Below are 109,303 nucleotides of genomic sequence, written 5' to 3' on the forward strand. Positions count from 1 at the left end.
GCCCCTCTCACACTAAATTTGCTTAAACTCAAATTCCTCTTTTTCAAGGTTCTTCCCCTCAAAATAAAGCTGTCCTCTTGCACTTTCAATTCCTGTCTCTTCAAAGAGAGTCAGCATGGAAATTCCTTTTCCTTTCATTTTGATTTCAGAATCATGCTAGCGAACACTTTCATTTGGGGACGAGACACTGGTGTGGGGCTTCTGTTAGACTTTGTCCTTGCTGGTGATTTCTCACGCAGCACGCCATTTCCTGGGCCCTTGGGAAAGTGCAGACATGTGGTAACAAGAAGACCTTTTCTTTCTGTACATCTGTCATTTCCTCCCGCCCCGCTTGGGCTCTCAAACATTCAAAGGGTCTCTGAACACTGACTTACTGTTCTATATCTCGTTTCCGATCCAACCCCACAAGCAGTGACTACTTTCTTCTCTAACCAGTAGCTCATGATCCTTTGCTTCTTGAACCAGTAACTCATGCCTCTTTGATACATTTTGGGTATAAGTTTGTAATGCTGTAAGTACTGGATTCCATCATTCTTGCTTTTTTTTTTTCTTTTCTTTTTTTCGGAGCTGGGGACCGAACCCAGGGCCTTGTGCTTACTAGGTAAGCACTCTACCACTGAGCCAAATCCCCAACCCCCTTGCTTTTTTTTTTTTAACAGGTGAGAGGTAAGGTTTGAACAGGATGGTAGTTCTGTGGTCGATACACACACACACACACACACACACACACACACACACACGTATAGACATAAAGATGTGTTAGTATGTATATTCGCTGGTTTTGTGTCAGCTTAACACAGCTAAAATCATCAGACAGAAAGGAGCCTCAGTTGAAAAAATGCCTCCATGAGATTCAGCTTAAGGTCTTCTCAATTAGTGATTAATGGGAGAGGGTTCAACCCATTGTGGGTGGTGCCATCCTTGGGTTGGTGGTCCCTCCCTGGACTCTGCACCAGCTCCTGCCTCCAGGTTCCAGTCCTGCTTGAGTTCCTATCCTGACTTCCTCCAACCAGATTGGACTACAATCTGGAAGTGTAAACTGAATAAACAAACTCTTTCCTCCTCAACTTGGTTCTTGGTCATGGTGTTTCACTGCAGCAATAGAAACTCTAACTAAGACAAGCTGGTACCAGGAGTGGGGTATTGCTGTGACCAACCTGACCATGTTTATGAGAGGATTGTGGAAGGGCTTTTGAACTTGGGACTAGAAAAGGTAGAGAATGTGGAGACTTCCATGGGATTTTCTATAGGAGCTTGGGAGATAAGAATGTTGACAACAGTGTGGAAGATGGAGGCCTGGCTTGTGAAGATTCAGATGGAAGTTTATAAACTATTATCAGGACCCTTTGCTATTTTGATTTGAGATTCTGTATTTCTGGTTAGCTGGGGTTAAACAATCAGCTGTGAGTAACAAGATACCAGAAGTATTGAAGTGAAAACCTTTGTGTTACTGGGACAATTGATGCTGGTCAGCTGGAGCTAAGAAATCAGTGGTGATAAAGAAGAGACCAGCATCACCGAGGTGAAATCTTCCATGAAGTGCTTCCTGAGAGCCTAGAGAACTGTGTTGCAGAGGTGGCCAAGGTTGTATCTCATGCCAACAGCCAGACTTTGTAATGTGTAAGAGTCACTCAAGTGGTAGTGGTTTTAAAGGCAGTAAGGGCTAATGGAGATCAACTTAGGCTTGGCACTGTGAGAGGTCATTGGTAAAGGTACATTTTTGAGGCCTGGCTCTATGAAAAGAGCCTATAAGAAACTATTAATGAAAGAGCAACCCAGTTGCAGCAGAAGAACCCAAGAGTTTGAAGATGCCAGTACCATGGGATAACCACCAAGAACAGCAGCAGCAGTAGAGGAGCCAGCTAGACTCTAGAATACAAACTGTGTGTGCTACAGAGGGCAGAGTTGGAGAAGTGACCAAGTCCTTTGAAAGAGCCCAGAAGGGGTTGGGATTTAGCTCAGTGGTAGAGCGCTTGCCTAGGAAGCGCAAGGCCCTGGGTTCGGTCCCCAGCTCCGAAAAAAAAAAAGAACCAAAAAAAAAAAAAAAAAAAAAAAAAAAGAGCCCAGAAGATTGTGAGTGAATCCCAGACATTGGATCCACTGTGTTTGGCTGGTGTTTGGTTTTGCTTTGATTTGATTATGACTGTGCCTTGATTTTTTTCCCTCTTGAAGTAAGACAGTATTTGATTGTGTGTGTGCATGTGTGTGCGCGCGCGCGTGCGTGCGTGTGTGTGTGTCTGTGCGTGCACGCATGCACACACTCATGCAGGCACTCTACCAGTTGAATTATACTCTAAGTCTGTGATGGTTTATATATGCTTGGCCCAGGGAGTGGCACTATTAGGAGGTGTGGCCCTTGTTGGAGTAGGTGGGTCACTGTGGGTGTGGGCTATAAGACCCTCACCCTAGCTGCCTGCTAGCAGCCTTCAGGTGAAGATGTAGAACTTTCAGCTCCTCCTGCACCATGCCTGTCTGAAAGCTGCCATGCTCCCATCTTGACGAGAATGGACTGAATCTCTGAACCTGTAAGCCAGCCCCATGTTGATCTTATGAGGGTTGTCTTAGTTATGGTGTCTGTTCACAGCAGTAAAACCCTAAGACATAGTCCTGGTAGAACTTAAATGTGTAAAAGTTAATTTTAAATTATCACTTAATCGTTTAGTAGGTCATGTTCCCACTGAATACGATAATGGAACACAAAGTTAGCATGAATCATAAATGATCATAGCTTGGGCAACATCTCCATCAAGAATTTGCTAGAAAGTATCATTCGCTCATTACAAGTTTTTGCAGTTAGGCTTGGTGGCATGTGACTGTAATCACAGCACTTGGGAGAAGGTTGATGCAGGAGGATTGAGAACTTAAAGCCAGCCTAAGTTATATAGTGAAGAGCGTTTCACAAAAACAAAGTTTGTTGTACTAATTGAAGTAATATGTTTGATCTGAAATTCTGAAGTTGTAAGGAAGTCAGTTTTCATTCGTTCAAATACCGTTGAGTTTAGTTTAGTTGTTGTGTCGTTTTCTGGTTGTGCTGGACAGAACCTTACAGAACCTTATGTGAGGAAGGGAAGTGCTCACCACTGAACACCCCTGTCAGCCTCTTAGTCTGTCACTAACGAGAGCCTTCCATATGCCCTTAGTTGACAAGAACAGAGATGCACCGGGACAGTATCAGACTTGAAGGACGTCACTCATATAACAGGAAATGAAAGTTGTATGAAAATGGTTATTTCACAAGAAAAATGCACCAAATATTCCAGGAAAGGTTTATGCACAGGTTTAAGAGAAATACAATTCAAGATGGTCAAAGAGTAGAGGGCAAGAGACACCAGGAGGGGTGTTGTGTCATAATGAAGGTGGACGCCACCTTTTATATTTTTCTAATATATATTTTTTAAGATTTATTTTATTTATATGCGTATACTCACACACAAGAAGAGGGCATCAGACCTCATTACAGATGGGTGTGAGCCACCATGTGGTTGCTGGGAATTGAACCCAACTCTTCTGGAAGAGCAGTCAATGCTCTTAACCTCCAAGGCCCCGATCTCTCCAACCCCCGGATTCCCTCTTTTTCTTTCTTCTTCCTTCTTTCTTTTGATCCTCCCTCCAAGTCAGTGTCATAGTCTTTAGGCCAGGATGGTCTGGAACTCACCACGTAGCTCAGGTTGGACTTAAGCTTATGATGGTTTGCCACCCTAAGCCTCCCAAATCCAGGGGTTACAGATACAAGCCTCCATGACTAACTTTTAAGGTATCTAGTTCTGTCTTTAACACTATCTGACCCCCTTTCAAAAAAGATTTATTTTTATTTTTAATTATATGTGTGTATGTGTGTATTGGGGGGCAGGGATTAGTGCATATAAGTGCAGGTTCTCAGAGCCGGTTATAGCCGGTTAACAGCCCTGGCATGGGGCTTTTGCAAGAGCAGCAAGTATTCTCAAGCGCTGAGTCAGCTTGGCAGCTCTAGTTTTGTTTCGTGAGACAAGGTATCACCCAGTAGCCCAGGCTGGCCTAGAACTTACTGTGTAGACTAGGTTGGCCTTCCTCAGGGTTAGGATTGTGGTACAAATCACAATTTCTTGCTACCCTTTATTTTATTCTATGTGCTCAGAATTCTGTATGTACTAGGCACTTGCTCCACTCTTTTATTTATGTTTTTTTTTTTTTTTTTGAGACAGGTTCTCACCTCCTGAGTGCTGGAATTAAAGGTATACTCCATCAAATCTTGCCTGATTTTTTTTTTTATTTTAACCTCAAGCTACATGGCAGCAGGAATAATGTCTCCTTCCTATCTTCCTCTACCCATCTCCAGAGTGCCTGGCAGAGATCATCAGGGAGTGATGGGGGCGAGGAGGGGCAATTAATTGGTTTCACAGTTTGAGTGTAATCTGTGCCAGGCCACTTCCTGGTTGGTTCTCACAACAAAGAACGAAGGAGGATTCCTTCAGAGCTTCCACCCACCCCTTTCCCTCTTTCCTCCTCTTCTTTCAACAAAGGCAGATACCCCAGTTCAAGAAGCAAGCAGACTGAGAGCAGACTAGACTAACAGCTTTGGAATTAGCCTGGTATTCTTTGCATGGCCCCCTACAGCTCAAGGTCACGTAACATGGGGCAACTTAAATATCCTTTGAGTCCCCTATAGTCCTAGGGCTTGCTCAGAGCGTTGCCGTGAGAGGCATGTCTGAGGAGGTATATGAAGGTTAATGTGCTGCTGTCTGAGACCTCAGTTGGTCAAATGACAGCTGCTGTTATCAATGTCATTGTTGCTCTTATGGTCAAAGTAGAAATGGCCTTTCCTACTTCAATGATTGATTTTTAAGGCATGTGCTAGGATTCTAAGCTGTAACCTTGTAAAAAGTTGGTGACTTGTAGTGCTTGCAGTTGAGTCCATGATTATTTTGGGGAAAAAAGACAGCCACTTAGCTAAGATCAAGGGTATCCAGGGGCTGGAGAGATGGCTCAGTAGTTAAGAGCACTGGATGCTCTTCTGGGGGCCCCAAGTTCAATTCCCATGTCCTCTTGTGGTGTGTCTGACAGCAGGGACTGTGTACTCATATAAATAAATAAATCTTTAAAAAAAAAGGGGGGGTGGGGGTGTTCGGGGGAAAGGTACTACTGAGGGTAGGTTAGAAGATCAAACAAGGCCACCTAGACAGGGTTTACTAAACTGGGAAAACTGGATTGGCAGGACTAAGAAGTCAAGGGTGGGGCTGGAAGATAGGAAAGAGTTAAAGGCCTAGGAAATGCAGTTGGTGGGGGAAATGTAGCTCAAGTGATTGATAAGCTCAAGGCAGAGACAGACTTTTCATAGGGGAAAGAATGTGTGTTGTGCTGGTTAGTGTGGTCAACTGGGCAGGAACTGTAGTCACTTGGGAAACCTCAATTGAGCAACTGCTCCATCAGATTGGCCTGTGGGCATTTCTGTGGAGCCTTTTTCCCCCTCTTTTACCTTCCTTCCTTCCTTTTGTTTCTTTCTATTTATCCTGTATATCTATCCTCTTCCCTCCTTTGGTTTTGAAACACAGTCTCACCCATGTAGCCCCGGCTGGCCTGGAACTCACTGTGTAGACTAGGAAGGCCTGAAACTCACGGAGAGCTGCCTGCTTCTGCCTGTCGAGTGATGGAATCACAGGTGTGCACCACTGTGACCAGCTGTTTTCTTGATTAGTTGATAAAAGAGGACCCAGCCCACTGTGACTGGTACCGCCCTGGGTTGTGTGAGGAAGCAGGCGGAGCAAACCATAAAGAGTGTGACAGTAAGTGACACTGCTCCAGTTCCTGCCTCCAGCATCTAGTTTTGGGCTCCTATCTAGGCTTCACTTGATGATGGACCTGTAAGTCGAATAAGCCCCTTTCTCCCCAAATTGTTTTCGGTCAATGTTTTGTTGTAACAACAGAAAACAAAATAATAAAACAGAAGGCCTAGTCCATGTCCAAGGAGAAGCAATTCTGTAAGAAAGCAGAGAGATGTGTAGGGGGTGGGTCATTTATGACTCAGTTTCCCTGGTTATAAGGGGAAATTATAGATATACGCCAAAAGGCTAAGGAGGTTGAAGTGTCCTTGAAGGTCAAAGTGCTTCAGGTAAGGAGTCCTGCTTTGCATAGATAACTAGATCTGAGAGAAGGCAGAGCAGGCTGGGCTGACTGGAGGCTGGAGAGCCTTGTCTACGAGCCACATATAGAATGCAGTGCAGCTGTGGGAGTGGGTGAGCCGTGGCCGGAAACCAGCAGAATGGAATGTGAGTTCTCAGGAATGAGCAGAGAGGCACGGCTTGCTTTATGAGTTTTTTCTGCTTTGGCAGGCATTTAATTCTTGGCATCAAAATAATGTCACTCAGTGCCCAGCACCACACACACACACACACACACACACACACACACACAGAGAGAGAGAGAGAGAGAGAGAGAGAGAGAGAGAGAGAGAGAGAGAGAGAGAGAGAGTGCTCCAGTGTCAGATGAGGAAAAAAAAAAAAAAACCGAAAACCTCTGTTCTGCACAGTTGGGGAAGTTAAGGGGAGATCTAAAATAAAGTTTTCAGTTCTTGTTTTAGAAACAGATGATAGCTATCTGGGCAGCGATGCATCCATATAATCATTTAATGAGGGCCTTTCAGTACCATATTAGGCCAGATGGGGCCAGGACATAATGGGCATGTAAGGGACCTTGTGCTTAGATTCCCTTGGGTTACTATTTTAAGAAGCAGCCCTATCATGTAATTGTTACTGTTTCGAGGCAGATTTTCATGAGTGTTGGGATTATAAAAGTGGGCAGACTATATCTAGTTTGTATTAGTGCTGGGTTCGAGCCTGCAGCTTTATGTATGCCAGGCAAGCATGTTACTAACTGAGCTCCATCCCGAGTCTTCCTTTTCTGGCTCTTTAGACATGACTTCATGTAGCTTAGGATGGCCTTGAACTCACTATGTAGCTGATAGTGAATAACCTTCTCCTTTAATCATATCCCTAATGCTGGGATTGAGGCATGGCTCCCTGTGTAACTTATAAAAGTTCTCAAGTAATAGGGTCATGAACTAGTAATATTATTATCTTTTAAAAAAGCTTCCCTGTGTAGAACAATTTGTGATCCGTACAACGATTACCTGACTTTTGGACGATACAACACAATAATATTAATTGCAAACAACTTAAACCAGTTCCTGGGCTAATGAAATAGAAGGACAGTTCTCGACAGATTAAAGTACGGTGGCTAATAAATGTATGGAAAAAAAAAGTTTAATCTCACCAGTCGTCAGAGAATGCAAATGAAAATTCCCTTGAGATTTCACCTCAGCTCAGTCAGAATGTCAAGTCGTTAAAAAAACAAACCATAAGACATCCATGCCTGTAATCTCAGGGTTCAGGAGACAGGGAGGGTCAGAGGTCCAGTGTCATCTTTAGCTACAGAGAGGGGAGCAAAACAGCTGGGATGATTGAGAACCCGGCTCAGAAACAAAACAAAACAATTGGCAGGAAAAAAGGGGAACCTCTCCCAGCCTGGTGGTGCATGATTTACTCTTAGCACTCAGGAGGGAGGCAGAGGCAGGCAGATCACTGAATTTCAGGCATGCCTGGTGTATATAGTATGTTCCAGGACAGCTAGGGCAATGCCGTGAGACCCTGTTATAAGAGAAAGTAAGAAAACAAAACAAGGGGGTTGGGGATTTAGCTCAGTGGTAGAGTGCTTGCCTAGCAAGCGCAAGGCCCTGGGTTCAGTCCCCAGCTCCGGAAAAAAAAAAAAAAAAAAAAACAAAACAAGAAAAAGAATGGGGGGGGCTGGGGTTTAGCTCAGTGGTGGAGCGCTTACCTAGGAAGCACAAGGCCCCTGGGTTCGTCCCCAGCTCCAAAAAAGAACCAAAAAAAAAAAAAAAAAAAAAAGAATGGGGAAAACCCACATTGTTGGAAGGGATGAAGTAATGTTGCTGCTATGGAAATCAGCATGGGGGTTCTAAAACAGTTTTAAAACAGATCTGTACCATAGGACTGTGCTGTACTACGTAGGGTATTTACCCACAAGACTCCAAGCCGACATGTCCCAAAGACACTTGTCCTCCAGTGCTTATTGTAGTTGCTAGCTAAGTGACAGTGAGAGAACAATAGTGAGTGTTAGGAGTCCAACAGTAGAGAATGTATAAGAAAATGATATATGCACACACACATACACACACAAATATTATAAATAAAAAATAAAAAATAAAATATAAAAAATATAAAAATAGCTAAGTGATGGAACCAACCTAGGAGTCCAACGCAGGGAAATGGATAAAATATGTGTTACATATGTGTTATATATAAACACACACATATATAAACAAATACATAAATACATATACACATCCATATATCCATCCATACATATGGAATGAAGTTTTTAGTCATAAATAAAAAATGAAGTTTATGTTGTTTTCAGGGAAGTAGATTTAACTGCATACAATACTCGGGAAAGCCAGTCAGTCTAAGAAAACCAGACATTTTGTCTTCTCTCATTTGTGACTCCTAGGTTTTATATAGACATGTGGAATCATGTAGGTAAAAGTGAAACTGTGGACAGGAACAAAGGAATTAAGAGGAGAGGGAATGGGAGGAAGGGGAGAGGGAGGAAGGGTACAGGAAAAATAAGACAAAGAGTACTCGATGCTAGTATGAAAACACCCTATGTAATGTCATACCATACATAATAAACATACACACATGAAATTGCAAGCTACAGCAACCAGTACTCAGAAGACCAAAGCAGGCAGATTTCTGTACATTAAAGGCTAGTCTGGTCTATACATGAGTTCTATCTAGGCCAGCCAGGCTACACAGTGAGAGAGACCCTGTCTCAACCTACCAAACCAAACCAAACCAAATCAAACCAACCAAACAAGCAAAATAAACAAACAAACAAACAAACAAAAAAGAAAAGAAACAACCCCCCCCAACCCCCAAAAACCAAATCAAAACAACCAACCAAAGATGGAGAGGAGAGTTCACATTTTATTGGTCTGTCCTATGCTGGTTCTAAATAAAGCTTTTTTTCTTCTTGCAATAGGGAATTTCATGTAAAGAACAGTGAATTAATTACACACGCAGGTAGAATACTCATACACACAAAAATAAACTTAAAAAAAAAACAAAAACAACAAAACCAAGTATTTTACAAGCAATAGGGGCCAGATTTAAGCAGAATGTGGAAAGCTAGACATGGTGGCTACAGCCTTAGTCTCAGCACTGGAGAAGCTCTGAGACAGGAGGATCCTTGAGCTCCAGGTGAGGCCCTGTTTCAAGAACAGTAACAACAAACAAAATAATATGGAATGGTAGGGCAAACTTGAAGCCCCAGGGTTTGGGAGGAGATTACAAGCTGGAGAACCTGTAACCAACAAACAGCTTTAACATTCTGACATTCTGGGGGACTAATAGTTCTTGAAAGGGACCCCTTGTAGAGAGCCTTTTTTTTTTTTTTGGAGCTGAGGACCGAACCCAGGGCCTTGCGCCCCAACCCTGTAGAGGGCCTTTGAGGTGCCTTTGATTTGCCTATGACATTGGCATCCAATCTAGGGCAAATATTGTCATTAAACAGGTCCTCATAGTAAGCAGGCTGGTGATTCCTTTGAATGGGGCTATGGTTTTTAATCTTTCTTTTCCTTTATTATTATTATTATTATTATTATTATTATTATTATTACTAATGAATTAAAAACAAATTTTCAGATCTGGGGAGGAGCCCAGAGCTCGTAAACACCAGGTAAATGCCCTACCACTGAGCCTCCCCACCAGGCCTAGATTTAAAACTTTTAAAAGAAATAGTAGTGGGAATTCTTAGAGTGGTCACGTGTCTGAGCGCATCCCCCCTCAAACTGCTTAGTGGAATAACAGGATCCTGTCACAGGCTGATGGGTGGGACACCAGTTCCAGCAGAGGGTGGGGGAGGGGCAGATAGGGGGGGAGGCTGGCTGCTCTTTTTTTTTTTGTATTCGCTTTGTGATTAAGATTCTAATTTCCTACGATTGTTTTCTAAAGAGCAGTTTAGAAAAAAATATTGAGGTGGTAAAACCTTAACTGGAGCAGAAATTAGCCAAGCCAAACAAGATAACAATTAAAATACTGTTCAGGAAACCTAGTATTTTGAAACTAAGTACAAAGAAACAAAGAAGAATTAGTTGCTGGCAACTTTTGAGCTCAACAAGTCCCTTAAAAAACAACCGGACTGAGTTAACATTGAATTTGCTTTCTGTTGTGTTTTGTAAAATGGTGGCATAAGGAGGTGAGAGGGAGCATCTCAGCTAGCCTGGCAGGTATTCCCCTGAGAAATCACCACCCTGCCATAGGCCTAGTACAAAAGGAAGTTTATTTGGGGGAAGGTAAGGGGACTTGGAAAAGGGGTAGGAAAAGGAGGGGTACAGAGAGTGACAGAAAGAGAGAGGAGAGAGGAAGAGAGAAAGGTGGAGTCAGGAACATGTGGGAGGGGGAGGAGAGAGAGAGAGAGAGAGAGAGAGAGAGAGAGAGAGAGAGAGAGAGAGAGAGAGAGAGACACCTGGGTAGCCGAATAATTCTTTTATGTCAGGTTGACTCCTACCTGGCAAGGAAAACGATTGCTAGTTGCTAGGTAACTGTTGGACGGAGCCTAGAGGAACTGCCAACACTTCTGTACTATATTGGTCCTTGTAAAATAGCCCCCCCCCTCCCCCGAGCTGGGGACCGAACCAGGGCCTTGCACTGCTAGGCAAGCGCTCTACCACTGAGCTAAATCCCCAACCGGTAAAATAGTTCTTACCAACAGGAAAACATTTCAACGCAGTTATTTATTTTTTGATTAGGTCCTAAGAAAACTTCAGGAAAACATGATGGTAGATAGGCATCATTTGCATTGGTTGGAAATCGTGTCAGTCATGTATGTAACAGGCCAGATTAACATGTTTACTGTGAAGAAGAGTAAAAGTGTGTGTGTGTGTGTGTGTGTGTGTGTGTGTGTGTGTGTGTGTGTGTGTAAATAGTCAGTGTGAAAAGAACCCATTGGCCTGGAATGTGAAGAGTTGATAATTGATGAATTAACATTTGCACGGTTTGGTAAGTACTTTAATTAGGAATACTCGAATCGTAAGGATTCCTTTACCCACAATCTTGCTGGCTCTAGGAAGTACTGTCCACATGCAGTTTCTGAAGTTTAAAAACTAACTTCTGGGGGCTGGGGATTTAGCTCAGCGGTGGGCGCTTACCTAGGAAGCGCAAGGCCCTGGGTTCGGTCCCAGCTCGAAAAAAAAAAAAAAAAAAAAAAACTAACTTCTGGGGGCTGAAGAGCTGGCTCAGGTAAAGGCACTTGCTGCTCTTGTAGAGGACCTGGGTTTGGTTCCGGCACTCAAATCTGGTGGCTCAAACTTGCCTGGAATTCCAGCTCTAGGGGATTTATTGACCTTTTCTGGTTTCCATAGGAACAGGCAAGCATGTGGTGCAGGACCTTCAGGAACTCACACATACATGTAAAAAGAAATACATTTCTGCATTTCCTAGTTTTCTCTTTGGAAGACATGACTAGCTTTAGAATTGTGATAGTTTTTCGGGTTTATCTCTCCTCTGTCCAGTCACTCTCCCTGAGACTTTGCTGGTCATAACTTAATTTCCTTTAAGTTCTCACAACCCAACTTGGTCTGCTTTAGGCTGTTTACTAAGTTTATGTGTTTATGTGTTGCCTTTGGGCCGGAATGCAAAGTCACTGAGGATAAAGGCTATGAATTTTTTATGTGTTCTTTGCCTGGTAGGAGACAGTGAAAATATCGCTTAATAAATATTCCTTGACTAATACAAGCCAGTGTCCTGAGCTTTCAACAATCCTCAGTTGACATCTTGTTTACTTGTGCAAATGCAATGTTTTCCTTGTTTCTTCTTGGACAGAACTAATTGCAACTCTTTTATCCACTGTAAACCTTACAAGTTTTGTTTCAAAATCACCAGGGCAACCTGTTTTTGACATAGTGAAAGGTTCCGAAAGCGGGGGCTATAGGAGATAGTAGGAATGGATATTTACAAAGTTCCTACTCTTGAGGCATATTCTACACTAGGAAGATTTCTTTTTAACACATTTAACTGCTAAAGCTCCAGTCAGGATCATTCACCCAAGGACTTACAAAAAAAAAAAAAAAAAAAAAAAAATAAACGGCAAGGTTGAATTTCAGAGACCCAAGTCGGCCAGGTTCCAATGGGCAAGGCAGTTCAAGTGTGAGAATTCAATGACATAATTTCTTGAAAAAGCACTAGGCACAATAGTTGGCAGTCAACACATGTTGCTTCCCCATATTTGCTCAGGCCTTGAAGTTGATTTTCTTTTTTCAAATAGGACGGGAGGAAAAGTAAGGTTGAATTAATTAAATTTGTCAATAATTCGAAGAAAGCTCCTGTTTGATTACAATAATCCTACACCGGCTTTCATATTGACTCTAGGGAAAAAAAACGGCTGGCAATGTTTCAAACCACGATGCCTAATTTAGAACGATTTCTATTTCAACAGAGGGAGTAGGAAGTCATCTTTGGCCAACAAGAGACTCAAGGAATACAGTAATGTATTCCTATGAAACAGTTCACTTCGTGCCACCTCCGCCCCAAAGAAGAGCACTGCTTTTGGCCCCATAGGGAACTCTGTAGGTGAACTGTGGGGTCCCCACACTTGCGGTTCCCGCCATTAACATCGAAGCTAAGAGTGCTCGCTCCCCTAGTTGTCCCTCTCTTAGATCTCTCACAAGCGACATCTTTGCAGAAAAGAAAGTAGGCAACCGGGGCTCATTTTGCAGAACCCTCTTTGGTATCTGTCTGGGACCCGCAGCCAGCTGTCGCGCATCTCCGGGAAACCAAGTCCCCGCACCTGGACGAGGGTGTCGTGCGCCCCCGCTGTGACGTCACCGCACCTGGCACCAGCTGCCGGAGTCTGGGTGGCGCGCGGGGGCCGCAGGGGGCGTGGCCGGGACGCCCAGACCATTCTCGCGAGATTTCGCCCCCGCCGGGTCCCAATTCTCTTCACTCTGGCCCGTGGGTTCCACCTTGGTCACGAGCTTGGCGCGCTCAGTCTCAGAGGGAGTGGGTAGGGACTGTCCGTGCGAGACCCCGCCGGTGCCTCAGCCAGCGGCGAGCGGAAGCGGCCCGGGAGCGTGGCTGAGTGCGCACTGTGCGCAGGCGCGGACCCCGCTCGTCCCCGCCTGCCGGGGCCGCGGCCGAGGCCGGGCGTGAGGAGCGGCCGAGCGCGCCGCGGGCAGATGGAGGCATCTCCCCGCCGCGCCTGAGACGGTGCACAGAAGGGGCCGCAGGGCCACGCTTTCCCCGCCAGAACCGCAGCATGGGTAAGCATCGCCGCGCCCGCCGCTGGGCTCCTCGCATGCGGGTCGGGTCCAGTCGGGCGATCTCCCCTCGCCGGTCCTTCGCGGACAGCGTGGCTCGAACCCGTGATCGGCTGTCCCGCGCCTTCTGGGAACCCCAGCTTCGATGGGGGAGGGCGATCGCGAATTTGACAAAGTGGCGCTTGCCGCTCTGCTAGTTGGTACAGATTGGGATTTAAAAAAAAAATGCACTCACACCCCCACATCCACTATGCGCACAGACACAGACATTTTGTCATAGATAATTCGAAGCACAGAAAATAACTTAATTCTTCAGTTCGCGATCGGCTGGGCTTTTTGGCAGTGATTTGTGTCTACTCTCACCTTCCCCTTTTCTTGGGTCAGTTTTTGAAATCGTTTTCCTGGTACTCGTCGTCTCCCTTGTCAGGTGTGTTGGCACCTAGCAGCACAGCCAATTTCCTCCTGAGGATTGATTGATTGATTGGGGTTCGGTATTCTAGGATTCCTAGTTGGAACCTCTGGAGGAGCTGTTTCCTGTTTGGAGTGAGACTTCCTTCTTGGAGGGGAGGAAAAAGTACAGGGCCACAAGGTTGTTTTTCTGTGCGTTCTTTAGGTTTTCGTTTGGAGTTAGAGAAAGCGAGCAAGCGACGCAGCGTACTTTGAAAAGGAGTTTTGATAAGTGGTGTAGCAGTTCTTTTGATAACAGAAGTTGCGTCTGGGCTAGACACGAACTCCCTCGAATGTTTATAAATTAAAAGTAAAGTAAAGGTATTTTTTTTTTTTTTAAACCAGCTTGGTGTCACCACAAGGCAAAAGTGTTTCAGCAAGTTGTAAAACCCATATTTGGTTTTGTGGTATAAATCAGAAAGACATTATCACGTTCTCGGTTGAGAGTCGATGTTGCTTCAACCATTACTGAAATTAATAATTCATGAAACTAACGGATGATTTAGAAGCCCGACAAAAACAGGAGCTCTGCTGATGTGGCACCCTGTGCCCACACTTTGTTCTGTGGGAGACGAATTTAGCTAGTGTTTACAGACACTGGCTATTCTGTTTTCTTAGAGCTTCTAATTTTATGCTCCCTCTGCTTCCCTCCTGCTTTGTGTACCTTTTATACACCAAGTGCTTTTTGACTCAGGAGACAAACATTTGCTGTTAGGGACTTTCAAATGAATTCCTTTCCACTTGATTAGTTGAGTTTACGGGGTAATTGCAGGCTTATTCTAAAGCATCAAAAGCTAGCTTAACTGATTGGGATGAAAAGCTAAAATTAAGTATACAATTCTTATCTGTCTTAAGTCAGGATGCAGAATGTAATTAAATGTCTTTTGATGGTTTAGAGTCATCATTTTGTGACACGTTGAGTTGCTGTGAGCCCTTTTAACCACCTTGGATCTTGTGTAGACGGTTGGGCCAGGTGCTAGAAGAAGAAACAGTTCTTTGCAGTTTGCAATTATTTTAAGTACCTTTCCTTGTTATTCGATGGGCTTGAAACTCTCATTACTGTCTACTTTCACCTTCCCAGTTCTCAGTTTTTTTTTTTTTTTTTTTTTACACTGTGGAGATCATTGAAATTTGTGATTCTGCATAGGGGAGAATCAGTAGGTCCATACTTGACAGTAAGGTCTTCTCTCTGTCTCTCTGTACCTCTCTGTGTCCCTGTCTTTAGACAGGTTCTTACAGTGTAGTTCTGGCTGTCCTGGCACACACGCTGTAGATGAAGCTAGCCTTGAACTCAGAGACCCACCTGCCTCTGCCTCCCAAATGCTAAGATTAAAGCCACTATACCCAGCTAAGGTCTTACTTAAGAAAAGTAAATAGAAGGTATTTTTACCTAATAATACCTGTATTTATTGGCCACAGGCCTTTTGTGCTTTGAAGGTCTGTTACTTTGGGGGTTTGTGAAACATTTGCAGATGAATGTGCCTCTATTAAAAATCTATTGGTTGTGTATTTATTAAAACCCTCAAGTTCGTGTTAAAGAGTTTCCTCTAATAAATAATTTGTTGAGTTTGCTACTTGTCCTCTTTCTTGCACTTTAAAGATAAGATCTCCTTAGCCTGTGATCCAGGCTGGCTTTGAACTCAAGGTGATGATTTTCCTGCCTCAGCCTCTTTGCTGCTGGGATTATAGGCCTTACTGTCACTTCCACCCAGTTGTCTTTAGTTCTTAAAATTTAAGATGCATCTTGATATAGCTGAGCTCTTAAGAGCACTCTCTGCTCTCTCAAAGGACCCTAATTTGGTTCCCAGCATTCATATTGGGTGGCTTACCAAGGAATCTGATACCCTCATCCGGTTTATAAGGGCACCCCTTGACATGGCCTACACACACACACACACACACACACACACACACACACACACACACAATTTTCTTTAAAAGATGCGGTTTAAAATACTCATGTTTTATCTAATTCATTACTAAATAAAGCTAAGTTTTATTTTTGTTTTTGTTTTGAGATGATCATGGATTCTTATGAGGTGAAGAGACACAGCTGGCTAGTTAAGAGAGTTTCTGAAGCCTAGACCTGTATTACTTTGGAAGTAGAAGCAGGAATTGGAGAATTCAAGGCCAGCTTTGGTCACACAGTCCACTCAAGGCCTTCCTAGGCTATATGAAACTGTCTAAGAAAGGAAAAGGGCTCTGGACAGGGACTTCCTGAGATCTTGCCTACAAGCTTTGCAACTTGGAAAGTTAATTTAGCTTCTCTGTGCTTTGGTTTATTGGTCCATAAATTGGTGAGAAGTGCCAATCTCAGGTTATTAGGTGAGTGAATGACATAACAATGCTTAGAATATTGCTGGTGGAACTTGGATTTTCAAAAGATTTCTGCAGTTCTAATTTGTGTGTGAAGTTTGATCTTTGCTGAAAGCAGAATATTATCTTCAAGGACCAGTAAGATGATTTTGTGTTAAGATATAAGTTGAATTCTGTATGCTACAACTTGACAAAAATTGTATACATTGTTTTCAGTACTAGATACATTGTGAGAAACTGTTACTCATTTGAAATGTTTAAATGCTTTGGAAAAACTTTAGGATTTATACTACTAGAGACATTGGGGATGAAGAAAGGCATTGCTTTTTTTTTTTTAAATTTATTTATTTATGTATTTGTTGCATTTGGGTGTCTTGTCTGCATGTATGCCTACGTAATAGGAAAGAGCATCCGATCCCAGGTCACTACAGTTATAGACAGTTAGAGCGGCCAGTGCTCCACTCTTAACTATGGCGCCATTTTTCCAGTCCCGAATGCTTCTTTCTCAAAAAAACAGATAAACATTTTTGGAGTGAAGTAAGATAAAATGAACGGATACACACACACACACACACACACACACACACACACATATATACACACATATATACACATATGTATATATGTGTATATATGTATGTGTGTATATATATGTATACATACATATGTATAATTTTTGAAAAGGTAAACTGATATTTAGAACTAAGTTTCTCTTAGTTTTAGATAAGAATTTTCTATTTGAAAGTTTGTTTTACTGTTTTATCTGTCTGCAACAACCAAATTTATACCCATGAAAATAGTTGAGCCTTTTATTGTACCTTTGTACATGTGTGGAGGCCAAAAGAGGGAGAGTGTTCAGTGCTTCTTCAACCATTTTACCAATTCCCCTGTGGCAAGGTCTTTCTCTGAACCCTGGGGCTCCTGTTTTCCTGGCTAGGAAAGACAGTAAGCCTCAGGAATCTCTTATCTCTGTTTCCTTGGAAGTTATGGTTTTATGGTGGCTCCAGTTTGCTGTGTGTGTGCTAGGATTTGAACTTCAGGCCCTATGATTGAGAAGCAAGGGCTCTTAACTGCTGAGTTCTCCAGCCCCTTGCAGGGTTAAGGATTCTCACCTACTTGGGAGTGGATGTAGGAGGTGATCATAAATTCCAGGGGAGATTGAACCAAATAGTGAGACAGTTTCAGGGAATCATGATTGGGAGAAGTACAGTAAGATACGTTGTTTTTGTTTTTTTTAAACTCAGTGTTTTATGGTAGCAGCAAACATGTATGTACTTTACTGAATTCAAGGTAGCTGGATGGATCCTCTGTGGGACAATTGATGTTGTTTCATGGCATCAAAATTAAATATAAATGTCTGAGAAGAATAAAATTTGTTTTGAATGTGTTTTTATGTGTGCGTGTATAAACACCCACTTCCATCCTATCTATCTATCTATCTATCTATCTATCTATCTATCTATCTATCTATCTATCTATCTATTTATCTATCTATCTTATCTATCACCAAGTTTACACTCTGTTGCACATGGTGGCTTAGAACGCAGTGTTTAGACCAGGCTTACGGAAATCACTGTGATCATCCTGCCTCAGCATCCTGAGTGTTAGGATTACAGGTTCGATGAAGTTAGTTTAATAAAAATTTGCTGTTGTCTTAGATGGTACATGTACTTTTTTTTTTTTTTTTCCTTTTCTTTTTTTTTTTTCGGAGCTGGGGACCGAACCCAGGGCCTTGGGCTTCCTAGGCAAGCGCTCTACCACTGAGCTAAATCCCCAACCCCGGTACATGTACTTCTATAGTGAGTGATTTCCTTATTTTACTTTGTAAATTACACTCATATGTCCTGATAATATTTGCAAGTAGATATCTTGGGATTTACCAGCAGTTTCAGAAAGAAATTGAAAAAGAGTTTTCTTTCAAAAATACAACAGTCTAATTCTCCTCAATCAGAATATATTGTATTAATGATCAGATTAAAAAACTTTTTAAAGTTTGAACACCTTTAATTCTGGAAAATTGCTATCATCTGCTATAAAGATTCAACTCAGTTAAATAGCAGCCAGGCAGGCAGGAAGTCTTTTTAGGTGAGGTGGGGGGCAGAACATAAATTTGAGAAGTCTAGATGGAGGTTCATATGTGCCTACAGTGAGCCATTTATGTGTAGCAAAATGTAATGTGTAGTGGGCAGGTCAGATGGGTGTGGGGTGAGGTGGTGCCTGGTGGCTGGTACTAGGTAGAAGCTGAGATTGGCATTCAGTGGGGAAATGAGAGGAAATGGGGTTTGGCAGAAGGCCTCAAAGACCTAGCCACGGGGAAGCAGAGTAGACAAGGTTCAGCATTCTGAGAGAAATACAAGGTAGCTGCGTCTCTTTTCTTTTCTGCCTGTCTTTTCCTTCCTTCCTTCCTTCCTTCCTTCCTTCCTTCCTTCCTTCCTTCCTTCCTCCTCCCCTCCCTCCTCCCTCCCTCCCTCCCTCCCTCTCTCCCTCCTTCCCTCCCTTCCTAACAGGATCCTGATTACTTAATGAGATTGTTAGGTGAGCCCAGAAGTATCTCTGACAAGATTCTTTAGCCCCACAGCCATGGATCTTAGACTGCATGTGTCTTGTTTAGTATAGTGATCATGATAGCTTTGGGTTTTAAAGTGATTCTTTACTTATCAACATTGAGGGTATTCCTTGGTCACAGTCTGGTATCCTCTTACTTAGTTATGTGACAGACCTTTCCACTCCTGCCCCGATTTGGAGACTGGGTCCTATTATGTTCCCTTGGATGACCTCAGACTTCTGGACTCTGCCTGTCTAAATGTGCCAGAGACCATATCAGGTGCATTTTAGGCTATTCAAGATGATTCAGTGTCTAGGTAAATTGTGTTCCAAGGGAGTGACTGGAGTAATTTAATCACTAGGGATTTTAAATAGAAAAATATTCTGAGTTTCTTCCTCCCCGCCTCCCCCCCAAGTTTCATTGAAGTAACACACAGTTACCACTAACTTACAAAAAAAGGTGTGGGGGATGTGAATGTACTCAGTGCTAAGGTACTGACCTTAGCTTTGAATTTGTTATGTCCACCCCAAAAAGAAAGGTATTAATACAAGGTCATTTCAAGGAAAAGAGCTGCTGTTGAGAGATTTAGGAAGTATTGTTTTCTTTTTAAAAAAAAAAAATCTTGTAACTCCTGGATTCTGATATGAATGTTCCTTTGTCTTCCTGTTGTTCTGTAAACCTGTATAGCTTATTAGTGTTGTACTAGAACTAGAAAGTAACAGTAGGAATGAAACAACATGGGACTTTGTTTGAAACTCAAATCATTTAAGGGAATAGAGATGCATTCTAGTGTCGGAAGTGTTAAAATACAATACGAAACATAAAGACTATATAGAATAAAAGTTCCATTTTGGAAGGAAGTAGGATTTATTCATCTCATTAGTTTGATCAGTGATTAAGTACTTGGCAGAAGTGATTGTTTTCTATTGCTGTGCAAAAATACCTGAGATAATCAACTTAAAAGGAGGAAAAGTTTATTTTATCTTACAATACAGAATTTCAGTTTATGGTTTATAGTCTCTTAATTTCTGTTTTTGGACTGGTGACATAATTGTGAGAGCATGTAGTTCAGGAAGTTTGTTATCAGTGGCTGCTGCTGCTGATTAATAATAAGCAATATTAATTATTATTATTATTATTATTATTATTATTATTGCCAAGTTGGCACAAGCTTGGTTCATCTGAGAAGAAGAACCTGAAGTTTTCATCATCTATAGGGTCATAGTGGGGTGACTAGGCCTTCAAAACAGGAGCCTTTGGGACGTTCATGGTCCAGACTGTTAGCAGCAGTAACCAGGAGTAACCAGGATGCTTGTTAATCTTCTCTGGCATCAAGTCAGAACAGTTCTTTGGGCCAGATATGGTGGCACATGTTTGTAATCCTGGCTTTTGGGATGCAGAGGCAGGTGGAACTCTGATTGGGAAGCCAGCCTTGTCTATGAGAGAGTTTTCGGGACTATGTGAGACCTGTCTCAGAACAAATAGCCGCCCCACAAAACATGACAAACAGTTCTTTGTACATACAACTTTACCCTTTACTAAAGGGAAAAGCAAATTTACCTGCTAATGAGATAAAAAAAAATATTTATGTGTATGAGTGTCTATGTACCTTGTGTGTGCTTAGTGCCCAAGGAGGCCACAAGACAATGTGACATTCCCTGGAACTGGAGTTGAGAACAGTTAAGCTACCATGTGGGTGCTTAAGAATTGAACCTAGGCCCTCTGGAAGAGCAGACAGTGCTCCTAATTGTTGAACCATTTCTGTAGCTTCCATGTACATGAATTAAGTCTTGGCAGGATTTTTAGTACTAGATGATACAGAGTGTTGGGTTTTAGACCTTGGACAAGCTGCTGAGGCGCCTGTTTAATTAACATCAAATGGGACCTGGCCTCCAGGTTCTCCCAGCATCCCCTTGTCCCTGCTGACAAGGTATGGCTGGCATACCCTGCACTCTACCCTCAACTTTCTAGCCCAGAGTTTGGGCTTCTCCTCTCCTCCAGAGCCTCTTCTCTATATAATTCAGTCATTTTGGTCTAGGTCTCCTCTAACCTGCTTTCCTTGGGACCCCCACAGCTGCCTCCAATAAACTTACCTGTTTTTACTTTTAATTTGACTTGCATTAGCTTATTTCATTAGAGGAGAAAACCTGTTTACAGCATCTTCAGAATTTTACAGTTGATTGAAAGTTTTTTTTTGATTTAAACATAAATTAGTTCTTGCATATTGCTATAACTCTGGTTTTCCTGGAACTTGTGTTGTAGATTGGGTGGACTTTGGATTTGCCTCTTGAGTGTTAGAATTACTGGTATGCATCACTGTGCTTGGCTGATGCTTGATCAGTATCAATTGTCAGTGCTGAGAAGATCAGTTCATGTGAATATGTAATATAAAGTGCCAGCAGTGAGAGTCGTGACAGAAATTGTTGGAAATTCTATCCTAATCCAAAGCCAAAACACATTTAATGATTTTTTTTTAAATTTTTTTTTTTCTGCCCCCAAGATTGGGTTTCCCTATGGAACAGTCCTGGATGTTCTGGAACTCACTATGTAGACCAGGCTGGTCTGGAACTCAGAAATCTGCCTGCTTCTGACTCCTGCATGCTGGGTCTACATATGTGTGTGTCACCATGCCCAGCTTTATGACTTTTTTTTAAAGTGAGCTATAAGCTAATAGTTTAAAGAGTACTTTTTCAAGCCAAACATTCCAATCCAATTCAATCCAGTAGTATACTAATTTGATACTTATGCATTGAGTGATAGTAGGAAAATAGTCATTTGTTATGTGTTCAGAATGAAGGCTCATTGAAGACAAGCCTTATAGCAGGGTGAGTGCCACTAGAAATACCCTATTTCATCTACATCCATTTTTGTGGCTGATTTTTGAATTAATCTTTGGTCACTATGTGTTCAGAGACCTCTTGATATTGCCAGATGTTTTTTGGTGAGCACATTCAGTTACGAGTCTGTGAGTATGTGATTCACAGTTTAAGAAGCTTGATATTAGAATATTTAAAGCTTTTAAAACAACATTTAGATTGCTATTTATAATTGTGGTTTGTCTTCAGTAATACTGCATTTAGTAATAATTTAGAGTATATTTTTTTTTCTTCTACTCTCCCCAGTCTTGTCCTAGAACTGGCTGTGTAACATAGCCCAGGCTAGCCTTAACACATGATGCTCCTGCCTTTGCCTCTTAAATGTTGGGATTACTACTTGCACCACCACCACTTGGGCAGGAAGCTTTATCTGTCTGTCTTTCTGTCTATCTATCTACCATAAATCATCATCTATCTGCTTTTGGCTGGCCTGGAACTTGCTATGTAGATCAGGCTTGTTTCAAAGACAGAGATCACCTCTGTGGATATCAGCCCCTAGTGCTGAGATTTCAAGCTGTGTGTTTGGCAAGAAACTATATTTAAAAAGCACCAGAGAGTGGACATGGTAGTGCACTCTTACGATCCCAGCGTTCAGGAGCTCAAGGCGGGAAGACTGTGAGTTTGAGTTTAGCTCAGTCACTCACAAATCCCAGGCCAACCTCTCTCAAAAGGAATAAACAAGACCAAAGAGCAATGAAGTCAGTAACAGTCGAATGATTCTTGTTCCTTCCTTATGTTCCTCATAAGGAAGTAACTTAGTTACAGGAGCATGAGAACGTTTAACATTTTTTGTTTTGTTTGCTTATTGTGTGTATGAGCGTGAGTATATATGTGTCATCAGTTCACAAGATACTATGATTACCAGGTTACTTAGGCAAGTGCTTTTTTTTTTTTTAAAGTCCAGTGAGCCATTTGGCTGGCCCAGGTCCATTAGCTTTAAGTATGCAGAATATTTTGTGGAACTTTGTGATGGAATTGTTTTGAGAAAAGAACCCGTGTCTTTATGGTAGAATGGGTTTTTTGAGTCAGGTTTTTACATTATTGCTTAGACTGGCCTAGAACTAACTTTAGTTCAGACTGGCCTCCATCCAGCCTTCCCTAATTCTGCCTCAGCCTTCCAAGTGCCAAGATTACAGGTGTGACCCACCCTGTACTACATTTGTCATGGAATTTTTTAGTGAGGCCTGTAATCTGATAAGGGTTCATTTTATTTATTTATTTATTTTACAACGTGCTAGTTCTTTTTAGCCAGCCAAATTATACTATTTCTTTTGCTCAGAGAAATAATAACTAATCCCATGAGCAAATGCCTTGGTTGAATTCATCAGATGTGATTTGAAAACTTTGTATACATCATTACAAACTGAAGGGCTGGAGGATGTAGCTCAGTAGCTAGATGGTCTCAACCTTTTGCCCTTCATAAGCAAGACTGCTATGGAGTGCCTGTGCGTAATCCCAGGATTCCTCAGGACGGGAAGACAGTAGGATCAGGAATTCAAGGTCATTCTGGCTTGTATAGACAGGGACAGTGGAGCCTCATGAGACTGGGAAAAAAGTGGACATGGTGCTTGTACTTGAGACACTCAGTGGGAAGAATATGGTGCATTGTGTGATTGGTGTTAACATCTAGTGATTACTGATTAGGTATTTCTGTTTCAGGTACATTTAAAGCTCTTTTCTAAGTACTGTTTAATTCTCACAATCTTCATTTTTGAGTAGTTATTAATCTTTGAAAAACTCTTTTTACGTTTATTTTATACGCGTGCATTTGTGCATGTGTACGTTTGTGTGCTCATGCCATAGTAGGACAACTTCTTGAGTTGGTTCATTCTTCTACTTGACACCTTATGGATCCTAGGGATTGAATTCAGGTCATCAGACTTGGTGACAGGCAGACACCGGTACCCATTGAACTGTTCTGCTGGCCTCTATTGTCACTCTTATATTTAGGGGAACAACACCATGGCAACTAATTCAAAGCCAAGGCTTAGATCTAGGCTGGCCGGTTCACTGCTTGAACTCTCCGTGCTATAGAGTAGAACAACTCATTCTTTCATCGAGAGCTATTTGGGTTACAGGTTGTAGACATTCTTGATCTTATCCTGTCCTGTCTTTTCTTACATCTATTGTGCCATTCCGATTGTAACTAGTTTGAATCTCTTTTATTATTTCCTTCTCTCTCTTGGTGCTGAGGATTAACCTCCAGGCCCTGAATTATATCCCCAGCCTACTTAATCTTTATTTTCGACTCACCTAAGCAGTATTATAAAGTCTAAGCTTAAGGAGTGCACAGAGCTTTGTTTTTTCCTAGATGTATCCCAAACACTTAGACCAAGTGTTTTAAAGGAATAACTAGGTAAATATTTGCTGAATGAAGATTGAACATGATTATACCTGCTTTATTATATATGAAAGCTAAATGGACTGGAAATCAAAGTTAGCACATTTGAGATACGACGTTAAAATTCTGTGCAGTGCTCATTGATAAGTGGCTATTAGCCCAAATGCTTAAATTGCCCTAGATGCACAGAACACATGAAACTCAAGAGGGATGACCAAAATGTGAATGCTTCACTCCTTCTTTTAAAAGGGGAACATGAATACCCTTGGGAGGGAATAGGGAGACAAAGTTTAAAACAGACACAGAAGGAACACCCATTCAGAGCCTGCCCCACATGTGGCCCATACATATACAGCCACCCAATTAGACAAGATGGATGAAGCAAAGAAGTGCAGGCTGACAGGAACTAGATGTAGATCTCTCCTGAGAGACATAGCCAGAATACAGCAAATACATAGGCAAATGCCAGCAGCAAACCACTGAACTGAGAATGGGACCCCCGTTGAAGGATTCAGAGAAAGGACTGAAAGAGCTTGAAGGGGCTCAAGACCCCATATGAACAACAATGCCAACCAACCAGAGCTTCCAGGGACTAAGCCACTACCCAAAGACTGTACATGGACTGACCCTGGGCTCCAACCTCATAGGTAGCAATGAATAGCCTAGTAAGAGTACCAGTGGAAGGGGAAGCCCTTGGTCCTGCCAAGACTTCAATCCCCAGTGAATGTGATTGTTGTGGGGAGGGCGGTAATGGGGGAAGGATGGGGAGGGGAACACCAATATAGAAGGGGAGAGGTAGGGGTTAGGGGGATGTTGGCCCGGAAACCAGGAAAGGGAATAACAATCGAAATGTAAATATAAATACTCAAGTTAATAAAGATAAAAAAAAATGTTAGTTGGAAACTAAAGTAAATTATGTTTGAATAGGGGAAAAAAACAACAATAAAAAAAAACTGTGATTAAATTTAAAAAAATAAAATAAAATTCTGTGCAGCGTATTTCAGTTCAGTGCTCTGTGAGTGTGCTGTACTCCCTGTAGCTATTGCTTGTGTGTCATATGTCAGGCATTATAAGACCTGCTTCCCTTGCTGTTTGACTCCAAGAATTTAGTTTCCTTTTAAATAAGTGTATTTAGGGGATGCCTAGAAATATGAGGAGATTCAAATGATTATTTCAGAAATTTTCATGATCCATATATCTGCTGTTACAGGTGTTTACATTTGGCTGTATGAGTGAATTTTTATCACAAGTTTCGATGTTTTGCTATGTTTAAATTTTTCTTTTTAGGTGATATTTTGCCAGTTATTAACATTTACAGTATACTTACCATGTTAGGTATTGCAGTGAGCTTTTAATCTCCATAGGAGTAATATGGCAAAAATCTTAATGATCCTTAATCTTCAGAAGTGTAGAGAATGCTGCTTATCCTAGGTTAGAGACAGGATGTGGGGGAGTCAGACTCAGACTCCACTGTCTTCTTAGAACATTGTAGGAAAGGAAGAAAATGTTGAGTTAAGCAAGAAAATAAGATTAAAACTACTACCTTATTATATGAAAATAAAGAAACTTAGGTAGGTATAATGGTGTTCTGAAATCTGAATTCCTGCTGCTCTGGAAGTCTGTGAGACCAGCCTGAGCAACTGATGAGTCCCCTTCTCAAAACAGAAACGATCCAGGGAAACTGAACTCTCCTACAAGTGTGGATAGAGATCATCCATGCGTCGTCTAAGTATTTGAGAAACTCCTTTATTAAACTGTAAATAAATATACTGTATTCCACATTGCTCCTGTCCTAACCAGTGTTCTGTTGCTGTGAAGAGATGCCATAAAACATTATAAAAGAAACATTTAGTTGGGGCTCACTTAAGAGTTTCAGAGGCCACAGTGGTGAGCGTGGCAGCTTAAAGGCAGACATGGTACTGGTGAAGTTGGCAGTTCTACATCTTGGACCCATAGGCAGCAGGAAGACAGAGACACTGGACTTGGGTTAGGCTTTTGAAATTTTAGCTCACCTCTAGTGACACTCCCTCTAACCAGGCCACGCCTACCCCCAACCAGGCCACACTTCCTAACCCTTCTAAGTAGTGGTACTCCCTGATGATTTAACCATTCAAATCTATAAGCTTATGTGGACCATTCTTACTCAAACCAATATAGGTTCTTTATATATTCATTAGGTTTTTAATTTTTTTCTGAGTTCTGTACAACTTTGATGAACATTTAAATGGTATGTTTTGGTATGACTTGAAAGAAGATTAACATTCTTATTCCTAGTGTTTTCTTTAAGACTGGAATTTAAATTGATGAATTAAAAGCTAGATGTGGGGGTTAGGGATTTAGCTCAGTGGTAGAGCACTTGCCTAGCAAGCGCAAGGCCCTGGGTTCGGTCCCCAGCTCCGAAAAAAAAGAAAAAAAAAAAAAAAAAAAAAAAGCTAGATGTGGTGTCCATATCCTAAATCCCAGTACTGGAAAGGTTGAGGCAAGACTTCTGTGAATTTGAGGCCCAGCATAGGTTAAAAAGCAAGATCCCGTGTATATGGAGATGCGGTGGGGGCAGAGGTAGGGTGGTGTTAGTGGGAGGAATGAGCAAAAGGAGACAAACAGACAGGGAATGCAGAAAGTACTGAATATTCCAGGCTACTTCTTGTATAGGTTTCATGTTATTTTGGGAGAAGGAATTGATTATATGGATATGACTATTTCTTTGCTTAGAGTTTTAACAAGAAATATTAAGTTTTTGGGCTCTTTAGTGGATATATCATCAATTGATCTGTAGCAGTAAAGGAATAGAATAGTATGAAAAGATTACTGTCATATTTTTCTTCTGAGAAACTTGTCTGAGTATACATGCAGTGCACACCTTTGCACACTACTTGGAACAGGAAGAGGAAGGTGTTACAGTTTGAGTATGAGCTGCCCCCATAGGCTTATGTTTTGTTTGGTCTGAGCTGGCGGAGCTTGTTGAAACTCTAGGAGGTGGGGCCTGGTTGGAGGAAGTAGGTCACTGGGGTAGGTTCTTGAGCATCTTGTTCCCATGTTCCTGTGTATTCTTTCTGTGTCTCATGTCCCATGTGGTCTACCTTGTCATCTCCACTGTTGTTCTCTGAATCTTCTGAAACTATGAAAAAAAGTTTTAATTTCTAGGTTGCTTTCCGAAGGTGTTTAATAGTAAAAGTAGGTAGTACACAGAGGTAGGTGTCCCCTCCCCTCCACTGTCCGGGGTTTATCTGTGTAACAGTCCTGGCTGTTCTAGAACACTCTTGTAGACCAGGCTGGCCTTGAACTCTCAGAGAGATTCACCTGCCTCCTGAGTGCTGGGATTAAAGGCATATGCTACCACACCTTGCCCCGGGGATAGGTTTTACGGTTAGTTGTTTTGCTATTTTAAGAATGATTAGAGCTGTCGGATATGGAGTTCACACCTGCAATCCCAACACTTGTCTCCTGCTTGGAAGAAAATATCGGGAATGTATAGGTTCACCTGGGGGATCCCACCTTTATATAAAGAAATAAATTCATAACTAGAAGGAAAGCAAAGTAGATAAATGTTTTTTAATCCCAGCACTAAGGAAGTTTGAGGACAGTCAGGGTTACTTAGTGTCAGGACAGTCTGAGCAGTATGTGATCCTGTTTCAAATACACACCTGATACACATACATCCTGACACACACACACACACACACACACACACACACACACACACACAGAGAGAGAGAGAGAGAGAGAGAGAGAGAGAGAGACAGAGAGAGAGAGAGAGACAGAGAGAGACAGACACTAGATTTCCTTATCTATGTTGAAAACATGTTAAGAAATGCTTTCATTACTTCTGAATTTAGCAGTTGATAACTTATAAAGGGTCTTTAGGGATGATACTGTGACAATATTTTCATATGGATCTAATATCTAACTTTATAGAATTTAATAAAATACAGTAACATTATGCTATGTTAATTGTTTTTGTGTTTTATAATATTGTTAAAGAAGAAATATTTAGGACTAGAAATAGCACATAGCCTTTAGTTCGAGCTTGTGTTTTTCCTATTTGAACTTGTAAACTGTTTAATGATTGCTCAAAGCTGTAATTCCAAAGGGCTCAAGTTCCTCTAGTGCTTTATCTCCCTGCTTGTCTTTGAGTTCTCTAAGTACCCAAATAGAATATGCATCTTTTGATTCTTTTGCAGTCCACTGTTACTGGAGTATCAGTGTGGTGATAAAAGGTAATGGAGGCTACGACCATAACATTACATTTCAGTCTTTCAGTGGAGCTGCGCCTTAAGATGGGATGTCCACTGTGCTGGTCTTTAACTGTAGCTCACTGTAGTTGTGTCTTTCGTGAGGGGGGATGAGATAGGAGGTGGGCTATCCTATCATCTGTCTTTTCTGCATTGCATTCATTTAGAGCAAAACAGTGTGTGTGTGTGTGTGTGTGTGTGTGTGTGTGTGTCTGTCTGTCTGTCTGTCTGTCTGTCTCTGTGTATCTGTGTCTGTCTCTGTGTATCTGTGTGTAAATTTGTGGACTGTGGGTCCCAGGGATTAAACTCAGGTCATCAAATTTGGTGGCAAGTGCATCTTTCTGAGTGCTCTCCTAATAATGGTGTCAGATGATCTTTTTTTTTTTTTTCTTCCTTTTTTTCCGGAGCTGGGGACTGAACCCACGGCCTTGCGCTTGCTAGGCAAGCGCTCTACCACTGAGCTAAATCCCCAACCCCAAGTGTCAGATGATCTTAATCTTAACCACAGCCCTCTTTCTAGCCATAAGTTCATTCTTTCTTCCTGCCGTGTTGGCATTATTTTCTTAGATTTTTTTCTGTTATTACTACCACCTCCTCCTTTTCTTCCTCCTCCTCCTCCTAATTCTTCTAGTCTCCCACCTTCCCTTGTTTTTTGAGACAGAGCTTTTCAGGCCTGGCTGTCCTGGAAACTCACTTTGTAGACCAGGCTGGCCTCAAATTCAGAGATCTGTTTGCCTCTCCCTGCCAAGTGTGCACCACCACCAACTGACTACTATATCCATGATTATAAAAGCCTAAATGTTAATTAAATTTTACTCTCCTTAACCCCTTGGTTTTTTTTTTTTTTTTTTTTTCCGGGGCTGGGGACCGAACCCCGGGGCCTTTGCTTTCCTAGGCAAGAGCTCCACCCCCTGCCAAAATCCCCAACCCTTTTTTTTTTTTTTTTTTTTTTTTTTTTTTTTTTTCGGAGCTGGGGACCGAACCCAGGACCTTGCGCTTCCTAGGCAAGCGCTCTACCACTGAGCCAAATCCCCAACCCTAACCCCTTGGTTTTGTTACTGGTGTTGTATCTGTCTTTTCTGCTTCCCTCTCTCCCTCTTTCTACAGACAGACACACGTTATTTTTCTGACTTCCCCTATAATCCATGTCTAGTATAGTATAGTATTTTTATTCTTAGGAGAATTTGTTATAATGCACTTTGATCCTTTCGTCCTACTCTGAAAATTCTTCCTAGATCCTCTCCTGTAGGGTGGCTTTTAAAGAGTAACCCACCAACTCCAAGTTGTGCTTTCTTATTTATTTGAGGGTTAGGGCCATCTACAAACCACATCTTTAGAAACTAACCCATCCTCCAGAAGTCATCAGCTGTCAGTAGCTCCTCATTAAGGAAGGGTAGGTGCTTTTTCTGTATTCTAAATGATCTTGTTGCTGTGTTTTTAGTTTTTTGGTGTGTGTGTGTGTGTATGTGTGTGTGTGTATGTGTGTGTGTATGTGTGTGTGTGTGTGTGTGTGTGTGTGTGTAAAATCACTTGCTTTCCTTACACATCCCTGACACTTTCCATAATTAGCTTTTTTCTTGTGCTCTTAGAGAAAGTCAGGTTTTGTTTAGGATGTCAAACTTCCATGCTGTGTTCTATGTCTGCAGGAGCTCTGCTCAGCTTGTGCCACAGCGCCTAAGTGCCCAGGTCTGCTGTACCAGAGCTTTCTCTCTTCTTTTACATTTATAGGAAATTTTTTGATTTATGATTTATGGTTATTTTCTGAACATTTAAAACATTGATATGCTGCCTTTCTTTTTTTTTTTTTCTTTCCTTTGGTGCCCCTGAGAAGTCACCATTAGTCTAAGTATAGCCAGCTCCTTTAGTAATGGTTTCTTTTCAGAACTGATTTTTCCTGTTAACTCCTTGCAATTTTACTCTATTGGGCTTGCAGATATTTTTGTTTATTGCACTTGAACTTGCTTGAACTTCCTGAGTGTTTTTTTCTTTCAAGTCAGATTATTGGATTCAGATATTTGGGTGATGGGAATTGAACTGAGGTCCTCTGCCAAAGCAGCCAGTACTTTTAACTGTGGAGCCCATCTCTTCAGCTCTGTATTTTCATATTCTCTTCATTTTGTTTTTTATTTTTATTTTTTAGTATTTTAACTACAGCTGTTTCTAATGTACTTTTTTAAAAAAAGATTTGTTTCATTCATTTATATGAGTACACTGTCACTGTCTTCAGACACACCAGAAGAGAGCATCAGATCCCATTACAGATGGTTGTGAGCCACCATGTGGTTGCTGGGAATTGAACTCAGGACCTCTAGAAGAGCAGTCACTGCTCTTAACCGCTGAGCCATCTCTCCAGCCCCTCTAATGTATTTTTAATATTTATCAAATTCCTATTTTTGATGTTGTTCTTCTTAGTTCTGGATTATCATAAGGATTTTTCAAGTTTGCTGTCTCTATAAATTTTAGGTCTGTGTAAACTTTTAAAGGTGAACTTATGTGTCTGTGAAAGTATTAATGATAAATGCTGCTGTTTTAAAGTCTGTCTGTCTCTAGGATCTGGAGATTATTGAAAGGTTTGTTTCTTTGTCTTTTTACAATTTTTTTTTTTTTGCGGGGGGAGCTGAGGACCGAACCCAGGGCCTTGCGCTTGCTAGGCAAGCGCGCTACCACTGAGCTAAATCCCCAACCCTTAATATATTTTTAGTTAGCTGTTTTCTTTTTCTTTTTCTTTTTATTTTTTTAAGACACATATTGTGTGTTATATTAGGCATTTTTGGAAGTTACTCTGTTGCTTCTGTGCTGTTTTTTTCCTAAGGGGGGTGGGTGGTTGGGGGCACAGAGGGTTTCTTTCACTATGTAGCAACTGGGTGGCCAGAACTTACTCTGCAGATCAGGGTGACTTGGAACTTCTGAGATCACCTGCATCTGGGTCCAGAATGCTGGAATCAGGCTGCCATTACCACTGTATTTTATTTTAAGTGATTTTTACAACTTACTAAGTTGCCTTTTCAGGGGAAATTATTCCAAATTATTGTTAATTCAACTTTGGTCAAGGTCTTTGATACATTATTTTTAAATGTTCTTATATATAGATTGCACAAATGTTAGAACCTAATATAGGCTGACTATTTCTTATCTGAAATGCTTGGAACCAGAAGTGTTTCAGAGTTTGGTGGTTTTTATAGCTTGCAATTTGCCCAGGCTTTACTGATTGAATATTCCTATTCCATCCAAATTTGAAGTGTTGAATAATCTGAAAAAGTTTATGCTAATTCTTTTCTCAAAATGTTTAACTTTGGAGAGCATTTTTGACATTGTGTGTGTGGATGTGTGTGTGTGTGGGGGTGCACTTTTAGCGCTTTAAAAGTTGGGTGCCTTTCCCAGTTCTTTACCTTATTTGTTTTGTGATAGTGTTCCTCATTGAACCTGAAATATACTCAGATTTAGTAGAGATTCCTGTTTCTGCCTCCCCAGCAGTGAGAATAACAGGCCTGGGATGCCTCATCTTTTTATTTTATTTTATTTACTTTTTTTTTTTTTTTACTGTGAGTGCTGGGGATCCAAATGCAAGTCCTTGTGCTTGTGCAGTTAGGGTCTTACTGACTATTGGTTACCTTACAAAGAAAGGAGTTTCTTTGTGACGTTTCCTTTGTGCGTAAGACGGTTGTCTTCATTTATTTACCTGTCTCCTTTTTAGACTCTAGTCAGTTGGATTCACTATTACCTATATCTTTGCTTTCACAGTTTGCTGGCTTATTTTTCTTTGTTTGTTTATTTTGTGACAGGGTTTCTCTGTGTAGCCCTAGCTGTCCTGAAATACTATGTAGATCAGACTTGGAACTCAGTTTCACCTGACTCAGAGCTCCCAAGTGCTGGGATTAAAGATGTGTACCACCACACCTGCGGCCCCCCCCCCCCACATATATTTGACAAATATTCAAGTGTTTTTAAAACTTACAATTTAAAGCAATGCCACTTTTATGAACCTGTATATTAGTTGAAGACAAAACTTCATTGCATATATTTTATTTAGTTTATTTCTGATAATTTTTTAATGGGTGTATGATGTACATGGTGTGTGTGTGTGTGTGTGTGTGTGTGTGTGTGTGTGTGTGTCCCCGTCCGTCCATGCGTCCGTCCGTCTGTCTGTCTGTAGGGCAAGAGGAGGGTGTTCGGCCTTCTGTCATTCTCTACCTTATTCTTGAGACAAGAGCTTTCACTGCACCTTGTTTCAATGCTGCCTTTTTTCTCTTTTCTTTTTTAGTGTGGTTTCTGGAGATCCTCAGGTCCTCCTAAGCAAGCATTCTCACTGATGGAACATCTCGGCTGGCCTAAAGATTATTTTATTTTTTTTATTTTAGTTTTGAAGTAATCAGTTAAAGAAGTGATTTAATTCTATACAACTTTCACTTCAATACATCAGTGAAAATTTCCCATAAACCAGGCTTTTTCTCTATTTAGTCACAGAGCAACAATAATATTTAAGAAATATAGATTTGTAATCTGTATGACTCCTGCTTTACTTTGAGGGGCTGGAGACGTGGCTCGAGGTTAATACAGAAGTGACTCAGAGTATTGTACTTGAGTTCAGTGCCCAGCACCAATGTTGGGGAGCTCACAAGCACCTGCAACTCTAGCTTCAGGGGTGTGGAGGAACTCATGTGCGCATACCTACACAGATAGTTAAAAGGAATCTTAGCAAAAAGAACACCAAATGGGTAAGCTGGCTGTGGTGGCTCCGGCCTGTAATACTAGGGCTTGGGAGGTGGAGGTGGGCTGATCAGAAGTTCAGGGCAGCATCAACTTTCACTATTCAGACTGGGCTTCATGAGACTCCATGTCAGGAAACCTTCCAGAGTTACTGAGGAGTAGTTATGTGAGTAGAATTTAGAGATTTATTATGGAATTAGCATGTTGAACTGCTCGCTACTATGAATAATCTGTAAACTTTGAAGCCATCATTGTTTGAGAAACCAGGGGTCATCAAGAGTACTTTGGCTATACTTTGTTTCCTTACATTGTTTCTGATTTTGTACATTAGCACTGAATTTTTTGGCTCAGGGAGAAAAAATGCCTAACTAGTTAACATTTTGTGTTATGGAGAAACCTTGTCTATTTCTGAGTCAGTTCTTATTATATAGTCCTGGCTGTTCTAGAACTGTGTAAACAAGACTGGCCTTGAACTCTCTCTCTCTGTCTCGGATGCTGGTATCCAAGGAATGTGCCACTACCACTATTGGCTTTCATTTTGTCTTCTGGAAATATTGTAACTGATAGCGAGCTTCTTATTCTCTTTCATTTTATGTAGCCCACCTCTTTTTTTTTTTTTTTTTTTTTTTAAATCTTTCTGGGGTTATATAGAAGGAACTACTATCTCAACTTCAACCCTTAAATTCTTTAAGCTTCTCTCTGGCTTTACCAGTTCTGTTGGATCTCTTACCAAAGTGGAATGTCTTCACTTCTAATACAGATCCTGTCTGAGACTCATTTACAACTTAAATAAAAAGGGACACCATGTAACAAATGTGGGATATGGCAGTTGGGCTTGTTAGGGAAGCCGCTTGATAAATCTGCCCAGATTCTTGCCTCTCTTTTCTGCCTCAGTCATATCTAGGGTTTTCCCTATCTCAGACTGGAGCAGTGCTGGGTGTCACTTCTTGTTGTATTTATTTTAGGTAAGATTTCTCTGTGTGGTCCAAGTTGGCCTCAAGGTTATGTTCCTCTTACCTCAGTGTCTTCAGAGGTAGATTTATAGGTGTTTATCACCGTGCCTGGCCCTCGTGTTTTGAGTACATGTGTGTTTGGGGTTGAGCTAGGACCTCCTATATAATAACCAGACACTAGGGAGGAGCAACATTCCTAGCCCTGTGTTTTTGCTTTAAAGGTCAAGTGAGATCAAAAATCAGTATCCTGAGTGAGTGATGGAGTTAGAGTGATTCTGAATGAATGATTTCTACACTTTTGCCTCTTTCCGTGAACTTCAGGTATCTCAGCTTTAATCACTCTGCCTTTAAATAAGATTTCCCAGATGACTTGGCTATACTTAGTACTTGAGAGGTACTGATTTAGACGAGTCAAGATCTAACCTGGGCTGAGAAAAGTTTTAGTTAAAGTTAAAGTACAGGGTTTCAGACTATCAGAACAAAATTAAGAATCAGTGAGGAATGGAAGTGGTGTGGTGGCTATTGATTTGAAGTGCACTTTTTTTCTTTCTTGTCATTGTAGATAGAAGACAAGATAATGGGGTATAGCTAGTTAGTCTGCCATCTGGTACAGGGAATCTATTCTGTTTTTTTTTTTTTTCTTTTTTCTTTTTTTTTCGGTGCTGGGGATCGAACCCCGGGCCTTGTGCTTGCTAGGCAAGCGCTCTACCGCTGAGCTAAATCCCCAACCCCCTCTATTCTGTTTTTTATTTTTATTTTTTTATTTTTTTTTTAAGATTTTTATTTATTTTACATATGTCAGTACACTGTAGCGTGAGTACACTGTCGCTGTCTTCAGACACACCAGAAGAAGGTTTTGGATCCCATTACAGATGGTTGTGAGCCACCATGTGTTTGCTGGGAATTGAACTCAGGACCTCTGGAAGAGCAGTCGGAGCTCTTAACCACTGAGCCACCTCTCCAGCCCTATTCTGTTTTTTAAAGTTGAATTTATAAAATGTACCTGTACACTGCCTGTGATCAGAGATCCTGTAGTTAGAGAATGAAATTTTCATTTCAGTGTGCTTCTTTGTCTGTCATTTGTTCTCTAATATTATTAATATAGCTTAGTAGCTTTAAACATTGTTTAGGGAGTGGATAGAGAGGTGGCCCAGTGGCTAAGAGCATGTACTGCTTGCAGAGCGATGAGTTTTGTTTCCACTACCCACACCCAGTGGCTCACAATCACATATCCTTCCTGCCCCAGAGGGTCTGCTAACCTCTTTTAGATTGCACAGGCCTCTGCACTTAGATGTGTGTTTTCTTCTTACCATATAATTAAAAAGAAATCTTTAAAACATTATCTGTTTCTGTGGTTTTAGAGTCTGGTGTTAGGAGACTGTGTTGGTTGGTTCCTCCGTAAGGCAGCATTGAAGACGTTCACCAGGATTGGGTTCTCAGCAGGGCTTCCTCTGGATGGATTCTTTCTAAACTCATGTGATGGTTGCCATCATTTGGGTCCTTTGCTTTATTATAGTAAAGGCCCTCGCTGAGGTTTTGCCTCATTTCTTGTGACCCTCCCCAAGCCAGCAAGCATGTTAGCATGATGGTTTGTCTTCACAGCCAGTAAGTAAGAAGCAACATGGCCATCACGATATTCATTCATTCTGCATAGTCTTTGTCATACTCTTTTTGTTACAAGTCTGTTATAGGTCACACTCAAGAAGGAATTTTATAAAGATGGGCATACAAGGATAGCCTTAAGTGGGAAATCTTATGCCACAAAACTGTATTATAACAATACAGTATGAATTGATGTGCATTATATTTCTTTCGAGACTCACTTAAACCATGCACCATGGTCTGTACTTAGATGATCATGGGCTTTACTGATGTGGTCAGGTATTTAAAACCAGAAGGAGAAGCCTGACATCTTTGAAGTATTAGTTGCTGCTACATAAATTCTGTAGCTGAAAGCTTGTTAATGTGGTTTATAGTAATTTTATCAATCAGATTTTTTTTTTTAAAGGCTTAATGTTTTTTTTTTTTTTTCCCCCCGGAGCTGGGGACCGAACCCAGGGCCTTGCGCTTCCTAGGCAAGCGCTCTACCACTGAGCTAAATCCCCAACCCCTATCAATCAGATTTTAGACATTTATTTTCTCCTCTTTTTAGTTGACTATATTGTGGAGTATGACTACGATGCTGTACATGATGATGAGTTAACTATCCGAGTTGGGGAAATCATCCGAAATGTGAAAAAACTACAGGAGGAAGGATGGCTAGAAGGAGAACTGAATGGGAGACGAGGGATGTTCCCTGACAATTTTGTTAAGGTAAGTATTGTCAGTTTAATTTCTTGCTTTTGCTTCACAGAACTAAGTATATATGTCAAGAAATAAATGCATATGTTTAAAGTGAAAATACTTTAAAACTTTTACATTTAGAAAAACGCAGGTACAAGTCCATCTGTGAGTGGTAACCTGCTGTACAATAATGCTGTGTGGATGTATGTGCATCTTTGTGCCTGTCTTTTCTTTTTAAACCATAGACAACAGTTTTCATTGGGTCACACTTTAAATCTTCCATTCTATTTTATTGCTTTTCTCTCATTCCTCCTTCCCCCTCCCTACTCACTTCCTTCCCTACCTTCCTCCCTTTCTTTTTTTTTTTTTTAAAGACAGAGACTCTATGTTGTCCTGGCTGTCCTGAAACTTGATGTGTAGCTAGCTGAGGCTGGGCTTGTACTCACATTACCCTCTTGCCTCTGTGTGCTGGGATTGAAGGGTAGCACCGCCAGGCCAGCTTTTGCTGCTTTCCTAACCCTGTTGAGAATATACTAGACCATACTTTAGAGTTAAAGACACTTAACTTGCTAAACATTCTTTTAGTTTAGGAAACAGGCTTTAAGATACTTAAGCTTATTACAAACTAATAAAAAATTGTCAGTGTTAGAGAAGAAAAGAGAATACAATGAATTTAGGTATAATTGCTATTGGCTTTGTTTTCTATATATTTTAATGATTATGACTCTTGGGGAAGGCTTGAGTGTGTCTCATTTGTTTTTTTTTTTTTCCAACCTGCATAGTAGTATTTTGTACAATGCATGCTTAGTATTTGTTTTCTGAATAATTTGGATTTATTTTAGTTGTAGTTTCATCTCTAAATATGAACAAATTCTGTTAATTGATTTCAGAGGTCAAGTAACTACACTTAATCTAACTGCATTTTATCTCTTTTCTTAGTCAAATAATTTCGAAAAGATGTAGATGAATTTTTGAGAAAAGGTCAGTTTTCAATAATTATTATTTTTAGAAATAAATTATCTTCAGCAACAACAAATATATCCGCCAGGTTTGGTGAACACATTTAGTCGAAGTACTCAGGTAGAAGACAGAGGGTGGGGATCCTCTGGAACTGGAGTTACACATAGTTGTGAGGTGCCATGCGGATGCAGGGAGTAGAACCCAGTCTTCTGAATGTACAGCCGATGTCTTAACCACTGAGTCATCTCTTCAGCCCACCCCACTTCTTGCTTTGCTTTTGCTTTTGTTTTGTTTTTTAAATCACAGGGCTCCACTAGGTAGCCCAACAACTGCCTATTTCATTCTGTAAAGTGCCGGCGTTGCGTGTAAGCCAGTATGCCTCCCCTGATAGATGTCTTGGTTGCTTTCATACTTTGTCAGTTATGAACACAACTTAGAAACATCCTCTCTGTGGCTTTTTGGGTAAAGACTAAATAGTGCAGTTGCTGAGTTGCATAGTAACAAATGTTGGTTTAATAAAAAACACTGTCAGTTTTTTTGGAAAGTAGTGGTACTATTTGGGTTTCTGGTAGCAGTGCATGGAATTTCCCGTTGCTGTATATCTTTACCCGTATTTGGTATTATCAATGATTTGGATTTTGCCTGTTCTAGTAGTGTGTGTCACTTCAGTGTATAATTTACAATTCCTTAAAGGTTTGCATTGAACATCTTTCACAGGCTTATTTACCACTTAGCTCCCCTTTAGTGAGGTGTTGGCTTATGCTTTTTATGCATTTTAATTTTCTAGCTCTTTGTTGTTGTTGGCTAGCTTTAACAGAGATGTTCATCAGGTACATCTTTGGAGATATTTTCTGTGGCATATTCTTTTCTTCTGGTATATTCCCATCTCTTCTTCCTCTCTCTCTCTCTCTCTCTCTCTCTCTCTCTCTCTCCCCTCCTCCCTCCTCCCTCCTCCCTCCCTCCCTCCTCCTCCTCCCTCCTCCCTCTCTCTCCCTCCCTCCCCCTCTCTGTGTGTGTGTATGTGTGTGTAAAAGATACACAGAATTTATTAGAAGGTATAACACACATAGAAGGGGTGATCTTGGACAAGGATCTAAGAGATCATTGTAGCAATGTACAATTTTAAGGGGTAAGAGTAGATAGTGGCCAAAGAGACCATGCATACCTCTATATTTTAGGCAGGCTTTATACTATTCCTAAAGTCTATAAGACAGTTTTCCTGAGGAGTATTTTCCTATTCAAGTGATTGACAGGCTCCATTTGGATTGGATTTTTTTTTTTTTTTTTTTGAGATGGGTTTTATTACATAGCCCTGGCTGGTGTTCAAATCATGGATCTCCCTGCTTCTGACTCCTTTGCTGTTTCTAGGACTTAAAGGCATGCCACCATGCCTGGCTGGATTGACTCTTTTGTATTTGAGACAAGGTCTCAGTATGTAGCTCTGGCTGACCTGGAATTTACTATGTAGATCAGCCTGGCTTTGAACTTAGAGATCCACCTGCCCCTGCCTCCTAAGTGTTGTAATGGATTGACACAGAAGGGGTCAATGGTATGTTCTTATTCATTACTAAAAAAGCTTTCACTGAGATAGTAAACTGGGTACTTTGTTTTTAGTTTTAGCTTTCTATTATTTATTAATGATCTTTGCAATTCAGAATATTTTGTGTTCACCAAGGGCCACTGCTGTTTTAAGATCCCTTTCATCTGACTGGTAATTATAGTGCTGCAGGTTGAGTTCTTGGTTTTGTAGGCTGCTGATTATGAGGGGGTGGTTCATCCCCAGAGAAATCGAAACCTGCTAATATCTAATTAGATACATTGTTCCCTCAAGGGGTCAGACCCAGGCTAGTGTGAAGGTCAGGGATTAAAAGTGCTTCTTGCAGAAGCCCAACACCCTGAGTTTGATCCATGAGTCAATCTTAGAAAGATGGACTAGTTGCTTGTATCTGTAATCCCAGCCTGCTAATAGGGAAATGGAGGTGGAGACGGGTGAATTGCCAGGAATCGTGTGAGCAGGCTATGTAGCCTGTCACTAACAAGAGACTCTGACTCAGCAGGGGGAAATGAGAGAGCTGACGCATGAATGGTGTCCTCAGACCTCCACTCATGGAGCATGACATGCATGTGTACACACACTTTGTAATAGTAGCAGGAATAAAGAAATTGAGACCTCACAACTACTGTGGAGATGTGTATCATCTTGATCTGGCTGCTTCTGGATGAAGAAGGCCCAGAAGAGTTTCAGTCTTGCTAACTAGACCTTGAACACAATCAAGGTGATGCCTAGACACATGGTGTTAGACCACTGCAGGACTCTGAGGTTAGAGGAACTGAAACTTGATGGTTTACCTGAAGCTTCTTCCCATTGATGGGGATTACTGAGATGGAGGCCACCTAATTCAGGGACAGAATCAGGGGCTCTGGTCTGACAGTCCTTTGTCCCGAGGGCAGTAAAACCTTTAGTATCCTGTTACATTGAGGGTAAGGACTTTTATGAATATGCTCAATATTTGGTCAGTTTCTCTTCCTGTGATCTGTCTGCTTACAGATTTAACATTAATTTTCTAGTGTGTCTCCTCTCTGAGAGGAGTTCGTGGGAGATCCTGATAGGCAGTAAAGCTCCAGGAAGTTGTATTCCCCTACTCTCATATTCTCTTCCTGTTGTGTGTGTTAACATCCTTTTTTTTTTTTTTTTTTGGAGCTGGGGACCGAACCCAGGGCCTTGCGCTTCCTAGGCAAGCGCTCTACCACTGAGCTAAATCCCCAACCCCAACATCCTTTTGTCTTAAAGTTTGTTCCTCTTGTTAGGTGGTGGTTATAGAAACCAGAATTGGCCATTTTTTTAGGCTATCAGTAGTGATCTCAGGTCTCACTGATAATGTTTGTAGCTATCTTCTAATGACAAGGGCAGATTGAGTAAGGAATCTGTCTCAGAAAGAATTCTGCCTTCAAAGGAGTGGGAATTAGTTGGAGTATACTTCTGAAGGCTTTCTAAAATAGTAGTAGGTTTCTATTAAATCCCTGGTCAATTGTCTGGTTATATTGTATAAAATCTGCATGATATTTTTGAAAATTTAAATTTTATTTTTATTTATGTGTTTGTTTGTATACAGTGCTTACAGAGGCCAGAAGGAGGAGTCAGGTCCCTTGGGAGCAGGCATTTGAGAGCCACCTGACTTGGGTGGGTGCTAGGAACTAAATTGAAAAGCAGGAAGCATTTACACTGAGATATAGCTCTCCAGTCCTAAATCACAAGGCAGTCTCTCAGATCAAATTAACTTCTGTCAAGGCTTTGGGTTCAAATTTATCCAAAGTTTGAAGGATACATCTGAGGGGAACCAATAAGAACTGAAGAGGAATTAATCCACTCAAATATAGGAGGCCGTAAAGGTGGCGTCCTTGTGTTTGATTTGAGCCTTACAAAAATACAGTGAACAACTGGGGCATTGCCTGTTTGCTTCTGTGTGTGGGAATCAGATGTAGCAGGTATTACTCAATTCTGGAGTTGCCCTTAGCTGGTGAGAATAAAATTTTATCTTTATTATCTTTGTGCATAGTAAGGTATGATTGCTCCTCTCAGATATAGCATAATCTCTTTTCCTATAAGGTTCTGAAGAGATGGAGAAAACTCAAAAAGAAATAGTTGCTTATTCTGACTACAGTGTCAGAATTAAAAAGCTAATGCCCACAAGGGGACCTTTAAGCTAGTATTTATGAAAAATATATGATTTAAAATCAGAAGGACTTATTGTTTGTGCAGGGTATTAGCACTTTAATTTGATATAGGAAACTCATGGCAGTAGGGACACCCAAAATACATTTCATGAGTGTAGCTGCTCCATTTTGAAAGAGACATCTGAGTTTGCTTGTGTGTATATATCAGGTGACAGAAGTACAAGTGGACCAAGATTGAGTGACCTCAGGCATATAGTACTGAAAATAAGATTCTGTAGCTAAAAGATGTATATACATGGAGGAAACTTATAAATAAATAAATATAACAGAGTAGGGAATCCCCTGATCTCAACCCTATCAGTAGAGTCTATGACTTAACCCTGGTGAAGGTGAAGAAATTCTGTTACAACTTGATGGGAACACAAAACTATGTAGCAAGATCTTGCCCTGGACTTCCCTTAGCTTCCCAGTCCCTGTGATCTCTTTTGGGAGATTCAGACAAGACTCAGGTAGTTCAGACAATAGCTAGAGTTGATTGAAGCTTGAAGTAGAGCTCTATCAAGGGGCGAGCGTAAGCAGTGACCAGAGATCATTGCTTAGTAAATGGCAGTGTCATTGGAGCAAGTTGCCCAAGTCAGGTCTCGGGTATCATTTACCCTTTCTTATCTGAATTGGAGCTGATGAATCTTTACGATTTTCAATATTTTGAATGTTTCTGAATCTTTCAAACACCTGCTGTGTCATTGACTCAGAGCACATTGAGCTGTCAATCATTCCTGTTTGCTATAAGCTTGTTTTCATTCTGCATGAACTGATGTTTGTTTTGGGGAAATGTTTCAGCCCTGTCCCACCATCTTTGTGTGGTATATTTCAGAGCCTTTGATTGTCAGCCTTCTCCTGGCCTCACTGTTCTTAGTCTCTACAACTCTTTTTTTTTTTTAAAGATTTATTTATTTTATTTATATATTAGTACACTGTAGTTCTCTTCAGACACTTCAGAAGAGAGCATCCCATTACATATGGTTGTGAGCCACCATGTGGTTGCTGGGAATTGAACTCAGGACCTCTGGAAGAGCAGTCAGTGCTCTTAACCGCTGAGCCATCTCTCCAGCCCGTCTCTACAACTCTTAAGACCTTTTCACATTCTCGCTTCTGCTATGTGTTTGTTTCTCAGAAGCTTTGCTCTGTGCTGCCTTCCAGTCAGGTTGTTCACATTCTGCCATATGTGTTCCTTCCCTGTGCCTTGCTGTCTCTTACCCACTCACTTGTCTCAGTAGAAGGAGTCAGCTCTGTCCTCCTACCTTATGGGTACTGAACATTTAAGTCAGGTTGTCAGCCTTAGCAGCTGACACCTTTACCCACTGACTTTGGGTAGTGGGACAGAGCTGAAGCCTGGGCATGGACTGAAGCTCCCTACAAGGCCTCTCATACTGAGCTTCTAATCAGGGGTATGGCATGACTTCATGTTTATGTGGTCTTTTGTTTCTTCTAGTAATATTCCATCCAGGCTGGTCATGAATTCAGAGGTCTGCTTGCCTTTGCCTCCTGAGTGCTGGGGTTAAAGATGTACCATCACCATCTGGCATAATGATTCATTTTAGATCTGTAAATCAAAGTAGGCAGCCAGAATAGAACTTACATGCCATCTTTTTGTACAAGACCATGCTGTAAGGTTGCTAAGAACTGTGTGATTTGATGGGGAAAAATTAAAAGAGTATTAATTGACATGTAAAATATGTGAACATTTTAAAAGTACTTCCCCTCCCCCATCTGTTTTGGAAAAGGGTTTCATGTCAGGATGGCTTTGTCCCACTGTGGTCTCATATAGTGGAAGAGGACCTTGAACTCCTGATCTCTCTGCCTTTAACTTCTAAGGGCTAGGATTATAGATAGGGATTACCATGCTCAACTTATTTCGTGAATTTTTTTTAAAGAGTATTTGTTTAAGAATACGACTGCATTGGATTACATAGAGCAGAATTGATTTGGAAAGATATTGTATTGCCTGGTGTCCGTAAAGATTTAGTATATAGTGCTTTGTAGGAAAAAGTTTATTCACTCTTGACTTAAAACTATTGCGCTGAGTTATGTCATGGTTTATTTCACCGTGGCTGTGTCATGGCATCTTATATTTGAGAAGTCCAAGAGTAGGGATGCCTGGTGGAGGATGGCTACATGTTCTAGGCTGGCTTGGCTACATAGTAAGTTCCAGACTAGGCTAAACTAAGCTACATTAAAAAAAATACAGAAATACATTTAAGAATGTAACTTGAGTAAGATACATTTAAGTTTCTTTCTTTCTTCTTTTTAAACCAATTTCCCCCTTTTTAGGAAATTAAAAGAGAGACAGAACCCAAGGATGACAATTTGCCCATCAAACGGGAAAGGCCTGGAAATGTCGCGAGTCTAGTCCAGCGAATCAGCACCTACGGACTTCCAGCTGGAGGGATTCAGCCACACCCACAAACCAAAGCTATGAAGAAGAGTATGTATACAGTTCCTCTCTTACTTTGCTATGCCAAAGTAGGATACTTATGATTGCTCATAGATTCCGAAAGATGAGTTCAATCTTCTGTAACCCATCGCAGAAACTCTAAGTTACTTTAATGTGCTGATGACTGGCACATTAGTTTTTGTGCTTGGTCATGTCAAGTCAGTAACACTGATGATCCAACAGAGTGGCTGGTAGCCTTATAAGAGCTATAAATGAAGATCTCAGGTTTATCTCTTATTGTCTCTGTTTGATTAATATATTGATTGTACTTAATAGTGCTTTGTAGATGGTGAGATATCTGCTAGATTTTTTCCCTCCCCTCCCTCCTCCTCCCTCCCCCTCCTCCTCCCTCCTCCCTCCCCCCCCCTCCTCCCTCCTCCCCCTCCCCCTCCCTCCCCTCTTTTTTTTTTTTTTTTTTTTTTTTTTTTTTTGGGGCTGGGGACCGAACCCAGGGCCTTGCGCTTCCTAGGCAAACGCTCTACCACTGAGCCAAATCCCCAACCCCTGAGCCAAATCCCCAATCCCTGAGCCAAATCCCCAACCCCCTCTCCTCTCTTTTGAAATAGGGTCTTGCTATGCTTATGTTGGCCCCAGATGTGATTCTCCTGCTCTGGCAAATTCTTTTTTTAAAAAATTACTTGTTTATTTATTTTGTATACATGTATTTTTGAAATACATTTATGCCTGCGGGCCAGAAGAGGGTGCCAGATCTCAATATTGATGGTTGTGAGCCACCATGTGGTTCTGGGAATTGAACTCTGGAAGAGCAGGCAGTGCTCTTAGCCTCTCAGCCATCTCTCCAGTCTTCTGACAAGTTCTTTATCTGTAAATAAATTAGGAAAAAATTGACACAGGAGTACCTTTTTTTTTTTTTTTTTAAAGATTTATTTATTTATTATATATGAGTACACTGTATCTGTCTTCAGACACACCAGAAGAGGGCATCAGATCCCATTACAGATGGTTGTGAGCCACCATGTAGTTGCTGGGAATTGAACTCAGGACCTCTGGAAGAGCAGTCAGTGTTCTTAATCACTGAGCCATCTCTCCAGCCCAGGAGTACCGTATCTTATTAAAAAAAAAAAAAATTCATTCTGTGTGTGGGTATTGAGTGCAGAGGTCAGAAGACAAAATTGTGGAGTTGGTTCTCATGTTCAGGTGGCCATATTGATGAGACATCATGGGAATATGTTCTGATATTACTAAGAGACAAATCTCACAGCAAATTCCCTGATCCTTTGGCTCTTAAAATCATTTTGCTTTCTCTTCTGCAGTGCTCCCTGAGCCTTAGGTTCTGGGTTCTATATATGAGTCCTCTGGGACTGGGCTCCACAACTCCGCACTCTGATTGGTTGTGGTTTTCTCTAGAGGTCTCTGTCTAAAGGTTTCCTTGATGAGGGATGAAGACTACATTTATCTGTGGTATAAGGACAGATGTTTATGGATTGTTTTTAGGGATTATATTGGTTTAATAAATTAGTGGTTGTAGATCCTCTTCCAATAACCATGATTTCAAAAGCACTGAGTACTTAGGTTTACCAGTACCAGGCATATGGTATCCCTCTTGCTAAATGGGTCCTAAGTCCAATTAGAGAGCTGTTGGTTATCACCAAGGTGCAGACACCACTACTGCACCTGTAGGGTTATTGTGCCAACATATCTTTAAATTGTAGAAATGTAATTACCTTTATGGCCTGAGATCACTTAAATTCACTAGAGTTTTTTCCCCTTAACTTCATTTAAGAAAAGAGTCAACAATACCATTCTCAAAGACTGCCATTTACAAACCATTAAACATGTGCGAATGATGCAGTGTTTATGACAATGGATAGTAAATGTTTAAAAAACCTGTTAAACTCCATGTTCAGTCTGATTTATTGAGAAATAAGTGGATATTTTTGGAAATGCATGTTCTTGCATCCATCTGCCTGCCTACCCCACCCACCCACCCACCCACCTACCTACCCACCCACCCACCCACCCACCCACCCACCTACCTACCTACCTACCTACCTACCTACCTACCTACCTACCTACCTACCGTGTGTGCATGTATGCATGTGAAAACTTGTAGAAAGTGCTCACTTTTTCTACTTGATGAGTTCTGGGAATCAAACTCAGGCTGTAAAGCTCAGCCATTTTGCCAACTTACAAATTGTTTAACTACCTTCACCTGAGATTGTTGAGATTATAGTATCTTTGACATTGTTGTCCATGACTCTTGTTAGATGAAATGATTGGCAATTAGGAAAGCTTCTACTCCCAATTGTAAGTATGACGTGTTAATGATATTTGTACTGCCCCCTTATTGTCACAGTGTTATTTTCCATGTCATTGCCCATTAAGAAAACTGCTGCTTCCTGGGTTATAGCACTGGGTTACACCACAAAAGATTTTTTTGTGTGTGTGTGAAAAATGAAGATTTCTTAATAACCAGACCTATAGAAAGGTTAATTTTAACCCTTTGTGCCCCAGAAAATTGTGAGATTCCAGTAAAGTTTGTGCATCACCTGTCCTGCTTTCAGCTGGACAGCGTTGGCTACTTTAGTGGGCCTGGAAATAGCAGAGTAGAATAGCATAGAGCTGTTCGTCTGTGTGCAGCTTCTGTGCTCTGGGGATTTTCTTTTTTTTTTTTTTTTTTTATAATTTTTTTTAAAAGATTTATTTATTTATTATATATAAGTACACGGTAGCTGTTCAGACACACCAGAAGAGGGCATCAGATCTCATTACAGATGGTTGTAAGCCATCATGTGGTTGCTGGGATTTGAACTCAGGACCTTTGGAAGAGCAGTCAGTGCTCTTAACCACTGAGCCATCTCTCCAGCCCCCGCTCTGGGGATTTTCAAACCAACGGAAGAGCTATTTATGATCTCTGCCCATTGTAAACTCCATAACTCTTAATTCTGGGTATGAATCTTCTTTAGCACAGGCTAGAAAGATTTAAAGGCTATGGATACTAAAACAGAGTACCCCTTCTCTGGGTATATGTATCTGAGCATGAGGTGGGATATAGCTAGGTCTTTTCCTGATTTTCTTTCAGCTGACTAAGCTGATTACGGGAGTAGATCCCAGCTAGAGCTAGGCAAAGTTATTACTTTTCTGTTGATGCAGTAAAATTCCACAATCAAAGGCAACTTTTTTAAGAATGAGTTTATTTTGGCTTGGAGCTCTAGAGGGTTAAGATTTCATAGTAGGGAGTCATGGCAGCCGGAAGCGGAGGCTGAAAACTCACATATTCAACTGCAAGTATGAAGTAGAGACAGGGAACTGGAATTAGAGTGAAGCCATATGTTTCCTGCAGTCAGGCCACATACCCCAAACCTACCCAAATAGTACCAACTGTGAAAACCACTTCTTCAATTACTGAAGGCTATGGGGAACAATTTCATCCACACTATCACAGTTACTCTCCGTTTAGATAAAAGCATTAGCAAGGGAAAGATACCATTTTATCCTATTTATAAGACTTGTTAGGAAAACCATGAAAATGTGTACACTGGTGTTATGTAAATCAGTCTAGCCAGTCTGAGAAATAGTGACTATTGGTCCTACGTTCAGTGTAAGTCTGGATTTCAACCTGGACCCTTTCACAAACAAATCAAAGTACTATAAATTGAGCTGTCATTTGGACTATGTATCAGAAAGGAAGCAGTGTACAAAAATAGATACATGTTTAAGCAGCACCATTTCCACCAGCTAAATTATAGTATCAGTTAAGTGCCCATCAACTGATAATGGGGTAAAGACAATATCACATTAAGTATGTAATGGTATATTATTTGGTTGAAAATAAGAATGAAATCCTGCCATATGTAGCAAAACAGACTTGAAAATAGAGTAGAAAAGGATTACTGGGGCCTGTGGTGAGTGTGGGCTAGCTGGATGCAATCAGCGCTCATCTATGAACATCACTGAATCCTGCCAATGTGTGTAGTTTAAAAGAATAAAATGTAGAAATGATGAGAGGCAAATGTCTCACTCTAAAATATATTTCAGATTTTTTGCGGACTCATTCTCTGACAAATGGAAACACATAGGTGAAAATAAAATTTTACTTTAGGTTTTAAGTTATTCAGAGATGATTGAGGTGGGAAAAGGCTGAGGCAGGAGGATGACAAGTTCAGGGGCAGTCAGGTAGGATTTGGGAGCATAAAATAAAATGGCCAGTATATATTTGAAAATTGTGGTTGGCAACATGGCTCAGTGGATAAAGGTGCTTGGCTTGAATTGAGAACTCAGATGCTTATAGTTAGTAAAATACTATTTTTTATTTTCAAAGTCTGTTTTCTTAGCCTAGCAGAAACATGCTTCCTGGAAACTTAGAAATGCAATATTATTGTACCATGGGCTCTAAAATATTTATATTCTTACAGGAAATATTGTAGCCAAGTAGTAGAGAATATATATTTATGATATTTATTTTACCTAATGTTTAAAGATCATAGAACCACTAAGAAAGATATTTAAATAGTACTTCTCCAGGAAGGTAAAATTAGCATAGCTACTCTTTGGTCTGCTCCGGTATTCAGTGGAGAGTAGGAGAAAAGCAGGTCTGCCTTCCTTCTCCAGTCCTGTTTCCTTCCACTGCCAGGGAAACTCTGCTTATCAGGCTTGGTGGTGGAAGTATGTTTACCTGCTGAGCCCTCAGCATCACTTTCAAAGAAAAAGGCAAGAGATGAAATCCTAACGATGAATCAGTCCACCTGCCCAGTACAGGGAAAAGCAGGGAATTTGTATCCATCTGCTCAAAGCCTTTAATGGCTGACCTCCGTTGAAGGTGGAGAGATTGAGACAGAGTCTACTCCATTTATCTCTAGTCCTATCTTGAATAAATCTATGAGTCCACTTCTCTTTTCTGGTTTGTCACCAGTTCATCTGTGCATTGAGACAGTGTGGTGTTGAAATTGTCCCTGCTGTAATTGTACTGAAGCCGGCTTCATTTGATGCCTTTCTGGTACTTAACTGTTTATTTGAAACAGGCTTAAAAGTACTGTAAACTTTGAACTCTTGACTCAACGCTCACCCACCATTCCTGCTGTACCTGTCTGGCCTTCGTGGTTTCTGTTGATAAATCTACCATTAGTCCAGTAAGATTATACTTAGTGTGATCTGCCGTTTTTCTCTTGTGAGTTTTAAGTCTTCTTTGTGGTGTCCCTGTGACAGGTTGTATATGTGATTGTCTTGTAGAGAGGATCTTTTCTGGGTGTTGGGGGTTAAATAGCAAACCTGTTCCTGATTGTGCATGTCTTTCCCAAAATTAGGGGAAATTTCTACTATTCCATTTGGTTTGCTTTGACCTTACTTAGTCTTTTAAAATGTTTGTATGAATATGCTGATGACAAATGCGTGTTTGAATATGTTGATGGACATGCATATTTGATCTGTAATAATACCCTCCCGATATTTCATGATTTTTTCACCCTTAGTTTTTATGTTTTTATCCAAATTGTGATATTTCAAAAATCAGATCTTCGAGTTGTGACATTTTTTCCTCTTCCTTAGCTAAGTCTGCTGGTGAGGTTTTCAGATGAGGTCTGCTGATTTCCTGACTTCACTTCCTGATCTCCTGTGCAGTTCTTTTAAAAATCTCAGTCTCTTTGATGATGGCTTGTTCATGTGTTGCCTTGTTTTTCTAAAGTTGCTTAACCATTCCACCTGTATTTCTTTGGATTTCATTAAGCTTAAACAACAAAACATTATCTTAAATTCTTTGACATTAATTCTTTATCTGGAATTTCACCTTGTTCATATATTTTGAATCTGTTGTTTCAGAGTGCTGCTTTTATTTTTTTTTTAAAAGACCGCTAAGTTACTTTTTCATATTTTTTGTTTCTTCTGAATTTGTATGTCTGGTAAAATGAGAAACTCCTCTATTTCAGTGAAGATAAATCTTAGGGGTAATAGTTTATTATGCAGAATTGAGGTTATTTCTAGCTGGTATTGTAATGTTGTCACTCTGCTCCTAAGAGTTTCTTTTGGTATGATTATGGAGGTTGAGCATAGCCAGTGCTTAGAATTGGAATCGGAGAGACCCACGTCTGCTGGTGATGCAGGAGTAGAGATACTGAGAAGTCTAGGCTTTGTGTGGTAGAATACATCCTGTGTGCTGTTAACGCCTTCCTACAGTGGGAGAGCTAGTCCGTGTTGGTAATGGAGCTTTTCTCAGGCACTCTTTATACTGCTTCTCTTATTTGACTATTCAGCTCTTATAATTAGAGTCCAAAACGTTTGTTCTTTAAATATGGATCGGTGCAAGTCCAGTGGTTCTCTAGGAAGGCTAGAACAGAAACAAAGAATTCCACTGTGTATGATTGTACAAGATGGGGTAAAGACTGATACAGCGGATACTGTAGTAGTGATAGAAGCAGAACGTTAGATTTCTCTGTTCTGCTGTAGGTATGCCCATTCAGGTGTGAGACCTCAGGTTCCCGCTCCCCTGGTGTGCATGCTTGCTTGGGATGGGCTTTTCTTCCTCTGTGCCATCTACCAGGGGAATTGCAGGAATGGCTGCAGCTAGAACTGTGCAGCTTAGTTTTAGGTGGAGACAATTGTAGGAGAAAGAAGAACACATCCAGACACAATTTCTCTGCCAACTTTAGCTGTGAACCATTGACTTAAGTTGCAGTGACATTACTGTCCCAGTGTGCCTGTGTGGGAACAGTCTTGGAGCTCTTTTTTTCATCTTGTTAGAGGAACTTCCTGTGTGGAGCTGAGAGCTGAGAGAAGTCTACTTCTGATTAACTGTGCCCTCTTTTCAGTTGGTAGACTCCCTAATCATTTAGTTTTTGTGACCAACACCTTGCCCTCCACTCTATTCCTTTATATCAGATTCTCTCAGTATCTTTATTTTGGTAGATTTGTATCAGTGTCCTTTTACTAGGTCAAGTCTGATCCCCTGAAACATGGCTGTCAGGTTCAGAAAATCATGTTTTCAAGGAGCCTCCTGGTTTACAGCATCCTAGGGAACTAGTGGTTATATTTCAGATTCTCTTCAGAGTGCAAGCTTCAGAGTTGTGAGCCTCCTAGTACATAAGCAGGAGTGCTAGTGTCTATGCTGATAGCTTTCTGATTCTTTTTCCTCTTTATCCCAGCAGAGGGGAAAGGGTTCCAAGTGCAGAGTTATTTTTCTTTCTTACTCTGCAGCTGTAGACTTTACAAGGCTTTTGTTTTTCTATGTTTGAACGTTGTTTGTCACACACAGCTGTACATCTGTTACCTGTGGCCAGCCTGCTTCCTCCCTCCTTCTCTCCTGTTCTGTTCCCCTTCCTTCCCCCCCTTTCTTTTGTGTAGGGAGTGAATGCTACAGCCATTTTGCCTCCCTTTTAACGATTGGTTAAGAGCAATATATTTTAAATATTTCTAGACTTTTATCAACAAGTAATCTGAAAATCACCATGGGAGGGGCTTGCCTACAATAATTTTATTGTCAACATGTCTTTGTAGTCTTAAAAATTGGCTTTGGGTATTTTACTTTTGTGTAAGTGTATCCATGTTTTCTATTACAAAAAGCATTACACTTTATCTGTCATGGGAGAAGTGTTTAAAAACCACCCGGTGTTGCTTGTGACTAGCTGTTTAAATCATTTGCTTTTTTCCTTCTTACACATCATATAATTGTGGTATGTGACTAAACGTGCTATTTTTTTTTTTTAAAGATCTTTCTTAACCTATTTTAAAAAATAATTTCTTGTAGAGACAAAAAAGCGTCAGTGTAAAGTTCTTTTTGAGTACTCTCCACAAAATGAGGACGAACTGGAACTGACCGTGGGGGATGTCATTGATGTCATTGAAGAGGTAAGGACTGTGTACATGTGCAGTAGCGTAGTAGCTTGACGGTGTGGCTTCTAGAGGAGAGCTTTATCAGAATAGGCAAAATAATGAAAATTTATGCCAGAAAAGCAAATTTAAAGACCTAGCTTTTTACTTGTCCTTGATATTTGTGTGTTCGTGTTAAGGAATAAAAATAAACATTTTTTTTTTTTTAAGCTTAAAATGAATACAGTTTTCTCCTGGCAAGATAGCTCACCCAAGCCTGTTTACCTAAGGTCTACCTTGGAACCCATATAAAGGCAGAGAAAGAGAAATTACTATGTTCCCTCTCTGATCTCTATGTGCACATTGCATGTGCACAGCCATACTCACATTATGTACACACACCACTGTAATAGTTCTAAAAAAAGTAAAATTAATGTTATTTAGATAACTCCAAACATCGAAGAGTCTTATCTTTGATTCTGAATTTGCTATTGGCACAAAGTAATAACAGGAACATTTCCTTTTGGATGGTGTAGGAGTACAGTGCTGATACTGCTTTAAAGTCTGTCTTGTTTGAATTGTTGTATTGAAATATTAGTCAAATGTGCTTTTTTCAGTTTAGTATTTTAAAATGTGATATGAAAATATTTTTAATTTCTTTCATCTGCATTTAATTTCTTACATCTTACATTTCTCATTGAAGGAATGTTAAAAGTTTTGCTGGGCAGTTGAAGATGATGTTTTTGAAAGTGTGATTTGAGAAAATATATTGTGGCAGAAATTGATTCTGTGTTATAATTTCTCATTTATCAGTAATGTCTACGTGAACTTCTAGGATACCTATACAGAAAGCAGTTCTGATCTGTTGTTATCTGATGGTGATACCAGTTAAGGTTTATTGAGCCTACGCTATGTCAGAAGTACTGTGCTGAATAAGTGAATCACATTTGTACCCTTTACACTTCAGTCTAACAGAAGGGAATATTTACCTTCACTTCTTAGATCTAGATAGAGACTGAATCACAGAGAATCACATTGCTTTTTTTTTTTTATGTATTCGTGATACATAAGAAGCTACCCTAAAATTAGTGGCAAAAGCAACTGTTATTTGCTTCTGGGTTGTGTGGCTCAAGTATGCAGATGGGAAGGTCGGCTTGTCTGTGTTCTGCAATGTCTGGGGCCTCCTCTGGGAAGGTTTAGACAGAGGGCTGGTGAGAGCCTTCTTAAGAAAGCTCCTTTATTCACGCCTAGTGTCTGACAGCCGGGAAGACTAGAGCTGCCTTGGACAGCTATTTAGAGTCCTTCCCGTTTAGCTTGGATTTGTTTGAGTGTGGCAACATACCAGATCTCAAATCTGAAATGGGCCAGATTTTGAAGCCTGTTGACATACGTAATAATCAAAAAGCTTCACATTTTCAGTCAAGTTAATGCAAATATTCTCTAGTCTGAAATCTGGACTCCACTTTGAATAGAGGTACTTCGATTTGCCTGGCAGTTTCACAACTCTTAAGTGCAACTCTATCAGCAAACATGAGGAAGTGCTTTTTACACTTGGAGTATGGAAACGATATAACCACGTAGAGGCTATCAGAAGTGGAAGGGAGAGCACAGAAATGATCAGTTCTTGATGCGAGTTGTGTCAAGACCACATTTGTGGTCTGAGATACCTTATTTAGGCCATCTTCATATATATGCCTGACCCACAGTGGCCTGAATTTGAATTTGGGAAGCTTGTTGACTTCTGTGTCTTGAAAGCCCCTCTCCTCCCTTGATGGAGGAGTTGATGGAGGAGTGCATGTGGGCCCTTGGTGTTTTTTGAGCTAGGGTCTGATTATATAGCTCAGGGTGGCCTCAAATTCACCTTTCCTTTCACCTCCGAGCACTGGTTACAGGCATGTGCCAACAGGCTAGACTGCATTCTGTTTTCATCTCTTAGACATAGGATCTCATAGTTTAGGCTGCCCTTAAACTGGTGGGCCTTCTGCCTCAGCCTCCATTCTGGGATCACAGTCATGGGCACTGTCTTAGATAGGGTCTTATTGCTGTGAACAGACACCATGACCAATGTAAGTTTTATAAAGGACAGCATTTAATTGGGGCTGGCTTACAAGTTCAGAGGTTCAGTCCATTACCATCAAGGCAGGAGCATGGCAGCATCCAGGCAGGCATGGTGCAGGAGGAGCTGAGTTCTACATCTTCACCTGAAGGAAGCCAGGAACAGACTGAGCATCTAGGAGGCAGCTAGGAGGAGGGCCTCCAAGCCCACCCCACAGTGACACACTTCCTCCAACAAGGCCACACCTTCTAATAGTGCCACTCCCTGGGTCAAGCATATGCAAACCATCACAGGCACCATACCCAGTTCATTATTGGTATGCATTAATGAGTGTTCTTTAGCACCCTTCTGCCCAAGAACTTCTTAATTAAATAACTCTTAACAGTTGCTGGTATTTGGAGTTTAAATAATGAATTGATGTTCTTTGTGTCTATTGAATTTTGTCATATTTAATTCCACAGCACACTTTATGTTCCTATACTTTTCAGTCCCTTGTTTTAGTTTATTCTTCCTTTGAAGCCAGGTCTCATTCCGTTAGCCCACTTCCTAGAACTCAGAGTTTAGCTTGGTCTGGCCTCACACTCAAAGGAGCTCTCCTACCCTGGTATGGTGAATGCTATAGTCACATAAGTCTCATGCCCAGTTTCTTACTACTTTAAGTTTGCTAAAACTTCTGAGCTCTTGATGCTTACTGTTTTACCTCACCATCCCAAATAGACTAGCTATTTGTATTTCAACTGTATTGTCTGTAGCTGTCGTTTATTTTGATGTGACTTTTTTCAAACATGCTTTCTATCTGGAAGATTCTTACTGAGGCTCACTGTTGTGCTTCTTGGTCATTTGCTTTTAGGGGAGAAGGTTCTGGGACTTTCAAGCCTGCGTCTATTGCACTTCATCTCCATTTTCATTATAGCGCGTATTTTTACATTGCGTTTTTGTTAGTTTACTTTTGTCTTTTTGAGACAAATACTGTATAGTTTTGGCTGGGTTGGAACATAGAAGATTGGCCTGCCTCTTTCTCTTGAATGGTGGGATTTAAGGGATTTAAGGCGTGTGCTGCCGAGCCTGACAGTTACATTGCATTCTAACTGTGCTTAGATTGTTTTATTAAAGAGTTGGGATTGCTGTAGTCCAATAGTCTCCCAGCTTAACTGTTTGAGCAAAGACAAGGAAATGATTTCTCATAGGCAAGATTTGAATCTTTTACTAGCAGTAACATCATGACTTACACAGTTAGTGCCTGGTACATGAATTACTTACCTAAAGTTGTTTTTCAGGCTAGTCATGGTGGCACATATGCCTTTAATCAGGGGGCTGAGGCAAGTGGATCTCTGTGAGTTTGAGACCAGCCTAGTCTACTTAATGAGTTCCAGGACAGCCAGAAAAGTTTATGTAGAGAAAAGTTTGTTTTCAGTTATAAGGTTAGTAACATAGAAAATGATTTATTTAAATGAGATATTTCTGGCTGTGATGTCACATGTAATGCTGATAAGTAAATGGTGACAGTGAGCAGTGTACTCGACAAAATTTACTGTTACTAAAACCCCTTAGCATTCATAGCAGAAACTCTACATTTGAAAGCTATTTACTATCTTGTTATTAGTGAACATAAATGATTTGTTAAAGAATTTGTTTCATGAGGCTGTTTGGAAGGAGGTGCTTGTTAGATGAACTTTTGGAAGTGATTTTTTCATGGTTGTAGGTGTGACTCAGTATGGGCTGTTCTCCTGGAAGGTCCCAGTTCACTTAGCCTTCACAAGGCAGCTCACACAGTAACTCCAATCCCAGGCCATCTGACACCCTCTTATGGCCACATATGGTGCATAGACAAACATTTAGGCAAATAGCCATACACGTAAAATGAATACAATAATGAAATAAACGACAAAATAATTTTGCCATTCTTTAACTGAAAGGGGAAAATACAATTTTTACCACTTAGGCCAATTATCTTTATAAATGCTTTTGCATTTTAGTCTTTTAAATTTTATTTGTTTTTTTTTTTAAGATTTATTTATTTATTTCACGTAGCTGTCTTCAGACACACCAGAAGAGGGCATCAGTCCCCATTACAGATGGTTGTGAGCCACCATGGGGTTGCTGGGAATTGAGTTGGAAAGAGCAGTCAGTGCTCTAACCTCTGAGCCATCTCTCCAGAGTGTCCCCCTGCCCCCGTTCTTTACATTACAGATTTTATCCCCTTCCTGGTCCACCCTCTTGACTGTTGCCCATACCTCCTCCCTACTCCCATGTCTCCATGAGGATGTCCCTACCACCCCTCTCCCACCAGACTTCTAAATTCCCTAGGGCCTCCTGTCTCTTGAGGTTAAAATTTATTTTTAATTATGCATATGTGTGTGGGTCTATGCAGGCATGTGCATGTGTGTGCTGGTACTTGAGGTTGTTGGAAATGTCTGAGTTCCAAGAGCTAGGATGATTATAAGCTGTCTGATATGGGTGTTGGGACCTGAACTCTGATTTTCTGTATTCTTAATTTCAGAGTGTGCGTGTGCGAGCATGTGTTTTATGCTTGTGTTATAGCACATGTGTAGAGGTCAGAGGACAACTTTTGAGAGTCAATTTTCTTCTACTGTGGCTTTCAGGGATCAAACTCAGGTAGTTAAGGTAGGCAAGCACTCTTACCGATGAGTCATTTTACTGGTCTGGGAATTCATATTCTTAAGAGTTATTAAACTTTGTTCAAACAAAAATTTTATTTTTGTTTGTTTTTTTTCCTTTTCTTTTTTTCGGAGCTGGGGACCGAACCCAGGGCCTTGCGCTTGCTAGGCAAGCGCTCTACCACTGAGCTAAATCCCCAACCCCTCAAACAAAAATTTTAAACTAAAAGATATGTTATAGTTATAAAGCAGGGCCCAGTAATGTGTGAGTGCTATTCCAGTCAGGAGCTATGTGTTTCCTTGGTTATGCATTTAACTCTAGTATCTGTCAGTTTAGTAAAAAGTATTTGCTTTATAGCATGTAACTGATTGTGAGTCTCATTGTAAACATTGCAAAAGGCAAATAATATGATGCTTTCCATGCATGACTCATCTGATACTAGTTTAGAAAAATTAATTAGACTTATTCACTTAAACCATTTTCCCTTGTTGTGGTTTCTTTTTTTTAAGTGCTTCTTTTACGTCATTTTGCTCATTTGCTCATTTATTTTTACAGTTCCATTTTTCCATAGAATGAAGGTTTTCACTTAAAGGAATTTTATCACTTTTGAGCTGTGAACTCTTTCAGGTAGAAGAAGGCTGGTGGAGTGGAACCCTGAACAATAAGTTGGGACTGTTTCCCTCAAACTTTGTGAAAGAATTAGAGTTCACAGATGACGGTGAAACGCACGACGCTCAGGAGGAATCAGGTTGGTGGAGACCCTGAAGTGCTCACTGTGACTTTTCTTTGAGGTGCTCCGGTGCATGTTTAGTAAGTTTCAGCTAACGCAGTCTTAAACACAAAGCGTAATGGAAATAAAAGGGAACATGCCTGGCTGAATGATTCTCCTTTCCCGGACTCTGTTTTCCCCATTGCTTGTGGGTACTACTCTTCGTACTGCTGGCTGTGTAAATGGCCTGCCTTAATAATCAAGAAAGCGTGCAGGAGCATCTCACTTTATTTTCATTATTCTTATGCCAGATTCTGTTTTCTCTGCAGCCAAATCATCTTTTGAGGAATTTTGTTTTTTTGCTTATTTTATTCTGAATGAGAATCTTACAGTAGTCCAGGTTGGCCTCAAATTCATGGTAATTCTCCTGCCTCAGCCTCCCAGATGCTCAGATTACAGGCATGTACTAGAAGTGTTTCTTTTTACTTGGGTAAACATAAAAATGAAAGAGTTCTGTGTACTCTTCACACGGATGTGTGCACTGGGAGCCATCCACCCTGGGCTAGCTACTGCTCATGTTCGCTCTGTATCTGCTTTAAAAATCTTATTAATTTTCTGAGAAGAAGGATAGTCTCACAGTTACATTATTGTCACTGTTAAATCAGGACACTTTATATTGATTATGTTTCACACATAGTGTATTTCTAGATTTCTTTAATTGTTCTTTTGTACTTTTGTAATGATTTTTTTTCCTTCTGGTCCCAGGACCACACACATTATTTCTTGTCTTTAGACTCGTTCCTTTATTTATTTATTTTTTTTTATCTTCTTTTCTGGGCATTGAGACGTTTGGAGAGCATAGATCAGTTGTTTTGATCTTTCTTGAGTGGATTCAGTGCATTGTTTAGGAGCTGGGGGACTAGCTTCTAGGGTTAGATACAGACATGACTATCAGAGGACTACAGTTTATTTCTAAAATGTCATAGAATTTGCATATAATTTAGGCATAATTGATTGCATACATTAATTTCCAGTTTTTTTTGCAGTTGACTATGATTTTATTAGGAAGTAAATATATTGTGAATGTTAGTTAATAACATGGTTTGAAGTAATGTATATAAAAGTGAATGAGTTAGTAACAATTTTCGTTTCATTTTTTCCCCATCTTTATTAAATTGGGTATTTCTTATTTACATTTCAATTGTTATTACCTTTCCTGGTTTCCAGGCCAACATCTCCCTAACCCCTCCCCCTCCCCTTCTATCTGGGTGTTCCCCTCCCCATCCTCCCTCCATTACTGCCCTCCCCCCAAGAATCCTGTTCACTGGGGGTTCAGTCTTGGCAGGACCAAGGGCTTCCCCTTCCACTGGTGATCTTACTAGGCTATTCATTGCTACCTATGAGGTTGGAGCCCAGGGTCAGTCCATGTATAGTCTTTGGGTAGTGGTTTAGTCCTGGAAGCTCTGGTTGGTAGGCATTGTTGTTCATATGGGGTCTCAAGCCCCTTCAGCTCTTTCAGTTCCTTTCTCTGATTCCTTCAACGGGGGTCCCGTTCTCAATTCAGTGGTTTGCTGCTGGCATTCGCCTATGTATTTGCCTTATTCTGGCTGTGTCTCTCAGGAAGGATCTAGATCCGGTTCCTGTCAGCCTGCACTTCTTTGCTTCATCCATCTTCTCTAGTTTGGTGGCTGTATATGTATGGGCCACATGTGGGACAGGCTCTGAATGGGCGTTCCTTCAGCCTCTGTTCTAAACTTTGCTTCCCTATCCCCTCCTAAGGGTATTCTTGTTCCCCTTTTAAAGAAGGAGTGAAGCATCCACATTTTGGTCATCCTTCTTGAGTTTCATGTGTTCTGCGCATCTAGGGTAATTCGAGCACTTGGGCTAATAGCCACTTATCAATGAGTGCATATCATGTGTGTTTTTTCTGTGATTGGGTTACCTCACTCAGGATGATATTTTCCAGTTCCATCCATTTGCCTATGAATTTCATAAAGTCATTGTTTTTGATAGCTGAGTAATATTCCATTGTGTAGATGTACCACATTTTCTGTATCCATTCCTCTGTTGAAGGGCATCTGGGTTCTTTCCAGCTTCTGGCTATTATAAATAAGGCTGCTATGAACATAGTGGAGCATGTGTCTTTTTATATGTTGGGGCATCTTGTGGGTTTATGCCAAGAGAGGTATAGCTGGGTCCTCAGGTAGTGCAATGTCCAATTTTCTGAGGAACCTCCAGACTAGTTTCCAGAATGGTTTGTACCAGTCTGCAATCCCACCAACAATGGAGGAATGTTCCTCTTTCTCCACTTCCTCTCCAGCATCTGCTGTCACCTGAGTTTTTGATCTTAGCCATTCTGACTGGTGTGAGGTGAAATCTCAGGGTTGTTTTGATTTGCATTTCCCTAATGACTAAAGGTGTTGAACATTTCTTTAGGTGTTTCTCAGCCATTTGGCATTCCTCAGCTGTGAATTCTTTGTTTAGTTCTGAACCCCATTTTTTAATAGGGTGATTTGTCTCCCTGCAGTCTAAGATCGTGAGTTCTTTGTATATTTTGGATATAAGGCCTCTATCTGTTGTAGGATTGGTAAAGATATTTTCCCAATCTGTTGGTTGCCATTTTGTCTTAACAACAGTGTCCTTTGCCTTACAGAAGCTTTGTAGTTTTATGAGATCCCATTTGTCAATTCTTGATCTTAGAGCATAAGCCATTGGTGTTTTGTTCAGGAAATTTTCTCCAGTTCCCATGTGTTCGAGATTCTTCCCCACTTCTTCTTCTATTAGTTTGAGTGTATCTGGTTTGATGTGGAGGTCCTTGATCCACTTGGACTTAAGCTTTGTACAGGGTGATAAGAATGGATCGATCTGCATTCTTCTACATGCTGACCTCCAGTTGAACCAGCGCCATTTGCTAAAAAGGCTATCTTTTTTCCATTGGACAGTTTTGGCTCCTTTGTCAAAAATCAAGTGACCATAGGTGTGTGGGTTCATTTCTGGGTCTTCAGTTCTATTCCACTGGTCTGTCTGCCTGTCTCTGTACCAATACCATACAGTTTTTATCACTATTTATTGCTCTGTGATACTGCTTGAGTTCAGGGATAGTAATTCCCCTGGAAGTCCTTTTATTGTTGAGGATAGTTTTAGCTATCCTGGGTTTTTTGTTATTCCAGATGGATTTGCAAGTTGTTCTGTCTAACTCTGTGAAGAATTGGGTTGGAATTTTGATGGGGATTGCATTGAATCTGTAGATCGCTTTTGGTAAAATGGCCATTTTTAGTATATTAATCCTGCCAATCCATGAGCATGGGAGATCCTGAGATTTTCAGTTTCTTTCTTCAGAGGCTTGAAGTTCTTATCAAACACACCTTTTACTTGCTTGGTTAAAGTCACACCGAGGTACTTTATATTATTTGGGACTACTATGAAGGGTGTCGTTGCCCTAATTTCATTCTCAGCTTGTTTTTCTTTTGTATAGAAGAAGGCTACTGATTTATTTGAGTTAGTTTTATACCCATCCACTTTGCTTAAGGTGTTTATCAGCTTTAGTAGTTCTCTGGTGGAATTTTTGGGATCACTTAAATATATTATCATATCATCTGCAAATAGTGATATTTTGACTTCTTCCTTTCCAATCTGTATCCTTTTGATCTCTTTTTGTTGTCCGATTGCTCTGGCTAGGAGTTCGAGAACAATTTTGAGTAAGTAGGGAGAGAGTGGGCAGCCTTGTCTAGTCCCTGATTTTAATGGGATTGCTTCAAGTTTCTCTTCATTTAGTTTAATGTTAGTTACTGGTTTGCTGTATATGGCTTTTACTATGTTTAGGTATGGGCCTTGAATTCCTGTTCCTTCCAGGACTTTTATCATGAAGGGGTGTTGAATTTTGTCAAATGCTTTCTCAGCATATACTGACATGATCATGTGGTTTTTTTCTTTGAGTTTGTTTATCTAGTGGATTATGTTGATGGTTTTCTGTATTTTAAACCATCCCTGCATACCTGGAATGAAGCCTACTTCATCATGATGGTTGATTGTTTTGATGTGCTCTTTGATTCTGTTTGCAAGAATTTTATTGAGTATTTTTTCGTCAATATTCATAAGGGAAATTGGTCTGAAGTTCTCTTTCTTTGTTGGGTCTTTGTGTGGTTTAGGTATAAGAGTAATTGTGGCTTCATAGAAGGAATTGGTAGCACGTCAGTTCAGTTTTATTTAGAATACCTGCCTTAAGGTTTCTATTGCTTTGAAGAGACACCATGAACACAGCAACTTTTAGAAAGGCAAACATTTAATTGGGGCTGGCTTGCAGTTGACAGGTTTAGTCCCTTATTGTCTTAGCTGGAAGCATGGCAGCATGCAGGCAGACAGGGAGCTGGAAAGGAGCTGAGAGTTCTACATCTGGATCCACAGGCAGCACTGGGTGTGGCTTGGACTCCTGAGACTTCAGACCTACATCCTAGTATCATACCTCCTCCAACAAAGCCACACCTACTCTAAGAAGGCACCTCTCCTAATAGTGCCCCTCCCTATGTTATGGGTACCATCCTTTTCAAACCACTATAGTACCCAAAACAATGGAAATACTTGTCTGTCTTTCTAAGTGAAAACAGGAAAAGTGAGTAAACAAGCAGCCATCATATACCTAATCATATTTCTACTTGGGTAGTGACCACACTGGGGCTTTGCTTGAAAGGCTCTTTGAAATATTCTGATGGCTTCTTGTCTGATTTAGGATTCTTTTATTAATCACTTCAGGATTGATGCCTTTCCTGACTGCTCTGTATAAAAAACCAAAGCTTCCAACTCTTTAACTTCACTTGTTTTCTTTGATTTCTTTTTGAAGCAGACTTTACTCTTCCTTATTAACATGACACACACAGAGAGAGAGAGAGAGAGAGAGAGAGAGAGAGAGAGAGAGAGAGAGAGAGAGAGAGAGAGAGAGAGCGTGCTACTTACTAGAATATATGAAGTTTTGTTAATTGCTAAATACCTATTTTGTGGAATAGTGTGACATGTTGATGTTTTGAGGGTATTGTTATTACTCTTTAATGGAGATGAAATTGGAACTTCTGATTATCCACTTTGTAAAAAAATTAAAGCTGGGCTTCTGCTCCTTTCTTTTATGCTGTTTAGTGTATGGAGGGCATGGACAAGATATAAGGTAATAGACATTTTTTAGTTTTGTTGCCCTGTCATTTCCCTGTGGATTCTAATTTCCCTCAACCATGGTTGAGATATCGGAGCAAAGGTCTGAGAGTCCATTTAATGTCAGTAGAGGCACATTAAACATGAGATCTAACAGCGAAAGACTGAAAGGATGCTGCATGTTAATACTGCTGCTCACTTAATTTAACACACACAGTTTGTTTCTTTTTAGTATCGAGTGCTTGTACAACATACTGTGCCAGACTGGGGATTCAGCAATTAATAAGAAAGCTGCTCCCCTTCAACTTTGAAGCTTTTGTTTCATTCAGAATAAAAGGTTATTTATAAAATATGTCAAAGTTAATGCAGTTTGACCCAACAAATATTTGTGAAAAGAAACAGCAGAGTACTACAGATTTGTGTGAGAAGGAGCTTTTTGAAGAAATCATTCATATAGTGAGACCTCAAGTAAATAGGCAGTGCCTCAGCATACTTGAAGAAGAGTGAAGGAAAAAAGCATAGGTTTTTCAAGATCCTGAAAGACATTCAGATCAGAGTGACTATGGATTAATAGGTGAATGTGGTAAATGTTAGGGATGGAGAAACTCAGGTTAAGGCTTAAAACACTCAGTCACAGAGAAGGCTTGCCCGGGAGGATAAAATGATCAACTATTTTTACCAGCTGGATTGTTTTGGCTGTAGTGTGGAGAGTACAAGTGAAGAAGAGTCGGGTGGCGGACCAGTTGAGAGAGTTTTGGTGATGTGTAGAAGGAGTATTTGTGTAAACTAGAAAAATGCTGTGGTGATGGAAGGACATGGGTAGAATGGGAGAGCTACGCAGTAGGCGCTGTATTACATAGGATCTAGTGGTGGGCTATGGCGAGAGACTGGAGAAGAGGCCCGGAGGTTACCAGGTAGACATGGGTTGATGCAGATGCTGTTGCTGAAGACAGGTTTAAGGGGAGAGATGGTGAATTTACTTTGGACATCTTGAGGTAGAGACCTGCTAGGGAATATGGAAATATCCAAATAAAGATAATCAAGATAACCTCTCTTCATCTCATTTCCCTCCCTCCCTTTTTCCCTCCCTCCCTCCTTCCTCCCTCTCTTCCCATGCTTATACACAAACACAAGAAGACGTGGGGCCATCTTTAAAGCATCTAGGCTGTCATAAAATTAATGATAAGCTGGATTGTTTCTAATTGTTATGTTTTCATCAGGTGTCTGTGTTGTATTACTCTTCCTGAACACCCAGTATAATTCATGATTTCCTTGTTAATGTTTCAACAAAGGATTGCATTTGGGATTTTTAAAAAAAATATTTTATGTCACCACATGAGGGTACAAAGTGTGAAGTAGCGATGCTGTATCAATTTAATGAAAGAACTAAAGGGACAGATCTCAGGGTGAATAGTGAGATATTTGTTCAATGACTGTTAGTGTACATTTGAGCTATTGTAGAGGTGGATTTAATAAGCTGTGAACGGAATGCTAATAAATACTGGGATAAACCAAGGTGAGAAGAAGAGAGCAAAGGAATAAACATGAATAAATAAATAATACAAGTAGAAATTTAGTAGATTTAAACATTGGTAATTATTAAATATAAATGGTCTGAAAATTGACAGGCCAAGATTGCCAAACTGGTAAGTATACTGTCAGAGCCTCAAAACAGGTTACAAGAGAGCTAGAACTGGATATTCTCTAGAAGACTTACTAAATCTAGGATGGTTCTATTAACACCAAAGAGTCTTATACGAAAGAACTCCTACTGTGAAGCTTCTTTTAGAGTCCAATACTCTGAGGAATCTCTTCCTGCAGATCCTAACATCAGTGTTAATCCTTCCACATCAGTCAGTCATCTCCTGCTGGGTGCCACTTCCTAAATGTCCCATCACCTGCCTATACCATTTGTATTGGGACCAGACTTCAACCACATGAACCTTTAGGAGACAAACCATATCTAAGCTGTAGCATCTTGCTGAGAATCTTTTGTGTTAGTTTCCTGAATTTCTTAGTCATACAGATAATTATACTTAGAATAGTTACTCTTTTATATCAACTTATCAACAACAATCGATGTAGTATACTTCCTGCTCTAGGATGTTTGAATACCACGTTATTTATCTTATTGACATTATTCTTTTTAAATTACAAAGTATAAGGCATAGCTATTGTAGAAAGTGATGTAAAGATTTTTATAATTCTGGGTATCATTCTTCAAAAAGAAATTATTCTTTTAGAAGTTTCTTTGACTGGCCCTACCTCACCTATGCCATCTCCGGGGAATGGGAGTGAACCAGCTCCTGGATCAGTTACACAGCCAAAGAAGATCCGAGGAGTTGGATTTGGAGACATTTTTAAAGAAGGCTCTGTGAAACTTAGGACAAGAACTTCCAGTAGTGAAACAGAGGAGAAGAAATCAGAAAAGGTAGTGTACTGGTTTGGTTCTCTTACTGTAGTACACATAGACCAGAAGTAACCTGGGGGAGGAGAGTGTATATTCAGCTCAGTCTGTTATTGAGGGAAGTCAAAGTAGGACTCATGGGAATGGAGCGAGGAACCACAGAGTAAAGCTGTTTCCTAGCTTGCTCAGCTAAGCATAAGGTAGTGGTTTTCAAAAGTCTTCTCTACCAGCTTGCTACATAGTTTTCTAATTGTGAGTTGGATTCAGGAAAGAGCTCTTCTGCTTCCTGCCCAGACTTGCCCTACCCTTCCCTTTCCCATCTTTGAGATTCAGTGGCTTTAAGATTTTAGGGCCTAGTCCAGTGTGATGATGTCCCTGTTTAAATCCCAGCACTCAGGATGCAGAGTTAGGCAAATCTCCAGGAGTTCGAGGCTTGTCTGGTCTACATTGCAATTTCCAGGCCAGTTCGGGCTACATAGTAAAATGCTTTCTTTAAAAAAAAAAAAAAAATGGTAAAGGAAAGGAAAGACAGAAAATAATTATGGGCTCTAATCGACTGTGACGATTGTGTTCTATAGTTTCTCGCTCTATGAGGGACAGTGGGTTACTTTGAGCTCTAAAAGTGTATAATTGTATTAAATAACTTTGATTAGTGATGTTATATTAGTATCCTGCCAGTCATACTTAATGATGTCTACTACTCAGCTACTAGTGAGAGTAATCTCAGAGTTACCTTATTTAATAAAGTAGAATGATACCATATTAAGAGATCCAGTTACACTTGGGAGAAATTAAATTGGGTATTTTGGAAGACACAAAAAATAATGATAGATTAATTATTGGTGTATTAATATTTTTAACCATTGAGAACTAATGTCATATATACTGACTGAGGGAGTAGAATACTCAAGGAAACAGTTGTTGAAGGCGGTGCAGACCCTTCCGTACTGTATGGAGAAATGTCTGAGAAGACTATGTAAGTGTACTTCGTTAGAGCACCTAAATGTTTTCATTCAGAGCGGGCTAAATATGCCCTCTATTTCCGGGATGGGGTGGGGGAGTGATGTAGATTCAATTTTCATGTATGAAGCGGTCAAAAAATATATTGTATACCTGTAAGAAATGCTTAAATATAGATAAGTAAAGTACATGTCAAAAGTCCCCTCTGTTTTAAGGTCTAATGTTGCTAAGAGTCCATCCACTTTTGTAGGTTGAGAGCTGGGCTTCAGGACTAAAATGATGGGTTAGCTGCTTCCTAATGTAAAAAGGAGGATTGGTAATCCCCACTTGATGCAGAAAATTGTAAGGATTAAGTTTTAATATACATCTATTTTAGAAATTATTAAATCATAATGTGCACACTAGAGTATAGTTATCATTTTTAGGTTGTTTAAAAAATTAGCGACTGTTGGTCCTGGAAGGAGAGCTGAGTGGTTAGGAGCACTGCTACTTTCGCAGAGGAACTAGGTTACATTCTTAGCAACTACAGCCATCTGTGTCTCCACTCCCAGAATCCACTGTCTTCGTTGGCCTCCATGGGCACTGTACACACGTGGTGCACAGGTATACATACATGAGGGCAAAACACTTATACATGTAATAATACTAGCTATTCTTTGAGGAATTTTTGAGATTGCTAATTTTTTATTGTTTAGTTTTAGGATCATTAGGGAGGGTTGGACAAATGTAAAAGAAAATGGTTTAACAGTCATTTCCTGGGCTGGAGACACAGCTCAGCAGTTAGGAATTCATATTGTTCTTGTGGAAGACCAGAGTGCAGTTCCTAATATCCATGTCTGGGGACTCAGAGCCACCTGTACTTTGATCTCCAGGCCTCACCAATACCATCCTTTGGCCTTTATGGCATCTGAATCCATGTGCATGTTTCCGCACACAGGCACATATACAGACATTTAAAATTAAAGTAAAATCTTAAAACCATTCTTTATTCATTTATTTTTGTTTTATATGTTTTGCCTACATGTATATCTCTGTACTACATGTGTGCCTGGTACCATTGGAGGCCAGAAAGGGGGTTGGATCTTCTGAAACTAGAGTTCCAGATGGTTGTGAACCACTGTGTGGGTTCTGGGAATTAAACCTGGGACTTCTGGAGGAGCAACAAGAAATCTTAACCACTGAGCCGTCTCCCCAGCCTGAAAAGTACAGTCTTTAAAGAGCGTATTATTTTTATTTTAACTTAAGCTAGTTAATGGTGTCTTTTGTCTCTTGTAGCCTTTAATTCTACAGTCACTGGGCTCTAGAACCCAGAATGTGGAGGTAACAAAACCAGACATAGATGGCAAGATTAAAGGTGAGTTCTAAAATAAACTCCTACAGTGTAAATACACTTTATATTACTAACCCACTAGAGGAACTTGTTATACTGTACCAATTCCCAGAATAGTAAATCCTACTGGAGAAAAGTGCACGAGGCTTAGAATTCTGATGTGTTATGTTCACTTTAGAATCTCTAAAGTTTTAACTATTCCTGATACATATCAGACACTGAGTAATATCTGAGTGATAGTGAAATCTTTTTTAACATTGAGTTTACATTTTAAAGTTATTTAACCTTTAATTCTTAGTTGAGTATATTACTTTGCACAGAGGCTTAATAAGTATCTGCTGCATCAATCAATCTGTAAGTCACAGTATTTATATTCTTTGTTTCAGCTAAGGAATATTGCAAAACAGTATTTCCCTATACAGGAACCAATGAAGATGAACTTACGTTTAGAGAAGGGGAGATAATCCATTTGATAAGTAAGGTAAGGTAGTCTTAGTGATCCATCATTCACAGAAGTACCTTCTTGTGTTGCCTCTAGAGTATTAACTTTATTTGGACATTTTATTTTGGGGTTCTGGGAAATCTTTTAAAAAGGTTTTATTGTGTATATTACTTAAAATTGATATATTAAAAACCAGTGATTGGACTGGAGAGATGGCTCAGTGGTTAAGAGCACTGACTGCTCTTCCCAGAGGTCCTGAGTTCAATTCCCAGCAACCACATGGTGGCTCACAGCCATCTGTAATGGGATCTGTTGCCCTCTTCTGGTGTCTGAAGACAGCTACAGTGTACTCATAAGTACAAATAAATCTTAAAGAAGAGTGATCGGGGCTGGAGAGATGGTTGAGTAGTTAAGAGCACTTGTTGGTCTTACAGAGGACCAGGGTACAGTTCCAGCACTTACATGTTGTTTAGAGCCATTCTAACTCTAGTTCCAGGGGACTACACACCCTCTTTTCACTTCTGCAGGCACCAGGCATGTGCATGATGCATATTCACACATGCAGACAAAATAACCAAATATTTAAAATAAGAAATCTGAAAAAGAAATGGCCATTATTCACATCACTTACTCCTTTATTAACTCCAAGAACTGTATAACCTAAATGTTTATTAGTAACAGGTCATGGGACTCATCCTCCCAAGTGAGATGGTGAACCCATGATGGGGGGCGAATCTCATGCCATGCATGTGGAATTCCAAGGACAACCTATGGGAATTGGCTCTCTCCAGATTCCACACTGCACCACCAGATTTGAACTCAGGTTATCAGGCTTGATGTCAAGGCCCTCTATCTGCTGAGCCATCTCCCCATTCTTGGTACACCTATTTTAAAGAAATAAATGATTGTTTAGGTCATTCTAAGGATAAATTCTAAGGCCATATAATGGGACAAATTTAGGTCTGGGTACAATGTTATAATAATAATTACTTATAAGAGAATAATACTTTTGCTATAATTCTGTGATGTCTTTTGTTTTGAAGTTCATCTTACTGTTTAAACTGTTAACATTTGGGTTAGTGTATGTGATGTTTTGGAAATATATTTTATTGTGTACTTTTAAAGTATACACATTATGAATTAAAAAAAGATAGCAAAAAGGTTACTTTAATGAAACTAATATATCCTGTGTTTCATATAGCATCCCACATGGTAGATGATGTAGTCTACTCATTTGATACCACCCCTTATAATTTTAATATTCATAGTTAGACTGATAGAACTTAATATTTTATGCAGAATGCTAATTTCTAAAGCTACTAGATAAGTACTTTTCAGTATGTACATATAAAATGTTAGGGTAGCTTGAGACAGTAAACCAGATGTTTGTTGTTGTTGTTGTTGTTGTAGTTAATGGGGGGCCTTGCTCTGGCTTGCATGGACCTCTCTAAGCTGGCCTCAAACTCCGGTATCTGTGAGTGTCAGCCTCCTGGGTTCTGGGATTTAAGGCATGCACCACCACACCTATGTTAAATTCAATGTATCTCCTGCTAAAAGTAATATGCGGGAATGTTTTTTTTCTAGGAAAACTTTATACTAGTGTTCAGGTTACCCACCCCAGCCCTTGCCCTTTAAAGCTAATGGAATTCATCACTTTCCTAGCTCTTTGTGAACTTTCCCTCATTTAACTACTAGCGCGTGCCTGCAGACGTAGGAACAGGAAGATGGTAAATTTGAGCTAGCCTGGGCTACCTGGTAAGGACCCCTTCGCTACACACACACACACACACACACACACGCATATATATACATAGCTTCCATTGTGTAACTGTGTGGTTTGCATTTTAGGAGACTGGAGAAGCAGGCTGGTGGAAAGGTGAACTGAATGGTAAAGAAGGAGTGTTTCCAGATAACTTTGCTGTTCAGATAAGTGAACTAGATAAAGACTTTCCAGTAAGATTCTGTTTGTATTTTAATGATGATAATACATTGCTTACCAATATTTTTTCAAAAATAATGTTTTTGCATTGCTATTAGATACATTTCATAGTTTCATAAGATTATACATTTAAGTAAAAAATTGATTTGCCATGAAACAGTATTATGTTTTAGTCCTGTATTTTATTCTTGACATTGACTATATGTACTGAAAAGCAGCTTTGACTTGTTTATTTTTCCTTACTTACCAAAAAGCTGGCTTTATATAAATTGAATAAATCCCTACCTTTCTGAATGAGAGTATTTAATGTTAATGAAGAGTGTCAGTTCATTTTAAGGTATTTTGAAGCTGAGCATTTGCCTCCTTATCCATGTATTATTTCTGTATTAACAAAACACTGAGTCATTCATTTGTACTAGATCATCTGCCTTTTGACACTCTCTCCCCATACAAGGCTGCCCCCGAGCTTACAAATGAAGGCAGAACAGTTAGATGTACACAGCAAGATAGGTTGTCTACCTTGAGTTCAAGCCTTGTGGGGCATGCTACTCCTTGGAGTCTTTAATTAGTACATCGCTGACAATTACTCTACAGGAGCTTAGGCTGTCTGAGTTCTGTCCCTTGCTATATTACATTCAGTCTACTTTTAATCTTTTCTTAACGAGCACTGTTTTTCTGCTTTTATTTTGTTACTTATTACTTATTCTTAACTTGGAGCAACATAATTAAAAGTGTTAGAAACTTTAATTGAGGGCGGGAGAGATGACTCAGTGGTTAAGAGCACTGACTGCTCTTCCAGAGGTCCTGAGTTCAAATCTCAGCAACCACATGCTGGCTCACAACCATCTGTAATGAGATCTGATGCCCTCTTCTGGTGTGTCTGAAGACAGCTACAGTGTGCTATATATAATACATAAATACATATTTAAAAATAAAAGAAACTTTAAATGAAGTCTTTAAATGAAGTGAATTAATGCTTAGAAATTGAGGGGAAAGGAGACCTTTGCCTTTAACTGTAACTATGAGAATTCTTTAGACTTAAGAAGGAAAGCTATGCCTCTCTATTTGTTACTCTTTTTGTTTAATTTCTCTTGTGTTTTGTTTTTTTTATAACTTCCCTTTCACAGTTTATACATGGATCACATTCCCTCCCTTCGTTATTCTAGTCACACCCCCTTCTCACTACAGCCTTCCTTTCCAGCAGACCCTTTCAGGTTCCTGTTCTTACTGGTTACATTTTTCTTTGGACTCATCTGTATTTATTACAGTTGGCTGTGGCTGGGCTTTATTCACTTGAGCCTTGAGCAAGGGCAAATTACCAGTGGCTCCAGCACAGAAAAATGACAGCTCATCTCTAGGATCCAGTCACTGCCTGTACCTTCTCAGGGGGAGGGACCCCTCCGAGCCCTCCTCAGTGCATGATGCAGTCTGATGGGCTGCCTCAGTCTTGCTGCTTTGAGTTCATGGATGCAATGCACATCACATCCAAAACCAGCTCTCCACAGCACCCCTTTCCATGTCATGTGTCTCACATTCTACGATGTCCCCACACTTTGCGGGGATGAGACACACAGGCAGCTTAGTGCTGAGTGCTGAGAGGGAGTTTACTCTCTGCACTCGCTTGTTAGGAGACAGCATTACATACAGGTTGCTAAACACGGAAACTGCTCTGATTGAGTCAGAGAGCAACACTATGAGTATAAATTTTATATTGTGTCTATATAGAAAGCATCAATAGTAGTTTCTCCATTGGGGCCTATTACTTACCCCTTCATGTGTTTTTCACAAAGTTTGTATCCCTGAGCTATGAAGAAAAGCAAATTGATGTTTAGAAAGCTAAAACTAATTAAATGAGCATGAAAACATTTTGCTCAAGACCTTTTCGGTCTTACCTAATTAAATTTTTTAAAAAAGTATTTGACTAACTTTTGAGCAAGGAATCCATTTGGATGTAATAATATTTTTTCAGTGACCCTTTCTAGAGTTATGCTTTTCTTTAAAGATTTATTTATTTATTATATGTAAGTACACTGTAGCTGTCTTCAGAAATACCAGAAGAGGGCGTCAGATCTCATTACAGATCTCACATGGTTGTGAGCCACCATGTGGTTGCTGGGAATTGATCTCAGGACCTCTGGAAGAGCAGCCGGTGCCCTTAACCGCTGAGCCATCTCTCCAGCCCTGTTATGTTTTTAATATTTTATTAATTTTGGCAAGAATTAATTTATCTTAACTTTAAGTAGTTAATTAATTTTAATCTTTCTCCCTTCCTCCAGAAACCAAAGAAACCACCTCCTCCTGCAAAAGGTCCAGGTTTGTGATCACATCAGTTGTTTAGTTTGTTATTTTTAATATTCTGAAGTTAAAAAATCAATAAGGTAGACCATTGAATTTTAAAAGCAAATACAGTTAAAATGAATAATTAAGGTAATTTGAATTATACAGAATTAAATGTTCACTTGAATTAAATGTTCATCTTTTTAAAAGTACAAATGATATAAAATAAGGATCTTAGTTAGAGATGGTGGTGTATATTTTTAACCCCAGTGCTTTTAGGATTGTAAATTCAAGGCAGCCTCGACTATATAGTTAGACTGTCTCTAAAAATAAAATAAAATGGCGATCTTAGAGGTAACTTGGGCACTTCACTAGCAGGAATATTGAATTAATTAATAAAGCTAATCAAGTTTAAACCCGTTTTAGAATTACTTGACTGAAATACTTCTTTTAAAACATTATTTTATGTGTATGGTTGTTTTGTGTGTCTGTCCATCCATCCATCTGTCCGTCCGTCTGTGCACCATGTAGATCTGGTTAGTCTTGAACTTATGTAGACCAGGTTGACCTATCTCAGAGAGATCTGCCTGCTTCCGACTCTGCAGTGCTGGGTTTAGAGGTGTGTCCCACAGTATCTGGCCCCATAATGTACTTTTTTATTCCTGTATTTATTTTGAACAAATGCTTCTTTCCGCAAGTATTCCTAGATACCTAATTACAGTTCGGAGGCTTTGTGTGTGTGTTCTTTTTGTTTCCGGTTTTTGTTTTCTTTTGGTTTTCGAGACAGGATTTCACTATGTAGCTGAAAGTGAACCTTGAGCTAACTAGATAGTTCACATTAGCCTCAGATTTCTGCCTGTGCCTCCTGAGTGCCAGAATTTCAGGTGTGTTACAATTATGGCATCCCTGTTATACGGCTTTGCCATTGAAAGAAAATGTAGTCTTATATATGTAGATGCATTCAGAAGACAAATGTGCTAAGTCAAGGAACATTAGTGGTGTTAATCCAAATATACATGATAAATTATTTTGAATTCTAGTGTTTGATTGAGTGACAGAAATTACCATCGTTTTGTTCTTACTCTGTATATTTTTAAAAGTTAGTATTCACTGTCTTCCCCACTTCCCAGCTCCAAAACCTGACCTGTTAGCTGTAGAGAAGAAGACTTTTCCTCTAAAGGCTGAAGACAAAGGTAAGGCTGCCCCTCCCCCTTACCCTTTGATCACCTCTTAGAGAAACGTGACCATCACAATAGATCATTTACACTTTCTTCATGTACTGTTTGATTTTTACTTTTCACCATCAAGAGTTTTCCAGTAATGAGGGTTGTGTCAAACTGATAGGAAGTTAAATCTTTGATCTTACTGAATAGGTTAGGGTTAAATGAATCCTTCAGTAAGATGAAGTATTTATTGTTTTGTATTAAGAAACTAGGTATTTAAGAGACTAGGTACTAGATAATTGACCTGTTATTTTTATAATGATTTGGAGAAAATAAATTTTAAAAAAATCCTTTAGAATTTAACAGTGGAGATTACTAGGTATTCTTTAATCCATTGGGCATGAACTTGGGCATGTTTTCGTAAGACACCATGCATTTTGTCAACGTTTTATATTAAGTTTAGGAAAGTAAGACTGTATACGTATACACATACACACACTCTCTCTCTCTCTCTCTCTCTCTCTCTCTCTCTCTCTCTCTCTCTCTCTCTCTCTTAATTGGGCGGAACCATGAATTTTTCTTCAGGATGCTTTTATTTCTATGTCCATGTTAACAGTTTAGCCTGTTGTCTCTTGCCTAAATTATTGTGACTTCTTAACTGATTTTCCCTCTCTCCCTCACCCCCTTCTTTCTTTCTTGTATTTAATTTTTGAGTCATAGAAAATTGAACCTAGGGCTAGCAAGATTGACTCAGCAGGTAAAAGTACATTGCTGCACAAGCCTTATGGTCAGAGTTTGGTTCCTGCAGCTACATCAAGGTTGTCCTATGACCTCTACACATGTCTTGTGGCATGTGTGACCCCCCCTATCCTGTACTCACGTAGTATAAGTTCTCCTATATGCCTACAGTCTCTTTACTGTAAACACCCTGCATCTGAGTAGTGTATTGGTAGTGGCTGGTGGTTATAATTATAGTTGACATGCTATTATCTTCAAGAGTTCAGACTGTTGAGTTTGCTACATGTTATACATTCAGTTGGGTGGGCAAATATGTAGTGTCATGTATCCACCCTTGTGCCATCAGAGTACTTTGATTGTCCTGGATGTCCTCTGCTCTCTCTCTCTCTGTTTCCCTCTTCCTAACCTTTGGCAGTCACTCTTCCCTCACCTGTTCTATACTTTTTACATCTCCCATAGTATGTAGCCATTTTCATTGCCTTCTTTCCTTTATTATGTGTATACAAATCTACCAGTGTTCTTATGACCTGGCACCCCATTAAAGCTTTCACTGCTGTTTGATTTCTGTGCATGCCACACTCAGTAAGGAATTCTTTGGTTGGTTCTAGGTTTTGCAGTTGTAAGTAAAGCTGCTGTTAACATGTGCAGATTTTTGTGCCAGTGTACATTTTAGTTCATTTACTTAAGTACCAAGCTAAATACTGAGGATGAAATAAATACCAGTGATAACGGGATCATTTGGTAAGAGTGTGCTTCTTCTTGTAAGCAACTGCCAAACTAGTCCCATAGTAGCTGTACCGTGTTGTATTTCTATTTCAGTTAGTAGTGGAAGATTGTTTTGTGTCCTTGGCACTATGTAATGCTTTCTTTGTTTTGGATTTGTATTCTCATAACTGTGTGATGGTGTCATGTTTTCACTTTCCTAATGATGATTTCTGATATTGAACGTCTTTTCATGTGCTTGTCAACTTATATCTTTGGTGAACTGTATGTTAAATCTTTGTTTTTTTAAATCAGTTTTTTAACTGAGTTTAAGAGTTCTTTGTTTATTTTGAGTAGCTGCCCTTTATCACATGTGTGTTTTTCTCTCTCTCTTTTTTTTTTACAAACACCTTTTTCCATTGTGTGGGTGCTTATTTTTCTTGTAGAACAGAATTTTATTTATTTCCTTTTTTTAAGATTTTTTTAGTTTAGATTTTTTTTAAAAAAATGGATTATTATGTGTATATATGATCTGTGTGTCAATTCAAAGGTGTGTGTGAGTGGAGGACAGTTGTGGAAATTGAGTCTCTCTTTCTCACTGGGTGCAAGTTACCATCACACTCAAGGCCGTTTGAGTTTCTGTCTTTCCTGTTTTATATTGTAGGGATTTTCTACTGTCTGATTGTATGTTTTTGTCATTATATTTAAAACTCTGATTTGTTAGAGTTTTGTTTACCTTCTCAGCCTATTCCAGAGACACTTCACAGGCAGCAGAAGGAAGTCAATTGGCCTGATGCAGAGGTGAAGGCAGACACAGGCATGTAGGGTGCCCAGTTGTGCAGAGGGTTCCGCACACCTTTAAGGGCACTTGGGAGTTTGCTTCGGGATTACTGTGAGGCCTTCTGAATGCTGGAAACCTCAGCAGCTGCCAGAAACAGGGAGGTGGAGAGTAAGCGCTGCCGTTTACGTTACTGCGGAGGTCAGAGGAACAGTGAGAAGGCCCAGAGTATCAGGGAAACATACAGTTCCAGGCTTCTGTGTCCCAGGGCAAAGGATTATCAGGAACACGTGATTAGAAATAGAATAGGACAGTTTATTAAGACAGGGCAAAGGATTGTATCAGGAACATGTGATTAGAAACAGGACAGTTATTGACAGTGGGAGTGGGCTAGATGGAGGGATAAGTTTAGCAAAGACTCCTTTCTGCTAAAACATTTTTCAGTATTTTCTAGAAATTCAAATTTAGCTGGTGTAATGCTATAGAGGGCTACTTGATTATGGCCAGAAATAGGAAGTTTTGTTTTTTTTCTCCTAGTGGTATAGGTATGTGATGCATTATTATATTTTCAAGGCCGTGTAAAAATAGACTTTTAGCCAGGCATGGTGGCTCACACCTTTAGTCCCAGCACTTGGGAGACAGGAGGATTTCTGTGAGCTCAAGTCCAACCTGGTCTACATTGTAAGTTCCAGGATAGCCAGGACTAGATAGACTTTGTCTTTTTAAAGAACAAACAAACAAACTTTTATCTTAAAGGACGATCAGATTGCTATTTTTCACAAGCTCTAAGGGAATAATTATACACATGATAGAATATAGGCAGTATACTTGTTTTTATTTTGTAAGATTTGTCTGTATGACTATTTGTGCATGGTATGCATGGCTAATACCAAGGATACCAGAAGAGGGCATCAGATCCCTGGGCCTGCAGTCGCAGACGATGGGTTATCATGTGGGTTCTGGGAACTGAACACAGGTCCTCTGCAAGAGCAGCCAGTGCTCCTAACTTCTGAGCCAGCTCTCCATCCAGCACCTTATGTTGTATATTTTTGAGAAATTTTTAATTTTAAAAGAGTTGTGTTGTTGGTTCAAGTTTAATATTTCCTAGTTTCTGATTAAGGGGGAATTTCATATAATTGCTTTTAGACTTTCATATACATTCTTTTCTCAAAGACAGTTATTCAGTGTTGGGCCTAAGTTTATTATTTTTTAATTGTGACGGTTACACTCACTAGTGGACTAGGGATCTGAACTGTGTGTCTGCAGATGATCTGTTAGTATTTGTGGTTAATACGTGAAAAATAAGGGTGTGAACACGCTGTATGTAGGTATAAGGGTGTGAACACGTTGCATGTAGGTATAAGGGTGTGAACATGCTGTTTGTAGGTCTAAGGGTGTGAACACGTTGCATGTAGGTATAAGGGTGTGAACACGCTGTATGTAGGTCTACAGTGTCTGGTGCCTTTTTGTTGGTGAAGTTGTTTTTAATGAGTGTGGCATACAGTTATTCATAATACAGTTATTTTGTACTATCCAGAAATATCTATTCATTGAATTACTTCATAAAATAGTGTTAACACCTCTAACAGCAAAGACTACTGGAGGCATAGCTAAAAGCATGTGTTATATCTAATCAGGTGTTGAGTGAGTTTTGGCTTCCGTGGATCACTTTTTAAAAGATTCCTAGACACATTATAGTGCAACCTTCAAACAGTGAACACTTATACACATACAGAACATGAAGGTTAATATTGGTCTCTGCCTCATGTTTTCCTAGCCTGGCAATAATGTATAAGAAAAACAACCTAAATACTTTTTCACTAATAATAAGTATTTTTTTAATCATCAGATGAAAAATCACTGCTAGAACAGAAACCTTCTAAACCAGCTGCTCCTCAAGTCCCACCCAAAAAGCCTACTCCACCTACCAAAGCCAATAATTTACTGAGGTCTCCTGGAACAATGTACCCAAAGCGGCCGGAAAAGCCAGTTCCTCCTCCACCTCCAACAGCCAAGTAAGCCTTAACCTAATTTAAAATTAGACATTGATTACCTACAGTTTCAATTACCCTAAAGGGCTTGTTGCCTTTCAAAGTTTAAATATCTGTTTCCCATACGTTTATTTCATTGTAGACTATTAATTTTATTAAATGTTAATCATATATTTAGAATAAATGAATGAAACTGCTTTTAACATTTCTGATTTTGTTGTAATTAGTTTTAGCATTAGCAGCTTATGTTTATGCATAGTTTTACAGAACAGGTGGAAATCAGTATTCTGTTACACAAAATATCTTTAATGTCGTTAAACCACTATTTAAAAGTTCTATTTGGGGCTGGAGAGATGGCTCAGTGGTTAAGAGCACTGAGTGCTCTTCCAGAAGTCCTGAGTTCAATTCCCAGCAACCACATGGTGGCTCACAACCATCTGTAATGAGATCTGATGTCCTCTTCTGGTGTGTTTGAGGACAGCTACAGAGTACTTATACATAAAATAATAAATAAATAGATAGATAAATAAATAAATAAAGAAAGGAAGTTAGTTCTAGTTGGTCTCCAAGTGATTTTTCTTGCATGTTTGTTTTCTCATTTCAGAATTAATGGAGAAGTATCTACAATTTCTTCAAAGATCGATACTGAACCTTTATCAAAACCAAAGCTAGATCCTGAACAATTGCCAGTTAGACCAAAGTCAGTAGACCTTGATGCCTTGGTAGCCAGGAACTCAAAAGAAACAGGTAAGCCAGAATGGGCAAGATTAAAAAAGGACTCAGATGGATTTTTAGACTCTTAAATTTGTATGCAACTTGCAGAAGTAAATAATGCCAGCCAGTTGAAATGGGCTTAAAATTTAGTAGCCAGAGTGGAAAAGTGAGGATGCTAGGTGGGCAGAATATAGCTCTGTCTGAGCAGAAATTTCTTATTGAGAAGCAAAACATGAGCAAGACCAACAGACATGCTCAGTGCTTCAGTCTGTCTTGGGCATTACGTAATGACCATATCTTTTACGTTTGTCGGAGTTGAGTACATTTCGGTTTGAAATTTGAAAATGAGGACCTGGAGAGATGGCTCAGTGGTCAAGAGTACTGGCTACTCCTCCCTAAACCCACACGGTGGCTCACAGGCTTACAGCGGACTGTAACGCCAGTTCCAGGGGATCTGAAGCCCTCTTCTGGCTGCCACCTGTATCTGCCCACGCGCTTTTAAAAAGTACTAGGATGACAGACTTTCAGTGCCAGCAGTAATTGTAGTTTATAAAACTTAAAAATATTTATTTTTATCTGGAGAAACCTGTTATCTACAAGGGAATATTTTATTATCAACAGGCTTCACTTTTACCAATAGTGTTCTTTAGATTTGGTTTTTTTGTTTTTTGTTTGTTGTTAGTTTCTGGTCATCTTGTGTTTGTCCATTCTTCGGGTTCTTTACACAGTGGGAAGGTGGAGAGCTGGAGGCAAAGGCATCTTGGTTAAGTTCTTCCTTTAAGAGCATTAGTATTCATTACTTTATGGAAATAGATATTTATATAACATTTTACACTTCTTTTTAGTTTCTTACATTTCTTAAAGGACTTTTCACGTATATTTTTAATTTTATTTTAGCCCTAGGAAACAGATGCTGTTTCCTACATTTTATATGGTAACAGAGTTACATGCAGACACATCAACACACTCAGTCCCAGTGATGAGCGCCACAGTCCTTGCATATCGATAAATGCTGTGGTGCTCTGAAGACAGTCCTACTGTCATAGAGGACTGTTTGGCTCCAGGCTGACAGTTTAAACTTCAGCAGTAATTACACTTTATAGTCCCATTTTCGTGTTTCATTTTGGTTTATCAGTGCAGATGGTTGGAAAATTAAAAGCCATGTTTGTTTTATATCAGTAGTGGCTCTTCAGTCTTCACGTACAGGCCTTGTAGAACAGAGTTTGAAAAGTCACAGTTTTTTTAGCTTAAGATTGTTTTCTTTAATAAGGAAACAGTGGTTTAGAGATACTGAAACTGTCCCAAGGCAGGAAATCAACAGTTAACTTTTAAGTAACTGTCCTTGGTTCTTTGACTTAATTTGACTAACTTTGGTGGTGTGCCACACTTATGTTCTGTGTCAGTAATTACCAATTTGGGGAATTTAGTAAAAACCTTTTAATGAACAGTAGTGCAATCCTTAGCAGTAGTCGAGACCTAGGTTCTCTGCTAGGATGGAAGGTCTCATCAATACGGTAGCCGCAGATAGCTCTTAGAAACATCGTCTGTATGTGCAGCTTTGATACAGATTTGCTCACGGTAAGTTGGTCATGTTTTTACTGCACATTTGTTTTCACCGTGCCTGCCACTTATATCCTTGAAGCCAGCTGTGGAATTATTCACTGGTAGTCATGTTGCCACACAAACGCTTGATCTGTGAAGCATTTTCAATTTTGGGCTTTTCAGTCTGTCCTTATAGATGTTTTCTTCCTCTCCTGTGAGATTTGGGTTCAATACAACTTCAGATTTAGCATTAGGGCAGAGCACAGTTTGTAAGTCTCACACATGGAAAGGAGGGCTGGGGAGATGGCCGGGTGATCGAGAACTAAACTGTGAGGTTAGTATAGCACCCACATGGGACAGCTCACAACTGCTGGTTGCCCCAGTTCCTGGGGTTAGGAACCCCTCTTCTGAGGGCATAACCTACACACAGACACATTCATATAATAAAAATAAAACACAATCTTTTAAAAGAGGAAAATGTAAAACAGACAAACACCTCTTATTGATAGTTCCATTGTCTTTTAAATAATGTAACATGAAATAGTATATTAGGAACCACACTGACATCGCTGTTGAAACTGGGGATTCTGTTTAATAGCTGATTGGTTGTAAGCAGGTTTATTCCTCAGATCATTGTCTTGCTTAACTTGTGACCAAATGACCATGTTTATTTGGGATGGGGAAGTTACTGTGAATGCTTCATTCCTTTAAGCCCTCCGCACTTTCTAATCAGTTTCATTCTGTTTCTCCTTTGTCTATGAAAGACTTGATTTCCTTACCTTATTCTCACAATTGCCCATTTACAGAACTAAAAATAAACATATATATATATAGAAATATAGATGCTTAAAAAACAAGTCATCCCTAGAATATTCATTTGAGTTTCCTTTTTTCTTTTAATGGCATGGAGTAATTTCCATCCCGACCAGTGTTCATGTGTAGCAGTACTGCGATTGCAGAGCTGATGGGAAGCCTGCTTCAGTTGCTTTCTCTTTCTCAAATGCTTCATCAAAAATATGTTTTAATAAAATAAAATGAAAATTTCACCGCCATTACCAGTTAATTATAAGTTAACATGATTCAGATACTTCTAAAGTAATTCTTCTACCAGCAAAATTATTTTTTAAATTAGTTTTAGAACATTTACTAGTAGCATAAGAAAATTTACTAGTAGCATTACAATTACATTGAGAAGTTCAAATGAAGTGTCCTTTGATAAAAACATCTTGTTTTTTCCTCTGATAAATTCTTTTACGATTAAAAGTAAATCTTTGTTGTATATATGGGATTCAAAGGCATCTGTGATATTGTTGAATTATCCTTTGTCTTACCATTATAGTTTATTTACTGTGTTTTGAATTTTTTAATACTCATGTATTTTTTTTAAGGAAGAATTTATGATGGAACTTTTCAAATAAGGTTATTATTAAGTAGTAAACACATGCAGTGAGATTTGTATCCAAACCATTATTCCTAGTAATGGTTCTTTTGCCTAGATCATGGAGTTAACATTAGGCTTTAGTGTCTCTCATGTACATACTTACAAACAAACAATGAGAGATGTCAGAGATTACATTGAATCAAAATTATAGTATTTAAATGTACTATTTGCTTTTTGGCATATTTTTATTTTACAGTGTCATTAAATTAAAATCACCTTTATCACTATAATGCACCAAACACTAGAACTTCACTAACTGATGGTGTAATTTTAGTTACAACTATCTTATAAGATGTCAGAAGTGATTTGTACCCTTGGCCTCTTAAAATAATAAGCTGTCCTTTTAGAAACTGTCTTTGTGTTGTCCAGTGAATAACATAAGTAATATTGCTAAAAAATCATAATGTATATTGAAATTGAGAGTAATTTAAAATTTTTCTTTTGAAAGGCAAAGGAGTAAATCAAATCTGTCTAATAACAAATATCAAATCTATCTAATAAGGTTTTGTGTAAGTTCAGATAGCCTGTGGTTACTAGACATTGAAATGCTTCTATTCATTCTACAACTGTTCTTTTTCTCCTGCTTTGTAAAATAATTTTTTTGATTTAGTCTTTTTTCTAGACATTCCTATCCTTGACTTTTCTTTCCAGATTTTGTTTCCTAGCCTGTTTGCCATGTTTCCTCCCTTCTTACGTGTCAGGAAATTATCCTACCCTTCTCCATTTTGGTAAGATAACAATTTATAAAAGAAATCAAAGTAGTATATTCAGTATAAGTAGGTGGTGCACATCAATCTTTGTAATTCTGCTGAAAGTGTATGCGTGTGTCTGTCTATTCTAACCCTTTTGGTTTTCCATTTTAAAATACAACCAAGTTCATTTTCAAAAACCTTTTTGATTATAATTTAAAATACTCTTGATAATACATCTCCAAAAAAATGGCAACCATACAAATCAGGTCTTTTCCCCCATAATTGGTTATTTTGCTTGGCTTTTTGAAAAAGCATCCACAACTTCCTCAGAACATACAGAAGCGTAAGTGGCTGTCAGAGTGACAGATGTGGCTGTACAGTTGATGCCTGGTGTGCCATTTTCATAGTGTAAATCTGTTGTTAATTAACAATAGATCACATATGAAGGCTTTAGGTATATTATAAATCCAAATGTGCACTATTTTGTTTTATCTGATATCTTAAATGGAGAACCTGAGAGAGTTTTAGAATGCAAAATTGTCTTGGTGTTGTAACCCTAAATTGGTTGTATTGAAGGCATTTTACATGAGTATGCTGTACTTTATAAATCTATACTTAAAAAGAATTTACCCTTTCTGTTTCTTTTTTCTTTAATTTCTTCCATATTTTTCTGTTTTTTTTTTTTTTTTTTCCTCTACAAGTTGCTTACATATGCATTTGAAAATTATTTCTTTGGTCAAAATGATAGGGTTTTACTTTTTAGAGTCCTTTATAGGACTAATACACATTTATCATTTAATATATTTTGTACCAATTTTCTTTAATATATTTACAAACAGAATGACACATATTTACATTAAACCAAGCCGTTTAGATTGTGTAATTCATTGTCCCTTGATGTTACTTATTTCATTCTGTGGTTTGCTATATTCTATAATTACAATCATCCAGATCAGTAATTTAAACTTTTTTTTTTTTAAATTATAGCTTATGTTTTGATGTTTTTGTCCAGGGTAAAACACAGAAGTTAGCCAGGCCTTTCAGTTATACAGCACACAGTTCCAAAAGATGGCTCTCTTTACCGTGTATTCACCATCTCTTAAATGGAGAGTCTGGAGATCTGAGGTTGATAAAGATGAGTATGTTTAGGTCTGAAGAAACAATAGATCACTGAATTTGGACATTTGTGTCTGATAAGTCTTAACAACTGTCCTAGAAAGCTGGGATATACTTTGCCTATGGTTAATATTCCTAGTTTAGTATCTGAGCTACAGGAAGTTACACTCATTACGGCAGTAGATGGAATACAAAAGAGTTTTGTGCCATGAGTAGACATCTGAGCTTCAGAGTAATAACAGCTTGTTTAAGATTTTCTGGCTACTCTTGAAAACGCTAGGCAGTATATGCCATTGTTTAAGAGGTATGAGTTACTGTATATGTCTTATATGCCCTTAAACACAAATTATTTGATCTGGGGTCAACTAAACTAGGCTTTGATTGATGGCAGAGAAATAAATTAGTGTCCTATGAAGCATTTACACTTTGATTTATCTTAGATGTATAATTCACTATGATGTTCATATAATGTCGTCAGTTCTGTTTGAACCCTGATTATAGCATCTTTATATGTTCATGTAACTAAATCATACCTTTACTTTCCACTGAGAATACAGAGAAAGCAACAGTGTATCAGATTCAGTTCCAGCCTTCAAATTTGATATTAGTCCACAGTTTGAATTGTAAACTGTTACACATGTAAAAATACTCTAAGGTGCAATTAAGAGTTTAAATATATATTTTTAAATATGAGAACTATAAACGATAGCTTTTTATTCTACTGCAGTTCATGGTACAGAATTCTTATAAGAACTTCTTGTTGCCTGACTATTGAAAACAGGTCTTAAAAGGTCTTTCTGTATCTGGTAGAAAGATTTTGTTTGTTTGTTTGTTTGTTTGTTTTTGTTTTTAATGAGAGCATGGGTATTGCTTTCCAAATGCATATATAAAGCCTTGGTCAATTGTGAGTTCTTCAACTTAGTGGTGGCATGTAATTAATTCGTGGTGTAAGAAAGCAGAAATACAGTTTTTTGCCCTTCAGAAGAAACAAATCTCTTAGTTGGTAATACTTATTCTTATTCTCTAGATAATGTAAATTTTGATGACATAGCTTCCTCAGAGAACTTGTTACATCTCACTGCAAATAGACCCAAGATGCCTGGAAGAAGACTGCCTGGCCGCTTCAATGGTGGACATTCTGTGAGTTTCCCTTACTTTAGAAAAATGTAGAAGATAAAGGAAGTGCTAAGATAAGAATGAACAGACTTACAGCCACACCTAATTTTAAAAGTCGGAAGACAACTTTATGGTTTTCTTTTTAATTTAAGAAAACATAGGAAAAGAGGTGTGTTCAGTTCACTAGGATATTGCCTAAAAGGTTCCAGGATTAGAAAATAGAGTGGTCTTGATCACAGTCACAGAGCACAGGGTCTTTGTTCAGACAGTACAGCAGGGTCAGTGAGCAGTAGGCACAGACTTCAGGAAAGGCGGAGGGTCTTCCCCATCTCTCGGCCATTCCTTCCTTTGTAGTATTTGTTCTCACACTTCGGTAACTTCAGTAACTGCTTTCCAGTGTGGAATGTGAATGTACTTCAGTGTTTATATATGTGTGCGTACAGATTGTTAATAAGAACAGTATGGCCACTGTGCTGCTCTCAGATTACCTCCGTGGACACACTTTATTTTGATGAGGAAGGCTAGTGTGACTTCTTATCCACAGCAGGGACAGCAGGGACAGTGGCAGTTAAGTGGTGGGAATGTTGGCTGCCTTGTGTAGATGCTTATTAAAGTTTTCTTTTTATAAAATCCGTGTCTTGATTTTTTTTTTTCTTGTTTCTTTTAAATGCTTAACATTTAGCCAACCCAGAGCCCAGAAAAAACCTTGAAGCTCTCAAAAGATGATGATAGTGGGAACATAAAGCCGTTGGAGTTTAAAAAGGATGCAAGCTACTCTTCAAAGGTAGATCTACTGTAGCCTAAGATTTGTTACGTTTTTAAGATATGTTGTAGCTATCATAGTCATGAAATTTAAGATGCCCTTTTAGACATTTTTTCCCTCTTCTGCCAAAAAATAAAGTAATTCTTGCTGAAAATTGCATTATTAAGCTTAAGACACACTGTCCTCTCTAGCTCTTTTAAGAAAAGAATTACTTACCTTATTCTAAGGAGTGTGCTATATATTTCATATTTCTAAGGCATAGGAAATTGATTTTTACACCATTTAATTTTCTTATTAAATTTATACTCAGGAATTTGTTCACATAAAATAATTTGGGGATGGGGCCTGTTTTGATTGTTTTGAGACAGGGTCTCTGTGCAGCCCTGACTTCTGTACTTTTTTATGTTGACCGGGCTTCCTCAGAAAGCTCGTACTGATTCTCCTGCCTCCCTCTGCCTAGGCAGGCTCCGCTCTGGAGAAGCAACCCCAGCCTAATTCCCTTTGAGGGTTAGCAGGTTGGAGTTAGGGCTCGTCCATCATTCTTCACTTGGTTCTGGGCACTCTGAAGCATCAAGTGTACTGGCCTTGGTGGCAGAATAGGTGGGCCCATCTACTATATGGTGATGTTCTTTTCTAAAGTCATTTTTGTTGAAGACAATCTTGTTTTACAAACTACACATATACTTAAGGTTTGTGTTATTCGTCATTTTCATTCCAGGATATTTGACCACTTTGTTAATTTAACAAATATATTTAATCTGATTCTCTATATTGTCTGCAGTCTCTTAAAACTTTTCTAAAATGACAGAGTTTAGTGAAATTGTCAGGTAGTCTATGAACTTAACTAAATTCTTCATAATTCCTTTTAAGTGAGGCTTTGGATATTTGTAAGTATAAAGATTAAAGTAGCACTTTAATGTCGATACAGTTTTACTTGCAGATGCCTCACTAGACAAACTATCCAATAGATAAGCCATTGGGTATTTTCCTTCCTTTAAAAAAAAAAAGCCACTAGAGATTACAGATTTCTTTCTTACTGATTTTTTTCCCACCCCCAGCAGTGAAAACCAAACTGCTTGTGGAATTTCTTTGTTTTATCGTTTGTTTATCTTTGTTTTGTAAATTTTCTATTCTTTGAGAATTTCATATAGTATACTTTGATCATAATCTTTCCCTCCCCCAACTACACACACACACACACACACACACACACACACACACACACTCTCTCTCTCTTCCCACTCAACTTCATGTTTTTCTGTTTTGACAAAAGCAACTCAGAAAACAAGGAGTCAGGTTTCTGTTGGACCTGCTCTGGAGTGTGGCTGACACACACTTGGTTTCACTCCCCTCAGAAAACTGACTTCCCTTTCTCCCAGCGGCTGGTGTTCGCATATAGCTTCTTTGCCAGGGGTGTACTGTGTGCCTACTTTGCCCACTTTCCCCTCTGAGCTCTGGGGAGTTTTGTGTGGCTTGAGCTTGGGCAGGTCTTGAGCACACTCTTTCTTTGAAGTCATCTATCACCTGTGGCTCCTCTTAGCTTTCTGCCTCCATTTCTGCATAGATCCTGAATTGTATGTGTGTGTGGGTGGGGGGGGGCGAGGAGTATGACATAGACATCCCATTTAGGACCGAGTACTCCAAGGTCTCTTATCCTCTGTACATTGTCAGTTACGGTGTCTTAATTACCATCTACGACAAGTTTCTCTATAATGAGGGCTGAGTGATGCACGGATCTGAAATTCTATTGGGACTCACAGTTCAGGCTGTAAGCAACCCCACACCTACTGTAGTGGGTCCCATTTATCATGACACGTGAGTTAGGTAGCACTTTTCTAAAATGCTTGAGGTCAGAATTTTGGAAAATTTGCAGAGAAGTAATTATATTTTAGGACTGTGACTCAAGAGTAAACATAAAATTTACTTGTTTCATGTAATTCTTTACCCACATGTAAGCATGCCAGCACTTTGAAACCCATTACAAAGTCTGGAGTAGAATTTTCAAGGTTGGAAATTTTCAGATTAGGAATGCTTAATATATTCTGCATTAGTTGCTTGTATTCCCACTGTAAAAATATGATGACCTGGGAATGTGGCTCAGTTAGTAGAGTGATTCTCTGTGTACAAAGCCCTGGGTTTAATCCTTAGTATGGTGTGGACTGTAATCTCACTCCTTGGGAATAGAGGGCAGTAGAGGAGTTTCCTATATGAGGATCTGGAATTATAAATCAGCCTGGACTATATGTGATCCTGTGTTAAAAATGAAAACCAGAACAAAACCGTCTTCTGATTGAAATATATTAGTTATAAACACAAACGTAATGAAAATTTTTAACTATTTTTCAGCCATCTCTTTCAGCACCTTCAAGTGCTTCTAAAGTAAATACAGCTGCTTTCCTAAGTCCATTAGAGCTCAAAGCTAAAGTAGAAGCCGATGATGGGAAAAAAAGTTCCCTGGATGAACTTAGAGCCCAGATTATTGAATTACTGTGCATTGTAGATGCACTGAAAAAGGATCATGGGTGAGTATCTCTTAATTTCTTCAAAGTGTCCCTGAGATGTACAGAGACTTCTTTGTGAACTGAAGCCTTAAGCTTCCTATGTATGCAAATGCGTATGTTTCAAAGACATTTGTATTACAGCACTTTCAGCAAAAACTTGTTCCAGTGACTCAGTTCTAGAACGTCTGTGTGTGCCTATGTGCTAAGGTAGGAGCTGTCAGGCATAGGTGCCAATTAATCTTGAAAATACTGAGAAAATTGCATTGGTGTTTTGGGTATGATAGGACTTTGACCCCTATTTCTGTTAGGCTTACATTAGGTGGTTACAAAATGAATGGATTCCAAACCACAGAGATCTCTAACCCTCCCAATCCCTCCTCCTCACCCCCCACCCCCATTAACTCTGAAAGTTCTTCTTGTTTGTATAGTGCTATGGATCAAGCCTAGAGTGTGGTGTTAATGCAGTCTATTACCATTGACCTATATCCACAGCCCTGAAAGTTTTGATATGGTATAAAGTAGGATACACCCCCCAACACACACATACACATAAAGTTTTAACTCCAAAAGAAGTTTAAAAGATACCCTATTGCAGACCCCCTTCCCCTTTTAATGAACACATCAGGGTGTGTGTGTGTGTGTGTGTGTGTGTGTAGCCATTTACCTTATGACTGCAGTTTTTCAGTGTCAGGGTCTGCACTCAACCTCGTATCTTTGGTTTACAGATCTGCTGGTACTTTAACCATAATCTTGCAAAAGTTCCATGGATAAATCAGATGAAAGGTCAGCTACTCTAACTAAACTGAGGACGAGCATCCCATCTCATAATTATACTCCCCCTCTCCCAAAAGATTTCTTGGACATATATATCATAAAATATAAAATTCATGCCTAGACCCTGAGTCTTAATTTAACTATTTCTTTTTTAATTTGCACCAGGTTTATAATTCTGTTAAAAAAAAAAAAGTGGTATTAACAATATAAAATAGGGCCTGGTATGGCGAATGCTTTAAATCCCAATACCCTGGAGGCATATGCAGGGAAGGATTTCTGAGTTCAAGATCATCTTGAATGACAGAATGACTTCCTGGCTCTCCCAGAGCTATGTAGTGAGACTCTGCTTCAAATAATAAAATAAAAGTAAATTAAAAATAAAAAATAACAGATGGGAACAAAATTTTTATTTAGAATAACTACTAAAAATGCATGCATTTTCAAAATATGTTTCAGTGTATGTATACATATATACATGTATAGCAAATCTATGTTAGTGTATGTATGTGTATATATATATATGTGTGTGTGTGTATATATATATATCCTGTATGTATCATAGATTATCTAATGAATACATTATGATTATAGAGTTTGTCATTTGATGTGCCAGGTCTTTCTTGGGTACTTTGATTTATTTTGAAAATTTTTTACAAACTCTGTACTACATACAGTAGAAGCTGTATATTTATTTCTCTGTAAATGCTGAATACCGCGTACCAGTTGGAAAATTCTCCTGACTTGTAAGTTTTGTTATTTTACACATTTGATACCAAGTGTTGTTCTTTGGGACAGTGTCTCATGTAGCATAGTGTGGCCCGGTATTCTGACATTAGTTATGACCTTGAATTTGATCCTTCTGTTTCAACTTCCCAAGCGCTGGAATTGCATGTGTGTGCCACCACACCTAGCCCAAATGTAGGATTTTTAGTGAAGTAACAATTGCACACATAAATTGCCTGTAGGTTTTCTTAAATTGTTGGTAAAATGAGTAAAGTATTATTATGTATATTTACATAGTTTAGAAATTTTTACAAAGATATACTTTCAACATCTCAAGCTGATTTGGAAAAATGAAGCTGAATGGTGGGTTTTATTTAAAAATCTAAAGTTAGAGAGCAATAGCAAGGGATTAAGTAGACGGTACAAATTGGTCTACTGAGAAATTTACAGTGTGTACAGTACTGAGGAATGTACATGAATTAACAGTAGTCCCTTTATGAAATGGAGATTGGAGGAACAAGTCAGAAATGTATATAACAATGTCATTCTATTTATGTAAAGTTAAAGAATATGAAACCATAAAAAAAGATGTATTTGGGGCCAGTGATGCGGTTCTTAATGACCTGAGTTTGGTGTCCAAGATCTGTGTGGTACAAGGAGAGAACCGACTCCATAAAGCTATCCTCTGCCTTGTGTGAGGGAGAGGTGGAGGAGTGGGCAGCTTCTGTGTCAGGAGGTGTGGCCTTGTTGAAGGAAGTATGTCACCGTGGGGGTGGGCTTTGAGGTCTCCTATGCTCAACCTATAGTAGTAATCTCCTCCTACTGCCTCTGGACCACGAAGTACAGCTCTCGGCTCCTCCAGCACCATGTCCACCTGCATGCCCCATGCTTCCCACCATGATGATAATGGACTGAACCTCTGAAATGTAAACCAGCTCCAATTCATGTTTGCCTTTAGGAGAGTGGTCATGGTCATGGTGTCTCCTCACAGCAATGAAACCCTAACTAAGACAATCTGGAATTACAGATGTATGGTTGTGAGCAACCAGATAGGTTCTGTGAATTGAGTATCAGTATCAGTTCCTTTATTATATATTTTGTGTGTGTGTGTGTGTGTGTGTGTGTGTGTGTGTGTGTGTGTGTGTGTCTGTGTGTGTCTACCTTTCACTACCCCTTTCCTAATTCCTCACCTTCCATGTTCTCCTCTCAACTATGTGCCTTTATTTATTGACTTTTAATAGCTCACTGGTTCGGTTAGTGCTGCCAGATGCATAGGATGAAGGGTCATCTGTGGGAGCATAAGCAACCTATCCAGAACCTAGATCCCGAAGAAAATGGATGTTCTCCCAACAGGCATCAAATGCCAGGAGCTCCTGGGCTTCTCTTTCAGTTGGACTGGAATGTCAGCTGAGAAACACAAACCTTTGCTTTTTTTGGTGGTGTTCTCAAATTTATTACATAGTGGAGGATGACCTTGAACTTCGATCTCACCATTGCTTCCCAAGTGCAATTGCAGCTACAAGGCCCAGGGCTTTTGTTTTTTGAAGGAATAAAGGTTTTTTTCAATTTACTTTTCTTTTATGTATGTTTTTGTCTGCCTGTATTTCTGTGTGTTAAGTGTGTGCGTGCCTGTGTGTGTCTGTGTTTTGCATGGTACCTGTGGAGGGCAGAAAGAAGAGGGTATTGGAGCCCCTAGGACAGGAGATGCAAATAGTCGTCAGCTTCCTTGTGGATGCTGAGAACTGAACTCCTGTCTTCTGGGAGAGTAGCTAGAGCTTTTAAAGTCTGAGCCACCTTTCCAACCCCTTTGGGAAGAATTCTTAATCCATGGATGTATATTGTTCTTTAGGAAACTTTATCTGGGAAACATTAGAAGGCAAAAAGCTACATGTCAATTTAGAAATTTGCTATACTAACCTAGTGATGTTACCAGTATGTGAATTTCCTCTTAGTTTCTTTGATTGCAGAACAACCAACCAATAAAACACAATTTGATGTGTGAATATCAGATAGCACATAGAAGGTGAAAGAAATTAAAGTACTGCCCTTCATCTGATTTGCATCAGCTCACTTCATGACCTCTCGCTGTACCTTGTATTAGCTAAATAAATTAACTGCTTGTACTATTTAGAAAAATAAAGTCTAACAGTGGATACCTTAAAAAACAATTTCTGAAACCTGCAAAATACATATTTACAGAATGACTGAAAAGATAGAGGTTAGAGGGAAATTAAATATTGACAGCATGAGGTTAAAAATATAAATTATTGGCTGGGATATTTTTTTTTTCTTTTTTTTTTTTTTTTGGAGCTGGGGACCGAACCCAGGGCCTTGCGCTTGCTAGGCAAGCACTCTACCCCTGAGCTAAATCCCCAACCCCTGGCTGGGATATTTTGATTTGGGAAATTTAATATTTAATTGAAAACAATAAGAGGAAATTGAAGTCCAAGTATTTTACCAAATAAGTTGTAATTTGTTTTGTTATTAACTGGCTTTTGTTTGAGTGCTAGAGTGTCTAATCTACAAAATATGTGATATGTGAATATGGAGAATTGCTTTTAAAAGCCATATATTATCTCTCTATTTGTCCTTAGCTGTTTGAGTTTATTTTTGTATCATACATTTGTCACTCTTGGTGATTTTTTTAAAAATTATTTTAATTGGTTCTTTTGAGATTTTTATACAATGTGATTTGATCTTATTTGCCCTTCTCTAACTCATCCCAGATGACCCAGCCCCACTTTGTGTCTTTCTTATTTATTTAGTTTTTAGAAATCAATCTGTACTGCCCATATTGCCTGAGAAGTGTGGCCTTTCACTGAAGTGTGTTTGACTTACCAGGGGCTAAAACTCTTAAAAGAAAACTGACTCTTCTAGTAGCTGGCACTTGCCAATACATCCTTAGCTAGAGGTCAGACTTCATGCCTACCTCCTCTTTTCATAATGGGATTTAGTCTGGCTTAACCTTGCACAGGTCTTGTGCATACATACTCTCAGAACTGCTGTGAATTTCATGTCTGTGAAATGTCCCTGCTTTGTCCAAAAGACACTGCATGCTGTGAGGAGACAGCATAACCACCGAAACTCTTAGGAAAGAAAACATTTAATTGAGGCTGGCTTAAAATTTCAGAGGTTTGGTTCATTATCCTCATAACAGGAGGCATAGTAGCATGCAGGCAGACATGGTGCTGGAAAAGGAACTGAGAGTTCTATATCTTGGTTTGGAGAGGTGGCTCAGTGGTTTAGAGCACTGACTGCTTTTCCAGAGGTCCTGAGTTCAATTCCCAGCAACTACATGGTGGCTCACAACCATCTGATGCCCTCTTCTGGTGTGTCTGAAGACAGTGACAGTGTATTAAATAAGTCTTTAACAACAACAACAAAAGAGTTCTACATCTTGATTTGCAGGCATCAGGAGACTGACACAGTGGCCAGACTTGAGCTTTTAAGATCTCAAAGGCCATCCCCAGTGGCACACTTTTTCCAACAAGGCCACACCTCCTAATAGTGCTACTCCTTATGGACCAAGCATTCAAACACCTAAGTGTATGGTGGCAGCTCTATTCAAACCACCACACACTAGTTGTTTGCCTGCCTGCCTGCCTGCCTGTCTGTCTGTCTGTCTGTGGTTATCTGCCACCTCTGGCTCCTATGCTCTTTTTGTCTCCCATTCTACAGTGATACCTGAGATTTGGGAGGAAAGAGTGTGATACACATTTTCCATTTAGGGTGGGGCCTTCTAGAATCTCTTATTCTCTGTATACCATGGCTAGATGTGGATCTCTCTGTCAGTCACTATCAACTTCAAGAAGCAGCTGCTGTAATGACAGCTAAGAGATACATCAGTTTATGGTTATAATAGTGAATCCTCAGGAGTTGGCTTAGCACTGTATTATGCCCATTTAGTAGAATATCAGTAGGAGGTTCATAGAGCCAGTGACCTATTTTGCTATAGGTTCTTGGCTTAATAAAGGTACTAGGTATAGATTTCCTCTTGGAGAGAAGAACTTAAATATAATCAGAAAGTGGCTGGTTATTCACGTGATGTTCATGCCACTATAACACCGATGGGCATGTCTTGCTAGGCCATAATATTGTAGCTTGCAAGGTTCTTACTGGGTTACTTTTCTACTTTGATAGTATGAATAGCACCTGCTGCTACTGTGAAAGCTAGCAAGTAGACACGAAGCTTCTAGATCAGTAATAGCTTTATTTCTCCTTGTTCTAGCAACTCAAGTATGTGGTGTCGTCAGCAATAGGGTCTTCTGAAGGGAATGAATAGCATCTGCACTAGCTTGTAAGGCTTGGGCTGGGGGAGGTCTGGGAGATCTCACTGGCCAACAACTGCAAAAGAGAACCAGTTTCTAGGACTGAGCTTTTGTTGTTAGCCTATGCTGTCTATTAGGGTCATTGTCCTATTATAGGGCAAATCTATTTTAACTTTCTTAATTTATTTTTTATTTTATGTAAGTATTTTTCCAGTGTTTATGTGCCCTGTGTGCATGGCTATACTCTGAGAGGCCAGAAGAGGGCATCAGGTCTCCTAGAACTAGAGTTACAGGCATTTGTGAGCTTCCATGTGGCTGCTGGAAGTGAACTTCTCTAAATGCAGCAAGTATTCTTAACCAGCAGGCATTTCTCCATCTCCCCTCCCCATTGGAGCGCGCGCGCGTGCACGCACGCACACACACACACACACACACACACACACACACACACACACACACACACGTTTAAGTTTCTGTCTGACTCTTCTGAGTGGTCTTTAGTGTTCTATAAGGAGGGATGAAATAGTACCAGCGACGTTTATTCTCAGTGCTGCGTGTATTGTGGCGTGTGTTTATGTAATGCCTACAAAGGCTAGAGGAGGATGTAACGTTTTGCTGGAACTGAAGTTGTGAGTCACCCCTTGTCAGTGCCACAGGCCAAGCTCAGGTCCTCTGGAAGAGCAGGAAGTGCTGTTTCTGTTTGTTCGAATCTTCTACTGAAGTACTCAAATTAAAAAATTTTGAAACTTTTCTAAATTAACAAGACTACTGTTCCTAAGAAGTTTGCCTTTGTGTGCTGTGTGTATGTGTAAGTTAAAGCTTCAGTTAACATGAGTGAAATACGCTGTTTAATGGTAAACTGAAAGGTAACACTTTGTCTTTAGGAAAGAACTGGAAAAGCTGCGCAGAGAACTAGAAGAAGAGAAGGCCATGCGAAGTACCCTAGAGGTAATGCGTCTCCAGCTTTATAAACTCTGAGGCTTTGCTTTCCCATCTTTCCGCTCTGTGGTTGGCTCTGCTACAAGCTATGCTCTCCTACCTCAGATGAACACTGCGCCATTTCATGGTAGCAATTTCCTAAGTTTCTTGTTGACTCTCTGTATTCATGCAATTGCTGACTCTGTGGATTCATGCAGTTTAAAAGGAATTTTTTCTTTGTTTTGAGAGTCACATGGGGTCTTGTGCTTGCTAGGGAAGCGGTCAGACCTGGAGCTGTAGTTCCAGCTCTGTGATTGGTCTGAGTCTTTACTCTGGACTCTGTGTGAAATACCAGGTATGTAAGGGGTCTGAGTGAATAAATACTGTTGTCCCTTGATCTTCAATTCTTTGAGCTTTTTGTTTCTTTTTCTTTTTTACCTTAAGGGGCAAGCAGGCTTTTGCCTTCCTGGGTCCTGGTCATTTGGCCTGGACTGGAGGGAGAGAAGCTTAGCCAGGTGCAGGTGGGTGCAGGCAGGATCTTGTTTGGAAATGAGTGCACTGGCAAAAAACACACACCTTGGACTAGCTTCAGAGACCTTGGGAAACAAAGGCTATTTAAAGCTTGGGGGAAAAGGGGGTAGGGGCTACCACGGTGAGTGTACTTCATTGGCCAGGGCCATGGTGCTCAGGATGCCTCATTTGCTTGAGCAGTACCTGGACATGACCTTATAAGGGGAAGTGAAAGTTTAACCTGGCTGTAGGAGACCTTCTCTGGCTAGGCATAGGTGCTGGACCCAGGGCTGCTTCCACCAGGGCATGCAGGCCCAGGGCGAAATATTGGGAGGGAGGGTGATTCTACTCCTACTGATCTCAGGATGAGATTTCTGGGCTTGGACATCCCTCCACCCTACTCTTGCTTCTGGTCTGCTCCTCTCAGTCCCATGGCTCCCTGTCCCCACAGTTTGTAGCACTCACTTTCTTTTGTCACTGGAGAGGTTATATTCACTTTGTTTTTAGGGGGAGTGCTGGAATTGAGACATAGTTTCTTTAACTTTTCTTGTTTTTCTCTTCAACTGTGTTCTTTTCAGGGCCTTCTCCTCCTGTCAGTACCACCGCCCTTCTTCTACTGGGTTTCCTTACTTACCGTTGTTGTCAGAGAATCAGAAGGTGTGGTTTCTAAACTGCCTGACTTACAAGGGCTGCTTCTAAGCTACTTACCAAGTGGGCTTAGATATTGCTGGAAAGGGCAAGGAGCTGTGAGGAACATTGCTTCTACTACAGAGGTCAAAGAGGCTTTAGAATGGCGAGGCAGTGGGACCCAGCTAATCATGATTTTCAGTCTTTGCTGCCTAAACCTCTGAGAGTCCTTATCTGCATGGTTTTATGTGATCGGCACAGTTGGCTTGAAGGTGCTTTGTCACTTGACACCACTCTGCTGATATCTGACAGGGCTCCTTTTGGCACCTTTGCAAGCACTCAGCCCCCCACCCCCACCCCACCCACCTCCATCCCCAGCTTGATCTGCTGTGCTTGTTTTCACCTTTTATTTGGGGTTCATTGGCTACAGAAGTGGTTCTCATTGTACCTCCTAAAATGGTTTGGTTTTTCTGTCTTGGATCTTTACCATAAAGTCAGTCTTTTTTCTGTTTGATTTCTTGAGACAGGGTCTTAACTATGTGGGAAAGCTGAGCCTTCAACCCACTGCAGTCTTCCTGCATCTGCCACCTGAGTCAGACTGGGGTTGCAAGGATGTGCCTCAGACACATGCATTTTAGACTCTGCTCACTCATGGCGGGGCTTGGTTCCTTCTTCAGCGTCTGGACCATGTCATAGTTCCCACTCCCACCTCATAAAAGGTTTTCTTGGTTCTGCATTCTTTCTAAGTTTCTCTTTACTTTTTGAGAAATTTTCTTTTCATTTTGTTTGCATTTGTGGGATGTATGCCTTGATTTTCTTTCCATATTTATTTCAAATGCTTTTGTCACTTAGCCGTATTCTAGTTGAGATAAACATTTCTTTTTCTTATTCCTTTCTATTTAGGAGCTTGCCTGGTATTTTCTATTGACATTCTTATTCAACAGTATTAGGTCCGCACTCTAAGGAATTAGAGTTTGATATTGGGATCCGAGTTCCACGGCCAGAAAGTGTGGTCATGTGGTACAGATAGGCAAACGTCAATCTTATTAAAGGTATTTTATGTTGTCCAATTTATGTTTTGTTTTTAGGTGGAAATAGCAAAGCTCAAGAAAGCTGTTCTGTCGTCTTGAAGTGGTGTGGACCCAGTGGACCCTAATTCTCTATGAACTTAATTCACTTGTTAAAAACAACAGACGTTGTGTTGTGGTGAAGAAATAAGAGAACATGAACTGTGATATCTACCAAAAAGTTGGGGTGACAGTTTTTTTTATATATATTTTGTTTTGCCAATATGAAAAAAAGAAGAGGCCTTATTTCTTACTGTGCTGGGATTGCAAACATTTCTACTGTTTGCTTGAAAATACTACTGAATCTGTATAAAAAGGAAAGAAAGTTCATAATAGTTTTTTTATTGAAACTTGTATTATTTTTAAAGAGTTCTATACTATAAATATCGTAATATCTTTGCAAATAAGCTGTAAGATAAACTATTTGAGAAGGACGGGTTAGCTTTATAGTAGAGTCACTGCTTTTCCTGTAATGCATAGGGCATGAACTCATATATATACACCACACACACACGTACATACATACATACACACACACACATAAACACACATTCTACACACCACACACACACACACACACACACACACACACACACACACCCTTTAGCTTCTTACCCAGGGTTACACTGTTGTGCCTGTTTGTCTGCAGTGCTGTTTGTACATTGGGTGATAAAATAGGAGCACCTAGTTACCAGGTTCCTCACCCATGCATATTTAATCATTAATGAAATAATAACAATAAATCCAACTTCTAGAGTGTTCTGTAATGATCACACTATAGGATTCATTAAAGGAAGCTAGTTACAAACTGTACTGGATTAAGCTTGAGAAAATAAGAGCTTTGTTCTAAATTCATGTGGCCTAAGAAATCTACAACTGTCATGCTAATTCTTATTTGTGCCTAGACTGCAGCACACGTGGACTATGTACACATCAGCCATATTGTTGTATTTTTATGCTCATTCTACAGTCGTAAATATTACTCATTTCATTGTCTCGTATTCAATTCATTGTATCCTTCCTTTAATTTTCACTAATGAAAACCTTAGGAAGCAGCCTCTAAACCCAGATATTTTCAAAATTCCAGAATGAGGTTCTATATTGGAAAGCTATTATGTACACACTCAGGTTTTAGAGACATAATTTATCTAATAGAACAAACTAATTCCTAGAGATATTTTGGACTTTTACCTAGGTAAAGTGAAGAAGAGTGTTAGTATTTCACAAGTGGTGATATATGTTATGTAAATCAGATATAACTCACCGTACTGAAGACCTTCCCTGTGGATACTTAGCCATTTCTTTAGCATCCCAATCGACAGTGAGTGTCTGAGGCTGGCTCGACCACATTCAGGGCGGTGTGGCTACACATCAGGCGCACATACAAATGTATCTGTAGGGCAACATGTCCAAAACCACAAAGGTTAATTTTAAAAAGTGAAACGTTTTTATTTGTTTAAAAAACGTCAGGCTTTAAGCTTTACTTTAGTAAATGAATGTCAGGTGGTAAGTTATCATGATTCATAAAAAAAAAAACAAAACTTTTTCTTTACATTTACATCTTAAAATAGAGCAATGTTTTAAAGTCAGATTACTTGTGTGTTTCAAGTAAATAGAACTGGAGTAGAAAGCAATAGACTCTCTTGCCAGCACAGAGTCACAGCCGAGTAGGTTCTGGGGGGAGAGGTAACTGTACATAGAGTACGCAGTTCAGGGTCTAGACACAGGGCCTTAACCCGGGCTGGACTCCACCTTGTGACGTAGTATAGCAAAAATGCTCTGAAGCTTCCGGTTTCCCTGCCTCTGCCTCCCAGGTGCTAGGATGACAGGCATGCCCAGCGTGTCCAGCCTTTTTAACCATTTCAAGTCTGAGCTCATCTAATGAGAGGTTGTTGATGAACAGAATTGCTCCCTTTTATTTTCAGTGATTAGTCAAATGAAGTATTTGTTTCTTATTAATGTAATAACAGTCCTCAGATGGCAGTGGCCTCACCCTAAAAACCATCTCTTACTTTCCCCACATCCTAGAAGTCATGTCCTACTTTCCCCACCCACACTGCAGGGAAGGAAAGCACTAACAGTTCAGACTGCGTTCTATTCCCAGTGAGCGTTATTTTAATAAAAAGGTAACATACACATTCAGCAGTAGGTGAGTGACTTTCTGGACCAATATGTAGCTCATAGATATTAGTTAGAATGTAACAAATTGGGAAAATAATTCTAATAGAAAAGATAACAGAAAAATGAGTTTATGTGATATAAACACGAATAAGAAAAATAGAAGCACAACCCTTTATTGGATACTCAATTTTCATTTGCAGTTTGGTTCCTTTCTGACCTACTGTGATTCACTGACCTGATTGGTCAGGATGTTGGTCCCAGCAACACATATATTTTAATACTTGTACTTATATTTTAGCATATATCCTTTAATGCTGTTGAAAGGTTTACTTGAGACATGTGTAGTGAAGACGTGCCTGTAGCTTGGAGATGGAGAGAGGGAAATCATGAGTTTGAGGCCAGCCTGTGCTGCATAGGGGCCCTGTGTCCACAAGAAAGGAAACAATGTTCCTTTGGTGGTGGTGGGTATTTTCACCGGTCCACACAAGCAGAATAGCAGTGAGTACATGCTTGAGCCTTCTCAATCAGAATAGAGAATACCGCCTGTTTTCCATGTGTCTATTTTCTGCCCTTTTTACAAAACAGTAAAAAACAAACAAAAGCAAACAACAACAACAAAAAAAAAAGCAAGCTTAGACTTATTTAAGGGGGAAAAGAATTCCTTTAAAATAGTAATTTGCCAGTATTTGCCCTTAGTATGAGAACTTTTACTCTTTCTAAAGTTAAAGTCAGAAAATGACAATAACAACAACTTAGAGGTGAATCCCCCTTCCCCAATATGAGTATCAATGAATCTGTCATTGCCAAATTACTAGTGAATGTATAGTTCAGATTTGCTGGTCTTTGAAACACAGTACTGTTAAGTGTCTAGTGGAATTTCAATGTTACTTTGCTGTGTTTGTGACCACTAAGCTTGCTCTTTCTGTAAAGGTATTACCTCTATCCAACTGTCCAGGACTTCACAGACAGTCAGAAGATGCAAGAAGAGGATGGGTTGGTCTGACAGAGGACTCCTTACACTCCTTACTGTGATCACAGACAAGAAATCCATTCTAAGTGCTCTGTAGATTTTTTTGATGAATGTTTTATGCTTGCATTTAAACTTGAAATGTATGAGCGGAATGAGACAATCTTTGCAATCAGAATTGAGAAGTGTTACAATTGAATGGCCTTGTGCTGTAGCAATAAATGACCAAGTGCAATGACCTTAATAAAATCATCTTTCAAAAGTTGTTGCTATTAAGATTTCTAGTTAACAAGATTCTGCCCTTGTTTAGCCTGCCTTGCCTTCTGTTTGTTAACTGATGTGATATAGTTGATGTTTTGACAATCTAACATTCCAAAGTCCACATCTATATCTTAGAATCTTAGACTAGTGTCTTCATTTTTTACAGGTGCTGTTAAAAAAGGAAATGACAGAAAATATGCTTTTCCCTCAAAAAGAAAAATTAATAATAAAAAAGAACTGTGCTGCCGCTGGTGTTGGTCTTCCCTGGTTATTGCTTATCTTAACTCTCCTGCTAGACGTGATTGAACATCATGGCCAAGGCTTTCCTAGATGAAAGCCTTTGGCTCATGCAGTCAGAGAGCAGAGTCCATGATGGCAAAGCAAAAAAGCAGGACCCAGAAAGAACTGAACTCACATTCTGATGATCAGCAGTGGGCGGAGAGAGGCACACCACAGTGATACGCCCCTTCCAGCAGGGCCACACCTCAGCGGGTATCAGCCTTTGGGGCTGGGGCTAGTCTTATTCAAACCCCTGTGTCCTTCATCATGTCCTATATTTTTAAGGAAGATGATAGTTCTCATTAATTACGTATTTAAGTTTTCAAAAACAGAAAAGAAAAAGAAATGCTGAAGTTTAAGCCTTGAGGTTCTGGCTGGGTGGATTTTACTGAACCATTTTGAGTAGCTGTTTCATTTGGAACCACTTAGATAGTTCCTACCTCGAGGGATGGGGGAAGAACTTGAGGTTCTGTGAAGTAAGTGCCTTCTACATTGCTTTGGCAATAGTTGGACCGAAGTAAAAATGGAGGTTGCCGTCCTATTTTTTCAGAAACATTTTTTAAAGTATTGGTATGATGCAGACAAGTTAAGATTGAGAGACGTCTTCCTCTGGTTTTGAACACAGCATTTCTTTCTTTGGGGGAGCTATGCCATTTGTGGAATTTGGTTGAAGACAATGCCCTTTCAGAGAATACTCAGATCAACTTCAGTTGGTCAGAGACTGGGTTCATACAGAGTAGAAGCCAGAGGTGTCAGCGGGAGAGCTTTTCAGACATACTTTTCTGTCTTCTGAGAGAAGCTGGTTTGAAAGAACAAAGTTTAACAGAGCATGGAGTTGTGAGGAGGGGCCAAGCATTTACACAGGTTTGCTCTCTTAACAGCAGAAATCGGCAGCAAGGCCCACATAACCCTTATTGAATATGGCCCATGAACATTGTCTTAAATGTCTGTCTAGAAGACAGAGCATACAGAGATAGGGAATTAGTGTGCCACATCTTTTAAATTAGAAACCAGCAGTGGGAGTTTAAAAATTTCAAGTTCTTTTTTTGTTGTTCTGCTTTTGGACTGAGTATGGAAACTCAAGGCTTCATGTGTGTTTACACACACACACTCACACACATACACACACGCATGTATGGTACAGCCACTGGTACATGTGAAGATATATATATATCTCCATATCTTCAAAATTTTTAAAGAAAAAAGCTTTATTGGGCGAGTGTCTGAGTAGGTATGCGTTGTATAGCTTTTCAAAGAAGCCGGAAGAGGGCATTAGAGCCCACTGAAGTGACCTCATTGGCCATTGGGATTTGGCTCCTGAACCCAAAGGAACGTGGGTCCTTTCTAAGAGCTGTAAACACTTGACTGCAGCGCCATCTCTCTGGCCTCGGTCCCAGACCTGAGCTAATCTCCCGCAGGCTTTGAGTTTGAAGCCTCCGTCTTCTCCAAGCAGGTGTCAGCCAGCTTGCTTGGCTGCTGGTTGCTTTCCTTTGGTCTGCATAAATACCGGACAAAATTTAGCTACATAACCTACTGTCTAACTCAGCTTTGCAGATGGCTTTTGTCTGAAGACAGAAACACTAGATTCAGTTCTAGGAAAAATAACTGTAACTTAAGTGGATCTTTTAGGTACTCTGACCTGTTCCAGAGTCAATAGATACTGGCTACTCCCCTAATCTTTACTTTTATCATTACTATCTTATTATTTTTATCTTACCACCAGCACTATGAATCTATTTGGTTGATGTACAGAAAATAAGTTTACAAATTGGTAGCAGCATTTTTTGATGTAGCTAGTAATTTTAATTTGGGGGGAAAGTATACAAAGTAGTGGTCTCATTGTGGCAGTGTGTGGCTTTTGTGTGAGTGCACACATTTGTGGGGGGAGCAGTGTGCACACATGTGCATGTGTATATATATGTGGGTGTGTGTCAGTGTGTACATGTATATTAGAGCAAGTGCATCTGTGTCAAGCCCTTCCAGAGCCATTTTTTGTTTTTGAGTGTCTTACTGAGCCTAGAGCTCACAGATTTGCTGGTCAGGAAACCCTGCAGATCCTGTGTCCCATTCTGCTCTTTACATGGGTGCTGGGCATCTGGACTCGCATCCACATGTGTGTATGACAAGCACTTACCTTCCTCAGCCATTGCCCTCTTTCTTTGTCACCCAGTTTTGAAAATCATCATCATCTTCATCATCTTCATCATCATCATCATCATCACCACCACCACCACCACCACCACCACCATCAATTTGTCCTTATTCATTCCACTTGTCTGTTCTCTCCAGAACCACTCCCCTCTGGCTGGTTTTCTTCCTTCAAATAGTTCTCCTTTGTGTCTCTTTATCACACACACTCCATTACACTACTTTCAAGACTCCTTTTCTCTCAGCCCCGTTCTAGTTCCATAGCCTACGAACATAGGCAAGACAAACACACAGATGCACACAACTTTAAAATCTAAACTCTGCATGTGAGGTAAAAGATCTTTCTCGGTCAGACTGCTCTGGCTTAGCATAACACTTTCCAGTTTTTCCTGCAGCTGTCACCATCTCCCTATATTTGCATAATTTGCCTTGGGTATATGACTGTTAGTGTTTATGAGGTTGGGAGCCCCAACACTACACATTCTCTCCAGTCGTGACTTCTTGGTGAGCTGTTCATTTTATTGGTAAGTACATCTCCCGATTTTGTTTGAAGTCTGCATTGCTGTACATTAGAATAGCTACCCCAGCTTATATCGAGCTTGTGTTCACGAGACGGATTGCCCTCCAGCCTGTCGGAATCTTTACCAGTCAGGTGTGCTTCTGGAAGACGACAGACCGGCAGGCTTAGTTTTTCACCCAGTCAGCCAGTCTCCCATTGATGAGTTGAAGACACGTTAAGTTTACTATTGAAATATGTTTACTATGTTTCAAACTTCCGTTGGCCATTTTTTTTCTCTGGCTGTTTGAACTATTGTCTGTTTTTTTCTTTCATTAATTTTAGAGTTTTCTTGTCTCTACTGTGTTGGGTATAATGAATTACTTCCTTGCACTACTCTATCTGTGGCTCAAAATGTATTAGTTCTTGTGATCTTAATGATGGAGACTGTCCTCTGAGTGTGATATTTCTTTAAACCTCCTGCGACTGCCTCCATAGACTTGTAATCTGTACACATGGTCAAATGTCCTCATTTTGCCCCCAGCTTTAAGACAGCTTTGCTGGTTGGAGATTCTCTTGGTTGCCAGTTAGCGCTTGCAGATCTCGGAGTGCCATCTGCTTTCCTGATGATTAGGATGCTGACAGTGGATCTCACATTTTTCTGATGCTTTCTGCCTCTGTAGGGGAGTTGGTGTTTTCCTTGTAAGCTTTTAATATTGTTTGTACAGTTTTTCCATTAATTAATTTATTCACGCTATATCCATTTCACAGCCTCCTCCCTGTCCACCCTCACACAGTCCCTCCCCTCATCGCACCCCTTTTCCTCTTAGAGGGTATAGGTGCCCCCTGAGTATCCCCGACTCTGGCACATCAAGTTTCTGCAGGGTTAGGCACATCCTCTCCCACAGATTCCACAGACAGGCAAGGCTTGAGGGACAGCCCCTGCTCCAGTTGTTGGGGGGTCCGCATGAAGACTGAGCTGCACATCTGCTGCATGTGTGGGTGCGTGTCTGGGAGGTCTAGACCATGTATACTCTGGTTGGTGCTTCAGTCTCGAGAGCCCACAAGGGTCCAGGTTAGTTGACTCTTGGTCTTCCTGTGGAGTTCCTATTCCCTTCAGGGCCTTCAATTCTTCCCCCAACTCCTCCATAAGAGTCCTCCAGCTCCATCCACTGTTTGGCTGTGGTCTCTGCATCTGTTTCAGTCAGCTGTTGGATGATGCCTCAGAGGACAGTTATGGTAGACTCCTGTCTGCAAGCATAACAGTATTATTAATAGTTCATACACTTATTATTGGTATCTTTTGTAATATTTCATGGAGAAGTTCTTTGGGGTTTTAACTACTCAAGTTTGAATGTCTATTTCTCTGGATTTGATATTCATCCTACTTAGTCTTGGTCTCTGCTTGGACATTGTAGTCATGCTTGCTTAATATGGTAGGTTTTTTGTTTGTTTGGTAGGTTGGTTGGTTTGGTTTTCTAAGACAGGGTTTCTCTGTGTAGCCCTGGCTGTCCTGGATCATGCTCTGTAAACCAGGCTAGCCTCAAACTCAGAGATCTGTAGTCTAGTGTTGCTGACTTTCCTTTCCAGGGCCTGGATTGAATAATGTGCTTTTCTGTGTCCTTTTCACTTATTGCTCAGTTTCACCAAGGGCCTTTTAAAAACTTTGTCTGGCATTGTTACCTGTTTCAGTCTCTGAGTTTAGTAGTTGAGTTGGGATCTTTGGAGTCTTGCAACCTTTTTTTCCCTTGTACAATGTATTGTTCCAGTGCAATTTATACTTCCGTTAGCTTGGATCTCTCTCCCAGTTTTAAATCTATTAATTGAGATACAAATACTTTGAACTTAAGTACAATTAACTAATTGTACATTTATCTAATTTAGTTCTAACACTCTTGAAAAAAAAATCTTGTGCTTATGTTTTGTGTTTAGTTAACTGATTACACTTTTCACTCCATAAAATTATTCTCCTTTTATCTTTCTTTCAACCTTGCTTCTCCTATTTTCCCATCCCAGTCTCTGGCCTTCATCACATTCATTTACTCTTTCGACATTTATCCAGAATATATTTGTAAAGATTTGTTTTATTATTTTATGTGTATGGGTGTTGGTATGCGTGTGTGTGTGTGTGTGTGTGTGTGTGTGTGTGTGTGTGTGTGTGTGTGTGTGTGTGTTCTGTGCCTGTGGAGTCCAGAAGAGAGCATCAGATCCTTGGGACTGGAATTACAGATGGTAATGAGCTCTTGTGTGGCTGCTGCGGGAAACCAAACCTGGGCCTCTGTAAGAGCAGCCAATGCTCTTAGCCACTGAGCCATCTCTCCACCCCACCCTACAATAATTTTTTTTTTTAACTTTGGAGCACACTCAGTAGTGCTTCCTGTTAGGTCTGAGGCTGCCCATATATCCAGCTTGAGCTTATTTCTGGAAGTTTGGGCAGCCTGAGACTTAACATTACAGCCTTTTGTTGATGATAAGGGGCATTGTGTCTCTCTTCTGCGATTGTTGCTGTGTTGGGGAGGATCATTGTGATGGTTCAGGAAGGCTTCAGTGTTAAGTCATGTTATGGTTCAGCCTGTCTAGATATCCAGGAATGAACTCAAACTGGATATGTGGATATCCTGAAACCTAACAGTTCTATGTTTCCAATTCTATGTTCACTGGTGATGCATGAATGTGTTATTCTAAGGAGCTTTACATATCCTGTATGAATTGATGTTGTTATACTATAAACTGTTTGATTTTCCACTGTGTAGTGCTTGACATTCAAGCTTCAAAGACAGGATGCTTTTTTTGTGTGTATGTGTTTGTGTGCACTCGAAAAAGATGACCAAGTATACAGATGATACAGTAGAAGATCTCCAAAAGTGAGATAAGCCAGTTGATAAGACTCTTCAGCCATTCAGCAACATCTCTGATGACTTGTTTGGCCTGTCTGAGTTGGTGTAACCAACAAGCTATTTCATCTTTCACATGGTTGGGGACAAGATGTATCTGAAGTGCCATGGGTACAGCCATGTTCAGTTCTCTCATGGTGCATTTTGGCCTGCTTCTATACTTACTTGCTTGTATGAGAAAGAAAAGGTAGTTTCCAGCAGAAACATGACCAGCTCGTCAAGGACAGGATGCTTAATAAGAAATCCCTCAAATACAATGAAGAAGATTTGAGGAGATGGCTTATCGATAAAGTGCCGTCTGGGCAAATGTGAGGACCTGGGTTTGGAGCTGTGCACACCTGTGATCCAGCACTAGAGAGGCTGAGAGGATTCCTGGCCTTGGCAAGATGCAGAGGGTTGGGGAGGGGAAGGAGGGAGGGAGGGAGAAAGGGAGGGAGAGAGGGAGAGGAGACTGGGCAGCATGACTTTCTGAAACCTCAAAGTCCACCCCTAGTGACACATCTTTTCAAAGAAGGCCATAGCTCTCAGTCCTACCCTAAACAGTTCTATCCACTAGGGATAGAATCCACATACACACAAAATAATGCTTTTTGACCTTGCTCCTTAATTTAAAACTATTGGTTGAATAAAGATGCCAGCAGCTTATAGCTAGGCAGAAGAGAGGTAGCTGGGGTTTTGATTCCCATCCACCAAGCAATCAAGTATATGATCTTATGGGGACCCCTCATCCAGACAACCAGAGGATGCATGTGTATGCAACCTGCTGAAACCCCTTTTGTTTCTATCTAGTTTCAGGGCTGACCACTCACTCAGCATAAACAACAAATAAGGGAGCTCATCCCTGGGAGAGATTAATTCTCCTTCCAGCAGCTGTAGCTCTTTGTCTAGGGGAAAAATTCTAGAGAAAACTCCCCCTCCCACATTAACAAGTCTATTGATATCACCATTGTTTCTGTCTTGTTTTTGCAGCCGTTTCTAGGAGAGGCTGTTTCACTACAAACTTCCACAGATTTCCTGGTGTTCTGACTCTTACGGTCTTTCCAAGCCCTCTTCCACAGTGTTCTCTGATCCATAGAGACAGGATCTGGGATGTAGATGTTGTTCTGTTGGGGCTGGGCTCCTGTGAACTCTTCGTCTCTGTATTGTATCCAGCTGTGGGTTTCTGCTGTGCTCTGTTACTATAAAGAGGCTTCTTCGAGGAGGGATGGTAGCTACTCTTACCTGTGGGTAGAAAAATAAGATTTAGAATATTATGGTGGTCTAGCAAAGTAGTGGGTAGTAGATTCTTCTAATTTTTTTGATTTGTCCGTTTTATTTTTTTTAACGTGCATTGGTGTTTTGTTGAGGGTTTGTCTGTTGTTATGTATTATAATAAATGCTGGCCCTGGTTGCCCTCAGAGAGAATCCACGTGCTCACACAATAATGCTCTGTGACCTTGCTCCTTATTTTAAAACTGTTGGTTGGATAAAGATGCCGGCAGCCTATAGCTGGGCAGAAGGGAGGTAGCTGGGGTTTTGATTCCTGGGTTTGGGGGTCTGAGGAGAGCACAAGGAGGGAGAAGAGAGCAGAAGGTGGAGAGAGAAGAAGACATCATGGAGTAGGTGAGTCATGAAAATATGGCCACGAGGGCTGGCCAGTTGTAGTTCCGAGCAGCCCAAACGGAACGTGGCAAATTGTAACTTGGGGTTATTGATAGGGAAGTTGACACTAATAGCTTAGAGGGTAGATCTGCCCAACTCTAGTGTTTTAGAGGCTTATTATAAATATAAATATTCTGTGTGTTTTTTATCTGGGAACCTAATGATCTAAAGCTGGGATAGAAACCCCTGATTTGAGATTTAAAAAAAAAATAGTGCAACTGTGTTTTGCTTGCATGTATGTCTACACGAGGGTGTTGGATTCACCCAGAAGTGGAGTTGCAGACAGTTGCGAGCTGCCATTTAGGTAGGTACCCGGAATTGAACCAGAGTCCTCTGAAAGAGCTTCGAGCCATCTCTCCACCCTCAGTAGATTCTTTTCTAATGCTTACGACCTCACTTGGCCCGGGAAGCTGACTAGGTTTCAATATCAAGCACGACTCCCTCTTATTGAGTGGGGCTCCTGTCCAATTAGAGAGAGGTCAATCACGCCATTTGAGTGCTACCGTTGCATCATTATATCTGGCTCTAAAACAGTCATGACTAGTTTTTATGCAGTCCAGGATTCCAGCCTAGAGATTGCTATATCTCTTAGGGGATTGGCCTTCTCAATTAATTAATTAACTAGGCATGCCCAGCGGTCCATCTTCTAGGTGATCTAGGTCTCATCAAATTGGCAACTGAGATTAACCATAAGAGACTTACAGGGAGGGTGTTTGAGAGAAACTGAATTTGTAGCTCTTTGCCTCTCACTCCTGTGCTAGTCAGCAAATAACTGACACCATTCTGCAACGAGCCATCAGATTGGAGCATCCTTATAAATGTGTATATTTATGTGCAAGTGAATAACAAAACCAAGTTCTTCTACAAAAGCCTCCACCAATACCTATTACGTCCATGGAGGGGAACTTGGCAAGTATGTAGCACCAAGATACAGCTGACCCCTTACGAATTGGAAACTTTACCACACCATATGTAAGGAGGTGGCCAAGGCCACACACCTAATAATCAATGGAACTACAGTAGCTCTGGGCCCTGAGCTGGATTTGAAGCCTGTGCTCCTGGTCAGATATGCTATCAGCAGCTGTCTGTGTGGGTAATGACTAGGAAGGGAGACAGAAGGGGGATTCCAAATTCCTTCCACTTCCGTGTTTGCTCTTTATGACAGGTTATGAACTCTGAGCATCTGCTGCTAAGAGAACCTCCATAATTTAATCAGGGTGATTTGTTATGACATCATAGTCTTCTGATAACTCTGCATGGCACGGTCACACATAGAGTATTAGGGGACTTCCTTCCTTCTTTCCTTTCTTTCATTCATTTTATTTAGCTTACATCCTGACTGCAGTTTCCCCTCAATGCTCCCCTCCCACCTACTCCTCGTTTCTTTTCAGAAAAGGGCTGGCTTCGATGGATATCAACCAGCCATAGCATGGCATATCAAGTTGCAGTATGACTACACACCTCCTCTCACATTAAGGCTGAACCAGGCAACGCATTAGGAGGAAAGGGTTCTCAAGAGCAGGCAATAGAGACAGAGACCCCCACTGTTAGGAGTTCCATAAAAAGACCAAGAATCTACTGAAACGTGCAGAGGGCCTAGGTTAGGCCTATCCAGTCTCCCTGGTTAGCAGTTCTGTCTTCGTTAGTCCCTATGGACTCAGGTTTGTTAATTCTGTGGATTTTCTTGTGGTGTCTTTGAACCCTCTTGCCCCTACAATTCTTCCTTAGGGGACATTCCTTATCTTGTACTGCACATCTTTGTAATTTCAAATGGCTGTCATGGCTTCTCAACAAAGATACAAATCTCGCTCAATGTCCAAAAGGAAATTTAATGAACGCTAGATGGCAGTCAAGGCTCAATGATTTTGGTATGACCTGCGGCAAACAGTACTTAAGCAGAAAGTCATGAAGGGCTCCTCCATCTACAGAGTTTACCCAGAACCTAGATACTGCCTTTTTATCCCCAGAGATTATCACCTCCCCAAGCAAAAATGCCACTGCCAGAGGAATGGGGTTAAGGGCTTTTGAATCAGACCATTTTGGCTTTGAAAACTGGCTCTCAAAATTAGTAAATGTTATGTGTATGTACGTCACTTAAATTTGGTCATTTCTCTTAGCATAGAGATATAGAAAGAGGAGACCCAGGACCCTGGATGCCTGCCGTGTGCAGGCTGCCCAAACCTCCTCGATTCTCTTCTAGGAGCTGTAACACTACTGGCACTCCTGGCCAGACTGGAGCCCCATGGAACCTAGTCATCCCCGGCTCCACTTTGCCCTCGGTCTGGTTTGCCTCAGAGGTGTCTGAAGCCCCAGAGGGAAGCAGGCAGACAACAGAGATAGAGAACTCTCTTGTCCTAAAAAATTCAGAGCTCAGAAATAATAATAAAGACAAAGCATAATAAAAATCGATGGGCAAATAATGATATTTGTGTTCTTCCCTTCCCCATTTACAGAGGAAGAAAGAAGAAATTTCTACAGGTAAGTGATTGATGGATTAATTTTTCCTGGGGGAGATGTAGGCTCTATTCATCCCAGAAAGAGCACCAACAATGACAGACAAAAGGATTGATTCCACCCAAGCCCAACTTTTCAAGACAATGATTTTGTTGGGCAGTTGGCTTTGGAAGAACTTCATCACTTTGAAGTCTAAAGCCTTAATGGATGAAAATTTCATGGAAGCCACATGATCTCTGCATAACCTGCAGATAGCTCTGATGTTCTGAGATTCTCTTCTCTCCAGCACTGCTGACTACTTGTACGACTGAGGATGAGTCTTTCAAATTTAGTAAGTTTCAGGAACTTCCTGGCTTTTGTTTACTTTCCAAGTCTTACAAGTTGCCCTCTTCCCTGCAGGAGGGAGTGCTTCAATTTGAAGGCAACCTACACTACAGGGATGGAAAGGAATAAGTTTGCCTCTTAGAAAATCAAGTTCTAGGGCAGTAGGTCTTTAGGGTTTGGGGATATCCCAACAACCTCAGAAAAATGCACCCAAGAATTTATAAAACAGTTCCACACGCAGTGTTTCAGTTTCACAGACCCTCAGACTATACTAATTGACATCCTTTGCAATAAGAGGAACAAATAATAACCAAGTTATCACTTTAAATAAAGTAGACGAAGAGAAAACCAGTGTTAAGGGAAGAGTTCCCAAACAATGCAAAGGTTCCTTACAGTGAGTTTATTTACCACTGGATAGGGAGATAGAATTTGAGACTTGATGACTGTTTATTCAATGATGTGAATATACTGTTGCTCTCTTTAGACACACTAGAAAAAGGCATTGGATCCAATTAGAAATGATTGTCAGCCACCAGTAGTTGCTGGGAATTGAACTCAAAACCTCTGGAAGAGCAGTCTGTGCTCTTAACAGCTGAGCCATCTCTTCAGCTCTGACTTGATAGTTTTTTTTTTTTTTGTGTTTTTTTTTTTTATTAACGATATTTCTTATATACATTTAGAGTGTTATTCCCTTTCGGTTTCTGACAAACATCCTTCCTCCCCCCTTCCTTATGGGTGTTCCCCTCCCCACCCTCCCCCATTGCCCTCCCCGACAGTCTAGTTCACTGGGGGTTCATTCTTAG

At 40.0% G+C, this 109,303-nt stretch overlaps 1 protein-coding gene across 2 annotated transcripts; it reads left to right on the forward strand.

Moving 5' to 3' along the window:
- Positions 1-33,949: 33,949 nt before the first annotated feature.
- Positions 33,950-96,487, forward strand: Cd2ap (CD2 associated protein). 2 transcript variants are annotated; one of them, XM_032900705.1, is made up of 17 exons: positions 33,951-34,044; positions 35,876-36,036; positions 42,973-43,126; positions 50,832-50,932; positions 56,196-56,316; positions 63,660-63,847; positions 66,059-66,137; positions 66,500-66,594; positions 68,404-68,508; positions 70,771-70,807; positions 76,002-76,167; positions 76,748-76,890; positions 82,676-82,788; positions 83,447-83,548; positions 85,874-86,049; positions 92,678-92,741; positions 94,937-96,487. In XM_032900705.1, the coding sequence occupies exons 2-17, from the start codon at positions 36,013-36,015 to the stop codon at positions 94,976-94,978; spliced, it is 1,710 nt and encodes a 569-aa protein (XP_032756596.1). In that variant the 5' UTR covers positions 33,951-34,044; positions 35,876-36,012; the 3' UTR covers positions 94,979-96,487. The 2 variants fall into 2 exon arrangements, with proteins under 2 accessions (XP_032756597.1, XP_032756596.1); XM_032900706.1 differs by lacking the exon at positions 83,447-83,548 and having other exon boundaries at positions 33,950-34,044.
- The last annotated feature ends 12,816 nt before the right edge of the window (positions 96,488-109,303 follow it).

This window comes from Rattus rattus, chromosome 4 (assembly GCF_011064425.1).
Source record: "Rattus rattus isolate New Zealand chromosome 4, Rrattus_CSIRO_v1, whole genome shotgun sequence".
Classification (NCBI taxonomy): Eukaryota; Metazoa; Chordata; class Mammalia; order Rodentia; family Muridae; genus Rattus; species Rattus rattus.

Bases quoted from the DNA above. Each gene is read 5' to 3' on its own strand.
- Cd2ap (XM_032900705.1), top strand. From the start codon at position 36,013: ATGTTCCCTGACAATTTTGTTAAG. The intron at 76,891-82,675 runs GTAAGCCAGAAT...CTTATTCTCTAG, and splicing joins CAGGAACTCAAAAGAAACAG to ATAATGTAAATTTTGATGAC. The intron at 92,742-94,936 runs GTAATGCGTCTC...TTTTGTTTTTAG, and splicing joins CCATGCGAAGTACCCTAGAG to GTGGAAATAGCAAAGCTCAA.